The following is a 107,973-nucleotide window of genomic DNA, read 5'->3' on the forward strand; positions in this document are numbered from 1 at the left end:
ATCCGGTTGGGCTTCCCTCCACCCCAAGACTGAGATTCTATCTTTTTAAATACTAAACCCTGAAGTGTGTTCTGAGGCAGGCAGGAGGGCAGGCAGCCCAGGGTCCCACGGCCCCATTTCAGCTTCATGGCTTTAATCCCTCAAAGCGGCTTTGGGGTCTCTGCACCCACCCACCTCCCCACCCACCCCGCTGCTGAACGTGAGTTTACAGTCACAACCTGGCCCAGAGACGAGCGGGGGCGAGAGGAAGGGCAGGGCCCGAAGACCCCAGCCCAGCCACGTGCGGAGCCCACAGGAAGCAGAGTGGCCATGGCACCTCAGGAAGAGAAGCTCCCTCTCGATCCTGGAGGAGGAGGTTTGGCCTCCAGGATGGCAGCAGGGCCTCTGCCTGGCAGGACTGGCAAGTGGAGTGACCCCGGGGGCCGTGGGCAGAGGCGGCCGGTGCGCCCTGGGAGGGGCGGGGTCTCCACGACACAGGGGAGGGGTTGGCAATCACAGATGCCCGTCAGGCGGGACCCGCAGGCCAAGCTCACCTAAGATGACCAGACTGAGGCCTGAAGGTACAAGGTGACTTGCCCAGGACCCCAGAGGCAGAGGTGCTCAGGCCCCAGGGCCCAGCAGGGCTGGCACGTGCAGCCGGGGTCGGCCCCTCCCATGGCCACCCATGTCCTCCTGCCAGCCTGAACCCACTTGTCTGCTGCCCGGCCTGCCTCAAACCGTGTGTGTGTGTGTGTGTGTGTGTGTGTGTGTGTGTGTGTGTGTGTGTGTGTGTGTGAGGCTGTGTGAGTGCAAGAGCACGCGTGTATGCGTCTGGGCCCCTCCTCTGCCAGGCCAGCCGTGGGCACGCTGCGCTCCTTCAGGTGACCCTGAACCTCAGTGGGCTGTGGGTGAGAGTTCTGCTGACTCAGGACTTCAGGAAACTAGCCCGAGAGTTCTTCAACTGATTTGCACAGAAGGGCTGGCAGGGAGGTCAGTCAGGGGACTCGGCAAGCCTGGGTCCTCGTGAAAAGTCCACCTCCAGCCAGCCTCTTCCCACAGCACCGTGGAGCCCTCCCCTCCATCCATGACCGGGGTGGACGTGTGGTCTGGCTCACAGCCTAAGTGGACCCCAACCCAGGCCCCTGTGCCAGCTCCGGGTTGGGGACTGGCCTGGTGGGCTGAACTGGTCAGGCTGGGGCCTGGAGCTGTAGGACGTGCCTCAGACTGTCCGTTGGGGGCTTGAGAGCCCAGTTCCTGGGGACTTTGATGTTGACCAGGAGGACCAGGCACGGGTGCCATCAGCTCAGGGAGCAAGGGTCTCACCGGCCGCCCATGGTCTCCCAGAGCCGCTGAGCACAGCTCTGAGAAATGGGGGACACACAGTCCTTCCCGCAACACCAGGAGACCCCCTGCTGCCCACCCTCTGGCTCCATGTGACCTCAGGAGCCCAAAGCCACTCTGGGGCCTGCTCTCAGCCCAGTCACCACAGCATTCCCGCCATCCTCTCTGGTTTTCATCCACTCCGGAGGCAGCTCTGGAATGTTCTTACGGAATGCTCCCCAGGCCAGCCCCCACCCCCTCACAAAGGCCAGGATAGCCAGAGAACAGACAAGATACATGCTGAGCTCTGGGACTGGAAACTCTGGCCTCACAGACACACGGAGTCGAGGCCAGCTCTCAGGGGCTTTCTGACCACCTTGGGTTCATCTTCTCTCTGGGGAGAGCGAGGGCCACATCTGTTTCCTACTGTGGTTTCCATAGACTTCCACTGGGCGCCAGGGGTTATTCTAACTACTGCCAAGAAAAAGTTTATGGCCAGAGCAGAGCCAAAAAATCTGCAAGACATTCCCCAGCTGTACTGGCCAGATTGGCGTCCTTGCTGCTACCCAGTCCGGGCCAGACTGCACACGAGGCTGGGGCAGACGGAGAGTTGCATGTCTTCTGACTGTGCCATGGAGATGGAGCTGGGATGGGTCTGACTGTGCACCATGGAGATGGAGCTGGGATGGGTCTGACTGTGCGCCATGGAGATGGAGCTGGGATGGGTCTGACTCTGCGCCAGGAAGGAGGAACTCAGGTGGATTATGCTGCTGACACTTGTGGTCTGCGTTGATCTCAGAGTGTTGCTTTTTTTGTTTTAAATAGAAGAGCTGTAATATTTGTTTGTATTTAATTCTTTTGTTTGTTTTTCAGATACTATCGATTGATTGATAACGGTTCTTTGTGTGAAGGGCTGTTCTGTGCCTTTAGGGCATTTGGTGGCACCTCCGTCCTTGCTGCCAGTAGTCCCCCAAATGCACACACATAGACACACACACTTGAGACATCAAAACATCTCCAGACACTGCCACACGTCCCCTGGAGCAAATCATCCCTATTGAAACCTCTGCATTAAAGAAATAGGAAATTTGACCCCAGCTCACATGACACAAAAAATTAACTCTATGTACAGTATGTATTTAACTCTAAAGGTAATCTATAAAGCATTTAGAAGATAATGTAAAACTGTAGGCTGCGGGCCCAATGTGATGCACCCCTGTTCTTGTTAATAAAGCTTTATTGACACACGGTCACACCCGTTAACTTATGATTCTCTACAGCTTCTCTCCTGCTACAACGGCAGGGCTGAGCAGTGGCTTAACAGCTACGGACCCTCAAAACCTGAACATGTACTATCTGTTCCTCCACAGAGAAACTTTGCTGACCCCTGTGATAGAAGAGTATTTTCAAGAACTAGGGTAAAGAAATACTGCTTTAAAATAGAAAATAAAACAAAACGCTCTCATGATAAAGAAAAATATTTAAAACTTGGGCTGCATAAAATTAAGACCTTCAAGAAAACAAGGCTGGAGGAAGCTACCCGACTTCAAGTCCTGCTATGAAGCTACATCGGTCAGTACAGCCTGGTGTTGCCAGAAGAATAAACAAAGAGATAAATGAACAGAACAGGGAGCCCAGAAACAGACCCACAAAAATAGAGTCACCTGATCTTCGACAAAGGATCAAAGGTAACACAGTGGAGCAAAGACAGTTTCTTCACAAATGAGGCTGGAACACCTGGACTCCACGTGCAAATAAACGAATCTAGACACAGACCTCACACCCTTCACAAAGTCAACTTAAAATGGGTCACAGATCTAAAGTAAAACACAAAACTATAAAACTCCTAGAAGATAGCACAGGAGAAAATCTAGATGGCCTTGGATTTGGGATAACCTTTTAGATACAACACCAAAGGCAAAATCCATGAAAGAAATAATGGATAAGTTGGGCTTCATTAAAATGAAAACTTTCTGCTCCGCAAAGACACCATCAAGGGGATGAAAAACCAAGCCACAGATGAAGAAGAAATTTGCAGAAGACATATCTGATGAAGCACTGTTACCCCAAATATACAAAGAACTCTTAAAACTCAACTATAAGAAAATAAACAACCCAATTAAAAAATGGATCAAAGACCTTAACAGACACCTCACCAAAGATACACAGGTAGCAAATAAGCACATGAAAACGTGCTCATATGTCACATGCTCATATGTCAGGGCGAACGCAAATTAAAACAATAGTAAGATGCCACAGCACACCTATTAGAACAGCCAGAATCCAGAACACAGACAACACCAAGTGCTGGTGAGGATGTGGAAAAGCAGGAACCCTCAGCATTGCTGGTAGGAACGCAGGATGGTGCAGCCACCATGGAAGATAGTTTCTTACAAAACTAAACATACTCTCGCCACGTGATTCAGCAATTGTGCTCCTGGGTACTTCCCCAAAGGCACTGAAAACTAATGTCCGCATAAAAATGTACACACAAATGTTTATAGCAACTTTATTCATAATTACCAAAACTTGGAAGCAACTAAGATGCCCTTTAGCAGGTGAATGGATAAACAAACTGTGTTATGCTCAGACAACGGACCATTAGTCAGTGATAAAAAGAATGAGCTATCAAGTCATGAAAAGACATAGAAGAAACTTAAAATGCATATTGCTAAGTGAAAGAAGCCAATCTGAAAAGGCTACGTAGTGTATGATTCCAGCTATCTGACACTCTGGAAAAGACAAAACTATGGAGATAGTACAATAAAAAGACCAGCGGTTAACAAGGGTTAGGGGAGGAGGCATGAGAGCGTGGAGCATGGGGGGTTTTTAGGGCAGCGAAGGTGCTCCACGTGAGACAGTCATGGTGGACACGGGACATTAAATCTTTGTCCAAATCCACACAATGTACAACAACACTGAGTGACCCCGAATATAAACGACGGACTCTGGGTGACGGGGACCTGTCAGTGTAGGTTCATGGATGGTAACGAACGGCCCCTCGGGTGGGGGATGGTGATGATGGGGGAGGCTGCACCTGCGGGGTCAGGGGGCCTGCGGGAACTCTCTCTCCCTTCCTCTCCATTCTGCTGTGGACTTAACCTGCTATAAAAAATAAAGTCTATTAAGAATAAACAAGCATATCCATCAGTAGATACATCAAGAACATCTGTTCACCAAGGTACCACAAAGAGGGTGACGAGACCAGCTCAGAACAGAAGTTACTGGGGACCACATGAACCCGCTAACGTGGGTTAACCCAGAGGGGGAACGAGTTCTTCCTGCAAATCAGTGAGAGGAAGTAATGACCCAACGAAGAACGGGCAGAAGACCAGGAGGGCGCTGGACAGAACAGGAAACACCAGCGGACGACTTGTCTGTCCAGGGGGCCCCGCTTCACTAACAAGGAGGAAATGCGGGTCACAGACACCACGAGAAGAAACTACAAGGAGGACCCACTGCACCCACAGCTGTGAAAGGTTCTCGGATGGCGCAGGACCAGATCTTGGTGGGTTGGAGCAACCGGACGCCAGGTCCGCAGCTGAGACTGAGCTGGGCCAACCCCACCGACGCTGGCCGGGCGTCGTCCTCCAAAGTCCGCCATGTGCTCCAAATCCAAGCCAGGGGCCCCGCATACACACAGGGGCCCCGAGATCAGCCGAGGCCTGCCCACAGCCAAAGGGGCAGTCACGGGTCCTGGGATCAGAGGCAGAACCCCACGCGTGCATCTCACAAGCAGGAAGCTCAGCGGAGGCTGGGCACCTGTGCCTACAGAGGACAGTACAGCGGGAGAGTGGGCGCCGGGCGGAGGGAGGGCCAGCCCCGGGGCCGGGTGACTGCCTTGCTTTGCAAATAGCCACCACGTTACACCTTGGTCTCCAGCAGGCTTTCTGCACGTGTATTAAATTTCATAATTAAAAAGTTTTAGCAAATGGGAAAGGGAAATAGGCTTGTAATGGTGCCACCCAAGAGCCGCTAACGGAGCGAGGCCTGCCCTGGCTCCTTTCCTCTGGGCTGGACGATGCTCGGCTGGGCACGTCCCCTTAATCCAATGGGCACCTTTGCTCCGCCAGCTTTGTGTTCTCTCCCTACACCCAGAGGTGGCGGAGTCGGGCTGCAGAAGGACTGAGAAGGCGGGAGTGGGGAGGGCAGGGCAGTGCGGGTGAGCACAGGCTGCTCGGACCAGACCAGACTGCTGCTGAGGGTCGTTCTTGTTAACCAAGCACGTACTATCCTCCGGCCCTGCCCTGAGTGTTTTTCCAGTGAGATCCAGTAACATACCATAATGTTCACCCCCTAACAGCGTGCAATTCAGCGGGTTTCAGCACCTTCACAGGGCTGTGCAACATCACCACTGTCAGTTCCAGAACATTCCACCACGGCAGCAGGGAACCCTGTTCCCATCAGCAGCCTCCCTGACCCCTTCCACCCAACCAGCCTCCAGCCCGGTCCCCGGAGCACCAGGCTCAGTCTGTGATTGAGGATGAGGCAGGGCCGCTCAGCAGAGGGAGGGGCCGGGGGAGAGGCCCCACCAATCCCCACCCCGTGGTGGTGCCCGTCAGAGCTGCAGGGCCAGGCCTCCCTCACACACGTCAGGACGCGGGCGGAGCCTGGCCGGGTTCTGCTCTGGGGAGGGCATGGCAGAGAGGGGTCCCCAGGGAACGGCGCCCAGAGCACACTGAGGCCAGCCGGAGTTGGGGGGTCCCGGGGACTGGGGATGGGGGTGCCTGGAAGCCACCAGCAGGCTGGGAACTGAATTGTTCACATTCTTTGTGGCTGGGGTGAGGGATAACAAGACACTCCCCATTTTTGTGGGCAGGAGCAAAGTTGTTGGCCTTGGAGTTTGATATTTTTTATCAGCTCCCGGCTCTCGGCGAGATGAAACGACCTGGCAGGGCAGACAGTGTGGGTCAGGCCACGCGGGTGTGGACGTCCGGGGAAACCCTGCGGCCCTGCAGACCCCACCCTGGGTTGTGCTCAGAGGTTGCAGGTCATCCCGCGTCCAGGCCTGCGACCGGCTTCCCTGCCACTTGCTCCGAAGGCAGTCATGGGCCTGCTGGGACCAGGGGCTGCGGCTTCACTCCCTGCAGCCCAGAGCCAAGGTCCCTCCTGGCCCGGGCGCTCGTGGGTCCGGGAGCCACCGAGGGGATCGACGTCTCGGACCACAGACCCCTGGCTCGGTTGGACGCTATGGGTCTTAAACTCTGGGCAGAAGAGGGACTTGCTGTGGGATCCCGGGCGGGTCAGTGGGCCGGTGGACATCCTGACCCTCAGGGTGCGGCTGGGCGTGCAGTCGGCCCTTTGTGCCAGCTGGCCCCGTCTGGTTTCCCCTCCTTGGACCGAGCGGACAGTAGCCTCGAGCCCCGCCGTCACGTGAGGAAGGCGGAGGCCGGGCACCTCGAGCCTTTGATGGACGAGGGGTTTCTGTCTCCAGGACACCCCAGTCCCAGGGCTCGCATCTGAGTGCAGAAGCCGTAGGGGGGGGCGCCCAGAGACGTGGAGGAAAGAGAATTTCCTCCTTGCTCTTGAGCATGGTCCAGCCTTGTGGATGCAGGGCTTCTGGTCAAGCATGGAGCCCCCTCCCTCTGGTAGCTCCGAGCCGAGTGCCCACATGAGCAGCTCTGGGGCTCAGCCCCTACGTCCCGTTCAAGTCCCAGCCCCAGTTCCTTTCTCCTCTCCTGCTTTTGCTTGGTACGGTTTGCACTGGGTTAAATGCCCCCTGAAGGGCAGGACGCCGAAGCCCCACGGAGCAGCAGCAGGGCCAGCACAGACACGGGGGAGGGCACGTCCTCCCCCCAGAGGCTCTAGCCCAGGGGCCGCAGGGGGTGCTGTGATCAGACAGTATCTCCACCTTGACCGACATTTCTAGGAGCAACAAAGGTGGAAAGAATAAAACAGGTGAAGGTGTTTCCAGGCTGCGATGCGGGGCTGACCTGGCTGTGGGCAGAGGGCAAGGCCCACGGTCAGAGCCACGGCCCTGCTGCCAGAGGTTGTTCCCAAGCAACACGGCTGCGGGCATTTCAATGTCACGTGTCTTTGCCCGCTGAACCAAAAACACCAAGAACATAAAACCAAGGATCCACTGGAAAGTCACCCAGAGAAGGAAAAATCTCTCATAGATCCCATCAGACTAGGCTGAGGTTTCCCTGGCTGGAAGGGACGCTTGTCCATCCAGTACCGCGCGGCTTGGTTTGTATCGTCTTTTGACGCATTCAGGGTGGGCATGCAGGGAAAGGCGGCTGGATGGGCAGGTGCTGGCCCCGACCAGGCCGGGCTGGGCACCTCACATGCAGAACCCTAAGTGCCTGTAGGGTCCACGCAGGTGTCCCCAATAAATGTTGACAAAATCTGTGCCAGTGAGCTCGCATCTCCCAACAGACGCCGCGAGGGAGAAACGGGACTGGCAGGACCTTATCTGACGCAGCAAAATGAACAGATGATGATGTGACGAGGCTGGGAAGGCAGGTTTGGCGTCAAGTCCCCACACAGGGAGCTCTTGGTGGATTTCACCTGGATGAGCCTGAAGCCAGGCCTGGGCTTTGCCGCACCGGCAGGCAGGTTGGAAGGGGGGAAGCCGGGACCTGGTCTCACCCCACTCTGGTCACCTGATGGTTTGTGGTTTGTACACTAATATCCTAACATAACTCTCAACACAAATAAGCATCTCAGTGACTCTTAAGTTCTTAGATTTTATGGAAAGTCCCTAAATTTATACGTGTAACTTTTGTAAAGTAATGAGTTTGCCTCTTTGCCTTTGTGATGAGGACTGGCTGTGTTTAGGGGGAGTACAGGAGCTTGTCCTGTTACCCGGCTCCAGCTGGTGTCCAGGCGGCCCCTTCCTGCCCCTGCCTGGCCCCCAGGCCGCAGGGATGCCTGATGGGCCTCTAGCAAAGCTGAGGTCTCGAGTGGGCTGTAGAGGGTCCTCCGTGGGAAAGAGATCATCCTCCTTACGTAAAACAAGACCCATCTGGTTCTTACGAGCCTCAGAATGAAGAACCATCTTCCCTGTTCTCTGCACAGTCCAGGCAGGGAACACAGTCAGTCACGTGAATTCTCCTTTCATACTCCATTGTTTTACATGATGTTCAAACTAGGTTTCTTTGGTGAAAGATGGTCTCCCCAAGTCGCAGAGCTGAGTTGGACTCGTCCTGCAAGAGCCCGCTTTGGGCACAGGGATGTTGGTCCTGTGGTCGCACTAGGCACCCCCCCCCACCAGGCCCCAAATGCCTGCCACTGTGACGGCGAAGCCCTGAAAGGGAGAGCTTAGCCGCAGAGGCTACCGAGCAAAGCCGTGAGGAACTGGGACCCAGACTAGTGAGTCTGGGGTCAAAATCGGGCTAAAAGGGAGACAAAGGATGCTTCAAAAACTAACTTCACGCTGCTTCTCAGTGTGGCCACGGGCTCCATCTCAGCCAATGGAATTACTCCTCCTAAATTCTGCTAGTTTTGTTATTTTTTACGATATGCCCAAAGCAAGTCAAACAATTAGGGAGGATTGGCCACTTAAGAGTTTGGCCTAAAATTCCAAATTGAGGAGGAGTGACTTTGCTGTGCTCGTGGCTTTTAGAGCTGAAGTTCCAGGACAACAGGAGGTGGGGCCACGCCCTGGCCACGGAGGCCATGGAGGCCACAGAGGCCAGGGCCACGCTGGGTCCAGCGGATCAGGCCAGCCTGGAAACACTGGGCTTGCGAGCCCACGTTTAACAAAACACAGTCACATCTCGCTTTACAAATACTGCTTTTTTTTTTTTTTTTTTTTTTTTACAAATTAAGATTTGGGGCAGCCCTGTGCAAAACAAGTCTGTTAGCACATTTTCCCAGTAGTGTTTGCTCACTTCGTGTCTCTGTGTCACATTTTCATAATTCTCATGATATTTCAGACTTTTTCATTATTATTATATTTGTAGGGTGATTCGTGACCAGTGATCTTTGATGTTACTCTTGTCACTGTTTTGGGTTTGTTTGTTTTTTTGGGGGGCAGGTACACGGGCCTCTCACTGCTGTGGCCTCTCCCGCTGCGGAGCACAGGCTCCGGACGCGCAGGCTCGGCGGCCATGGCTCACGGGCCCAGCCGCTCCGCGGCATGTGGGATCTTCCCGGACTGGGGCACGAACCCGTGTCCCCTGCATCGGCAGGCAGACTCCCAACCACTGCGCCACCAGGGAAGCCCCCACTGTTTTGGTAAGTTTTAGGAATGAAGTGTTTTTAATTAAGGCTGTGCATTGTTTCTTTAGCCATAATGCTACTGGCAACAGACTGCAGGGTGGTGTAAACATCACTTTCATGTGCCGGGAAACCAAGAATTCTGTGACTCCCCTCGTTGCGGTACCGGTGGGGGGCGTGGGGCGCTGCAGGGACCACAACAACCTGCATGCTCCGACCAGTGACCAGGTCCTTCCTGCCTCGTCTGCGACAAATAGCCTTCCCTAGGCCAAGGGGCCAGACGCATCCACGCGTGTCCTCCTCTCTAAGGAAACGGTCCACATGCTCAGAAAATGTAGTGAGAAGTGTTTCTGGAAGTGAGGGCTGGGAGTATTCTGTCTGCCGGACACAACTGCGTTCCCAGCCAGCAGGGGGAGAGGAGACCGCGGCTCGTTTAGCCTCCACCGCGTGCCTCCCTCCCGTCTCCCTTCCCCTCATCTCTCCTCCCTCCCGTCCCTGCTCCGCCATCTCTTCTCCCCAATGATCCACGACTGTAACTCTGTAACTCTGAGACAGACTCCGGTCTGTCTCTCGACCAGGGTTTGACTGGCTCCAAGGCCACGCTCACCTGCTTCCTCAGGTGTGTCTGGCAGTGGGCAGGTGCACATGGGGCCCCAGTTGGTAGCCATTGGTCTGTCCTGGGCACGGCTTCACCAAGGCCATGGCTGCTGGGCCGCAGAGGCCCCCCCCTCCAGGGGTCTCTCAGCAGAGAGGCTGCATCTTAGGGGCACCTGCTCTGCGGGTGGGGTCCCACACGGGGTGTCTCGCAGAACAGACCAGGCTCCCCTGGATTTTCCACGAAGGCTGACAGTCGGGGGCCCAGACACCGTACACAGGGCACATGCAGCTGCGGGACGCGACTGGAACAGAGCGCACGCAGACTTCAGACCACTCGCAGGCCTTGGAAACACACGTATATTTGAGCTGGGACAAGTTTTCACTCGAGTGAATGGGTACCAGGAGGGCAGCACTGAGGGCGGCGACCCTGCCCTCGCCAGGGACACACACATATAAATACAAACACAGCACGTTCCCTCCCACGGGGGCACCTGCCACAGTCCCCTTGACCATCATAGTGATAACGAATTAGGAGGAAAATGAAACTGTTTTGTAAGTGATGCCACCAGAGCAAGGCGGCTCCAGCGGGCATTTTAGCACAGCTTGGTGTGTGGCTTCACACAGAGTGAGGTGGCCTTGACCACCAGGGCTCCCTGCCACGGTCTGGCCTCTCCTTGCCCAGATGTGCCCAGGGAGGGGAGGAGGGCTCGGACGTCTCCAGGAGGTTGGCCGCAGAAGCAGGGTTCGTAAAAGCTGCTCTGTTTTCTAACAAGCCAAAAACTAGTTTTCAATCTCCACCCTCTGCATCATGGCGCGTAGGGGGGAGGCTTCTCCCCGGGGAGGAAGTGGGTGAGGGTGAAGATGGGAGGGGCATTCAGGGGGGGCCGGCAGCTGGAGCCGGGCTGGGACGGAGGCTGCACATCCTCGGACAGAGAGAGGTCGGAGCCAGGTGAGGCCGGGAAGCCACCAGGGGGCTGCAACCAAACAGAAAAAGCCTCCTCAGCCGTTGGGAGCCCAGCACTGCTGGCGCTCCTCAGAGCCCACCCTGGCCCGAACCCCCAGACCCAGGCCCTCCTGGTGGGAACTGCTCCCTGATCAGTGTGCGTTCCCAGGGGGCCGCAGGGAGGCCCCGATTCAGCCCCACTGGGCCCCCTTCTCGCCTGTGGGCACCGGTCTTGACATTCAGGAGGGTGGCTGGTGACCACCTGACACCGGGATGCACGGACGTGCAAACGCCGTCTAAGGAAAAGGCTGCCCAGCTCATCTGGGGTCCTGGGTTTACTCAACACTTCATATTTTACAGAAAAAACCAAGAACATCAACATTTTCCACATAGTGTGATGGTGAATTTTATGCATCAACTTGGCTAGACTACAGTGCCCAGATGTTTGCTCAAACTGCTGGATGTCACTTTGAAGGTGTTTGGTATCCATGATGAACATGTAGACCAGCAGATCACACTCTCTGGTGTGGGTGGGCCTCATCCAATCAGTTGAAGAGGAAAAGACTGAGGTTCCCAAGGGAGAGGGAATTCTGCCTCCAAACTGACTAGACTCAAACTGCAAAATCTGTTCTTCCTGGGACCTCTAGCCTGTGGACTGCCCTGCAGATTTTGGACTTTCTCCCTCTATATATCTATATTTGTATCATCTCTTTCTATAAATATATCTCTACCTGTGTCTACTATGTGCACACATGCTATTGGTTCTGTTTCTCTGGAGAACCCACACTAATACACATAGACACAAAAAGTGATTCTGCAAAGAGAATGTTGGGGCATGCCACAGACTTTAAATTAATAAAATTTCCAGTTTTCCTCCACCTGCCAACAACCTCTTAAATTTCTTTCTTTCTTTTTTTGAACTTCTAGAGGTTAAAAATGCCTGCTTAAAACCAACATTAAATAAAGCAAGCAACCCCTCTGTGATGGGACACAGGTGAGTGTGTGCAGGCTCTCGTCTTCGGTGGGGCCAGGTGGTTCCTTGCTTTCTGCTCAGCAGGTGCCCAGGGACCAGGGATGCCAGCCTGCCTGCCCCCTCTCCCTGGAGGAACCCTGGACCTCGGGCTTTGAGAGAGAATTTCCTCACAAGTCAGGGCTCTAGGGATCCAAGGGCCCTGGGCCCCTGCGCACCTCCATTGCTTTCTTTCTCTCAAACTCACACTTCTTTCTGACCTCAGGGGACAAAGGAAACCTCTAGAGAACATCCCTCAGATCTGCGGGTCCCCAGCTCCCACCAGGCATGTGTGTGGTCAGTTCTTTACCAGAAATGAGCAGCTGAGAGAACCAGGGAGTAAACCACACTGACCACGGAATAAACCAGTGGGAACCACAGAGGAGACAGCTGGAAATACACGGCAAGCCAGCAAGGATTGCAGAATAAACCACCAGGAACCACAGAGTAAACCACCAGGAACCACAGGGTAAACCACCAGGAACCACGGAATAAACCAGTGGGAACCACAGAGGAGACAGCTGGAAATACACAGCAAACCAGCAAGGATTGCAGAATAAACCACCAGGAACCACAGAGTAAACCACCAGGAACCACAGAGTAAACCACCAGGAACCATGGGGCAAACCACCAGGAACCACGGAGGAAACCACCAGGAACCACAGAGTAAACCATCAGGAACCACGGAGGAAACCACCACAGACCACAGAGAAAACCACCAGGAACCACGGAGGAAACCACCAGGAACCACGGAGGAAACCACCAGGAACCACGGAGGAAACCACCACAGACCACAGAGCAAGCCATCAGGAACCACATAGCAAACCACCAGGAACCATGGAGAAAACCACCACAGACCACAGAGCAAACCACCACAGACCACAGAAAAAACCACCAGGAACCACAGAGTAAACCACCACAGACCACAGAGAAAACCACCACAGACCACAGAGAAAACCACCAGGAACCACGGAGTAAACCACCATGGACCACAGAGCAAACCACCAGGAATCACGGAGGAAACTAGGCTCTGTCCACACAGGCAATCCCATTGGGGACAGACGAAAAGCCTCTTAGTTACAGGATGCAAGGTCCTTAGTTACAGGATGTGAGGTCCTTAGTTACAGGATGCGAGGTCCTTAGTTACAGGATGTGAGTTAATCCTTGGCGTGTCCTTGTGCCTGCACTTCCTGACCAGGCGACTCTGGGAATAAGGAAGGTGGGTTTTCTTCTAAGGTGATTGTTCTTTTGACCAACTGCTCCAAACAGCCCCCAAGAGCTGCTCACTCCCTCTCTTATGTGGGAGTGTTTTCCGCTGCTAAGGACTGGACAGGACACTTGCAATATCCCTTTCCTCCTCTGATGGGAACAAAGTCAGAAACATCAATCTGTCGTTTCCCTCCTGACGAGACACATAGCATCATTGATTTGTCAGCTCCTCGAAATCTGATGATTGACGTGTGTGTAATTACGCTCCTGCGTGTGCTGGTGATAAAAGCTGATCAGGCCCTTGTGGAGGGAGCCCAGGCCGCCCTTGGGAGGGAGAATTGGGCGCATCTGCTGTTTCTGACGAGCCAGAGGCCCGAAGGTGGATGAGGCTGGAGTACGACACCGGAACAGAGCCACGTGTTCACCAGCACCAGCGGTAAGGAGGGGAGACCGTGCCCGCCCCCTGCAGCCCCGTCTCCCGAAGGAACAGGAGCAGGACGGCTGCCAGTGCCTCGGGTCAGGACCCAGAGCAGCAGGCGCCCAGATGAGGTGCTGTCCTCTCCGGGTCCTCCCTGCGGCCAAGCTTGCGGGAGGCTGGTGACAAACCAGCCAAACGCCGGGGCTCAGCCAGGAGGAAGGGCCCTGCGGGGATCGCCTCTGCCCCCTAGCCACGTCCCAGAGCTGCCTGGAGTCCCCGTGTGCGGGCGTGACTGTGGGGTCTTGGGGGGGACGCTGGGAGGACTGGAGACAGCCGGCCCGTGGAGCACGCCCGTTCCTCGACGTCTGTGCATTTCCAAGCTGGTGTTTGAGACCACAGGTGGCCAGCCAGCCATGGGTCCAGCCCTCCCTCCAGCTGTGGGTCTCACGTTCTGGGTTCGGCAAACTAAGAAGATGAGGGGCACAGCACAGCACCCAGGACACGGGCCACGCCCAGGTGATGTGGTCCTTCCCGTGCTGGGGACCAGGGAGGGTGGCCTGGAGGTGGGATGCAGGTGACGCTCCCAGGGAAGACGAGGGCTGCCGAGGACGGCACCTGGGTGTCGGGGAAGCTGACGTACCCGCCCGGAGAAGTGACGCTACCGGGGGTTACTGGCAACCAGCTCATCTCCTGACGCTTGGATAATTCCTTTCCGTGTCTTAGAAATGGGAAGACTCTCGAGCCAGGCCCCTCCCAGACTCAGGACTCAGCTTGCAGGTCCCCATGAGGCCAGGGCGCCTGCTCGGGACTGGTGGGACGGCTAAGGGGTTGGCTCTCCTGGGCAGGAGAAGGCCTCCCATGGCACAGCCCGTGGGCCACCACTCCTCGGAGACAGACGTGGCACCGCCCTCAGGCCAGGCCACCGTGGCACAGCCTCCTCTGGGAATTCCAAGGCCCCCGGAGCCCTGGGCGCACAGCCACCAGCTTCATGTTCGTGGCAAGAGGAAGGAGCCAGGTGCGGAGAGGCAGGACTTGCGCCTCCACGGGGACGTAGAGTGGTCCCTGAATCCCCGCCCAGCGGGCCTGTCCTGGGTAGGATGGAGGCTGCAGGCTATCTCAGCTCGCCACACCCACTGCGCCCTGGGGCCCAGAGACCCCACACCCGCTTCCAGCCCCATGAGCTGTCGGGCCTGGGGAGGCCACCGTGGACCTCGCTGGCCGGGCTTGTGCCGCAGCCCCGGGTGACCAGCCGGGCCGACTCTGCGCGTTCCTCTGCGTCATGAGGGGCCGCGGAGAGGGACACCACGCTCCCCTCAGCCCCTCCTCAAGCCTGGCCGCCGCCTCTGTCCCTGAGCTGGTGGATACACACACCTGTCCTAAACAGCCGCTGGCCCTGAAAAGGCCTCACATCCCGTCAGCATCACTTCTCGGGCACTGGGACCCCGAGCTGCAGATGAAGATGTGCGACCTCACAGCAAACGGCCGGGGTCTCAGCACCCCACCTGCCCACACACACACGCAGTCCCTCCGGTACCTTGACCCCGCGAACTTCCCAGAACTGCTCAGGGGCTGTTGTCATTGACACAGACCAGAGAACGTGCCAAGGCCACCGCCCCGCCCCTGACAAAACAGAGGCCGACAGGCTCTCTGGGCCAGAGGTGCTCACCCCTGCTCCCCGAGGACACAGGGCAACATCTGGGGATGTCCTGGTCACCACGGTGGCAGCTCGTTGGGCGGGACGGTGCTCTCTGAACAGGCTTCACCCCCGCGTGCCCCCTTGCACAGCAGCCCCAAGGCCACCAGAGTTGTCCTCGGGTGAAGCCTGTGCACTTGCCGCTCTCGTGAGTGCTGGCAAGCCCTCGGCTCTAGTCAGTGACTCTGCCTTGTCACAGGGGCCCGGCAGCTGGCACATCCCTGGTCGCTCTGGCCAGGAAACTGCAGCCAACTTGTGTGGGACCTGGTCAGGGGTCAGAAAATCTCAAGGCCCCGAAAGACGTGGCTGGCTGGGTCACCAGGGCCACACGGAGCAAAGGATGCCCCAAATGCCGCCGGGGATGCCGAAGGTCCAGTGCGGGGCCTGGGGTCACCCGCCACATCCCTCAGTCGTCCCACCCCCTTTGCTGGTCCACACCAGCTGCATCACCCCATTGTCTAAATCGGGAGGGGGAGCCATAGACCCCCCCTTTTCCTTCAACCCAAGCCCCCACCCCCGTGTCCCACCCGAGCAGCACTCCCTGGGTGACAGCTGCCTGGGACGTGAGCACCGCTCCAGCCCGGGGACGCTCGGCCTACCTGCAGGGGCAGCGGGTACGACGAGCAGGTGGGGACAGCCGGGGGCACCGGGCAGAAGCCTGTGTAGGCCAGGATCTGCTGGGCGGGGTTGTAGAGGACCTGAGGCGCTGTGGATGGGCCGTAGGCCAGGTGGGGCAGCGGGACCTGCCGCAAAGGATGGAGACATGTCAGCCGAGCCCTGCTCTGGGGAGCCCCGTCCGGCAGCCGCTCAGGAAAGTGGAGTCCCGAGGGAGAGATTCCGAGTCCTCCCACCAGCCTCTCTCCAACCAGAACTAAAGCCCAAAAGCTGGGTTTCTTCTTGCTTTTCCTTTTCCTGTTTGTTCCGGGATCTGCCGAGAGGCCCAGCTAGGCCCAGGCTCTCTTGGGTTTTTTTGGAACAGTGAGGAAACCCCATCTGTCTGCTCCAGGAGCGTGTGTCACGGGCATCTCCGAGGGGCGCTGATTCCAAAGATGCCCCCGCCTCTAGTCAGCAGGGCCCTCTCCCCACAGGGGCTCCGGGTGGCACAGGCGGGGGTAGGGCTCTGGCCGCAGGGATTTCTGGAGAAGCACAACCAAGACCAGAGCTTCCCAAACTCCTCGAACTCCGGCTTCCTTAGCTCATGGGAGGCTCTGATTCCCCAAAGGAAAACAGAATGTGGGCCCTGATTCTTGACCTCTCACCTGCCCCCAGAGAGGATGGGCTGTAGGACGGACCCTTCTCCAGAGGCAGGCCAGCCGCTCCCGACGGGGGGCTCGGGGTTCCCAGACCAGAGGTGCATGCTTCCCTAAGAGCCCAGAACCTGGATCCCGCCTGACACCCATGGGGCAGAGTCGGGAGGGGCTGCGACAGCACGGGCAGCAGCACAGACGGAGCATCTGAAAACTCATCAAGCCCCGGAGGTGCCAGAGCAGGGTCCTGAGGAGGGGGGAACGCAGCGAGGAGTGCACCAGGCGCTCCGCCCCAGAGGAGACAGCCAGAGCGGGCAGAGAGCACCCCAGAGCTGCCTCGCCGCCCCTGCCCTCGGGACGCAGGCAGCCCAGGTAGGAGGAGGGCCATCGCGCTTCCTTCATCCCGCAGGCCCAGTGCTCCGCCCTTTCCTACCAGGAGCTCTGGTCTGCGCGTCGAGTCAGTTAAACTCCGAGGAGTGAACAGGCAGCTTGAAAGCAGGGAGAGGACGGAAATCTCAAGACGGGGCCCAAGCCCAGCCACCTCGATGCCTTGATGCCTTATTCACGAACAAGCACAGCTGAGGGCCGACTGTGTGCGCCCCGACATGGCCCGGTACCACCGGAGCTGGGCCCCAGGGCTGCGGAGAGTGTTTCGGGCCTGAGGCCTGGCTAAGGGGATCCGGGCCAAGGGGGTTGGTGAGGGTCGTGGGTCGAGCGTCAAAAGGGCGTCGTGGGCTGGAGAGGAGCTGCCTGGCCCGGCTCAGCATTTCGGGGCCTGGGGAGGATGGGGTGGAGGTGTAGGGGTCTCCCAGAGGCGGCCTCACTCTGGGAACTACGGCCACTCTGCGGGGGCCGCTAGGCGCCTCGCCCGGCCTTGGCTGCCTGCACTGCCTGGTCTTGCCCTGACCCCTCGTGCACCCTCTCACCTCCGAGCCTCCCAGGACGGCAAGGAGACCCCAGCTGGGCCAGCAGGACTGTCCACCTGCAGCTCTCATACCTGAGGCCAACGCAGACCCTTCCGCACCCAGGCTGGGCTGTAAGCGTGGCCACGTTGCCAGGGCAACCCCACCTCGGGAGACCCTCTGCAGACACGAGACTCCACGTTCTGCGCACCCGCCCACCCAGCACCCCACGGGACGAGCTGTCTGCGACCGGCCCTCTGGAGCCCTGAGTGCCCAGAGCTTTGGGTGGCTAGTGACGTGTCTTCGTTCCTTAAGACAATTCTTAAATTATAAGATCCATTACCTTACAAGAGCATCTACTCGTAGGTGTAAAATTTTAAGGAAGCACCTTGCTTGCTTCTTACAACACCCCTGAGCTCTGGGTATGAGAAAGGAAACTCTCCAGAGCAGGGCTGACAGGTAACTCTGTGTCCCGTGTGACAAGCGGCCTTTCTGGGGCGTCGCTACGTTCCCGAGAGAAGCTCCAGCAGTTTTATTATAAACTCATGAGTACAGGGGCCTCTTCTGGAAAAGCCACCGGGCTGACGGCCATCCCTGGGGACAGCTCAACAGCCTCCACCCGGGCTCCCAGGGGCAGGACCCGAACAAGACACTCTGTGTAGCCATCGAGTCTAACCTCACTCTCCTTGGGAATCTGCCAAGAGAGAAAACTCTGACCTGGCCACAGCAGGGAAAGCCCCACCGAGGGAGCCCACAGACCGCACTGTGGGACCTGCAGACCCCAGGTGTCCCGGGGGCAGGCATCTCTCGTCCTTGAAGGGCCGGATGCTTGTTGTGCACGCACGGAAAGACACCTTGCGACCGAGCAGGAGCTGGGCCTGGTGTCTGCACCACCAGAGTGGGAGTGGGGCGGGGGTCGCCAGGGTCTCCCGTGGTGTCTCGGGCTTTGTCTGGGGTCAGGAAACCTCCAGGAAACACGTCACTGATCTCGGGAGGCTCCAGGTGAGGCTGAGAAGTGTGGCCAATGGCCACAGTCTCTGGGCAGAGGTAACAAGCACCCCTCAGCAGTGTGAGCTGTGGATGGGGTCTGGCCTGCGGGGTTGTCTGCACGTGCATTTGCGCTGCCTCCTCGTTAAAACCAGGTGAGGGGCGGGTGGCTGCTGGTCTGTGGGCGGTTGTGAGCTCGTCCTGGCGGTTGTGAGCTCTTCCTGGCGGTTGTGAGCTCGTCCTGGCGGTTGTGAGCTCGTCCTGGCGGTTGTGAGCTCTTCCTGGCATTTGTGAGCTCGTCCTGGCGGTCGTGAGCCCTTCCTGGCGGTCGTGAGCTCTTCCTGGCGGTCGTGAGCTCGTCCTGGCGGTCGTGAGCTCGTCCTGGCGGTCGTGAGCTCTTCCTGGCGGTCGTGAGCTCGTCCTGGCGGTCGTGAGCTCTTCCTGGCGGTCGTGAGCTCTTCCTGGCGGTCGTGAGCTCGTCCTGGCGGTCGTGAGCTCTTCCTGGCGGTCGTGAGCTCGTCCTGGCGGTCGTGAGCTCTTCCTGGCGGTCGTGAGCTCGTCCTGGCGGTCGTGAGCTCGTCCTGGCGGTCGTGAGCTCTTCCTGGCGGTCGTGAGCTCGTCCTGGCATTTGTGAGCTCTTCCTGGCGGTCGTGAGCTCTTCCTGGCGGTCGTGAGCTCGCCCTGGCGGTCGTGAGCTCTTCCTGGCGGTCGTGAGCTCTTCCTGGCGGTTGTGAGCTCTTCCTGGCATTTGTGAGCTCTTCCTGGCATTTGTGAGCTCTTCCTGGCGGTTGTGAGCTCTTCCTGGCGGTTGTGAGCTCTTCCTGGCGGTTGTGAGCTCTTCCTGGCATTTGTGAGCTCTTCCTGGCGGTTGTGAGCTCTTCCTGGCGGTTGTGAGCTCTTCCTGGCATTTGTGAGCTCTTCCTGGCGGTTGTGAGCTCTTCCTGGCATTTGTGAGCTCTTCCTGGCGGTTGTGAGCTCGTCCTGGCATTTGTGAGCTCTTCCTGGCGGTTGTGAGCTCTTCCTGGCATTTGTGAGCTCTTCCTGGCGGTCGTGAGCTCTTCCTGGCGGTTGTGAGCTCTTCCTGGCGGTCGTGAGCTCTTCCTGGCGGTCGTGAGCTCTTCCTGGCGGTTGTGAGCTCTTCCTGGCATTTGTGGCCTCACGTGCGGCACCTCCACGGATGAAGTGTCAGGTCCCAGAAGGTGCCATCTGGGCCCCGCGCGAGAACACGGCTTGGAACAGCTGGTCCCCTGGAGAGGACGCTGCCCACGGAGAGACTTGCAGGGTGGCCTCAGGCACGGGTCCTGCAGTGCGGTCCCTGCCCAGGACCGCCCAGATGCTGAAGCACGTTCTCGGGGGCTCACTTTGGAGTTACCTGACTTTGGGAAGCACGGGCCTGAGCCCCAGATCTACCGGATCGGAGGTGTTGGGGTTCCGTGCTCAGTGGGCCACCAAGGGATTGACGCGGCCGTCAGGCGCCAGGCTCGGTGCCCCTCTCTGCCGCTGAACTTGCGCTCCCTGGACCGGCTCAGGTGGCGCGAGCCTCGGGGAGGAGGGACTGAAGTGCCCCCAGGCTGTGGTCAGCACGGCTGGCGGCTCCACAGGCCCATGTCACCATCGGTGAGTCCGCCCAGCGCGCGGCAGACGCTACTCACCATGTCCTTGAAGGCCCCCAGGACGGCCGCGGTGACGATGCCCAGGAACAGGCCTAGGACATTCAGTGCCGCCGAGGCCCAGAGCAGCCGATACAGGTGGAGCACGTCCTGGCAGCCGCGGACGCCCACGAACTCGTAGTAGGTGGGCGGGTGCTCGGCGCTGTGTGGGGAGGGGCCTCAGCGTCACCCGCGGCTGCAGGGGGGCCACCTCGCCGCCTGAGCCAGCGGGGCAGACAGACGCTCCGTGTACTGACGGGCTGGGGGCTCTGCTGGCAGGGCCCAGGCCCCTCAGGCGGCAGAGGGGGGCCCTGGGGGCAGGGCTGTCCCAGGGAGCCCAGAATCCATCTGGGAGGGGGCCCAGGTCTCTGAGCAGGACAGCCTGCCCCAAACACGGGCCCGGCAGACAGAGCCCCGACCCGGTCCCCTCAGAGCCGGCAGGGCTTAGCGGCTGCTGGCCGCTTTGGCAGGGAACACAGAGGGGTGAGCCTCAGAGGGGGCTCGTCTTGGCCCTGTGGCCTGGGCCCCGTGGTCGTGGTCTGTGCAGGCTCTGGACCACAGCCTTGGGTTGGAAATCGGGTGAATTCCTGCTCTGGGGGAAGGGTGTTGCAGCCTCCACCCCTGGGTTTTTCAACTATTCAGGGAGGGGTCTCCAAGACGCAAACACTAAACTTCCTGTTGGCTTTAATGTAGGTATTGAAGCTATTAACACAAAATTTAAAAGACAATGTGGGGAGGGTTCTGACTCCCAAGGCGCTGGGACCTTGTACTGGTCCAAACGACAGGTGAAAAGCTGGACAGACTGGATGGAGCAGCTCTTCTGGGCCCCATGGGAGGTGGGGGGACCCAGGGCAAACTGCCGCCCCCGTCCCCAGACCGGAGAGACCAGCAGGCAGAGACAGGGTCTCGGCCTTCCGGGGTGGAGACCCTGAGGGAACCAGCACCCGGGGAGGAAGAAACGGGTCACCTGTGACGGTCACAGCCCACAGCAGGACAGGGCTCCCCGAGAGGCCTCCCCTCCCCCCCACCTCCCGGCAGCCCTGAGCCTCGGTCTTCTCATCTGTGGAACGGAGCCCACGCCCTGGCCTCACAAGAATGTCTGAGGGCTGAATGAGACGTGGGTGCAGCGTGCAAGGACGGGGGTGCGGAGCGGGGGCAGGTACGTCCAGGGACGTGGGGTTCCCGGCTGTCGGGCTCCCCACCACTCACCTCTGGCAGTCGTAGAGGTCGCAGCAGTAGCAGGTGTTACTCTTCACCTTCAGCTGGCACCGACCGTTCAGGGAGTGGCAGGTGACCTGTGAGCAGAGAGTCGGGTCAGGCGCCCCGTGTCCCCAGCCCGGAGCGGGCAGGGGCCTCCCTGGGGGTAAGGACCCACCACCCTGCCCCATCAGCCCGGCAGCTGCCTCTCCTGAGCCCACGTTTCTTGACCTTCCCTTTCCTCCACCCAGTCCAGGTGCAGCAGGGCTGGGGGGCGACAGGGCCCTCCCTGCAGGGACAGGTAGAGGACCAGGCGACCAAAGCTTGCTGGATGAGGTGAGGGAGGGGGAGACGTGCCCTGGAGCCTGCAGGTGGGGACCCCTCAGGTGGGAGACCCTTCCTGAGCTCCCAGAGGACAGCTCCCGGCCGCCCAGTCTGACCAAGCCAGCCCTTCCCTCCTTCCCCCGGCGCTTTGTAACCACCTCCGTGTGGAAGGTAAGTGGGGCAGAGACCACCCAGCTGCAGAGGGAGGACTTGGAGGGAGGGCCGTGCACCAGTGAGGACAGAGGTTCGAGCAGAGGCTCGGGGTCGCCTGAGAGGCCAGGCGCCCGGGACAGGGCCTGACCCCAGAGGCCCTTGGGGCCTCCCTGAGGCCCCGGCCCCTTTAGCGGCACCTCAAGCCACCCTTGGGCATGTAGCCTTTCTTTCAAGGTTCTGTGGGTGACTCCCGAAAGCCACCCACATCAGGAGCGGGAGGGCTTGAGCAGGGGTCCTAGAAAGATTAATCTGGGAAAACAGTCCTGACGGGGCGGAGACCAGAGACAGGCTGCTGGGAACCAGGAAAGTGAGCCCATGTGACTCAGGGCTGGAAGGGGGCTGGGCGGACGGCCTGACAGGCGAGAACTGGAGGACACGGAGCCGGGCAGGGGAGCCGGCAGGGCAGTGCCGGGCTCTGAGCCTGGCAGCCACACATGGGAAGGTCAGAGCCACAGCACGGCGGCGAGCTGGAGGTCGCGAGACCTAACCCTGACCCTGACCCTAGGTGCCCCCTGCTGGGAGGTGTCCCTCCCTCCTGGGAGGTGTCCCCTCTGTGACCCCAGTACCGCAGGGAACACACTGGGCTGAGCAGGAAGGAAGGACAGAGCAGCACGAGAGCCTGGGGCGGGGGGCAGGGGGCCCGTGGGAAGGGCCTGGAGGGCCCGGTGACCCCACTGAACAGGACGAGTCCCCAGGGCTCCCTCCGGCCGGGAGAAGGAGCAGGAGCACAGGCCGGGCCTTTGGAGACGAGGTGTGCCGCCCCCTGTTGAGGGGCAGTTGCAGAGGCCCCTTCTCCCCCGCTGCCAGCCACGCGGCCTCAGCCACGGCGTCTGCTCCCCGCATTCTCCCCGCTGCCCGCCCTGCGCCCCTCCTTCCTGACATTTGTGCGCCGTGTCAGAGGCCATGTTTAGTTAAACTGATAAATCTACACAGAGCTGAGTGAGACGGCAGGACAGAGGGAGCCACGCAGCCACCTGGGATGGTCCAAGAGGAGACGCCGGCCACTCTCAGAAACAGAAGTGAAATCACCCTGCAGACATCCTCGGCCCAGGGACAGCCGGCGAGTTTGGGGCCAGTGTAAACGTAGCATCCTAGATTTTAGTGCACTAATTACGTCAATAAAAAGCTCATCATGAAAGCCGCACAGACTGGACCTCACAGACTGGACCGGTGGATTCGGGGCCACATCAAAGGCAGTCGGCAGCTGTGACCCCGGAGTGAAGCACCTCACCAGGTGCGGGTGAGGACGACGTGAGGGCGTGCTGGGGCCAGAACAGTCAGATCTGGACCAGGGACACAGGTTAACAAGTGGGACCAGCGCTGGCACTTACCTCCGTCTGGTAGACGTCGTGCAGGTAGCCAACCCCACTGGAGTAAAACTGGCACCTTCCTGCGGTGAGGGGCCTGGGCTCCTAGAGACCAAGAAGCACAGATGGAATGGGACGGCTTTACCCCCATATCAGGAGGAACCGGAGGTGATTTCAGACCTGTCGCCACAGGCTCTGAGCCCAAAGGAGAGAGGCCAAGGCCAACGAACCCCTCCCAGGAGGGGAGTACAAAGAGCAGGAAATGCCAGGGCTCATCCCAGAGCAGCTGGGCTCCTGCAGCCAGGAAGCAGGGAAGCAGGCACCCCGTCCCGCCGGCCAGGGGACATAGCTTCCCCAGTCGGTCAGTGCAGGGCAGCTGAGGGAGGTGGTCATGCTCCTGTACAAGTCTCAACAAGGACACCCCTTGGTTCCTGCCTCCTTTCCTCAAAGCACAACAATTTTCCCACGAGGGAGGGAGCAAGGTGGATTTCAGCCTAATCCATTCATCCATCCAACCAGCCAGTCATCCACCTGATCACTTACTCACCTATGTATCCATCCATCCACCCATCCCTCCATCCATCCATCCATCCATCCAAGCATCCATCTGTCCATCCCCCTCCCTCCATGCAGCCATCCACTCACCAGCCACCGGAGTGTACATTCACCTACGTGCTGATCCAACCATCCATCCATGAGTCTGTCCCCGACATTCATAGGGCACATGGTGCCAAACCATAAGGGCACCGGGTAAGACAAGTTCCTGCCCTTAGGGGATCAGTGAAGGAGAGAGACCAATAAACTGATAACTGCAGCATGCTTGTCATCTGCATGGTAGTGAACAGCAAGGGCACACGTGAAAGGCCATGAAGCTGCCTCATCCGTAAGTTATGAGTCCGGGTCCCGAGAACTGTATTTAGTGTTGTTACTCTGTCCGTCACATTTCTCAAAGCATTCCTGCTTCTGACCTGAGAAGGAAGCATAAAACTACCAGCAACAGAGGACGGTCCTGCAGTCCCTCCTCCAGGCAGCAGCCAGGCCTTTAGGGAGACACCGCAGTGAGGGAAGGGAGCTGGGTCTCCGTAGGGTGTAGGAGATGCGTGTGGAACGTGGCGGGCGCTGGGAGGGGCTGTGGGACACGGGGACGGGGGCGCCGGGGAGGCCAGCGGGGCTGCCACACTCAGCCCGGCCCGTGACGGGGCCGGCTCCGCTGCGGCGGCCCCTCTGCCAGCGCCGTGCCAGCTTCCGCCCCTCCTGTCTCTTCACCGGCCCGGTCCGCACACGGCCTTGGTGTCAGCGTCTGCTCCCCAGGGCGTGATTCGTGTGGGTGCCCCACCTGCGGGTGACAAGCTTCAGGTTCACACCCCATCCTTCCTCATGCCTGCAGTCGGGCAGACACGCCTTTCAGACACTACAGGGACCCCCGGCCAAAAGGGTCCAGGTTCCCGGTGCCCAGAGGTCGCCCTCACACCCTCTCCGCGGGGCTGGGAGCCCACAGCATGTCACCACTGGTCCATCTGCTCCGGCCGCCATAACAGACGCCACGGACGGGGCGGCTTAAACAGCAGCAGGGCGCTTCTCAGAGTCTGGAGGCCAGAGTCCAGGGTCAAGGTGCCGCATGGCCGGCCTGGGGGTGCTCCTCCTGCCTCGCTGCCCTCCTCCTGTTCTCAGGACACGAATCCCTCGTGACCTCAGCTCACCCTCATCACCTCCCAGAGGCCCCACCCCCAGACACCATCGCGTTGGGGGTTAGGGCTCCGATGTATGGACCTGGGGACATTCCGCCCACAGCAATGAAGACTTGGTGCAAACCTTGGACATTTAGTGAATTCTGGTCCTAACACAGAGGCACCAGTAGCTTGCTTTCAGTTTCTGTCTAATCTTTACTCTTCGATCGGGGTGAAAGAATTCTTATTAGTTTGCGCTGAATAAAATTATAACCTATTTTAGCCCTAGGGAAATCCCACAAACTTAGTTTTTGAATTCGTGATGAAACAGGAAGTTGTCCTCCGGGGATAATTCTCCTCTCCTGTGGGGCTGGAGAGAGCCCAGCAGGGTGCCCTGTGGCTCAGGACGCGGGTGCCCCTGTGGCTCAGGACGCGGGCACCTCGCTCAGGGAGGCCTCGTCACGGGTGTTTCTTCACCGTGCCACAGCAACAAAAGCCGAGGCAGTCAGCACACTGGTCATCAGACTGCAGTCATTAAAGCTCAGTGAAGATCCTGTGTGTCTCCTGCAGTGCTGGGGAACCACGGCCCTTGGGCCAAGCCCAGACCCCCGCCTGGTCTTGTAAATAAAGTCTTATTGGCACATTTGCCTGCGTGTCTTCTGTGGCTATTTTGTGCTGTGACAGTAGAGCTGTGACACAGGCCACGCGGCCACAGCCTAACATTTGAGTCCCTGGCCCTTCCAGAGAGGCCAGTGGCCCTGGTGCACAGGAAGGGCCTGGTCAGCGGCTGAGGGACAAACGCAGGAACAGGACTTGCCTGGAGGCAAGAGGATGCTGTGCCGGGTGTGGCTGCCCCTGAGCAGCCGCTCAATAGAAGCGGGGGGCGACACAGCGGCCCCTCCGTCTGGGCGTGAGCCGGTGCGCTAACTCCTGACAGATCTCCTGACGGGAGGGCCTCCTGGCTCTGGAGCTGGGAAGGGGGTGCCTGCAGGCTGTGAGTCTTCACCTGCAGGGGTGCCACTTCAGGCATCCTGTGCAGCCCTGAAACAAGGCAGGGCCATTCTCGCTCCTACAGAAGGACGGGGAGGCTCTTCCACCCGGGAAGCCAGTGCGTTTGAAGGGAGGGCTGAGGGTGCTGAGGCCCGAGAGAGCCGCCCACATGGCTGAGACCCCACCTCCGTTGCCCCCAGCAAGGCGGGGCTCCCTAAGGCTGCCTCCCAGACGCGGGCCCTCATCCTCCTCGGGTCAGTTGGTTACAGGCAGAAAGGAGGGCCTGGTCCAGACAGAGACTGAGCCCAGAGGCTGGAATCGACCAGAAGGGCAACACGCCGGCGGGCACGGGCTCACAGGCCCCTGAGGGTCGGGTTCGTCGTGGATTCTCATGAAGTCTTCCCGGGCCCTGCTGGGTGCCAGCCTGTGGGACCCCGTCACACCCGACACGTCCACAGCTCGCCTGCCCTGGGGGCGCCCTCCACACATTTTTCTATCCCAGCTGTTGGCATCTTTTTTTTATTTTTATTTTTATTTATTTATTTTTTTTTGCTGTTGGCATCTTAAAGCTGTAATCTCGGGAAGTGCCGATAGCCAGTTACAAGCTGCAGAAAAGGGCATTTTTAATTGATTCTCCATAGTTTAAGCACAGCCATCTCCCTGCAGCTTCAGGCTATGTGTTTTCAACCTGGAAACTCAGCCCCTCTGTTCACGTCCAAGTTCCTGATTGGGAGGCCCAGCCTTGGGGGGGCGGCCAATCCTGGGCACACTGGCCACATGCAGCCAGAGGAAGCTGGAAACCCATCTAAGGAATAAAGAAAGAAAAGCGCAGGGGCGTGGGGACGGAGCCCCACACCCTACACCCCGGACAGGGGGTGCTCATCACACCTGAGGCTCTAGGGAGGCTGCGGGAATCAAGCGTACCTGCCTCTTTAGTTGTAAAACCTGACTGGGAGGGTGAAACTGTGCCTTCCTTGGCCCTTCACCTCTCCTGGAGAGGAATCGGTAAGGATTCCCAGGGCCAGCACTTTGTAAGCCTTTTATTTGGAAATAATTTCAAACTGACCAGATAGTCCCAAGAATAGCGACTGTAAAGCTTAGCCTAACATTCCCACCAGGGCCGGCACTTTTTATAACCTAAGAAACTTTACAAGCATGAAAACACTCAGAGTTCAGTGTTAATTGACGTGAATGAGTGCACGTAAAGCCCTGAGCTCGTGTCGCATTCCCACCTCACACACGACCCGTTGGGGCCGCAGAGAAATGCCGGCGGGTCCTTCCCGGCCCAGACGGGGCGCCAGGTGGACAGAGCAGCAGCGCCCGGCCCTTCCTTCTGAGCAGGTCCCGGCCACCGCCCCACGGTTCCAAAGCACGAGTGTCTGACGTGGCTTGTCCTCCCCCGGCTTCCCCACCGTTAGGATGACAGAGGCAGAGGGACCTCATGGGCACAGGATCCAGTGAGGAGGTCCCAACACACGTATTTGAGTGAAAAGCCTGGGAAGTCGTGGGGCACTGGCCCCGGGACATCTTTCGTCTTACTGATTAAAGAGGGGCCTGAGGAGTGTCGCTGGGAAGTTGAGGACTTTGGTTCTCATGATGTGACGGCTGGGGTAGGGGCTGCGTGTTGGGTCAGTTTTGGAGGAAACGAGGGGAGGAGCAGGAGGAGAGACCGCGATTGGCCAACACAGTCTGTGTGCGTCAGACGGTGAAGGTCACCCAGCTGCGTCCTGCAAGAGGAAGCTGAACTTCTGAAGATTTCTTAAACCCACAGAGCAACTGAGAACAGAATGAGGGAGACTGGGAAGAACTCACGATGTGCCGCGCAGCGAACACGCCGTCCACGATGGCGCAGCAGAAGGCGGCCACCACGCCGAAGCTGACGAACACGATGGCCGCCACCAGCTGGAAGCAGAGACAGGAGAGGCTCAGTCTCGTCAGAAACCTTCCCCGAGCGCCCACCCCCTCGAGGCCCCCTGCCCTGACCCCCGAGGTTGCTCTGCAGGGTCCTCACTTCCCACCACGGCCTCTCCAGACACCCTCCACGACGGCCGGGGCAGCACCCCAGGCCCGATCCCACTGAGCGAGGCCCATCCTGGTTGCCTTGTTTACTTCACAGGGCAGGAGGCGGGAGCTGTGGCCCCCACCACCACGTCCTTGTGGGTAACGGAGGGCCTCCCAGGGTATTTAAACAGTTTGCAATCTCTTGCTTTGACAGACTCTGCTACAAAGACCCTAACTACATTCTACATAAAAGTCTGGGCTCACACGCGCGTGTTTCTGCAGGACCCTCTCCTGGAACACACAGGGACCCAAGCTTGCCAACAGGACAAGGTGGGGGGTCTCTGCACGTCAGAATCTGAGGGGACATGCGTTTCGCTCCCACACCCCACGGCCAGATGCCCACCCCCTGAGGCCCCAAAGGACAGGGCTGGCTGTTCGTTTCTCGGTTCTGCCATCTAACGGCAGAAAGTCTCACTGTCACTGCATGTGCATTTCTCTGTTATTATCAAGGCTGAGAACCTGTTCTTACGTCTGTTGGCCATTTCTTTAAACTTTTTTCTCTCTCTCGGGGAACAATTTCAGGTTTACCAAAACAGATAGCAAAAGTGGCACCAAAATTCCTGAATGTCCTGCCGCTGGCGACACCGAGTGTCCACCCTGACAACCACGGCAGGACCCCCGTGGCAGCCACGAGCCATGGTGTCAGTGCATTTACTCCGTCCTAGAAGGTGTGTAAAGTAACCGGGATTTCCAACCCAGACCTTGTGAACAACAAGCTGCGAGCTAGAGCACGATGCGTGCGTGCAGGTCGTCTGCCTTCAGCTTGGAGAACACGGCCAGAAGCTGCCTCCCACCACCCGCGTTCCTTGGTTGCCTCTTTCCCCATGGCCGAGTCAGGCTCTGGGGTTACTGACCTGCCTCACCCTCCCACCCTCATCAGCCTGAGGGATTTGTTTCTTCAACAAAGCACAGGGATTGGCATGAAACGCGGGCTGGTTTGACAGACTGCAACTTTGATTTCCGTTTTGACGTGAGACTCCCAGTGGCTACTCAAGGGACAGAATGGGCGGGAGGGCCACACAAGGCTGTCCCAAGGGGGAGGGTGGCCGGGCTCCCTCCTCGCAGCCCACAGGCCTGAGGCCCAGCCCCACATGTTGCTTCCAAGTGAAACCTGTCCCCTGACACCGCACGTCAGAGCTGTCGCCCAGCCTTGCAGGGGTCTCTGCCCTGCTGATCCCTTTGGTCCTGTGTCCCCATCCGGAGAAGGAGCCGTGTGGCTGACTTCTCCATGCGCTGGATCCACGCCCTGCAGGTGCTGTGTGGATGCAGGTGTGACAAGCCCGGCTGCTGCCGTTGGCCCTTCCCCCCATGTGACACTTCTGACAGTAATGGAGAATTGAACAAAAGGGACCTTGGGGACCCCCTGCGGGGAGCCATGCAGAGAACCGTGCCTGCTTCTGAACAGTGGCAGCAACCTCGCCTTGCGGCTCTGCGGAGCCCCGGTCAGACCCACGTTCCGCCCAGGTGCTCTAGGTCCACGAGGCAGGAGCTGCCCTGAGACACGAGGGGGTCCCACCCCAGCAGGGCCTCGATGCCGAGCAGGGAGGCCAGTGAAGAGCCTCCCTCATTTCGGGGGAGGAAGACCGCGTGGTCCCTTCCCGTGAAGTTACTGCACATAAATGCAACGCGGCTGGCTAAAGGGTGGTGGGAAAAATCACTGCAGAAACCACACCGAACCGAGCCTTCCCAGGCTTGTACTGCCTTGTGACAAACTACATGAAAACACATAAGAGACTCAGAAGGCACTTTTCCGCTGTCCCGGGGAGCCAGGCGGGCCCGCGTCTCCAGCGAATGAACGGCCTGCGTCTACTCTGGCCGCCGCGTCCTCCCCGCTTCCTCCCCGGACCTTCCAGCCGCCCCCGGGCTCGCGCCCTTCGCACAGAGACGCTCAGCCCACGGTTCATGCTTCGTCGAGGCTGGAGCGCGAGGCCGCCCCGTCTCGTCTTAGCATCGGCCGGAGAGCAGGGCAGCTCCTGTGACTGACCACAAGGCCCCTGGATGCCGTAGCCCGACGGGAAGGACGCGGTTCCTTCCGGCCAGAGGGGCTCAACACAGAGACGCGACCTGAACAGCATCGCTTTGGAGCCCCGAGTCCTTCAGTACACGGCACCCTTCTCATCCTGACGCCCCAGCCGCGTAGGGAGGGAAAGCCCCGGTTCTGACCTGGAATTCCCACCCAACCCTTGTGGAGAGGCCACAGCTACAGTCAAGTTCAGACACAGCCCCGGCCCCTCCCAGACCCCCCAGTAGTTGTGACCTCAGCAAGGGAGGACGACTTTCGGGCACAAAAGCAACGGGAGAGACAAACTGCTCCCCCAGCAGCTGTTCCCCAGCACCTGCTTTGTCCCAGACGCCGGGCTGGCACCGGGTCCAGCCGTGCACTCGGTCCGGGATACCTGCTCCTGCAGACAGCCACGCAGCCTGCGGCCTGACACCCCTGGGATGGCACCGTTCCCCCTCCCCACCTCCCTCAGGGCCGCTGCCAGTGTCCCTAAGGAGTGGAGCTGTCCCCAGCAACGGCTCTCCTAGGACCAGTGGGTCTGCGGCTAGCTTGGTCCCCGGGACCTCGTCAGAAGTGGGTGTCTGCCCAGCCCCGTGTGCTCCAGCACGGGTGCTGGTTCAGGAAGTCCACTAAGCACTGCAGTCGCCTGAGACACTCCCAGAAGTGGCCCCTGAGGCCCTGCTGCTTCTCTCACCACCAGCGGGTGAGTAAAGCCGTCGTCGGACCCGGTGCCCTCGTGCGTCTTCCACGCACCAACTCAGCACCTCAGAGGACGGCCTGCTCCACGCTGGCCAGTGGCCGGCTCCGACCCAACTGTGGCTCAGCCACAGTCTTGGCCGAGAGACCCTCACATCACACCTCCACCGGATTTCATCCAGGTCTCCACAGAAAGCACACAACTTCCGAAGTGTCTCCTAGCACGCAGGGCTGCCCGCGGCTGGGTGTGTAAACGTGTTCTGACCCGGTTTGCACACGTCCCCACGACTCGAACGTCCTCGTCAACCTTCCGCTGACTCTGCTCGGCTGCCCGTCCTCCCACTGCCCTGGAAACAGTAAACGTCAGGGCGCACGACCTCACACGTGGGAAACTCGGCCCTGGGGTGACCGCACGCGCGATATTGCCCGGGGACCACCAGGGTCCAGCTGACAGTGCTGGGAAAGACACTGGAAGTTCTCTCCTCCGACGCTTCGGGCTGGAAATAGGAAACGGGCCGGGACGAGCCGCTGCCTCTCGGCCAAGGCCTGCACGTCCTGGTTTCGGTCACAGCCGCCACGTCCTTTCCAGGCCTTGCTGCCCTTCAAGCAGCCTAGTGGTTTAGCAACGTTCCTGCAAGGACCCGCCCACGTCCCGAAGGCCGCTCTCTAATATGAGGGCTGCCGGACCCGACAGATGTTGCAGACAGGATCTGTCTGTGACTCTAGCAACTAAGGAAGGCGCTAGATTAGGGTTGGGACTGTGTCTCCTTGTCCTGTCAGGATCTCTTCTGGGGGAAGGTCATCTTCAAATCTCCGCTGGGCCCACAGAGTTTACTACATTCCAACAGGGGAAAGTGATTTTCAAAGACAAACACCAAACAGATAAGGGTGTGATAAGAAGGAGGCTGCCTGGAGCCAGAGGGACGGAAGAGAGTGGAGACAGACGGGAGCAATTATCCCCGACCACAGGGTCCAGGCAAGAGGCTTCGCGGCTGAGCCAGGACCAGGGAAAGTGAGAGCTAGCTGTGGACACACACACCGAGGAGAAGGCGGTAACACCTTAGAGAACTAGAAGAGAAGAGCAAACTTAACCCAGAACCAGTAGAAGCAAAGGCACCAGGAAAGGCTTAAGCAGAGATAAAAGAAACAGAGAACAGAAAAGCAGCAAAGAGAATCGAGGCAACTGCAGGTTGGTTCTTTGAAACTGTTAACACAATTGATGTGCCTTGTTTGGTGCTCGGCCTTATCTGCCGACGGCGTCCACCTTCCTGTCCCGGCCTGGGAAGAGGCCTTCCAGCCCTTCTCTGCCTTCACTGCCTCTCCCCTGTCTGCCCCAAGGGCCCCCCAGCTGCAATGTACAGGTCGAAGCCCCATGAGTTCAGGGCCTCCCCCACCCCCCAGCCCCAGCCCCCAGCTCAGCATCGTGCAGCTGTTCCAGGAAGCGTTCGGTGAAGAAAGAAGTGGACGGGTGTGCAGGCCCTTTGGTGGAGCACGGGGTTGGAGGTGGGACAGCGTGTGAACCTGGCCACCACCCTCCCACCCCTGCCTGCCAGGAACCCTGTCACTAGTGGGCCCTCACGGGGAAAGCCCAGCCCCCCCTGCACAGCCTCCACGTGGGTCACCGTGGACCTCGCAGGCTTCCTCCCCGATGGCCCTCAGATCCCCCAGCACCCCAATGTCTGCCTGCCCAGCCCTCGAGGTCTTGCTGTCTCAGCCCCGCCCAGCTCAGTCCTGGGCGGGGCAGAGACCAGCTTGGCTTCTACACAGGAAGGTGAACGGCCGAGGAGACTCCCGTGATGTCAAGACCCGGAGCAGGGGGTGCCGGAGGGCACAGCCAGGACCCTCTAGCACAACACTCGAAGGAACAGAAGCCCAACAGACGGAGGCTGGTACCCTAATCCTCTGTAGGAAACGCGCTTCTACCGCTAAGTGACATCCCATCAGTCCTTCTAGTTCAGGGGGTTTTAAACTATATTCCAGGAAGATTCCAGTGTATGCGTCTGTGTGTGTATCTCTGTGTGTGTGTCTGTGTGTGTATATGTGTGTCTGTGTGTGTCTCTGTGTGCGTGTATGTGTGTGTCTGTGTGTGTCCGTGTATGTGTCTCTTGTGTGTGCGTGTGTGTGTGTGTGTGTGTGTGTGTGCATGCACGTACATATGGCTGGGGGTGGGCGGAGGCGGCAGTTAACAAGCTACTTTAAGCCCTTAACTTCTCCATCCCCGGCCGTGGGGACCAAGCTAGACTGCAGAGCTGTTGGTGAAATCAGGGACTCTGATGTCTGGGCAAGGAGAAAGCGAGAACTCATTTGTCAATGGGAAAATATCAAAAGCTGACTCCGTTGAGGGCATTCTTTGGACATCACTGGAGACTAATGCCGTAACGGGCAGAGATCGTGGAGGAGCCATTTGTAATGATTAGATTCCACCCCTTAGCTTGAGGAGAGTAAAATGTTTACAGGCAAAATTATACCATGTCTGGGACTTGCTTCAAAATACCACTCAAGATCGGTCATGAGTCGACAATGGATGAAGTTGGGAGATGGATACAGAGGGTTTGTTATACTATTCTGTCCACTTCTGCATATATTTAAATTTTTCTATTGCAAAAAATTAAAATAAAGAGAAAGCAAGGGCTTCCCTGGTGGCACAGTGGTTGAGAGTCCGCCTGCCGATGCAGGGGACACGGGTTCATGCCCCAGCCCGGGAAGATCCCACATGCCGTGGAGCGGCTGGGCCCATGAGCCATGGCCGCTGAGCCTGCACGTCCAGAGCCTGTGCTCCGCAACGGGAGAGGCCACAGCAGTGAGAGGCCCACATACCGCAAAAAATAAGAAGAAAAATAAAAATAAAAATAAAAATGGGCAAAGGACTTGAATACATGTTTCTCAACAACAACCAGAAACAAATATATAAAAAGCCAATCAGCACACGTAAAGAAGCTCAACATCATTAGTCATCAAGGAAATACAAATCCACGATGAGACCCCACTTCACACCCAACAGAATGGCCAGAGTAGAAACAGACAATAGCACACACTTTACTCATGGTAGGTCTACGTGTAACATTTTGAGGAGCTGCCAGACTGTTTTTCAAAGTGGCTGCATCATTTCACATTCCCGCCAGCTGTGTGCAAGTCTCCACCTTCTCCACATCTTCACACACCCGTGAAAGCCCAGGGCAGCCACTGTGATCCTGGTGATACATCAGGATGATGGCCGGTGCAGGTAGAGGCGAAACACCAGCACAGTCTGATACGACGATTTGGAGATGAGACAGAAACAGCATACGGTCCAACCGCATCCCCCCTGAACCCTCTCAGAGGTCAGCACTGGCAGCACAATGATTTGGCAAAGTTCACTATTGTGAATTAACTAAGAATTAACTATTCTTATAGCTCTCTTTCCCAAAGCACTGCATCAACAAGACAGATTCCAACTTGAAATGATCAATGAAAGTCAGGTTTGTAACCTGACTGATCAAGGTTGGCCCTCATACGTCCCACAGACAAACAGTTGTAGACATGCCCTCTGCAAAGACCTCTGAACCACGGTTCTCCTGGTTTTCCACTGACCCCTTCTCTCTCCTCAGTCTGGGAGAGCCGTCGTCACACCCCAGACGTAGGAGGAGATGCCAGGCTCCTGACTCAAGGACAGATGTTCATACACGCGTGTTTTTGCCTGAACCTTATACACCATGATTTAAACTAATTGCCAACTTTCCCAACCCACCCCATCCCCTAAATTTTTCTTCCCGTGGCCCAACCTTAGCTGCTAAGACACCACATGAGGTTGTAGAATGTACCCTACAATCCCAGGGGCAATGCTCACTTAGCCTAAGATGTGAATGGCACCCACTCAACCCTGAGTCCTGGGGTGTACCGTCCACAGCCTGGGAAGCTAGGCACTGACCTGGGGGTGCTGGATTGGGGCAGGGGCTTTCCCAGGAACACCCACAGCTATAGGGGCAGCACTCCCCCCCGCCGCCGCGTACAGCCCCACGAACCACATTTGAAAGAAACAATGCACATTCTTACCATTTGCTTTCTATTCTCCACCAGGTTGATGCCAATAATTCCTAAGAAAGATCCGAAGCCCAGCTGACACCAAAGGAAAACAAGGGAGAAAGCGCTCAGGTTACACGCCTGGCAGCCTAATGCCGACAGGGAGCAGTGACCACCCACCTCAGGACATCCTATCAAAAAGCAAGGCCAGCCATCCCCCCTCACAGAGCCCGAAGCACTAAGTGGCAGGTAGGTTCATGCCCGTTGGGGTGGGCTTCTCGGGATCCATCAAAGCCAGTGATCGGAATAGAAGCTGCTGAAACAGACCTGTCTCATCTTCTGTGTTCAAATGTTTTAACTCCTATGTCAGTTTAACTCTGGATTCCGGGAAAAGAGTGTCACGTGTCCCCCACCCAGACAGCAGAACTTCCTCATGGTGACCCATCCTCCACGCCTGGTGGTCAGGGAGAGGCCCGCCTGAGAGCTTCTCCTGGGCCATAGTCGGAGGACGGCTGACCCCTCAGGGAGGATCATAGGAAGCTGGAACCAAGGGTGTTTCAGACACGGACACGGCTGACACCCCTTAGAAATGAGCTTTTGACTCAGGTGAGCAGGCAGACAGGCAATCTTGGGGCAGGAAGAGGTGGGACGGGGGCTCCAGCCCAGGCAGGAAGGGCACCCAGGGGCTCCTGAGAACCAGTCCTCGGCCTCAGCTCTCGGCCTGGGTGCAGGTGACGCTGGGACATCGGAGAAACACCACAACTGTGCTCGTCTTGCATCACCCGAGTGTGCCCCGGGGTGCCGGTGGCCTCATCCCCCCCCACCCACCTGGGAAGAACTCCTAAGCTTCCCCTCAGCCTGAAGAACAGAGTTCCAGCAACGCCAGGGGAGGCACCGCTCAAAGCAGCCGGTGACAAGCCCCTCCCAGAGGCACAGGGCTGCCCCGAGACCCCGCACGGGATCCCGCCCAGTGGGTGACCCTCGCCTCTGCCCGGCCCGCCAGATTCTGAGTGACCACGCGAAGCAGGGGCAGCAGCCTGGGGACAGCCGAGCGACTGGCCCACACAGCTGTGGCGTCTCTAACCATGGTGCCAGATGTAATGCACCAAAAATGAGACCTATTTATGTCCAAGGATGTCTTTACCTACAAGTATTATATCGACAGAGACGGACGTGAATGCACAGATGTGGTTTTCACCAATAATTTAAGAATTCTCAAGGAGTGAGGGAAGATGAGCATTTTCTTCAAAATATCACAATCCCACTCCAACATAAATGTATTAAAAATATATCTATTAAGTTTCGCTAAGTTGCATTTTTTTGGATTTGAAAAAATTCCTCTTTCCAAAATGTTGAGGTGTTTGCATCTTCTCACCCAGTGTCTTCCTGAGACCCGCCCTTGCTGTAAGTCTCAAGGTCGGATGCCGTGTGTCCACAGAAGTGACTCTTATCCACATTTTCTTTGAGCAAACCTCATCTGTTATGTCCACTGTTTGCTTTCAGAACGGTTGAGCTGAAGCCAATTTCACTCTGGTTCTCACCCAGGAGTCAGGTTCTCTGCAGAGCGAGGCTCTGAGCACACCCGGGATGCTCTGAAGGTGACCTCCAGGTGAACTCCTGAACCAGTGACGCGTAGAGAACACTGCAAAATCCTACTCAAGACTGACCTGCTCTGCAGGTCACCTGGGGGGATGCGTGCTCACAGCCGCCGGCCTCCGCATCCCCGGCTCCTCTACTGTCCAGGACACAGGCCGGGAAGCAGAGTCTCACAAGAGTTCACTGAGAAAACTATCTGCACAGACACTATTTATGTAGGTTTACTCAGAAAGTATACACAGGAAGATAATGTAGATTTATAAAGCACAGATAAAATATAAAAACAAAGAAAAATAGGGCTTCCCTGGTGGCGCAGTGGTTGAGAGTCCGCCTGCCGATGCAGGGGACACGGGTTTGTGCCCCGGTCCGGGAAGATCCCACATGCCGCAGAGCGGCTGGGCCCGTGAGCCATGGCCGCTGAGCCTGCGCGTCCGGAGCCTGTGCTCCGCAACGGGAGAGGCCACAGCAGTGAGAGGCCACGTACCGCACACACACAAAAAGAAAAATATAAAGAGAAAATGAATGATATTTGTAAAATATTTTAAAATATTTTCATCCTTGCTAAAAATGTTCTCAACATCAGGCCTAATCTGGACGATACCTCTAGTGAGAGTAATGAGATTCAATAAGCTTCATTTTTTAAAGTCTTGGTTCAGCACTTTGTGACACAGCCCCTCAGGGCTCTGGCGCATTTGCAGGGCATCATATCCGATAAAAAGCAATTTCACAGACGCTCCCTGAGTGCGATGCAGATGCCTGGAGCAAATTTTACTGCCCACAAATGGACATAATTCCACAGCTCAGAAGTCTGGATGATTCTGGATTTGGGGGTGGCTGTTGCCAGGTCTGGCTGGGCTGTGGGTTTACCTCATGGGGTTATTGCCCAGAAGCGGAAGTGAGGACCACGTCAGCTCGTTTTCCTGCTGATCCCATGCGGTCCCACGAACGCACCTTCTATCCAGGTTTCGTGGCATCTTTTAAAGCTCTGAGTCCAGTTTCCGAGGGGTGGTTTGCTCAGCTTGGTCTCATGGGGCTAAAATCCAGGTGTCACAGGGCTGGTTCTCCCCGGGCACTCTGGGGAGACTCTGGGCACCTCTTGGCTCCGACCCCTCCCCTTCCCCTCCCCCACCTCTCAGGACCCTGTGCCCCACTGGGCCACCTGAGCATGCAGGATACTCGCCCTAAACCTCCACCTCGGGGGACTGGGGTGGAGAGTGTCAGCAGCACACGGACATCTGTGTCCCCGCGGCCCCCAGGCCCCCCGACCGGCAGACCCCAGGAACCGCGCCACTCACAATGATCCCGGGGTAGTAGCCGCCCATGGTCACGTTCTCCGTCCTGGTGGTGGCAGCCAGGCCGACGGTCAGGATGGAGGTGGACACCACCAGCAGAGACCCCACAAACCACAGGGAAGTCTTCTTTCTTCTCGCAAACCCTTCTGGGGAGGACAAACAAGGAGCCAGCTGGTAAGGGGCTGGGCTTGGGGAGGGAGGCCCCAGGACCTCGAGCGCATCCCGGGTCAGCCTGGCTGTTTGCTGCAGCCCCGCTGCTCGCTGGCAGGAGCCTGGGACGCACTCCCCAGGGACCACCACCGCCTGCTTCTTCCCCGCCCATCCCCGTCCTCAGAGCGGGACCCCTCGCCACCCCTCCGCCCACCCTGAGGACTCACCATCGTCTCCTACAGGGCACCCAGACCCCGCTGGTACCCCTGCACGGCCGCCCTCCCCTGCGGCTCCCACCGCACCCAGGGGTTTCCAGGGACTGTCACCACCCACACGTCCGGACGACGAGCCCCATGAGGGCGGGCAGGGGCCCTGCCTCGTTCCCCGCTGCGTCCCTGCCACCTGAGACAGTGCCTGCGCATAGCAGTTTCTCAGTAAATATCAGGGGCTGGCTGAGCCCTCCCCAGGTTCCAAGTCCCCCGACGGCCTCCGTCCTGGCTTCGCCCCACACGGCAGCAGCCACGCCGGCCGCTTGTGGAGCACCTGCTCGGCGCCTGGTCTTACTGAGCACTTTACCTGCATTAACAAGCACCCCTGGGCCTGGCCAAGTCCGTGACCCTGGGCCCTACCCTACTCCACGACTGCCCAGAGGAGATCTGCACCCTGCCCTGGGCCAGGCCGAGCAGGTCCCACACAGAGAGGGGGCACGCTTCCCTCTGGGATGGCCAGCACGTCCACGCCGCTCCGCGGGTGCACTTGTGCCCCTGTGTCCACACCGAGCCGTTCCCCGGAGGGCCGGCATCCTGCTGTTCTTCCACTCCTGTACCTGGCTCAGCGCCAAACACGCGGGTGATCAAACGGGAGGGGGTGGAAAGAAAGTATACAATTGTGCAGAGCCCGCCGCTGCCCACCTGCACGTCCATGACCCTCTCCCCTGGTCAACAGGCCCCAGTTATTGGATGTGGAAACACGCCAGCTGAAAGGCGGCATTTTCCAGCCTCTGCCCAAGCTGGGTGATTATGTTCTCAGCAAATAATCTCCATCTCAACAGGGAATGTTGGGTGGGACCTACAGGAAATCTCTTAAAGGAGCCAGTCCCTTTGCCTTTCTCCCCTTCATCCTTCCCGCTGCCTGGAATGTGAACATAAAGGTGGAGCCCCTGCAGCCACTTTGCACCATGAGGGAACCTTGACACTAGACGTCACTCACACAGAGTGGCAGCGCAGACAGACAGCCCTGGGACGTCCCCCTCCAGACATTGATTAGGTGACAGAGTTAAGTCTCTAGACTATACACCACTATGTTGGATGTACTGGTATCTGTAGCCAAACCTAATTTTAACTGTCACAGAACTCAAGAAAGCAAGAAAGGAAAGCTTCCATCACTGGCACCTTCCTCCCTCAAGCCTTGACTTCTGGATTTTGTGTGAACCGTCCTTCCTCTCGTGTGTCTCAGGGAAGGCAAGGAAGCCTCACTTACAATAACTGTAATTGTAATAATCATGACAGCTATTCGATCTCAGATATGCCTGTTCCTATGTAGTCATCAGCAACCGCACAACGGAGGCAGAGACACAGGCCAGGCAGAGGACAGGACGAGACTCCACACTGAACACAGCCATGCTGGTGTGTTTCATTTGTTGGAAGGTTAACCATCTTCATCCCTGTGACCCCAAAACAAAACAGGATGAAAGAAAAACATGGTGCTTCTTCCCACACCAGTTTTTTAAATTGACGTGTGTGTGTGTGTGTTTGTGTGTGTGTGTGTGTGTGTGTGTTTGGTGGGGAAACAGCTGCTCATTTGACCTCAACCACTGTCTCAGATGACCCCAGGCCCCCCGCCCAGACTGTGCCTTTGAAGATTTACACAGTCTCGACAGCAAAGTTTAACGGCAGGTCAAGGTCACGCCACCCAAGAAAGGGATTGTCACGCACTCAGAAATAAATTACACACAACTCTGAGTCAACGTGCTCACTCAGAATCACTTGGCCAGCCCGGCAACGCTGCTTCTACCCACTGGCCTGGCGAGGGCGAAGCTCTCAGGAAGGTCACTTCATTTCCTGCGAGGCCCTCACCTCCCTTCACCTGCCTTTCATTGCTGTTTTCTCGTAGTTTTTACTGCAAATATATAAGAACTGTTGAGGGTGAACCATTTATAGGAGTGTCTACAGAAGCACAGTCACAGGTGCTAGGAGACGATTTACACCTTTGGGACCCAGCGGCCCTGGGGTCCCCTTGGTGGGCTTTTCTCTTGTTCGCTACTATTCATGGCCTCTTACTTGCAAAGTCGTGTGCGTGCAGACAGCAAACACTTATTTTTCCTTGCATGTATTTAGAGCCTGAAACCGAGGATAGAAGTACAAGTTGGTTTGCCCCAGAGTCAGAAAGATCAGCGGTTACAGCCGATCTGGGGTGTCTGTAGGGAAACGGGACAGAAATGGCAAAGCCACTTTGAAAATGAGTGCGTGAGAGGAAAAAAGAAGCCTCCCCTCAGGCGACATTCTGCTCTGGGTGATTAACTTTAGAAAGACAGGTACATTGGAAAACAATGGACACAAAAGTTGAAAACACACCCTCCTCTATGTTTTGGAAGTTAGTGAAGCTGTTACCATGGAAGTTGATGAGACACTCATGCCAGGGTCGTCCAGCAGTCGTGGGGGGTGGCATTCCAGCCTCCGCCTCGCCCACCTGCCCCTCAGGGTCACCTCTCCCGCGTGCCGCCCACCCTTCCAGCCCCCGAGCCCCTGCGGATGGACCCAGAGCAGCACCCCTCCTTATCAGCGGCTCTCCTCAACTGTTCTTCCTGAGGTTCCGTCCCCATCTCTGTTGTAAAATGTCTTTTAAGAGCAAGAAGGCAGGGGTTTCCCTGGTGGCGCAGTGGTTGAGAGTCTGCCTGCTAATGCGGGGGACGCAGGTTCGAGCCCTGCTCTGGGAGGATCCCACATGCCGCGGAGCAACTGAGCCCCTGAGCTACAGCTACTGAGCCTGCGCGTCTGGAGCCTGTGCTCCGCAGCAAGAGAGGCTGCGATAGTGAGAGGCCTGCGCACAGCGATGAAGAGTGGCCCCCGCTTGCCACAACTAGAGAAAGCCCTCGCACAGAAACGAAGACCCAACACGGCCATAAATAAATAAATAAATAAATAAATTTTAAAAAGAGCAAGAAGGCTCTTGAAACTAAATTTTCTGGGACTAAGTATTTGAGAAAATTATCAAATGCCCTCCTCCCCAAAGGACTTTTTGCTATTTTCCCTAATTTAATGCATTACACGTCTATTTATGCTCAAAATAATTAATTGATGTCTCAGCACGTGCTTCAAACCACAGTTCCGGCCGCTGGGCTTTGTCTCTTAGCTCCTGTGGGCCCGTCTGACAGACCCCCTGTGGCGATATTCTGGTTCTGAAGGTTCTTGGCTCCCCTTTGATTTGTCCCTTTAGGTCGGTCGCGTGATGAGCGGGGACCTGAGGGGCCCCACCAGGCAAACGGTTTTGCTGGGACCTTGTCAAGTCCGTTAGTGACATTCTGACAGGTTACGTCAAACATCTCCTTCGGGACCGTGTAAAGCTTCCTAGGAGCCATTTTCAGTATAACTTCACCATTTCACCAGGCTTTCCCTAGTATGACTTTCCCTCTGAAACTTCTACATGACAAAAATCACAAGATGCAAGCTGTCCTCCTTGTCAGGATTCCTATTGCGAGTTCCGAGTTTACCGTGAGGTCTGGAGAGACAGGCAGGTGGGAAAGGAATGCTTCTGAGCGACCTCATCCCAATGACACAAACTGGAATATTTTGATTCCAGGTACAACAGGGATGACACAGAGAAGAGTCCCAACCTTCAATAGTCTTTATAAATAGAGGGTTTTGCATAAAAAATAAGACAAGAAATAACCTCGAGAAAAGAAGGTAGGGTATCTTTCTAATTGCCGTAAGACATATGCATTTTTAGGTCAAGTTTTGGAGAAAACGGGGTCCACATTGAAGGAAAAAAACAGAATTCCCTGAACTGCTCCCTCAGCCTCCCTGTCCCATGAGCAGGAGTCTTACTGTGTGTGTTGTTACAACTGAAGCATCCTTACAGCGGTGCCCTGACTCCTAGTTAAAATCTCTACTATTAGGCTTATAGCACTGGTGGCAACTTACACGAACGCTGCCAGAACTGTCGTAGGGCTGCCAGACCTGCTGAGTGATCGCGCGCAGCCCCCCCGCCCTCTCTGAGCCCTGCAGAAGGAGGACCTGAGAGCAGGGGCCCTGGGGATCTTGCTTGATGCCGGTCCCCGAGCCTGTATCTCCTCATGCTGAACGAATGAGGGAACCTCGGTCTCCTGATCTGCAAAGCGGGGGCATGACAACCCCATGCTTGCCTGCCTCTTCACTGTGATAGGATGCAGTGAGAGAACATCCGTGAAAATTCCAGATGCGCGTCTGTGCACATAATGGACATATGGTCGCGGGTGGTGCTAGCGTTAAGGTGAAGCAGCACTTACTCCTACCCGGTGCTCTCCACCTGGGAGCGGAGGGGGCACGTCTGGGGCTGTGGGGCTGAGGCCAAATCTGCATCTCACCTGCCTGCTCACTGTTCTCCTGACTCCAGCCTGTGCAGAATGTCGCTCCCCAGGAGCCCCGCCAGCTCCCTGCACCTGCCGCCTCCCCTCCCAGCCTCCTCTCAGCCTCTTCCCAACCTCCTTCCAGCCTCCCCTCACAGCTTCGTCCCAATCTCCTCCCAGCCTCCCCTCTCAGCCTCTCCTCCCAGCCTCCTCCCAGCCTCCTCCCAGCCTCCCCTCCCAGCCTCCTCCCAGCACCCCCTCCCAGCCTCCCCTCCCAGCCTCCTCCCAGCCTCCCCTCCCAGCCTCCTCCCAGCCTCCCCTCCCAGCCTCCTCCCAGCCTCCCCTCTCAGCCTCCTCCCAGCCTCCCCTCCCAGCCTCCTCCCAGCCTCCCCTCTCAGCCTCCTCCCAGCCTCCCCTCCCAGCCTCCCCTCCCAGCCTCCTCCCAGCCTCCCCTCCCAGCCTCCTCCCAACCTCCCCTCCCAGCCTCCTCCCAGCCTCCCTTCCCAGCCTGCTCCCAGCCTCCCCTCCCAGCCTCCTCCCAGGGAAACAGACAAAGGCACAAGGACGTGCCCTCAGCCAACAATTTCCCTTTTATTTTGCTTTTACACAGAACACATCCCCCAGGGCATGAGTGCAGACATGTAAGGTAGAAAATACCCATAATCCCGTCCCAGTTACACTCCAGTTTAGTATTTTTAAATAAAAAACCAACTCTCAGTATTTTTAAATTTAAAGTTCCTCCTCAGAAGAAAATTCTAAGTCAAAAATGCTATTTTTGAAATCAACTCATTCTAATATAATGATGGTAATAACTGTAAGTAGTTAATAACTAGTCATAACAACTAGTTGTCATTATAATAAGTAATTGTTTTCCAGGAGGATGGAACACGTGTAGGTCAGTCTGTCACAGAGCATTTGGCTTTAGAGGGAGGTGGGTATAGAATTGTCTCTTTTAGGAAGAAGCCGGATGCCTTGATTATCATTTAAAAATCAAGCAACATCACTAATCTGGTTTTTTAAAAGAGACTTTGCAAAGCCACTGCACACAGGGCTGGGAGGTAAACCCCTGCGTTCTCCACTGGACCCCCTGTGAAGCAGCGGCGAACCCCGAGGCATCACCACCCCTCCGCCCGTCCGTCAGAGCCCGCTCGCCGTGGAACTACCTTCTCTTTTCTTGAAGCCTTCCCGGCCTCCCCGTCAGGAAAACACCCCCATTACTCCCCTCCCGGCCACTTCCCGGTAGAGAGACAAAGGCGCCGGCTTCCTGTGTCCCGCCGCCTGGCTTCAGCTGCATCGGGCTTGGTGGGAAATCCGCGAATTCGAGATTCCGTGAATTTAAGGGGGAGAAGCCTGGGGAGGGCGCGGATGAGGCGGACAGCCGCGCGAAGAATGCCCTAAGGGCCTTGGTCACTTTCAAGCAGGAAGAAGCCACCTGGCCCCACGAAATGACCTTTTCCTAGAAATTTTTGGAGCCTGAAATGGGGTGGAAGAGATGGCAAAGGAGTGCGTTGTAAGGTTTATACGGATCGTCGTCTATTGCTCGTAGTAAAGGACAGCGGAGAACGAGACCGGGAGAGACGGGCGCCAAGTCTGGACGCTCAGGAAAAAGCGGAGGGAGAGGGCCTGTGCCCGCGCCCAGGGGCCCCGGCGGAGCTCGGGCGCCGGAAGACCGGAGCCTGGCTCACCTGTGCGCTCACCTGTCGTGTCCAGCAGGGCCAGGGGCCCGGGCACCGGCGGCGGGAGCGGCTGCATCCCGGGGGCTGCTCCGGGGGGGAGGGGCTGCTTGCTCTCCCGCTGCGACAGCGACCGTGGGGCGCGGTGGCCGCGAGGACCAGATGCCCGAGCACCGCCCCTCCGGTCAGCGTCTGTCCGCTCGCCTCCTACCTGCGCCCCGCCCCTCGCCCCGCCCCCGCCCCGCCCCCTGCCCGCCTCCCGGTTTTCCCGGAGCGCAAGCACCAGGGAAGGGAAGGCGGTGCAGCGGGGGACTGAGAGCCAGTTCCAACCCACCACCCCCCGCGCCCCGGGCTTGGCACTGGCAAACCTTTAAAGGTGGGACGGTAATAGTATTGAGAATCTGGGGGAAGGAACCCGCGTGCGCTGCTGGTGGGGTGACGCCCGCTGTGACCACAGCAGTGTTTGGGAAAGTCGAAGATGGGTCCCTACAAGCCAGCAATTCCCGGCTTAAGGACAAGCCCAAGACCTGTGGTTCCAGGCCCAGGCTGCCCTGAGAATCATCTAAAGACCTTCTTTTTAAAAATTACTGCTGTCCTGAGCCAACCCAGACCAGTCCAATCCGAATGTCTGGCAGTGAAGTAATTGTTAGGGGCCCCAGTCATTCTGAAGGGTCTCCATTGGGCAGAAAAACCCTGATGTGTGAGGTTTGCACGCAAAATATGCAACACAGCTCTGTGTGTAACGGCAAAGCAACGAACACCAGGACGAGGGATAGATTTACGTGTCCAGTGGTTCACTACGTGGTGAGGCTTCCCGCACCAGCAGGAAAAACTCGAACACAGCGTGGAGCAAAACCGCGGTTCGTGGTGTCGAGGTGAGTATAACACCACCTGTGTACCGGCTTCAGGCGTGGAAAGCGGTACCATTCGCTCACAGTGGCCCCTCCGCGGGCTGCACTGGGCACCCACCCCACATGCTAGACACCGTGCCCTGCACTCGGGAAGGGCCGATGGACAGAGGTTCTGGTGCAGCGGGCACCCTTCGGAGAAGAGACAGTGGCCAATAAATACAATCACCGAGGAAAATGCGGGGGCTCAGTGGGGGGGCCTGAGACGGCCACACCTGCTGCGGCAGGAGGGAGTGACTCGGAGAGGAGGGCTCGGGTCACTGGTCACCAGAGGAGACGTCCCGCCCGCCCAGGGGGCGTGAGGTGGGGCCGCTCAGCCGTCTGGGAAGCAGCCCCTGGGCAGACCGGGAGCGGGCCTGGCATGCAGTGGGCGGCAGGCGATGCCAGGGCCCCAGGGGAGCCCACATCAGAAGGGTCACTGAGGGGGTTGTAGGGCAGCAGGATGGGAGCCAGGAGGCCGGAAAGGCGGTTAGGATCCAGGGAGAAGTGACCGTGGTGTAGAGCAGGCGGTGAGACAGGGTCACACCAACCTCATACCGTGCAGACACACAGCGGGTGCCCCCTAGACACCTGGACTTCAGCCCAGTGAGCCGGAGTTTGGACTTCTGGCCCCAGAATTGCACGAGAATAAATTGTGTTGTTTTAACCACAATACACAGTGGTACGTGTGAGGCGTAAGGGCTCTAAACCAGAGTCTCCGTCCGTGGAGGGTGTTGGGGCGGGGGGGCCTGGGCTGCGGGGAGGGGGAATCAGCAGATCCCGCTGAGAACAGGCCTCGGGGCTGCCGCATCTCCTCCCCCAGCCCACCTTCAACAGGAAAGGCTGAAGGAAACCAGAACACGTCGCCCCGAAGTATGTGCCTCTTTGACATAAAAATTATTTGGAGCAAAGGAGGAGAAAATGTTCCCCCTTCTGCCAAAAACAGGAAATGAATTCTCCTTTACCAAGACCGACTCTCACCGGCCGAGCGACGGCCCAGCGGCATCTGCCGGCCTCACCCGGTGCCTTCCCTCCCGTACCCGCTGCCCTTGGAAGCCGCAGCTGCTCCCCTGCGTCCTGCCCTGTCTGTCCGAATCTGCTGCTTTCCCTGGAGACGCTCCCCAAGCTGTGTGATAAGCTGCCTTTCTCTTGTTACTCTGCCTTCTGTGTGGGGGTCTGAGCCGAGAGCTCAGAGGGTGGAGGGAACGTCACTCCCCTCCCCGATGAGGCCCCCCCAGTGGTGCCGTCCCCACTGTGGATGATCCTCCGGGGCCCAAACAGAAGCGATGACGGAAACCATGACCAGCAGAGAGCAGCAGCAGTAAGAAACACCTCTGCAAACTCACAGGAGACCCCCGCCCCATCGCGCATCGCCCAGGAGGCTGTAAAAGACAATCCAGAAGTGAGCGGTCGTCGTGGAGGCGCCTATTCGCCCGTTTGTCGGAATTGAAGGGTAATTCATAACATTTTCTGACAGGAGGCAAGTCTGATTCGATTGGCTGCTTTGAAAACCAGACCCGACTCTGCCAACTGGAGCCCAGTGTGAGTTGGGAAGGAGAGCCACACGGGGTCCAAGTGCTGTGTCCACACTCGGCCCTGCCAGCCCGGCCGCGGCCCACCGAGGCTCAGGGGGTGACACTCAGCAGGGTCACCCAGCCGTGCGTGGCCGAGCTCACGCCCGCACCCCAAGGGCAGCTGGGTGGGCTGGACCTGTGTGTCGTTCCAAAGTGCACTGAAAATATCCTTTAAAAATGTGCATGTGTTGCCAGAAATGATACCCTTTTCCAACTAATACGTTTACCGCAGGAGATTTTAGATGCCAGCTGGAGCTGGGCAGGTTTTGGGGAATTCTTTCAGGGCTCCGTGAGCAGGGGATCGTGAGAAGCACGGCAGGCGTTAGTGTGCCCACCCCCCACACACGAGCTCCCCCTGCCCAGGTGAGGAAACCGAGGTCCAGGAGGCTAATCGCCGTGACTAGAGCAGACCCGGGGCTCCTCCAAAGCCTGCGTGTGGACCTGGCACGGACATTTTTAGAATTCACCCCCAGACACCCCCACCAGGAGGCCAAGCAGCACAAGCACAGCGTAGGAGGCACTGGCTCTGAGGCTGATGACACCGACTGACACCTGATCCCCCCGCGGTGGCCTGAGCACGCCTGCATCCAGCCCAACTCTGCAGTGAGCCATAGTCGGGGATCAGGGTATTTTTAAAACGTAATTTAATTTAGCTCTTGCAAAGGCAATTATGAGACGATGAGGAAACCTGTCTTCTATTGGTCTGAGGAGAGGCAGAGGGTCTGGACCAATTATTACTGATGTTAAGAAGATAATTGATTAAACCAGTTATGAACCCTAGTGCCAAGTTCCTTCCTGCTCAGTGTAATATGTTTGAAGTAGCCTAAGTCCCCTGCCTCCACTTCCCTCACCTGAACTCAAGTCCCCACTCCCCCCAGAAACAGCCGCATCGCCTCAGAGGGTCTCACCCAGAGGTCCTGAATTGACCTGGATTCACCCTTCAGATGGGCGGGGCAGGTGGAGATCGGGGACAAGGCTGACACTGGTCGAACACCTATCAGACGCCTCGCCCTGTGATCACCGCTGCTCATGTCTGCCTTAGTTAATCGGTACAATGTTCTACCCATTTCACAGATGAGGAAACTGAGGCACTGAGAATTTAAATAATTTTTCTGAAGTGAAGTAGCTGGTCAGTGGCTGAAATAAGATATGAACCAGGTCAGTTCGATATCAAGGCATAATCACATCCTCCAAGCGGGAAAGCATGTATTTACTTCACTACAGACATTTAATTTGATCTTTCGTTCGTGCAGGCAACAAGCATTTATTGAATTTCCTCTATATGCAAGATACTAGGAGAGCCATGAAGATAAGTCATACAGACCTGCCCTTTAAGAGCTTTAAAAGTGAGAAGTAGGAGAAATAAAGCATACTACTATGTTATAAAGCAGATGGTGACAGTAGCATCGGTGAGAGCAGTCACTGTGCTAGAGAAGGAACAGGGATCCCCAGGGACGTGACCCGGCCCCTGCAGAGATCCAGGCCTCCCCGGTGACCTGCTCGGTGACCTTGCTTTGCACCGGAACCCCCTAGGGGCCATTAATAATCCCAGGGCCTGGACATTCGAACCAGGGTCTCTGGAGGGAAACGAACGTCTGAGGTGCCCAGGTGGTCCGTGAGCAGCAGGAATGGGAAGCAGGCTTTCAGGCCGAGAGGATGCGGAGGGGGGAGGTATGCACGGTGCTGTGTCTGCTGCCTGCGCGGGGAGCTAAGTAGTGGGGGCAGGCTTTCAGGGGCCCAGGAGCAGGGCTGTCGGGAGGGCAAGAAATCACCGTGAATCCGAGGATTCTGCACTGTGGGGTCTCCCTGCATCCTCCTCATGCCCGGGGCGGGGAGGGACTCTTCCCAGCATGAGGTCCAGCATGACCCCAGCTGCCCCTGGAGACCTGTCCAGCACGGAGGAGCTGACAGGAGGGGCTGGCTCGGCCCCCACACTGCGAGAAGAGGGACTCATCTTCCCACAGGCCGCATCAGCCTGGCGTCCTCACAGGCCCCGCACGGCACAGGTGCCCACACACCTGGCTGGCCCCCTGCTCCCGTCTGGGCTCCACTCTGTCACAGTGGCAGGTGAGGGTGTGGGCACATCTGGCCGTCGGTCCTTACGGCCTGCCCCCGGGGGCCCCCGCCAAGCTCAGATGGCCTTTGGGGGCTGGTGGCCAAGGCTGGCGGGTGCCGACCCACCTCCCCCCGCCCTCCGGTCACTGCCTCCCAGTTACCTGGCTTAGGCTTCGGAGAAAGCAGAGACGGGAAGTGCCCCAGGGATTTCCGCCCGTCCACCCTGCCCGGCCTCCCTCCTCCGAGGATGAATCTCACAGGCTCCAGCTGGAACAGGGGAGAGGAAGAGGAGTCTAGAACTTAGTTTCTTAAATTACGATCAGGGTGACATAAAAGTACATGACCAGCTGCCCAAGAAGGGAGGCTCAGCCCTCGATCCTGTGCAGGCGCGGGTGGTGGGCAGGGCGACCCTGGCGCTCACTCGGTCCTGTTATGAAACTGAATTCATCACGGCCCTTCTTTTGTTCCCTGCTTAGAACCACGTCCCGCTCACAGCGGGCGCCCAGGAACACCTTACGGATGGAGACTGAACAAGCATGGCCGCCACCCCTCTCAGCACCTGCTCCCACCCAGGCGGGGGCCCCTGCTGGATGCACCCCTCTCCACGGGGACCTCCCGGCCCGGCCCCCTCGAGGAGACCCGGGTGGAGGACCCTTCCCCCCAGCCTGTGTGAGCAGATAGGGGTCAGCAGCCTCTGAAACCAGGACCGCCCTAAAAAGAGAGGGATTAAAAGACCCCTAGGAACCATCCAGGAAGCTCCTTTGTCGGCCACAGGCCAGGCGGGGTCCAGATCCAGGGCCCCTGGGCCCCTGCGCAGGCAGGACCCCTGTCCATTGCGGGAGCGCGTGAGAGTCTGGCCCTGCGGTAACTGAATACCCTGTGATGAGCCGGGAATGAATAATGCAGACCGGAGGCCAGGGAGACTCAGGGCCCCGCCTGCCTGTGCCCAGCGAGGCGGCCAGCCAGACGGGAGATGTTCTCAGGGACACAAACGGTGTAAATTGCAAACACTCCTGGGGCTTCGCGGGAGGCCTGTAACCGTGATCTCCCGGCCCCCCTAGTGAGCCCAAGCAGGGAGGCTCACCTTTCCAGGCTCTCAGTCCCCATGGGAAGTGGGAAGCCCCCCACCAGCTGACTCCCCGGTGAGGAGGAGGTGCATTCCGGGCCTTGGATTGGCAACCACAGCTTGCCTGCCGTCCCCTGGGACGTGCAAGCCGTCGCCCTGAGAGTGGGGCCTTGCCCCTCACAGGCCTGGCCTAGCACCCGCGTCCTCACCGATTCTGGTGTGTCGGGGAAAGGCGGCACCCTGAGCGTCCAGGACCCACAGGGCTGAGCAAGGATCTGGGGCTGGGAGCCCCCAGGCTGGCCGCCCCCGTCGTCACACCCTGAGGCCCTGGACCTTGATAAGCTTTCTCCCCTCGGCCCTTCGTCTTGGACGTAAGGAGCCTGAACCTGGAAAAGCAGTGTTCTACTGTCACGGCGGGACTGAGGTTTGGTTTCGACAAAATCAGATGAAGGCTTCTTACCTCCATTTGACATTGTCTGGGTAAAGCCCGGGAGCCTGTCTCACGTTTATTTTAATCCCACGGCCTCTCAAGCTCTTCTTCTCTTAGCCAGCAAAATGCCTGTAACGTGGACACTGTATTTTCACTTGGGGCCCACAGAGTGTGTCTGAACACTCGCAGGAGGGGCTGGGCCCACCGTGAAATTAGAGGAGGTGACCTGAGCCTTTGCTGAGCTGAGGTCGGGTGATGATATTTTGCAGTTATGTTTAGTTAGTTATTGTGTTGACCAGAATCAGCCCATATCGCTTGAATCACCCCAGAAAACCCATGGGGCTGCCTCTCCCAGGCTGCAGCTCCACTCAAACAAGTGGAAGAAAGGGGGTTTATATGTATAGACAGCAGGGCCTGACGGGCTACCAGGAGCAGCAGAACGAAGCCACACGGGACCCGGCCGGACGGGGAGCGGGGCGGAGCTGCAGACCCAGGGGCCACAGGGCTGTGCCAGCAGCTCTCTGGACCTGGAGGGAGATGAGGACAAAGTGTGTGCGTGTGTGTGTGCACGAGTGTGCATGTGTGCACGTGTGTGCGTGTGCATGAGTGCATTGTGTGCATGTATGAGTGCATGTGTGCATGAGTGCATGTGTGCATGTGTGCATGTGTGTGCGTGTGCATGAGTGCATTGTGTTGTGTACGTGTATGTGTGCATGTGTGCATGTGCACGAGTGCATTGTGTTGTGTACGTGTATGTGTGCATGTGTGCATGTGTGTGCGTGTGCATGAGTGCATTGTGTGCATGTATGAGTGCATGTGTGCGCATGAATGCACTGTGTGCGTGTGCACGTGTTATGTACGTGTGTCCGTGTGTGTTATATGCATGTGTGTACATGTGTGCACGTGTCCGTATGCATCTGCACACGTGTGTATGTGATTTTTAAAAACACCTTTATTGGAATATGATTGCTTTACAATGGTGTGTTAGTTTCTGCTTTATAACAAAGTGAATCAGCTATATATATACATATGTTCCCATATCTCTTCCCTCTTGCGTCTCCCTCCCACCCTCCCTGTCCCACCCCTCTAGGTGGTCACAAAGCACCGAGCTGATCTCCCTGTGCTATGCGGCTGCTTCCCACTAGCTATCTATTTTACATTTGGTAGTGTATATATGTCCACGCCACTCTCTCACTTCGTCCCAGCTTACCCTTCCCCCTCCCCGTGTCCTCAAGTCCATTCTCTACGTCTGCGTCTTTATTCCTGTCCTGCCCCTAAGTTCGTCAGAACCATTTTTTTTAGATTCCATATATATGTGTTAGCATATGGTATTTGTTTTTCCCTTTCTGACTTATTTCACTCTGTATGACAGACTCTAGGTCCATCCACCTCATTACAAATAAACCCAATTTCGCTTCTTTTTATGGCTGAGTAATGTGTGTATGTGATTTTGAAGGAGAGCGTGCACCAGAACCATAACACAATCTAGAGGGTCTGCCGTGTTTTTAAACTTTTATTTTTACCCTTTTCTACTTGGATGGAAATTGCATTTTTTGTCTTTTACAAAGGAAAAGTCACAGTGAAGCTGTTTGCAGATTCTCCATAAGGAAATATGCGCTTGTGGGGGGGCCCACATCCTCACCACATTTCACGTTGGAACACAGCAGGATGGAAAAGTGGGATCTCCTCTGGCTCCTGGCATGGGCACGACGGCGAGGGCCAAGTGCTTGAGCCCAGCACCCCTCGGGGATCCCGAGGCTTGTGCTCGGAGGATGAAAGGGCCCAGGGATGAAGGCTTCTCCACAGAGGGCCCCCCAGCTCTGGCCTGTGGGAGCACCCGGGCAGCCCCGTTATCCAGCCTGGATGGCATGTCCCTTGCCCAGGGGAGCTGGGGGACAGCTGGAGTGACAGCAAGACCCCTCAGAGTATGCCCGGTCAGGGGGTCTGCACCCGAGACGTCCCACAGCAGAGGCCCCTGAAGCCCCATGAAGAAACCCCACAATGAAGAGTCACCATAAGCACCAACCCAGCAGCTGGGAACTGCCCTGTGCACCCTCCGGCCTCCCGGCCTTGCCCCCAGGCCCCAAGGCTGCGACTGGACGGGAGGGTGGAGACGTCCCTCTAGCCCAGCTGGGGAAGACTGGAGTGACTGGAGTCGCAGTTCTCCCGGTGGGGCATTTTAAGTTAGTGCTTTGGTTGCTGCCTAAAGTGGCCGCAGGGCACCTCTGGGTCGGGGGTGACCAGCGGGGCAGCGGCTCTTCCAGGCTCCTGCACCTGTGGGGCAGTGTCCATTTCACAGTGTGGGCACTGACAATTCTTTTGTTTCTATGTGAAAATTTAAGTTTCAAAGTGTTTTAAAATAAAAGTGAAGTGACTCCACGACTTTTGCTGCCTGTGTGTAACTACAGGAGGCTGGCTTGAGTTTTACTGGGGAGCGGGGGGCACCCCTGAGCAGACCGCAAGAGGGAGGCAGCGGAAGTCACACGTAACTCGCTTTTGTGATTATATCCCCACAGACCTGCTAGTTCATGGAATAACCACTCATTCGTAGGTTGAGTATATCATCTGCAACAGCTATGCCAGATTTAGCCAAAAACGTTGAATAAGTTTTTAGCGTTAAGTATGTCCCACGTACGAAAGAAGTTACTTGTTGTTTATCTGAAATTCAACTGTATCGATGCCCTGTCTCCTCTGGCCGTCCAGGCATAAGATGAAGGCAGAGGGGTCCCCGCCGGGGTTGCTGGTTCCACAGGAGGGGCTACACTTCAGGCGTCATGGGCCCCGGGCAGGCACTGGGACGGCGGCCAAAGGCCAGGCCACACCCACCCCCTGAGGTTTAAATCACTCTGCTCAGGGCCATGGGGACCTAGAGCAGATTAAATGGGTTTAGAAAGACCAGAAGTGGTGTGTCTTGCACCTGAATGTAGTGAGGTGAGATTTACAGCCATTAGATAATCCACGTGTCTCATCCTAGGACACAAAACCGGCGTCAGGGCCGACACAGCGATTGATCCTGCCGACAGTCCGGCCTCCCTTGGCCATGGGCCCCCATCTCAGCCTCCCAGGCGATGCTCAAGTGGCAGTTTCAGGTCACAGACCAAAAGCACTGGACGGCTCTTCAGGGTCGTCCTGCAGGTTTATTCACCAGGAAAGGGGCTTTAATGCCCTCGGTGCACAAGGGACCCGAAGATACACTTGAAACATCCCCACCAACAAGCCGGCCTCTTACACCTGACGGCTGTCTGAGACCACAGCCGCCCGGGGCCAGCCTCCTGCAGTGGCTCCAGGCCAGCGGGGCCACTGGTCCCAGGTGGCTGAGCCGCAGCCTCCAAGGTCGTGCCCCTCAGGGTTACTCCTCTCCCGAGGCTGCTGGGGGAGCAGATGGCAGGGGTGCTAGCCACACTCAGCATGACACCCTGAGGGCAGAGGTGCTCAAGAAAGGGAGGGGACTGCTCCCGGCCGTCAGACAGCAAACCCCACGCAGCAAGACCAGCCCAAAGCTGGCCCCAGGAGGGAGACCAGGAGAGGGCCAGGCCTTGCAGGCCAAGAGGCGGAGTCGGGGTGGGAAGCAGGTGCCAGACTGGGGGAGCCAGCTGCTGGCCCGTCCTGCCTGCCGGGGGTGGGCAGCTCGTGTCCAGTTGTCATCAACTGGAGATGGCCTCGGGATGAGGAGAAGCCAAGGGCGGTGACTGCCGCGGTCAGCGTCACCCCCGGGCCCCGGCCGGCAAGGGGACCCCGCTGGAGACTCAGCACCGGCAGACGTGCCGATGGCATCCCCAACATGCAGGCGGGGACCAGCCCGGCCTCGGAAGTGACCCAACGGCTAGGGGCGGGGCCAGGAGCTAGGCGCTAAGGGAAACCAGGCCCAGCGCACAGTCCAGGCCTCTCAGTGGAGCCCGCAAGCCCACAGGCCGGGGTTTGCCGACCTGTGAACCAGCCCAGAGAAGGCAGGGCCTGCGAAGCTGCAGCTGAGGTGCCAGGGAACCAGAACTGAGTCTTCACTCCCGCCGCCCAAGCCGCCGCCAGCTTGCACGTCCGCTCCGGGGCCTGGAGAGCCACGCGTTGCTGGTGCCTTCCGTCCCGGGACCACTGGATCCTTTGTGAGTGAAAGGGTGCAACCGAGGTGGGCTCTCTACTGCTGGCGCTCCTGACCCTGCGCGGGAGTTACTTGTTGTCCTGAGCGCCGGGCCACAGCCATGCGGCGGCCTGGCGGGAGGGGCTCAGCTGGCCCACGAGGCGCTGCAGCTGGTCTAGCAAACCAGACACAGCCCCGACTTGGACGAGGGGGCCGCCTGCTGCACGGAGACCCCCTTCATGTCGTCGGGCATCTGCCCGTCAGGCCGCCACACGTTCAGGTCCCCGAAGATGCCCTTCTCGATCATCTCCTCCTGCCAGGGGACGGGGCAGGTGCCGGTGGCGAATTCCTGGAAGAATTCGGTGTCCTCTTTGTCAAAGGCCACACCCCTGACTGTGGAAAAGGCACCCACGTCCTGGATGTTCTTTGCATAGACAGTCCTGGAGTCTGGGACGAAGGGGGGAGTCAGCATCCCTGTGAGAGGACGGGAGACGCGGGGCGTGACGGGCCAGCCAGCGGAAGGAGGCGCCGCGCTCAGCCAGCAGGGCCGCCGCCCCGCATGCGGCCCTGGCGGTGACGAGGAGAGTGACACCCGCCACAGGGCGCTGAGCCAGGCTGGAGGCTCAGAGTCCGGTCTGGACACACGTCGCCAGAACCCAGCCCCCATCTGCGCCCCCTCCGCCCCGGCCAGAAGCCCCGTCATGAGGGTCGGCGGGCCCTTGGCTGCACGGCCCCCGATGCCGCTGTGCCCACCGTCTCTGCGGACCCCCCAGCCCCAGTGCCGGCCTCCCCATCTGCAGGTCTACACCTCGATCACAACACGCTCCAAACTGAACTCCCCGTGCCTTCACCCCATCCCTCCTCGGCACAGACCCTGTGGCCACGGGACTCAATCCGGCTCCGGCTTCCCGGGTCCTGACCGCTCGCTCGGGCTGCCTGACCTCCCCGGGCCTGGGGCTGGTCTGGGCAGCTCTCCCTGGCGCCCAGCACCTTCAGATCAGCCGGGGCTGCCATTGCCCTGACCCTTCCCCACCAAAGAAACTTCTCCTACTGGGGCGTCGGGCCGTGAGGTCACAGGCTCGCACTTCCTGGGTGTGGGTTCTGGTGGGTGTGGCGGGTGCCACGCTTCTCTCCCGCAGACACGCGTGCACACACACACTTGCACACACGAGCTTGCACGAGACACGACAGCAGACGCTGGTGGAACGAGCGACGGCTGGAGAAATCCCGCCTCGACTTGGATCCCGGGCTCCTTCAAGGAAACGCCTGACAGCGGCTTCAGAGCTTCAGCTCACAGGCGTTTCCCACACACCCCATCCAACCCTCGCCGCCTCCTCGGGTCCCCAGGAGACCCACCCCGTGAACATCCAGTCCTGGGCGCGCTGGGATGAGCAGGGAACAGGGACGGTGGTGTCATCGGGGGCAGAGGATGCTCCGGGTGGGGCGGGGGTCCGCCCAGGCCACCCGCCCCCTGACCTCACGCTAAGCTGCCGGACGCCAATGGGGCGGGGCAGCCAGCGAGGGTCGCCTAGGGGCCCCCAGCCTCAGCTCCCACACGCGGACAGTACCGGCCTCCAGCTGCCTCCAGTTGATGTCTCTGAAGAGGGGGCTGGCGCGGAGCCCATCACAGGAGCCGTCCCTGAAGCCCAGGCGCCTCTCGGGGTCCTTCTGCAGCAGTGCCTCGCAGAAGTCCTTGCTGGCCTGGCTGAACTTGTCGGGGTAGGTGACCACCTCCTCCAGGACCCGCTGCTTCAGCTCCTTGTTCTCCACCTGCACGGCGGACACAGCACCGTCAGCCCACGTCAGTCACACCCCGGCCAGGCCCACCCGCGTCGCCCCCGCTGCCACGGCAGCTCCGGACACGGCAGCTCCGCGGGTCCGGCCGGCCCTGTTCTCAGGGGTGCCTGACGCCACCCTCCCGCGTGTTAGCACTTAAGGGCTCAGTATCACTGGTCAGGGCGTGAGACCCTGAAGGTGGACACCTTGCACTCCCACAACCATCGCCCCCCAGCTTGCCCGGCGAGGTGGCAGAGGTTCGCTAAGGGCGGACGCCCACAGGGTCCATGGAGCCTTAGTCCAGACCAGCTTTCCCGAGCATGACTTCCAGCCCACAAAATTCACTTCCAGTGGGTCCATCCCCAGGGAGCTCCCCGACAATCAGCCCGGAAGTCTCCAGCCCCACCTCAACCAAACACTGCCCATTTCCTCTCCCTGTCGGTCAGATTTGCCCTTCCTGAAACGTCCTAAAACTTCACGGAAGTGGGATCATCCAGAGTCTCTCTTCCGGGGCCAGATTCTTTCATTCATAGTGGTGGGTTTGAGACCTGTCCGTGTCATGGATGTACCCGAGGTTCCTTCCCATCGAACACAGGGACCTCGGGTGGACCACAGAATGGAGGAACCACAGATGCACTGAAGATGGACCCCAGAATGCATGACCCAGAGACGGGCCATAGCATGAAGGGGCCACGGATGGACCATGGAATGGAGGGACCATGGATGGACCACGGATGGACCATGGATGGACCATGGAATGGAGGGACCACGGATGGACCACGGAATGGAGGGACCATGGATGGACAGACCACGACGGTTCACTTTCTCATGAAAGCGCCTCCTGCTCATTTTCACCAGAAAACAGGGATCCTGTCAGGGCTGTGGGCTCAGCCAGGGCTCTGAGGTGGAGCTCCTGTGGTGGCCTGAGGCCAACGTGGACCCCACACTGTGTTGCTTTACTCTGCTCTTCCGAGCTGAGGTCGGGGAGAGACCCGTTGCTGGAGTCCAAGGCAGAGGTGCAGACGCACAGAGCGACCCTACGCGTTAGTTAGCGGAGGGGTTCTCACTCTCGGGGGACTGGACACCGGACTGTCCCCACGACTATCTCAGGAAAGGAGCGGAGACTGGCCGGGGGCCCTCAGGGAGGTCCAGCAGCAGAAACTGATGGCTGTGACCTCCAGGCAGGCCGAGGGGCCGTGGGCATGGACGAGCGAGGGGCCACGTCTAAAGTACGGTTCACCCCAGGCCTCCCTCCTCAGCCCCTCACGTCTGCCCCACAGACAGCCTCAGCTCCGAGCAGAGTCAGCATGGGGTCCAGGGAAGAGGCTGCTTTGCTCCTTTTGTTGTGAACAGTGATGGCGGCTCTGAACGACACATATTTGTGGTTCTGCTGGGCTGGCAGAGCTCCCCGGGGAGACGCGGGGCCGCCACGCAGACAGGAGGCGGGGGGCACAGGAGGCAGGGCCCCAGCACGACCACCCCCGTCGCCCGCTGCCCCCAGAACGTCCAGGGAAGCTGCCGTGCCTGGAGCAGGGCCTGCAGCTCAACATCCGGGGAGGCGAGCGCGTTGGCCTCCGGGAAGGGCAGGGAGGCCGCCGGCGGGTGAGCCACGCCCCCCAGAGCAAGCGCCGCTCGTGGGGGCGGGGCTGGGGGCGGGGCTGGGGGGGTCCAGGCTCCTCTCCTCCCGACACACTCCTTGGCACACGGAGACCCAGGAGATGAGGCCACCGTGTGCACCATGAGAAGCCTAGTGCTCCCCGAAAATAAGGTCACCAGGTCAGCTGGGGGACACTGCTCCTGTGATCCCAACAAGGAGGGTCACCAGATCCTGCGGGGACACTGCTCCTATGACACACACACACACACACACACACATGCAACACACACACGGAGCTGATGCCAGCTCAGCTGCAGGGACACCGCTGGCCACCTCCTACCTTCTCTCCGCGGGCTCGGAAGGGGCCTCTGGCCGCGATCATCTCATACAGCGTGACCCCCAGGGAGAAGTAATCCACGGCAAAGCCGTACTCCTCACCCCGCAAGAGCTCCGGGGCCATGAAGCCTGCGACGGGAGCACAGCGCGACTCAGAGACCAGCACGCGGGCACGCACCTCCCGTCTCCCCGGAACCCAGCAGGGTCCTCACGCCGGGACACGCGGAGCTGCCCCGCGCCTACCCACTAGGGAGCGCTCCCTCGGTGTGAGTGTCCCCTTGGGTACAGCCATCCCTGGTGGGAGCCCCCTCCACCCAGGGTGGGTCTCACCCCCACTGTGGTGCCCATGGCGGACAGAGCCAGTGTCTGAGGCTCACGCAGGACCTGTGGTCAGAGGCAGGCGCTCAGACCCGAAAGGGCACAAAAGGAGAGGCTGAAGCCCCGACGCTCCTAAGAGCGGTCCGGACGCCCAGTGGCCCGTGCGCTCCACTTCTGGGGAGTCGGGGCCACGTGCTGGGCCCTGCAGGCTGAAGGGGACATCCCCGAGAGCCAGCTCCGGCTTCCATCCCTTTGTGCCCCGTGCAGAGGCCAGCCCAGGGCGTGGGAAGGGTAGGCGGGCAGCACCTGGGACCCGTGGTCCATTCCCCCGGGGCTGGGTAGGCCGTTGAGGCTAGGCGCCAGGGTGGCTTCTGTGCTCGGATGACTAGACATCCCCCCAAAGGCAAAGTTGAGCATGTCCTTTTGTCTCCAGCCCCGCCTGGCCTTCAGCGTTTACCTGCGTTCGTGGCAAGTTCCCAGGAGGGACATGGCTGGATAACACGGGCCACACTGCTGTGGCCACAGGACATTCTCCCGGAGGTTACAGGAGCCAAGTTCCAAAGAACCCCCTGGCCCTGAACACAGCCTCTTTTCAGGGATTACAGTGCTGGCCAGACGGCCCAGACTCTGGAGAAAGACACGTTCCACCAACCACAACTTCTCCATGAAAACGGGCCCGAGAGGAGGGCCCGCCGACCACAGAGACGCAACATCCCTGCAGCAAATAGCCCGCTGGCCCCTCCAGTCTGCTACACCCGCTGGGACCCAATAACACGTCTGCTTCCCGGGGTCTCACATGGCGATGATGAATCTCCTTCGTGGGAAAGACGGCACGACCAGGCAGTGGGTGAGTGCACGCAGCCTCCGTCTAGGCGCCAGCTCCTCCTCGCCCCCACCCCCCAGCCCCGCGGTGCTGGCACGGCATGTGCCCCTTTGGGTGGACTGCGGCTGAACCGGGGGCGGAGGCTCGGCTCTGGGGACCTGGGCCGGAGGGAACAGGGGGGACCAGGGGAGAGGGTACGGAGGGCTCCCCGAGCCTTCGCTGGACGCCCCACCTTCTAACTCACACCGACCCCAGCCTCCGCTGCCACTGCTTGAGGCCCCCGCGCCCGCCTGACCCCAAACGCACAGGTCAGCACAGCCCGCGGGCAGAGCCACGCCGTCCAGGGCTCAGAGCCGCTCGGCGGCCGCGGCAAAGCCTGGGCGCCCTCTAGCGGCCGGTGGGGCGCCGTGCAAGCAGGGCCGGTGACACCCCAGGTCCACCGACTCCAACCCTGGACCTGATCAGCCAGAAATAGGAGAGCAGCATTTCGCTCACACGCTCACGCCCTGGAGAGGAACCTCAGAGGATCCAGAAAATTCACGACAGGACCTCTTCCTAAATAAAGCCGCAGATAAGACAGACCCACCGTGGCAACAGGCACAACCCCAAAAGGAGCCCAAAGCGCAGGATGGGGGCTTCAGGGACAAAGCAAGACCCGAACGGCCCAAGTCCCAGGAACAGCTCTTTCTCCCCGAAGCCGGACAAACAGGGAAGAAGCAGATCTGCTAAGAAGTCCTACAGAAAACCCGGGCCATCAGGAGGGCAGAGTGCTCGGAGCGTCTGCTGCACTGTGTGTGAGCCTGAGCCTGGCTGTCACCCCAGGCCCCTGCGGTGAGCACCGACGCCCCCCGCCACCATCTCCTGCTCAGATGCCTCTTCTCTGCGCCCACCTGCCTGGGGGTGAGAGGAGATGAGGTGGGGACAGGAGGCGCCTTGCACACACATGCACACGTGCACAGTCACACACACACACACACGCACAGTCCAGGGGCCATCTCACAGCTGAGCACCTGCCAGGCCCTGTCCCACCCACCCTGCCTCTGGGCTGCTTCCCTCAGCGCAGACCCCCAGGCTCTGCCCGTGGCCGGCGCTGGGGAGCGTCCGTCACAGAGGGCACGCGTGGCAAGCAAGGAGTGATTGTTCAGGGGGTCGGGGGTCGTCCCTGCGTGGGTGCCAGTCCCCCAGTCTCACCCTGAGAGGGGAGGGATGAGGGAGCATCTTCCCAACAAGCCCCAGCCCTCACCGTGACGCCCATCCCAGGCCACGGGACCCCAGGACCCCGGGCCTCGTTCCCTTTGCTCCCACAGAGGCTGTGCCCTCCCCCCGGCCCTCAGGCCCTCACCTGGCGTCCCCGCGAAGCCCTTGGTCTTGGTCTGCCCTTCCCTCAGCTCCACGGCCAGCCCAAGGTCAGAAATTCGGATGTTGCCTGGAGAACAAACATGGGCTCAGGTCACACGCGGCTCCGCAAACAAAGGCCCCTGGGGTTCCTGGACACACGCACGGGCACAAGCATGGCGCACACACAGGGGCACAAGCGTGGCGCACACACAGGGGCCGCCGCTCCCCGCTCAGACTGCGGAGGGACCGAGGGTCCCAGCAGCGCTCGCAGCTGGAATCCGGGGCATAATCCCCCTAAAGCCAGCCTCCTCGTGGCTCTGTTTTCCCCGAGCTCTGCAGCAATGGCCTTTGGGGCACCAGTGTGTCTGTCTGACCTGTGATGGGGAGGGAAGGGGGGCTCTAAAGGGACTTACGGGAGCCTCAATCTTGGGGGATATTTCCTGATGAGAATCCCAGTTAGACTCCTCACGAAGACAGCAAACAAAGGGATCGAGTGGGGACTCGGCCATAACCGTTAGCTGTTTACTAACAGTTCCACACACTCCGGCATCCTGGACTAACTCCCTGTTGCCCTGGGCGCCTAGTCATGCACCAGATTTCACCAAAGTCCATTAATAATCTCCACTCGGGGATAATGCCATGTGGTCGCCAAATAGCTGAACAAACAGTAAACAAACTTGAGGTGTGTCTTGGTGCCGTAAAACTGTAACGAGCGTTTGTCAAAGCGGGTCCCTCCCCTCCCGATGTCCAGTCAGGCTACAGAGGTGAGCAGGGCTAGGGGAGGCCGCGAGGGGAGGCCGCCTCACCGTCGTCGTCCAGGAGCACGTTCTCGGGCTTGAGGTCTCGGTAGATGATGGCCCGCTGGTGCAGGTGCTCCAGGCCGCTGACGATCTGGGCCGTGTAGAAGATGGCGCGCGGCTCCGGCAAGCCCGGATTCTCCTCGTCCACGTTGTAGATGTGGTACCTGGGGGCAGACCACATGGAGCCTGTGCTTCTCTGGCACAACCAGAAGCCACGTGCCCATGGAAGTAAAATCTCGGGAAAGCGTTGAGGCCTCCGAATCCCACGTTGTGTCGGCAAAGCGTCCGTCATTTCAGCCTCGGCGTCCAGCCTTAGGGGCCCGCGGCAGAGCCTGGACCGCCGGCCGCTGGTGTCTGTGTCCTCACAGCCCCTCAGTACAGCTCTTACAGGGGAAAGGCAGGGCAGCTCTCCCCACCCCACCTCCCCTGCCCCGGCCCACGGGGAGGGAACAGGGAAACAGGCCCCAAAGCCACTTTACAGCCACCAGTGAAGGAGCCAGGCAGAGGGAGGCGAAGGCGGGCCGCGGGACCAGCCCAAGCCCCATCCAAAGTGAGCAGCTGACGCAGAGCCCAGGAGGCATGTGGGCCGTTTCCCCAGAGACACACAGACTCCCCGGTGGGCCCCCGGAGGACTCCCCCCAGCCTCCCGGACTCTTCTATCTCCCGTTTCCCTGTCACGTTGTACAGAGGCACAAAACCTAACAAGCAAAGTATTTAAACTAGAGAACAACCAGAGAGAGGAGAGTCAGGCCAGTAATCTTGAAGAAAACAAGAGAGAAACCCTCACGGCAGCCGGAGCAACAGCACGAATGGCTTTTATGCTACATGTACATCTTACTACAGTGGCCTGTAGTACAGTGCGGGGTAGTACAGTGTGTGCGGTCCAGTATCACGCACAGTGTACTATATGGTGCCGTGTAGTATAGGACGGGACAACGTAGCGCAGCCTGGTGCCGCGTGGTACACTGTAGTGCAGGGCAGTGCAGCATCGCTACAATGTAGTGTGTATGCTGCAGTGGAATATAGTGGCATGTACGGCATAGCGCAGTGTAACACAGCACAGCAGCGCGGACCAGCACCGCGCAGGGCGGGGTAGGCGGGCTAAGCGCCACGATCCCTCCGCTCTCCAGCTCGTGCTGTTTGCGCTTCCCAGACCCTGTGCTCCTCCTCCGCGAGCTTGCACAGGTGGCTCGGTCAGGGCCTCAGAGCCTCGCCTGGAAAACGGGGCCAAGAAGCTCACCTGGCAGAGTTTCGGCGCAGGTGAGCCCAGGCCCGAGAACGGAGGCGCAGCGACGGCCCCCTCGTGGGAGGGCCGTGTGAGTCATCTAAGTGTCTCAGGTGTGTTAGCTAACCCTCCGCAGCAACCTCGGGACACCAGTATTTCACCTCTGTCCCCATTTTACAGACCAGCACGCTGGGGCAAGAGCGGCCGTGTTGCCCAGCTGGCAAGTGGGTCTTTTCCCCTCTGAGAGCCAGTGATCCGACTTCTCCCGGGAGCCCAGGGCCGGGACCTCAGGTCTCCGGCAAACCCAGGCCCCGTACGGCGACGACGCCCTCTGGCTCTCCCTGCGGGGATGGCCAAGCCGCAGTTCCTGAAGTCGGCCACACGGTGCTTCCGCTCTGCCACCACCCCCAGAGCACGTCGTTGAGGAAGTTTGTCTTCGTTTGCCATCCCTCTTAAAGCACGGCCCTCACCCCCTTGAGGCCCCTCCCACCCCTTTATCCGCCCGTCCAACTAGCACTCGATTCGCAGCTCCACACGCCCTGCTGCCCACCCTGCTCACCCCGCCGTCCGCATGAGCCCGAGGCCCACAGGACGGCCCGTGACTAGAGAGCTTAGGCCGCCTGCCCCGGGGTTCCTGCGCTCCACTGGGACTGAGGACACATCGTTTCGAGGACCAGCAATCCGAAGACAAAGAGGAGGACTCAGATGGGGACAGGGCTTCTTGCCTTTCTCACCACGCTCTCGGCACGTGGGAAGCAGCCCCACGGGACCCCAGAGGAGCCGCTCTGCACACTCGGCCGCGGGAGTCCCCCCATCCTGCTCCCACGCCGGAGAGACAGGCGCGTACCTTATGTCGCCTCCATTCATGATGGTCATCACCAGACAGAGGTCGGTTTTGGTTTCGAAGGCATAGGCCAGAGACACGATGAACCTGCTGTGGACCTTGGCGAGAATCTTCTTCTCCACCATCGCGCCCTGGAAGACAGGGTAAGCGCCCAGGGTTGGGCGGGAAAGTAATATCGCCCAAAACGGCCGAGTTCCACAAACCAGAAAATGTCACGACAAAACAGAATCAGAGTTGCCGGTATATTTTAAAAGTGGCTGTACAGAGCAATTGCAAATAACTTAGAGACGTGCCTCACAGGCCCCGTTTCACAGAGACAAGATAGGGCCTGGGAACCTGTCACGTGCAGAGGACTTCGGGGTTCCTGGGCCGCCAGCAAGGGGGTTCCTGCCAACCAGCCTTAGAAATGCGGCTGAGGGTCCCGGCAGGTCCCCAGGCAGCCTGTCGGCACTGACCTTCCCTTCCGGCTCTTCCTGCTGCAATCCCAGCCCTTCTCCTCCCATCCAGGCCTCTGAACAGCACCTTTTCAAGCCACCCCGCATCCCTGTTCATTTTCTATATTTATTTTAAGACCCCATGAAGTCCATTTAATGTGTTTTTGAAAGCTGTACTAGGTAAGGAGAAAGAGCCTTTTTCTTTCTTTTTTTTAGCGGTACGCGGGCCTCTCACTGTTGTGGCCTCTCCCGTTGCGGAGCACAGGCTCCGGACGCGCAGGCTCAGCGGCCATGGCTCACGGGCCTAGCCGCTCAGCGGCATGTGGGATCTTCCCGGACCGGGGCACGAACCCGTGTCCCCTGCATCGGCAGGCGGACTCTCAACCACTGCGCCACCAGGGAAGCCCGAAAGAGCCCTTTTGAAGGAGGAGTTCTTGATGATGAGAAGCCCTTTCTACCCACTGCGTGGGAAGATTTTAGGTGGATTTTACTTTGTAAAAGTTTGATAAGTTTCCTGAACTTGGGAGAAGAGAGGCTTAATACCCTAACAGTTGGATTCAAATTGCAGGTAGATAGATGGCCCTGAGGGTAACTGCTGCCCCCAAAGGCCATCAGGCAGAGCACCATTGAGGGACCCCGGGGTGGGGTGCTCTGGGGTAGCTGCTGTTTGCCCCCAGCACGATCTGTTCTGTGCAGCGGGAACGGGAAGGAAGCCCACGCAGGCAGAATGCGCGGCTGGAGATTAAGCAGCTTTGGCTGATCCCGCCCGAACGGGGCCTGATGCCAGAGGGAGGGTGGGCGCCCCTCAGAGCAGCTGCTTCCACCACCCCCAACCCCCAGCCCAGACAGCACTGCACGCGGGCACTTCGGGGCCTCCCCACGCCAGCCCCGGGGAGACTCCCCCTGCAGCCTCCTCCCAGCACAAGCCAGGGAAAGTTCCAGAAAGTCAGAGTAAAGAATCTGGAGACTCATCCAAGCAGCCTCCCTCACACCGGCTGCTGCACTGCGTGGCACTGGTGACAAGCCGAGAAGCGTGGTGCCGTGTGGCACAGGACCCACGCCAGCCACGCAGAGGCCACTCTGCAAGGAGGGACGCGGCGTTCCCCGCCCGTCCCGGGCACCGAGGCTGGTGGTTTAGAGCGGCTGGACAAGCCGAGCACCCGAGCACCACCGGCGCCTGCCGCTCCGAGCCAGGGGCTTGGTCGCCAGGCAGACAGGCGGACTCGACGAGGGGCGCGGGTCACTGACCCCGCCCAGGGCCGCACGGCGGGAGCGCCCACCACGGGGTGAGCCGGCCAGGACGCCCAGCCCCTACCCGCTCCCCGGAGTGCCTCGGCGGCCCACCTTGTACCCCTTCCTCTTCTTCAGCCGCTTCTTGTTCAGCTTTTTGCACGCGTACATCTTCCCGGTGGCCTTCATCTGGCAGGCAGACACCTCCCCAAAGCCTCCCCGCCCCAGGACCCTGAAGTCCAGGAACCAGTCCTCGCCCACAGGCTGGGCCTCCAACCACTTCCACTGCAGGAAGCGCTGGAAGTACAGGCTGTCCAGGTACTGCTGGAAGGGGGCCTGGCTCAGGTGCTCCAGGGTGGTCCGCAGGAGGGGCTGGAAGAGCCCGTCCCCGGCCCCCGCCGGCCCCTCCCGGACCTGCGCCGCCATCTCCTTGTCCAGGAAGCCGCAGAAGAGCTTGGCCTGGGGGTCCAGGTACTTGGCCCGGATGGCCTGGGCCTTCTGCGGCCGGAGGTCGTCATCGGCGGTGTCGTAGTCCTCGATGTCCCTCCAGAGCTCCAGGGCCGGCACGTGCTGCTCGTGGGCCTGCAGGAACTGCTGGAAGAGCCGCTTGCCGATGGGCTGCTCCGAGCACACGCTCTCGAAGCCCAGGTCCAGGCTCGCCCGGAGCGCCTCGCACTTGGACAGCGGGGGCAGCTTGAGCCGGGCCAGGTACTTCCTGTCCCGGGAGGTCGGGCCGCTGCTCGCGTCGAAGCTCGCTCGGGCAGCGATGAAGGCCGAGTTGGCCACCACCGTCTCCAGGGACCCGAAATCCATCCCGGCGCCGGCCTCCCTCTGCGTCCGGCTCCCACGTCCCAAGCCGGCCTCACCCACTGCCCTTGGCCTGTGGCCCGTTCCCGCCCTCTGGGGACAGGAGGATGGCCGGGCACCGGGATCCCCAGGAAGCCCGCTGACACAGCTCAGGCGAAATCCCGGCCGGAGTGGAGGACGCGCAGGGCGGGAGCAGGTGCCAGAAAAAGACAATCCCTAAGCCGCTCGCAGACGGATTAGACGGGCCACCCTGCCCGGCTCCTTCCCACGGGGAAGGACACGCCTGGCCCCAGGCCCAGCGCACAGGAGCCCCGAGCCTCCCCGTCTGGCCCACTGGCCCAAGCAGATGAGCTGGACCCTCCGCCTGTTTCCTGGTGGGGACACGGGGCCCAGGTGAAGGGTGGGGGCCCAGGAGAAACCTTAATTCACAAAGATGGCTGGTGTTCTCCCCACTATGTGTCCTGCTCTTCGTTAGGAAACCCGCGAGTGAGGATAAAACCAGCTGATGACAGGAGTTTAGGACTAGGCTTTCTGGGCGTCCACGGGTGAGACCCCTGGCCAGGGGACTGGTCACTATGTGAGGACCAACATTTGCCCTGACCTGACACTGAGAGCAGCTGTGTCATGCTGGTGGCTCTGATGGCCTAAGGTAACCCCGGCCCTTGCCGAGGGATCAGCCCCCTGCCCTCACCTGGGCTGTGCTGGCTGGTGAAGGAGAAACGCCAAGAGAAAGGTTCAGGTGAAATTAGGATGGGGATGCAGGAGACCCCAGCTACACCCAGGCTGAGGTCCCACACAGAGAGAGGCAGGAGAGAGAAGGGAACGAAGAGTCCAGGGACACACCAGGGGCACACCTGAGACACACCTGGGGGACACCTGAGACATACCTGAGGGACACCTCGGACACACCTGGGGCTCACCTGAGACTCACCGGGGGCACACCTAAGACACACCTGGGACATAGCCGGGGCACAGCTGGGACACAGCTGGAGGACACCTGGGACACACCTGAGGCACACCTGGGGCACACCTGGGTATGGCCTTGTCTGCCTTGTTCTAGTACACAGTAGGTGCTTGGTACATGTATGGGAAAGAATGACAAGGAAGTGATGGGGTTGGTTACAGTTTAGAGAGGGAGGAAGAGAAGAGCCACGGAAATGAAGAACACCCCAGCCAGAAGCGGCCGGGTGAGCAGCTCCACGCGGGGAGGAGGAGGTCGAGAGGGCAGTGAGAATCTGCCAGTGGGTATGAGGAGACAGGCGGACTCTGTGTAGCAGCCGGGGAAGCAGAAACAAGAACTTGCAGCTGAGCAGGTGGGTTGGTGCGTCCAGCCTGGCATTTACTAGCAGGCGACCTTGAGCTGATCTCTTCAAACTCTTCCTGCCTTTTCTTTAACCCATCAGTGTTCAGACGGGTCGGCGGCTGTGGCTCCAAGGTGTGTTGTGGACTGGAGCCCCTTCTACGGTGTCTCTCACCGTGTGTCCCCAGACAGCGCCTCCCAGCAGTGCCGGGGACTCGAATCGCCTGGAGAAATAAAGATCTGCTTCAGTGGGCCTGGAGTGGGGCTGGCACACAGATCAGGAACCCCTGCGAGAGGCTGTGTCTGAGGACGGCAACTCCCACTGGATTAACGCTGAGCTGAACTACGTCCTGGGGAAGTGGGAAGCGTTCAGATAAACAGCGTTAAACATGTTTCCGATCACGGGACTCAGAGACTGAGGAGTGAACTTGGCTCTCTAAGAGGGGTCAAGTACGCAGAGCTTCCCAAACTCATTTGGCCCTTTTTTAAAAGTTTTTATTTAGAGTAATTGTAGATTCACGTGCAGTTATAAGAAATAACCCAGAGACCCCTGCACCCCTCACCCAATCCCCCAGTGGTAGCATCTCCCCAAACTGTAGCTCGGGATCGCAGCGCGGATACTGATGCCAACACAGCAAACGCTCAGGATCCCCCGACACCACACGGTCCCCCTTTATAGACAGCCGCCTCCCTCCCACCCCAAACCCTGTCCTGAACCCTGGCAACCGCTAATCTGTTCTCGATTTCCATAAAGTTGCCATTTCAAGAATGTTTTGTAAGTGGATTCACACAGTATGTCACTTTGGGGATTGGCTCTTTTCACTCAGCACGACGCCCTGGATTCATCCAGGCGGTTACATGTACCTGTAGGTTCACTGCTGAGTAGTATTCCATGGTGTGAATGGACCACGGTTGGTTTAACCATTCACTTGTTGAAGGACATCCAGGTTGATTCCAGTCTGGGCTATCATGAATAAAGCTGCTAAAAACATACAGATATTCGTGCAGATATAAATTTCAATTTCTCTGGGATTAAAGCCCAAGAGCATATTTGCTGATCGTATGGTATTTGCATGTTCAATTTTTTAAGAAGCTGGCAAACTGTTTTCCAGATGGCTCTACCATTTTATATTCCCACCAGCAACATACGAGTGATCCAGTTTCTCAGCATCCTCACCAACACTTGGAGTTGTCACTATTTTTTATTTTAGCTCTTGTGATAGGTGGTACCCCATTGTGTTTTTAATTTGCATTTCCCTACTGGCTAATGATGTTGAACATTTTTCCTTGTGTTTGTCATCTGTGAATCCTCTTTAGTGAAATATCCCATTATGTCTTTTGACCATGTTCTAACTGGACTGCTTGCTTTTTTGCTGTTGAGTTGGAGGTCCAATTTTTCAATTTTCTCTTTTATGGATTGTGCTTCTGGTGTCAGGTCTAAGAACTCTCTGCCTAACCCTAGTTCTTGAAGATTTTCTCCCATGTGGTTTTCCAAAATTTTTATACTTTTACATTTAAATCCATGACCATTTTGAGTTAACTTTTTGGCAAGGTGTGAGGCTTAGGTCAGGGTTCATGGATGTCCAGTTGTTCCACCTCCATGTGTTGAAAAGGCCGTCTTTGCTTCATTGAATTTCTTTGGCACCTTTGTCAAAATCAGTTGGGCATATTTGTGAGTCTACTTCTGAGTTTTCTGTTCTGTTTCATTGTTCTCTGTGTCTGTCCTTCCACCAGCACCACACTATCTTGATGACTGTGGCTACATAATAAGCCTTGAAATTGAGTAGACTGAGTCTTCTTACCTTATTTTTCTTTTTAAAAAATATTTTCAAAAAAGTATTCCAAATAAAGAAGAAAATATTTAGCTATTCTAGTTCCTTAGCCTTTCTAAATAAATTTTAGAATAGTCTTGCCTATAGATACAAAAAAAAAATCTTGCTTGGATTTTGATAGAAATTGTGTTAAAACAGTATATCAGTTTGGGGAGTATGGACATCTTTACTGTGTTGAGTCTTCCAACCTACGAACACAATATGTGTCTCTAGTTACTTCGATTTTTGTTTCATCACCATTATGTAGTTTTCAGCATACAAGTCTTATACATGTTTTATTAGATCAACACCTAAACATTCCTTTTTGTTTTGAGCAATTGCAAATGCTTTCTAGGGTTTTTTTGTGTCTGTCTTGGATATTCAAAGTTTAATCTTGATGCGACTTGGCATGGATTTGTGGGGGTATCTTGTTTGGGGTTCTCTCAGCTTCTTGAGTCTGAAGGTTTATGCCTCAGTCCCGCTCTTTCTTCTCTCCTTGCAGGACTCCAGTGACACAGACGTTCGACCTTTCCTACGGCCCCTGGGTCCCTGAGGCTGGGCCCTTTTTTTCTGGCTCTACTTTCTCTCTATTGTTCAAATCCGGAAATTTCTATTGTTTTTTCTTCCATGTCAGGAATTCTTTCCTCTGTCCCGTCCCTTCTGCTGAATCCATTCTTTGAGCTTTGTATTTTGGTTATTGTATTTTTTGAATCTAAAATGTCCATTTGGTTCTTCTTTATATCTTCTATTTCTTTCCTTAAACTTTCTACTTCTATTTTTCCATTTGTTTCAAGCACAATCACCACTGCTCGCTGAAGCATTTTACAACCTGTCAGATGACTTCAGAATCTGTCACCTCAGTCTTGGCGTCTGCTGATCATCTTGTTTTAACTTCATTTGGAGATCTGCCCGGTTCTTGCTCTGATGAGTGATTATCCGTTGAAAGCTGGGAATCTTCCTATCATCCAGTCCTTCGGCATTCGCAGGCTTCCGCTGACCCCACGGCAGCTGTGGAGGGGTGGGCTCTGGTCCCTTGCTGCCGGGGGTGGGTGGGAGTTCAGCCCCCCGCATAGGAAGGGTGAGCTCCCACATCGCCCAGAGCTCACTCTCTTTGGGGCGTCCATCCCACGTTGTCCCGCGGGGCACGCCGAACAGCCCAGTGCCCCCCATCCCGCCCCAGGCCTCCCCTCCCCACGGGCACGTGTCCCAGGAAGGTCATCATGACAACACGTGTGCAGCTCAGCACACATGTTCATGCTTCTGGGAATTCAGAGACTAAGTGTGGAGGATTTCGTTCAAAGACTTCCAGGAAGAATTCATGCTGTGCTCGTCCCAAGAGTGTCTCTGTACTTTCCAGACAGGGCGGCACCGATTCTCTGCACAGCAGTTCCTACCCTGTGTCTTCAGGCCTCGGCGCAGGGGTCCCAGACCCACAGGCTGTGGACAGTGAGACCGCAGCCTAAGGCCACACTCTGTGTTTTTACTGCCCTAAAGTTCCAAAGCTGTGAAGGGGACAGTGTGAAGGAAAATGCCTAAGATTGGTCCATTAAGAAACTATGCGTCCAAGCTAAAGTGCTGCGATTTCATCTGAATTTTAGGGTGTTCGTTTTGCTGACAAACTCTAAATCATCTTAAAGAAAATAAACATAATGGCTAGAGGGCTTTTCACTATTTTTATCCCCGAAGAACACTTCCAATTTGGCTACGTGGGTCCCTCAGAGGGAAAGTGACAATGGATGGACACCCAGCTCTTTGTATACAATCCCCACCCTTTCAGTCGGGTCCTGACTTAGATATTTGTAAAGACGCCTCGGTGCCACATCATATTTGCCTGGCACTGCCCTTTCCTCCTAATCTCAGAGATGGGTGCCCCAGCTATGGAGACCGCCAAGGCCGCTTGGTTCTGGCCACGCATCAGGTGGTCTGGGGGCTCGTAGCTGTCCAGACGCTCAGGCCGCCTGGCAGGTCAGCTCCCTCAGAAACTCGGGGCTGGGACAGGCATCACAGGTTTTCAAGGCGCCCCAGGTGGCTCGGACGTGCTGCCAGGCTGAGCGTCCCCTGCCGAGACACTGCCGCAGTCCTGCAGCCACAAGCAAGGCCCACGGGAGCTCCCAGGTCCACTGGGTCCCCGCGGGGTCAGAATCCTCATTTCAGCAACACTCCCGGGGACCGGTGTGCATTCGGTTTCGAAAACACTTCTAGATTGTATGGCTGTGAATTCCTCCATGGACACAAAGTCCTACAGGGCCCCAACACTGGCTCTCAGAGGACACCATGCTCATCACCGAAGCTCAGCTCAAGAGTGACGGGAGCCCCTGCGGCCCCGCGTCCGGCTGCCCTGGGCACCGGCAGGCTGGGCTCTGCAGCATCAGGAGTGACAGCGGCGGGAGCCCCCGCCCCCGCCGGGGTCCCAGCCATCGCCTCATCGTGACCTCGGGCGCCTGCTGCAATCAGCGCAGAGCAGGGAGCATCTCGGCCGCGGCTGAGCGTCAGGGTCCAGGCCCCGCCTCGTGCAGACCGCTCTCTTCACACCTCCCTCCCCAAGGAGGTGCGAGTGGTCAGAGCTGAGCACCTGGCAGGCCTCCTTGCTCATTATCAGAGCAGATACAGTTCTGGGCCAAGGGCACCCGAGAGGAGGAGTGAGCCACCCTGATTTGCCCAGGGAGGGGGTGGAGGGGCACCTGACGGCAGGGGAACCTGCCAGGCCTGCCCGGGCGTCGGTGCTTGACGGCCGAGCAGCGATAACACCCTGCCGGGCCCGCCCCGGAACCCAGAGCCGCAACGCCCTTGACCTCTGAGGGGGAGACCATAAAACCCAAGGGGACGTCCTCCCCCAAGTGTCCCTCGGCAGGAGCGGGGCGATGGCGGCACTGCAGGAGAAGAAGTCATGCAGCCAGAGGATGGAGGAGTTCCAGCACTACTGCTGGAACCCGGACACGGGCCAGATGCTGGGCCGGACGCTGTCCCGCTGGGGTCCGTGCGGCAGGGCGGGGGCGCCGGGGGAGGGCAGGGGACCAGCCAGCAGCCGCCTGGGGCTGGCGGTCTCAGCGCCCAGACGCAGGCCCTGGCCGGCCTCTCCTCCCCCACCGGGTGATCCCAAAGGCCCTCCTCAGCCCTGACACCCCCCGACAACGGGCACCTGAGAGCAGCTGAGGATCAGCCCCAAGGGTCAGCCTTAGATTTGAGAACAGCAGTTTTAAAGCTATGTTCCTAAAACTATAATTTTTTAAAAGGCTTTTAAGTTAAGGGGTGCAGGGTTATTGGGGTGATGAGAATGACCTGGAACCAGATAGCGGGATGGGTGCCCAGCGCCGTGCGTGAACACACCCGACACCAGTGCCACGCTCACCCTGAGAGGTGACGCGTTTGGTGAGCTGCACGCGTGTTCCCCACAACCAAGCAGCTGTCGCTGCGTCTGACCCGCCTCTTCCCGCAGTGTGGATCAGCCTCTACTACGTGGCCTTCTACGTGGTCATGACCGGCATCTTCGCCCTGTGCATCTACGTGCTGATGTGCACGGTCGACCCGTACACTCCCGACTACCAGGACCAGCTCAAGTCACCAGGTACTGGGTGTCGGGCCCGGGGCTGACCGGGGCTGCCGGGTCAGGACACGACCCCTCGGGGAGGATGTCGGGGAGGACGGTCACCAGGGGATCAGGAAGGCCGGTGAGGGGAGCTCGGTGTCCGTGTGGCGTCACCAGCCCCGAGGCTGCTCTCCTGAGGGGGCCTCGCCTCCCCAGCAGCAAATTAGGTCCAGAGCGCGAGTGCCGTCTCAGTGCAGGGTGGCCCGTGCGACAAGGGGGCTGAGTCGGCGCCAAAGAGCAGGAAGTCGCTGGTGACGAGATTCCCAGATCCTGGGGAGGGTGTTTGGACCAAGACTTCCCCACGCAGCCAGCTAAACTGCGGTGCCTGCAAACAACAAAAACAAAGGCAGGGGGGAGAAACGAAGGAAGGAAAGCTTCTTCCAGCCCAGCTACTCAGAGTGTTTGTCACCCCTGCGTCCTTAACTGTTTCTGAGGAAGATAATAACCCAAGAACATCCAACAGCAGCGCTGAGCTGTGCCAGCGCTCAGTGGATCCTCTGCAAATCGTCGTGAAAACTGGGGATCAATTTTTTGAATCAACCAATGGATAAAACATAGAGGATTTCTATGTCATTTCAGAACAGAACATACTAGATTACAAACATGAGAACACACTGTGATAGAATGTGCCCCAAACCCAGAGGCTGGCAGGCAGGCAGGCCTCCTGTGGGAGGGACCTGCGGGCCCTGGCCAGGCCTCGTGGGACGGCGCGGACCCCCGGCCCCTGGGCAGGGTCCCGGGCCCTGCTGGCTGCAGCCTCTCGCCAGGGGCGGGGGGACCCTCGAAGGCCTGGCCCCGAAGCATCCCAGGCACAGCCTCCCCCAGGCCAGGGCCAACCGAACAGCAAACGGCCTGGATGTACAACCAAAGACCAAGCGTCACGTCCTTTTTCCAGGGGTGACCTTGAGGCCAGATGTCTACGGGGAGAAGGGCCTGGACATCTCCTACAACGTGTCTGACAACAGGACCTGGACAGAGCTGACCCAGGCCCTGCACCACTTCCTGGCAGGTGAGTGTCGAATGCACCGCAGTCTCCGTTCTTTCCTCGTCTCAGGACCCCCCCGGGGGGCGGGGGTAGAGGGGGTCTGCAGCCCGGGCAGGGCCGCAGGTGTGTCTGTCCCCCAGGCTACTCACCCGCGGCCCAGGAGGACAGCATCAACTGCACGTCCGAGACGTACTTCTTCCAGGAGAGCTTCCTGGCCCCGAACCACACCAAGTTCTCCTGCAAGTTCACAGCAGACATGCTGCAAAACTGCTCGGGCCAGCCGGACCCCACCTTTGGTTTTGAGGAAGGAAAGCCGTGTTTCATTATCAAGATGAACAGGGTGAGTGGGTGGGTCGGAGGTGAGAAGGGAACCGGGCCCCTGCCTCTTCTGCACGTGTGCTGGCCACGAGCGTGCCTTCCCTCTGACACAACTGGGAGCTGCCATCCAGACCCACCACCCACTTGACCGTGGCGTCCGCCACGCCCCGAGCCGCAGAGCCTGGGGCAGCCCTGTGTGCACGGCGGCTGGAAGAAGCCGGGCCGCGGTCAGCGCGGGGAGGGCACCTGGGAACCGTCTGAGGACAGGCGCAGAGGGAGGCTGAGCATGAGAACACAGCCAACCACGGGAGGCACGTCCACGCTGCGGGGAGGGTGGGACCTGGCGGCGGGGTGGGGAGGACCCGGCACCATGCTGGCATCTGCACGGCACTCTTCATTTTCCTCCCTAAGAGGCCGGGGGGACCACGCACTGGCACACTGCGCTGGGTCCCAGGGCCCAGCTGGGGTGCGGTCCCAGCTGCCTGCCAGGTGTGCAGCGAGGGAGGGCACTGCACTAGATCCTGGGCACCAGCAGGCGCATCCGGGGGCCGGGCCGTCTGCACAGGTGGGCTCGGGAAGCTCAGACCCCCGTCCAGCTCTGCCACCTGCCGGCCAGGACCACAGCCCCAGCGTGGAGCTTCCGGCTTTGAAGCAGGAGTTGGTACATCCACCCCAGACCCTCCCCGGCGCCCATCCTCTGCACTCACAGATGGGCACAGAGGCCACATCCGAACATTTCCCTTCCAGATCGTCAAGTTTCTCCCCGGCAACAACACGGCCCCCAGGGTGGACTGCGCATTCCTGGTGAGTGACTGGCCACAGCTGTCTTGTTTAGGCTGGAAAACCTGCGGGAAATACTGATCTGGTTTTCCCTAAAATCATCTCAACCGTCAGCCTAATAAGCCAGGTGCACGAATTGCATGAACCTTCACTTAAGAGTGGTTTTATCGTGGGAGATTAAAAACCTGGTAATAATTATCAAGAAAAAATGTTCTATATGGTATTGCAAGATGCCAAATGGCACAGCTATATGATCCTGGAGAATAAAGTTTTATACTGTCTCTGGAAAAAACAGCCTGGTAAGAAAAACAACGCTCGTCACTGTTTTGCTTCAAAAAGCATTTGGGACAGTGTATCACTGACATGCTTCAAAATGTTTGTGGCTATTTGGAAAAACCAAGGCACTTCTACTACGCTGCTTTGTCCTTTTTATTGGCTTATTTACAAAAATATGCAAGTTACCAACAGCTACTGTTGTCTGGCAGTGTGTGTATATAAATGCTGCCAACAGTTGGCATTAATTTAGTCCAGTTTTTCTCAAACCATGTTTTTAAGTACAACATGAAAAAACTAAATTTGTCTTCGTTGAGTATTTTCTAAAGTTTGTTTTCACAATCACGCCCTCAGCCAAGGCTCTCTGCCGTCAGCACGGGTGCCCCAGCGGTTGACCCCCCACCAAAGCCTGCAGTCTCCCCGGAGCGCAGCGCTCGTCCTGCTTTGTTTTTCCTTTTTGAGTTTCCTCGACCACGCATGTGTAGGCTGACCCGGGATCTGCACAGACACCAAAGTACCCTTCCTCTGCCCTCGGACGAGCTCAAGCCGTCGGGCGATTCGCTGGCTCTGACAGTGAGAGGAAGCAAACCCCACGACAGTGTGTGGGTCCTTCCCCAGTCTCGGCAGATCAGCCGCCCAGCCTTGTGGGCCTTCATCCCCACACGCTCGGCTCCATCACCTTTTTTATCCTAAGAGGGTTTAAAATGGAAAAAAACACAAGTTTGATAAGTCACCCGGGGTCTTGCAAACTAACAAATTACACCCTTAATGGATTCTCGGCTGATGATAAAGATCAGATCTAGTTTATGCCAACTGCACGTGTGGTCACGGTGCACACGTATGCACACATGTGGACTTGTGTGCAGAAGCATGCGTGGCGTGGACACACAGGCGGACACGAGCGCGCCAGATCCGGCCTTTCTCACAGCGGCCTCTTGCCCGCAGGACCAGCACCGGGATGCCCCGGCCCTGCAGGTGGAGTACTTCCCACCCAAAGGCGTCTACAGCCTACACTACTTCCCCTACTACGGGAAGAAGGCCCAGGTACGTGTGCGTCACTGTCCCCAACAGCTGCTCCGGAACCGGATCAAACTGAGCAATCACTAGCAGAAGGAAAGCCCTAAATGTTTCACCTGTAAAAACGAAACAAGGCCATACTTAGCCCGGCCGGACCACTTAATCTTCGGGTGCTTCCCAAACCCACGTTCTCGTAACTACCTGAAAACACGTCGTTCTCACACAAAATAAATATCACATCTAATCTTTTACCTTCCAAGGACCTCCTTAGAAGGCCCTTAGACAACTGCAAATCCATTTAAAATCACTTTCTCCAAATCTCTTGCTTTATCCTCTGTGTCGTTTTTATATTAATTTCCAGCAAGTGTAATTTGAAGTTGAATGTGTCACTGGTCTGTCCCCGCCCCCCGCCCCCGGGCCAAGGCTCCTCGTTTCTAAGCAGGGAGACATCTGTGTCCCAGTGAGTCCCAGGCGGCTCTCGGGCGACGTGGAGCACCCAGCCAAGCGCCCGGCCGCCCTCGAGGGTCCTAACGCACGTCCACTTCAGCCCCACTACAGCAACCCGCTGGTGGCCGCAAAGCTTCTCAACGTCCCCAGGAACAGAGAGGTTGTCATCGTGTGCAAGATCCTGGCGGAGCACGTGACCTTCGACAACCCCCATGACCCCTATGAGGGGAAGGTGGAGTTCAAGCTTAAAATCCAGAAGTAAAGGAGCCGGCGGCTGGCCCCCAGGGGCAGGGTGACCGCAGGCGCCGCGTCCAGCTAAACCCGGCGCCCGAGGCAGCTCCACACCAGACAGGCCCCCGTGCGCCCAGCTCTCGGAGGCAGAATCCTGTGAAACCTCTGTCACTTTTCAGGTAGAATTTGTAGCCACGATAGAAACGCTGGGCTAACACGGTGACCCTAAGGCAGCAGCTGTGCAACTAACAAGACCCCAAAAGGACTCATCTCTTCCGCGCGGACATCACCTTTCCTGCTGTAACTTATTTTTTTCTATACGTTAATATGAAGACCGGTAGTGCGTTGATATGAAACGTGACTTAGGATTTCATGCATTCTGGTTGCCGGCTTTAAAAAGCGCAATTCCTAAACTGTAAAAATCAAGTTTATTAAATTCACTCTTTATCTATGTAAAAGAGTCATGTCTCTCCTGATGAGGGGGAAGAATTAACTAAAAAATCAAACTAACAAATTCAGTTAACTAAATTAAAAAGAATTAAAAAGAATTAACTAAAATTAATGAACTAAAAAACCTCTCCCTTGAACACTTTCAGTTGCAAGTCGGGGACATTACAAACCGGAGTGGAAGGGGCTGCCCCGAGAGCGCACAGTTCTGGGACATAAGGGTGTCCCCACGCGGTGGAGCCCAAACCCCAGAGGTGACCTTCCTCGGAGCACAGTCTCCCCGCCAGCCTCCAGGGCAGGGCGGGGCGGCGGCGGTCTGCAGCCCCAGGCCATTCAGAAAACCCTGAAACCAGAACATTCTGTCCCAAGGACAAACCTGCTCTCACCTGTCGCCCACTTTTCACCCCACCCGGAGCTGGCAGCCCAGAGTCCTAACCCCACGGAAGAAGCCCCGCAGCGGCTCACGGGACAGGGGACCCGCCGCCCAGCCCCGAAGGCCGCCAGGGTCCAGGGTGCGAGCGTCTCTGCTCCGCGTTGCCGACCCCACCGGCAAAACCCCTGAGCCACCTGGGAAGTGCCACGTCAGGCCAGAGATCAGGCCACCTCAGGGATGTCACGACACATTGGAGGTCAGAGGTCAGAGGTCCGAGGTCCAGCCACCCCAGAAGAGACACCGAGGCCTCGATGGGGGTGGGGGGTGGGGCGCACGCCACAGGGTCCGAGCACAGTAGGCTGCCTGACTCGGGGTCCCTCCTCCGGCTGCCCTGGAAGGCCGGGGCTGCCAATCCCATTTCACAGGGAAGGAAACCGAGGCCCAGAAGCTGGAGGGGCTGCCCCCGCGGGGGGTGCAGGGGACATGGAACCTCAGAGCCGGCTACCTGCCGACCACAAAGTGCCCCTTGGAAAGAAGTGCTAGAACCTTCTGTCAAGTTGCTGTCGAATACATGGAACAACCAGCACCTGGGGGAGGGGTGGCACAGGCTCTGGGGTCAGAGTCAGAGGCCTAGGTTCGAGTCCAGACGTTCCTCTCTCGGGAGCTTGCTTATGCGCCCCAGGGACCACTGCTGCGCCAACGCCCAGGGTCAGTACTCGGCCCATGTAGCCACAGGACTCCTGGTTTGCAGAACCCCACTACTCACCAGCTTGTAAGATGTGAACTTTGGAGTCAAACACCTCCCCTAGAGGTCACAGACCACAGCGCAGGGAAGCGGGTGTGGAAGGATGCAGGCCAGACACCCTGACGGGTGATGCTCCGGGATGACTGGGCCGCAGCTGAGCACCTACCAGGAAGAGCGGGAGAGGCGACGAGGCCAGAACCTCGTCCCCTGCCCAAGACGCTCCTGCAGCAACGGAACCAGCATAGCCTCGGTCACCTGGGTCACCACCGGTGGACGGTCGGTGTCGGGGGTCTCCTGCCCACGCCCGGGTGCCCAGCTTGGCAAGACCCGCCCGGGTGCCCTGGAGGAGAGGCAGCAGGGGCGCAGCTGCAGGGGACTCGGCCGGAGACGCGGGGCTGGCCGTGTCCTCACCGCACGGGCGACGACACTGCTCCCGTCTCTCCAGCCACAGCCCTCAGGACACTTCAGTCAGCCACAGCCTGGAAGAAAGGAGGAACTGCCACATCCCTCAGGAGACACGACTCTGCTCAAGGCCGCAACCTTGCACTGCAACACTCACGGGTGTCTTCGACCAACGTGAATAAAACACTGAGCTGCCCCATCTTACCTTATAATCTGACTCTTTTTCCGAAAGTCAAATCCATAAAATCTGTCTCAACTTCTAGGATCCGGGAGAAAGGCAAGGAACGACCTCGGCCTGGCTCTCTCACCGTGGGCGTGTCCACCAGGGCGTCCAGCCTGCATCCCTCCGCCCCCTGCTTCCCTGTGGTGCTTCGTGACCTTTCGGGGATGTGTTTGCAAAGTTCACATTTTGTAAGGACTCGCACGTTAAAGGTCGTGGGTACGTTTCTTCTAAAAGCAATGCAAGGCACAAACTCTCTCCCGACCACTGGCCGCGTCCCCGGGGCCTCCTTCCTCGGCCCCGCCGCTGGGCAGCGGCAGGACAGGCTGGGTGCCTCGGCGGGTCCTGCGTGCACTGCTGGGCCTGGACCCTCTCCTCCCTCCAGAGAAGGGCGCGGCTGACGGGATAAAATGAGCTCCAGACAGCAATCCCGAATCAGAGGGACACACGACTTGTTTAAAATGCCCATGCGCACTTTATTAATAAAAACTAACAGTGCCAAGTTAAACAAGTCAAACAATTAAAGTCTCTTTATTCCACAAAATATTACAGAAAAGTTTGTTTGTGTTCCAATAAAAAGACTATTATTTTAGAACAGGCAGCTAACAGCAACTGTGCAGTTAATGGTTCTTGGTGAATAAGTTTTAAAAGAGACTACTGCCTGTCCTGAAATTCCTTTTTTATAAAAAAAGAACTATTAAAAATGATTGACAAATTTTGAGTTAAAAAACTGTTAAAACATTCTCTATATTTAATTTCAACTTTATAATAGATTACAGGAAGATGCTTACGAAACAAATACAACATTTGTTTCAGTACATGTCTTTAAATGACAGACTTATAAGTATGTAAACAACTATATAATAAAAGTTCCCAAACGCTGCCTGTAAGAAATCAGGCAAATTTTACCATAAGCAATAAACCATTCCAAGCTTTCAGACAGTTTCCATAGCTGCACCAGCATGGCAGTAAACTTTTACCAAACCAAACAAACAGAAACAAAAAAAGAACTTCGCAATTCGTCGGCTGCAACACAGAGCAAAACCAAAGTAGAAACCCGATGGAGTCACGCAGTCAATATAACTTAAGGGAAATAAGGTCGTAATAAAACGTCGAGAGGCCGAGCCTCGCCGTCTGCCGGTTCCGTGGCGCCTCCCCCTCGGCGGCTGCCTCGGGCCCGCCGGGCAGCAGGGCCTTTCTGTCTCCCGGCGCGGACGTAGCACAACGTCTCCAGCAAACTCGGCAAGAACTGTGAAGGGGCGAAATGAACTCTGAATCTTAAAAAACAGCAAACGAGAACACAAAATCCAAAAGAGTAAGTAGAGGCCGTGCGTCGGCATCAAACACGGCGCAGCTCCTCAGGACCCCGCAGAGAACGGCGCGTTGCTTATCGGTGGCGCACGCCGAGCCCAGCGGCTCAGCGAGCTCTTCTTGGGAGGAGGACAAAAGAAACAGAAAGACCCACGTTCACAGAAGTTCTCCTCCCGGACGTGTCCCCGGAGCCGGGGGGGCTCAGTCCTCCCCCTCGTTCTCGTTGAAGTCCTCGTCCTCCTCGTCGTCCTCCCCGGCGTACGACACGGGGGTCTCCACCCGGGACCCGCTGTACTGCGACCCGCTGGAGCTCGTGGCCAGCGCCCCGTCCGCGCCGTTGGCCAGGTCACTGCAAGGACAGGAGGTGTCAGTGGCCGCGTCTGCGGCGCCAGAGACGGGCCGGCATCCCCGGGAGGTCTGGGTGTTCTCAACTACACGAACAGAAACGGAAATCCTCACCCACGTGCAGCACAGAACCCAGCGCTCCCGAGGCTGACGCCACCCGTCACGCCCCCTTCACACATCACCACTGGACGAGGGGCTCCGGCAGGGCCCCGACACCGAGTTCTCCCCATTTATCATCACGTTGGAAGCGAGAGTCGGGCGCACCAACCGGAAAACCCCCGAGCCTCTGCCCCAGGCCTCCGCCTGTGACTTCCCTGATCTCCCTGAAGGCTGGGAGCAGGGGAGGAAAGGGGCACCAGTGAGCGTGTGCTGGCGTGTGCGTGTGCCCGCTTGTGGAAACGCCGTCCCAGGCCCCACCCTCAGCTCCTCTGGAGTCCGTGCTGAGCCAGGAAGCTGAGGGTGACGGGCGCGTCTTACTGCAGCCTGCGCCTCCAGGACGGCCCCGAGGACCCACGGCTCTTGCAGGTTTTATTTTCTGGAATGCCGCCTGACGACAGTCCCTGGGGCGGGCCCAGGCAGGGACCACGGACCCAGGGGGCAGAGCTGCGGGGCTGGGCTCTAGAGCAGCCAGGGCTGCCCAGCCCCGCGCCCTCGTCTTCAAATGGGTCGCTGGAACCCACCTGCGTTTGCATCACGCTCCTGGGAGCCTCATCCGGAAACACATGACAACCTCGGGTTGCCACAACTGGGGGGTCAGGCTAGCATCTGAGGCCGAGGGCACAACCCAGAGCCCCATAAGGCACAGGCAGCACCCACAGCAAAGGGTGGTCCTGCCCAAAATGTCAACAGGCCCGCGGGCGAGACTCCGGCCTAGAATGGAGGGGCTTCAGGAGCCGGAATCCTGGGCAAAGACCCCCAGCTTCAGACACCGGCCGCGTCCCAGCACAGCGCACACGAGACGCGAAGGGTCAGCTGTGGTCAGTTACGGTCCCAGGGCACCAACGGGAGATGGACACGCCCACCACGAGGGGAGGGAAGGCGACATTTCTTCTGAGCTACAACTTGCTCAGGCACCGTCACAAGTCATTCAGGGTCTTCATGTCTGAGCTGAACAGCAAGGGAAGGCCCCGAGGGGACCCCGACCTAGGGCTACAACTTGACACAGGTCATCCAGGCTCCAGACTCGGAGGAGGCCTGTCTCCATGCGGAGACACAGCGGCACCCCCGGGGGGGCCTCACAGCATCCTCTCTGCGCCCAACCTGCGGCCTTCAACTGCTCTCCACCAAACGGAGGAGCTTACTTGGTAAACCGTGAGTCTGTTTAAAGATAACAGGACATGAAAGGGTCAGAGGAAACGCGGCCGTGATACACTTGAATCAGACGGCACGGGGCAGGGGGAGGGTGATGACTGAGTAAAAGGGCTCTTGTCCCGCCAGGCGGGTCAGGACCCTGAGAGGCCTGTGGCACCACAGAAACCCCACAGGCCAGAAATGCAGAGATTCCTAACGTTAAAGGTGTTTTCCCGTTATCAGAAAACCACACGCACGTATCTTGATACCTTTCACTGGTATTTACTGACGCTGCTCTTGGACAAAGTAATCCCACATCTGGGAAAGCCAGCCTGGAGACCAAGCCAGGAAGAGTGGAAAACTGAGCCATCAGGCGGCTCGTTGCAGCTTTTCTTGTAACTGGGAACCACCTAAACGTTCAACCAGAGGGCAGCTCAATGAACAAAAAGGGCCTTTGTAAAAACAGCGTATCCACCACTAAGGTCAGTTTCTCTTCTGAGATGGTAATGGCTTTGCTTCCCTCTTTAGAAAACCTGACGGTGAGCCTCTGAAATTTAATCAATAAAAAGAATTTCTTAAAGAGGAACGTTTAGGAAATACCCAAATTCCACCTCTTGGTATAACCAGTGTTCAGATTTTACAGACTGGGCTACACACACAGCGGCAGATTCAGAATTAAAAATGGAACCAACCTCAGTCAAAACCCAAACAGGTGCAGACACCCTGGGGCCTCCCTCAGCCCTGCTGAGGTCGACACAGACCCCATGGGCACTGGGACCCTCATGGGGTGACCCCGCCCCTCCCTCAGGGCCGCACTGTTGCTGGGCCAGTGCTGCACGGGTACCAGAGGACACGGTGCCTGCAGAGCCCCCTCGAAGGTGTGCACACGTGACTTATTAGTCAATTCCATTTTGTTGGACCTACACTCTGCTGATTTCACTTACACTTTAAGAACATTTATTGATATTTAGAATTGATATAAATATGTATAACACATAATACTACATAAAAAAATAAAACCACTGTTTTGTCAATACTTAACGTTGATATTACTTTACATTGATCTTCAAAAAACTAAGACAAATCCTGAGGTCTGACATGGTTCTGCTCTGTGGGGCTGCTAGGTCAAAAGTCAAATACACATTGATTTAAATGATAAAGCTCCTTCGATAATACAAAATACGCTCAATACACGGTAACGTGAAAAGAAGGAACAACATTATATGCGTATTGTGACTTCAAGTGTGTTAAAAAAGAAAAATAAAAAAAAAAGAGATGGAGAAATAGCCTCTGTCACTCAGACTGCCGGCCGTGGGGTTCAGGTGGCTTTGACCGCACTTCACTGAAGTACTTTTCAAAAAAATAAAAACCATGTACTACTTTTAACCTTTAGAGGAAAGAAACCAATCAGAAAGAACAAATCTCCTTTGCACAAAGGGTGAGCTCTGAGTGACTCTGGGGGGCGTCCGGAGTGGGGGAGGTCTGCCCTGCACTGGGCGCCCTGTTCCGAGCGGCCGAGCAGTGGTCGCTCACACACGACTCTGGGCATCCCGCTGCCAGGTGACAGTGGCCCCACCACCCCCAGGCCCCGCCGGGGACGGCAGTTACCTGGCAGAGAGCCTTGTGCCATTGGCAGTTGAAACTGCCGACGTGACAAAGACACCGCCGAGTGATCCCTGAGCCATTTCTGGAAAGAGAAAGAAAAGAAAGCAAATTTCACAAAGCAGAGACCGCAGGAAACAGGCCCACGAGCTGAGACGGGACGGCTCTCCAGGCGAGGCCCCTCGGGCCGCCCAGCGCCACGCCCACTACCAGCCAGAAGGCAGCCCGCTCGCTGGGCCCAGTCACTGGACCAAGCCTCACGAAGGTAGCATGGAAGTCCTCCCTTTACTTCCTTGAATCAGTGCAGCCACTGACAACACCACCACCGTGCAACGGAAGGGCAACCGTCACCATAGCGTAGAGGCGGGACCCAAGGGGAGGAAGGACCTATGTCGACCCCCGTCCTGGACGCAGCTGTACCGCCAAGAACGGGGGCCGGGGGGAGGGCATGGGGGTCCCACAGGGCAGCTGCTGGCATTGAGAGGGAGTAGGAGGTGCCACTTTCACTGGACGCTCTGAGGCCAGGCGCCCACTTATTCTGGGCCGCTTGAGAGCGCTCAGGGAGTAAATCCACACCAGAGGCACAGGGGCAGCTTCTCCTCTCTCACCACAAAGCCCTTCCCCTCGGTGGCTAGGACACCCCCCAGCTCAGCCAAGGAGCTGGCAGAACGGACGCCGGGGACCCAGAAGGCTCCCCACACCTGCCGTCGGGGGCAGGCCCAGGGCTGCCAAGACGACGCTTTTCTCAGTCACTCTGCTGCAGTGACTAAGCCACTCCCTGGGGTCGGGTCCACGCCTGCCACGCTCCTCACAGACCTGGGGCCCTACCTAGAAGGTGAGATCCTGACGTAACACCTGCACCGTATGAACCACACGGCTCAGCCTTGTTGCCACCCTCCCGCCCCCCGTGTCCCGAGGGGCCACGGCCCCGCCAGATGGCGTCCTGCTGCTGCCGCACCGGCACCCTACAGCCCGCCACCGTCCCACGTCCCATTTGTCTCTGCTCTGGGCACCGGGCGGGAGCCAACCCCAGTGGAGGGGGCGGGCGTCCCGTCCAGGACGGAGCGGACCTGTCACGTAGGGTTCCAGCGCCTTCGGCACCAAACTTCTCGCCACCTTCAGGTCATCGGCGGAGCAGCTCCCGGACTCCAGCCCGCAGGCCATCCCCATGCGCTTCAGCACCTCGATGTCATCGTGGATTTCAAACGTGTTGTCAAAATTAAACAGGTACTCAAACCTAGAGGAGAAAGTCACCGTCAGAAGAGCGCCGTCTCCACGACAGAGTTGGACACCTGGCTCGGGGGCCCCGAGCGGGACACCCCACTCACCCCAAACCTCCCTCAGCCACACAACCCACCAACTCAGAACCAGCAACCAGGGAGCACAGGCGGCACCTACGCAGCCCGGGGCTGCCGGCCACACCCAGGACGCCCCAGGATGGGCCCTGAGCACCGCCTGCTGTCCTGACAACAGTCCTCCTTCTCAAGGAGCCGCACAGTCAGGGAAGGGAGGAGGACACCTGCAAGGTAATTACGCTGAAAAGATCGTACTTGGTGGCTATAAGTTAGACACGCAGCAAATCAACCAGACGGGCCACCTTCTCTCCGCCCCCGCCCCCCGACCAGGCGCCTTCACACAGCCAAGGCCCTTCCCACCACGACCTACTTGTCGTTGGAAATGCTGCAGTCGATGACCGTCTTCTTGCTGGTGTTCACGATGATGAAGGGCAGGTGGATGACGGAGTTGGCGGGGGGCGGCCGGCGGGCCTGCTGCTCCGCCTGGCGGTTCCTCTGCACCAGGTTCTTAAAGGCGATTTGCTAAAAAGATGCACGACTGAGGCGCACCCACACCTGCCGCCACCGGCCACCTAACCCTCCCTGGGCGTCCTCAACGGCCCTGCCCGGCACCCCCTTAGAGACCAGAGCGGCTGGGGGACGCAAGCCCCAGGGAGCCACCCAGCGGAGGACACATGTCCAACACCCAAACCCCCAGACGGGGGACGACGGAGACACGGGCGCCCACGCCACCAAACAGCAATCACGCTGCCTCCACGGCAGGCGCTGCATTACCTGCAGGATAAGCTCTTGGAGCTGCGACTGTTTCTGCTTTATTCTTTCCAGCCTTCTCTGTCTCTCCACCTTCAAAGACAAGCCATCGACGTAAGACATCATCACAATTGGTTTTCACAGCATATTTTAAAATCCAAGGCAACACAGGGTCACCGAGGAAAGGTCCTCGCTGAAAACGTGTGCCCTGGGCCTGACGGTGGGGCAACAGAAGAACCTAGAATGTGGCAGACGCTGCGGGCACAGGCCAGTTTCACTTAATCTCAAAACTATGCAACCTTCTTCCATCTTCTCGTCTTCTGGACACGGCTGTGGTATCTTTTTGAAAACCTCACAAACTGGGATGCAGAGTTCACCCACACTGGGGGCGACCCCCCGGGACTGGGCCGACTGCCCTGCCACCAGTGTCCACAGCCCCAGACGGACGGAGGGTCACCGTCAAGTGGGAAAGCACGGACGTGATCAGTGACTTCAGGACACGGGGACACCTGCCCCCCACCGCTGCCCAAGCCACTCAGCAGGCGCCAGTGGTACAGACGACCGACGCCTGCTAGGAACACGCGGCGGACGCAAGACTGGAGATACCTCCAGGTTCTGACACTCCTGGGCGGAGTTGGTGGGCAGACCGATCCACTTGATCTCCTTCTTCTCCTTGGAGATGATGTTCATGGCCATCAGCACGTTCAGGGCGTCGTAGACTCGCCGTCTGATGTTCTTCTGGTCGTAAGCCTGGCGGAGACAGAGGGGGATTTCCAGACAGTTCAAAACCTGAACACACTCGAGGATGTGCACCGTCCACCCCCCGTGAGGCAGCCCCCTGTGAGGCAGCCCCCCGTGAGGCAGGCCCCCGCACGGCCCCGCTCGGCCCGCCAGCCCAGGCAGGGGGCGTCACCACGGGGAGGTGGCCAACACACGGGGCTGGAGCTGGTGCGCGCTGTGGAAGCGCCGGGGACGCGGGTGCATCACCACACGAGCGGGCCGGGAGGCCTTTGGAAGTGCTTTCAGAGCTTCTCTGCATGTCTGAGACCGTTTGAGACACAGACAGAGGGCTGGGGTGTCCCGCCGCGCACACCAGCCCCGCCGGCCCCGCCGCGCACACCCTCACCGACTCGTTCGGTAAGATGTGGTTGTCGGCAGCGCTGAACTCTGCCACCAGCTCGTCCGCCACCTCGTTGTAGGACGTGGTCCCCTTCCGCTGCACCTTCTCACAGACCTTCATGGAGAAATGCCTCAGCCCCTTGCCGTTCTTCTCCCCTTTCCTGCTACGCTTCCTTCAAAGACACAACAGAAGAGCAGCGGCCTCAGCACACAGCGCCAGCCCGGGATCCAGACCCGCCTCCTAGGACTGGCGGGCGCCTCGAGGGGGTCCCGCGGGCTGCGCTCAGCCAAGCAGGGACGGGAGCCTGGCTCCGTCTCCCCGTCCAGGGACCCCCTCCTTCCTTTAAAGGCCGGAGAACAAACTTAAGTGGCCGGACCTTACACGTGTATCTTCAGCTCTCTGGAAAAGTGGGGCACATGACCCAAAGGTCAGACCCCAGGACACGTCTGACGTGTATCGGGACACCAGACAACGCTGCTTCTTAAACAGATGTCGACCGACATCAGGGGTTATGGAAGTTCTGCTGCAACTACAGGAATCTGGGGGCAAACGTGAGCCGGCTGAGATGAGCCAGTGCAGACACCCTGATGGCCACGTGGCCGCCGGCGCCCAGCGCTGAGGCTGGAGCACTTCCCCTCGGCGGGGAGCCCCAGCGTCCGACCTTCCTGAGTCGCCACAGCGAGGAAACGGTCGCCCCAAGTTTCCAACTGACGAATTTCGGGAGCTGATGATTTTTGCTTTAGAACCAATACAGACACGATTCTACAGCTTTGTTTTTGTTTGTTTTTAGGGAAAGTTGCACAGCTGACCTCTGAGTAAAATCGCTTTCACATCACTTTGCTTTTGGAGGAAAGGATCAAAGGAACAGGGTGGTGTGGCCGTCACACAGGGCTGTCCCCATGGCCATGTTTAGCTGTTTAGGAGAAGCTGCTGCGAAACCCGCCACGTTTATTGGGGTTCGAGAAACGGTAATTTCTGGTACAGACAGCGCAAAGTGTGAAAGTTACCGCTGCGTTAAGAAGCCAGAGCCCACCCCCAAAACCACAGTGGAGCCACCACCCCCAAAACCACAGGGCGGCGTGGTCCACGCATCTACTCCGGGCACACGCTGGCCAGTGCCCGATCCTCTGGCGTGCTGGTCGGCCACGCAGCCAGAGGCTGGGGGGTAAATTCTAGGCAAGTGCTCACCCGGCAGACCAAGGTGAGGGGTCTGAAGGCTGGTTCTGGGAGACAAAGTGAGTGTTAGGGGTGTGTGGGCTTCCTACCACGATAGTGTTTGGCGCTGCAGGTCTCTGAGGCGTACCAATTACCTACAGTCAAAAAAGACAATTCACAACAGTCAGAATCTCCCACACAGGATGCTGCCGCTTCATCATTTTTCATTACCTACAGCCACCGCTGAGTTTTATTAACCACAAAGGTTAGAAAACAGTCACGTGAGCACCCAACGGGGACACCTGGAGCCCTGGGCAGCGGGGGACGCCCAGCGGCCTGGCCGGGCCTGGAGACAACTCCGAGTGGGACTCCCACGTTCCTCTTTTACTTCCTTTCCTTTCAGTGATACAAGACAGCATAAAACTCTATGCTTCAGCGGTGCTAAAATGAGACCCAAAAATGAAGAAAAAAGGAACACAGGGCTAGCGAGGCTTGCTGCAGTGCCCCACCAGGCCACCCAGCCAAGCAGGGAGCCCCGGGCACCCCAGACAGCACAGGGCGGAGGAGAGGCAATGGCACCGGGGCAAAGGCAGGGGTCCCACTGCCCCCAACACCCAGACACCCATCCCTGCACAGAAGGCCTGTCTTCTGACACCAAGCACTCAGAACTCTGGTCCCATCAATCGACAGTCACACATTAACGGGGGACACAGGGACACTGCCTCATCCGGCCAAGTAAAATCCTAGCTTCCCAAAGATCTCGTGCCCGACCCAGGAAACCACTCAGAAGCACCGTTTCCTGGTGACTGTACGGTGATGTCGCCCAATGTGTCAGCACTGGGTCCCCAAGCACTGGGCGCGTGGCGAGCAGGCTGTGTCCGGGCTATTTTAAGCTGTACACTCCCGCTAGTCCGCTGCTTAGCGGGATAAGGGTTACCTGCCAGTGGCCCTGGGACAGCTGACCTGGCACGTTGCAAATTATCCCTAAGCCCAGGTCACCTGTCAATGTTAATGATCCGCAAACCACAGAAAGAAAAACAGCTCAGCTGAATTTCATTCTTTTAATTCACGTTCCCAGTGACTAAAGCATCATCACAGTGTTTTTCAAACTGTACGTCACTCTCATCCAAAAGACATGAAATCAAATAGCAAGTGTCCTGGAAAGTGAAACAGGATGGAAAAGAGGATGAACCCCCAGAGGTGAGGGCCTCACGGGTGTGCGCTGACGGGGCCCTGGGTCTCGGCGGGAGGCGTGTGCAGCCAAAGCCCGTGGTCACTGGCTCGGGAACCTCGAGACCCGTCCCTCAGCACTCAGCCTGCTACGTCCTCAGGAGAGCAGGCTCAGGACGCCGGCCCAGCCCTGCGTGGCCGGCAGAGGCCAGGCTGCTGCCGCTCCCCACAAGAGGGGTGCCCAGCCTCGGAGTGACTGCCCCACCGGACACAAGCGCCCGCTCCACCGTCCACCCCTAAGGACACCTCCCGTGGGCTCCACTGCTCTGCAAGGAGACCAGAGCAGCAGGCACACGGCAGGCGCCCACCAGGTGCTCACTGCAGGGCAGCATCCTTCGACAACAGGACAGGTGACCGGGGGGCACACCCGGGGCCGGCGGGCCACTGCCCACAGCCTTGCGGAGGACACCGCAGGTTTTCTCCCCTCACTCCCCTATTTTCACTATTCTCCATGGACTTCCCGCCTGTGGGAACCTGCCAGCTCTTCTGCTTTTAGCCCTCTGTCTGTAGAGGTGGAAAGGCATCTGTGGCAGGCCAGCTTTAACTCTCAGAACTGAGATTCTGGGAAGAACACATTTCCATAACTAGCTCGGCTCCGAGACGGCTTGGGGCAAGTCAGCAGTGGAACTTCAGGCGGATAAGCTGAAGGTCGGAAAGGCACCAACAGAAAACTCTTCACGTTAGTCTTCCTCCCAACTATTTAAACTGGTACTAACGACAGAACTGTTGCTATAATCACCAAGCTATTCTCAGGCGTGACTCTGCTATAACGTAACGCACAGTACCTATAAAATAAAATGATGTGAATTATAACTTCTATCAAAAGGACATTTATTGAGTATCTGTGATGTGCCCAGTAAGGCCTAGACTCCCACACACCACGGATTTGAAAAACCACAGCGATGCTGCTGAGCAAACGTGGCCACAGTTCACCGACGGGGAGCAGTCACACGGCTGCCCGGGGGCCGCCTGGCGGGGCGGTGGGCGGTGAACGCCCCACCTCGCACGGCCCCGCGGAGCCCGCGAGTCCCGTCAGGAAGGGAGCTGCCAAACCCCACGGGTGGGAGTACTTGGAGGAGAGGCGCCTGGCGCAGGCCCAGGAGCGCAGGCCCGCCTCTGACCCCCTCCCGTCGGCCAGGATGGGCAGGGAAGACCCCGCCCTGCAGCACCTGACGGACGGCAGAGCCCTGAGCCCACCGTGAGGCCCGCACGGACACCAGTCTCGTGTCCCGGGCCGGCCATCGGCCCGCCCTGAGGAGGGTCCAGGCCCGGGAGCGGCTGGCCCGCACCAGCTCGGGCCCAAGCGCACGCGTCACCCCAGGAGACACCGTCAGGCCAGACGCGGGACCAGCACGGCCGGCGGGGAAGCTGCCCTGGCCTGGCTGGGTCCCGCCATCCAGCGGCACACACAGGAAGGCCCGAGCCAGGGGAGGACACGTGGCACTGGCCACGTGCTCCTGAAACCTGCGGGCACAGGAAGGGAAGCCACAGGGCCAACCGTGCACCACCCTCCCGGCCTTACCACTTGCTGAGCGATGTTGACATTGGACTGTCCGAACGTTTTGGGCAAGAGCTGCTTCCCGAGCGTGTTCACTGTGGAGGGATGAACAGCCACTAAGGACACCACACCTGCAACGCAAGGAGACCAGAGGTCACGGCTCTCCTGAATTGAGGCTCAAAGTGTCAGTGTCAGGATGACGGTGCGCCTCAGGAGGCGGCCTGCCTGCCCCTCTGACCGTGTTAGACCCACGGTCCGCTGCGAGCACCTCTACGAGGCCCGATTCTCAAATCTGAGGGGACTGCACCCACGCTGCCGCTCTCCCTACGACGACCCCTACCCGGCCCTGTGCCCTCGCGTCCAGGGATCGGGGGCTCCGGTGCACCCAGGCCGTCACCAACCTACCCGACCCCTGTGGGCTGTCTGCCCACCGACAGGATGTTCTGCTGGGACCACAGGCCCCAAAGCTAAACAGCTCTTCAAGTCTGCAATTCTAAGACAATTACAGAACTTCACAGTTGGAATTAACTTGTATTCCAACATCTCACTGTGTGTTTGCAACCTGGCGTGGAAATCTAACGATCTGCTTTTCCTTGAGAAGGAGAATCCGTTTCTGTTTCCAGGAAGAGTGACTTGTGAGGGGCTGCCACCTCTTTAAACACTCAGAGGACCTGACGCAGAGCTGGGGAAACACCTCAGCGGGGACGGAAACGTTCCTCCCCTCAACACGGGCCTGCTGAGAGCACTGTGTGCCCAGCACCAGCCTCGGCCCCAGGGATGCAACAGTGAACCCCTTGCCCCGCCGACACCAGAGGGCACGCGTGCCAGGGGGAAACCGGCAGGCGGGCCCGGGTGCACAAGCGTCCTGGAAGGGCCGGGATGGTCTCAGGTGAGAAGACACGGATTTCCAGCCCCACTTGAGGGAGGGAGAAAGCCCCGTGTGGACAGGACCCCCCGGTTCCCCTAAAGCGCACGGGCTCCGGTCCCCGCAGGGTGGGTGGTGAGGGTTCTACGGGCGGGGAGCCTTGCACCAGCCACCCCCGGAGGGCGTTTTCCTTCACTTCCACCAGGTTCAGCAAGAGGGAGAGACATGGCCTTCTGTCTGGCCTCGTCTCATTTTTGAACTCTTCACAATCCATGCATTTTAAATAAACTTCAAATTTCCAGTAAACAATGAATTTTGCTTCTATGTACGAACAATGAATAATTTCTATTAACCTAAGTTGACGAAGACAGATATGCATCCTTCAACTGCCTAAATATTAATATTTTTACCAATCAACACCAAAAAAATTTAAACTATTGGCTGTAAGCAAAATAGGTTTATCTGCTTTGAGTTTTTTATATTCCTCTAAAAAGAGAGATCTGTATCTTAACAAAAACAAATATTTAAAAAATTGTTTTAGATATAAGAAACATATTTTAAAAGACACAAAATTATTCTGGTTTGCACTGAGAGATTTAAAATACACTTAGGCAATTAAACACACCCCGTTCAGACTTACGTACAGATGAGTAACTAGTAAGTTTCCAAAAATACGGAATTGGTTACTTTCACTAAAAAGAATAACTTTTTTTTCAACTTGCAAATGATTCCATTTTCAACCACCCGTGAGCGCGGAAGCTCGCTGGGTCAAAGCCTACAGCAGCTGCCCGGCAGGGCTCCCAGCACCGGCCTTTAAAGCCCATTTGTCCGTCGTTATGCGGAGGCCACATCCACGGAGGGCTGGGCGGCCACCTCGCCACAGGCCTGCAGGTCCGGCTGCGACACCCAGCCGCTACCCGGGCTCCCACCTTTGCCCAGCTTGGGGTGGGGGAGGACTTGGGGGTGGGGGAGGACTTGGGGTGGGGGAGGACTCGGGGGTGGGGGAGGACTTGGGGGTGGGGGAGGACTCGGGGGGGGAGGACTCGGGGGGGGGACCGGGCAGCACCTCCTCACCTGCACCCACGCCGCCTGTCCCACCCCGGGGATCCTCCCCCTGCGTGTGACTGTGTGAGAAACGCTGCAAATATGAGTAATTATCTTGCAGGCAGCCTTACGCCAGCACACAGCATGCACAGAATCATGACCATCATTTCACTGTCTCTGCCGGAAAGCTCCCCACTCCGCCCGGCCAGCAGCTACCGCGCTCAGAGCGTTCACTCCGTTTTCCGCGCTTCCACTCGCGCCCACGCATCCAAGAACAACGTGAGTGCTGTTTGCGGGCCTTTAAATCCAGAAGATAGTACATACTGTACACATGCTGCAACTCTGATTCTGCTGTTTTTGAAACTGACCCACAGAGAGATCTAGTTGACTTCCTCTAACGCTGGGCCGATTCCATTTTACTATCATATAACATGTGTAACTATACAAACATACAATGTAATATCTACGTGTTCCTGGGGCTGAGTGCCCCTTCTCCAAGGGAACCTGGGTCCCAGGTGACCTTCTGCGTCATGGGATTCAGCCCAGCACTGGCCTGCGGCTGCTCTGCGGCACGAGTACATGCGTGCACACACCCCAGCACCCTCTCCCAGGTTTCTGACAACTGTTGACTCAGTTGAGATTTGCTACTTTTGGTCAACCTCCGGCATGGAATGGTATTCCCCTTTTGGTTTAATCTGGCCAGAGAAATCAGAATGCTTTATACATTTTCCTAATAAAGGTGCCGCACACAACCCATTCATGGGGGCGGGGCCATAACATCTGAGCCCCAGGGAGAGTTAAATTACAACACAAGCTAGGAAGCTGCTCCCTAGAAACAGCACTGCTTTAGCCATAAAATGTACTACAAAGCCTTTCTTAAAGGAACTACCAAACACAATATTTTCAAATACAACATTATGAATTGGAGAATTCCTTCCCAAAAAACGAGTTAAGAATATATACTGTCTCACCTGTTATAACCATTAACAGAAAAGGATTCTAAAAATATTACGCAGTTTTATCATTAGTAACCATATCATTAATATCCATAGGTTTTAAGATACCTTAAAGTATGAAAACGTGAGGTTTAGTGTTTTCTTGAGAATATTTTAAGCAAACATTAAAAAATTTCCAGAACCTGATGTTTGAAGAGTTACTATTTATTTGCCTGCCATGCTACAAATACCCTGTGGGCTAATGTGGCCAAAAGGGTCTGGACAAGGCGGACACTCACACGCTGGGTCTTCCCAGCCCAGCCAGCGGCTGGCGTCACTGGCACTGGAAGAGCCCGGCGGCTTCCTTGGTTCTCAGGCATCAGCGGGAGCTGCCCTCCTGGGCCATTACAGTGGCCACACCCGCCCACGTGGACACACCACTCACGGGCAGGCCCTACGGGAGCTCCTGCATAGATCAAGGTGCAGCATCCGTGGGCCTGGGGCACCCTCTGGCCGTCTTGGCGCCCTGACCCCGGCCACTCCTGGGCGACTCCCCACCATGTCCTGGGGAGCAGCCTTCCACCTCCTCGAGAACCATCCCCATCTGGAACGTCCTCTGAGCCCCCGCCCTGCCCCAGGGGGCCACAGTGGGGAGGGGCACCTCGTTCTCCTACAACAGGCCTCCCAGCAATACCGGAAGCTGAGTTCACCCTGCGGGTGTGTGTCTGGAGGGCAGGTTCCGAGTCTCAAGACTCATAAAGTGACACCAAGCCTCCAGCCGCACGTCACTACTAAGTTCTCACCTCTGCTGCCCGAGAAGCCCGTCCTCAGGCTGAGGGACAGCGTGAACCGGAGTGACCCGCGTCCCCAGAGGACGTCCCCTCACCAGTGAGATGAGGACCCACCCTGGGTAACAGCACCTCCTGGGAGTGGAAGATGGTGGCCTACGCGCACCTGGTACTCGGGGGCCCAGAGCTGCCATCGGGCCACAAAAGGTGGCACCAGATACTGCCGGGAGAGGACAATGCAGGTCCCAGGACACCACGTGCCTGGACACCAGGTGTCAGATGCTCCCGAGGAAACGTGCACTGAAACACACATTTACGTCTTCAACTGCACCCTGGGGTACGGGCAGCGCTGTTTTCAGTGAACACGTATCATCTGTGAGATGAAACTTTCCAATCTGAAAGGCAACAGCAAGCACGACGAAGGCAGACACAGATCAGAGGCAGGCATCACGGGCCTGCACCTCGAGGGGGGCGGCCCTGCAGCTGCGGCCCCGCGCGGCGTGACCCGGCCCACCAGGCATCACAGGCCAGCACCTCGAGGTGGGCGGCCCTGCGGCTGCGGCCCCGCGCGGCATGGCCCGGCCCACCAGGTATCACAGGCCAGCACCTCGAGGGGGGCGGCCCTGCGGCTGCGGCCTTGCGGCCGTGGCCCTGCGGCTGTGGCCCCGTGAGGCGTGGCCCAGCCCACCAGGCCTCACAGGCCAGCACCTCGAGGGGGGCGGCCTTCTGACCCAGCAAATCCACATCTGGGAGACCAGCTCAGACACACCCACTAGCAGGCGTCCATCCCGTGTCCCTACAGGAAGGAAACTGCAAAGCTTGAGGCCCCTGGGAAGAGGGGCTGCAACGCCCCGCCCCACCCCCTTCCCTCAATCCCAAGGGTGCAGACGTCGAGGCCCATTCAAGACACACCGCGGACGAGGAGACGCCGCTCTCTCACGGGGGCGCCCCGCACCCACAGGTCTGAGGTGGGCTTGATGGGCATCAGCGTGGCTGCCCTGAGGCAGAAGGAATATCCGTGACCTGTGCTGTGTTCTCTTCCTCAAGTTTTTCTACTTTTCCTGAATCTCTGCATATAGCACGCAACTTACAAACCAAGATAAACTGGGGCGCTGACCCCGGTCCTTAAGTGTGACTCCCACCGCTGACAGGAGTCTTCACGTCAGGGGAACTCACACCCACCCCACACTGGACACATTTATCCAGAGACGTGCCTTCCCGAGACGGGCGCCCTTACCTTTTCCAGGACTAAGGTTCTGGTCTATGAAGACCTTGAGTTCCCCGTTGGCTTCAATTAGACCGGCCTGCGGGGGCAACAACAACACAGTGAGCAGGCGTCGGGAGGGCAACAGTCAACCCAGCAACCCGCCGCTCGCACACCTCGCGACACGCCTCAGAGGGGCCTCGCCGTCCCCACGCAGTCGCGAGGCCCGGGGGCACGTGCTGTCTCACCCACCGTGATCGGCTGGTCGGCAGCGGGAAAATGATCCTTTCAGCCTCTGAAGCTCGGCCTTTGGGACACCGTGCAACACTTCCCTTAGTTATCAATTAAGTCACATGTCATTTCACATTTGGGGTCAGCGATGCGTAACCACGGGTGGGCCACCAGGAAACCAAACTGGTGCTCTGGCCTGAGAACAGCACCTCTGGCTCCGTCAGAGCGCTGGACACCGCGCTCCCAGCATCAGGGCAGACCATCTCTGTGCACGGCGGGCGTGGGCCCTTAGTGGCCACGGGACGCACCCCACACCCCCCAGCGCCCCCCTCGTCCTGGGGCAGACATGCTGGCTGGCAGTCGAGGAGGTCTGCCCATCCCCATGACGAGGCCAGTGCCCGCAGGGCGCGGGAGCGGCTTGCCCTGGGGACCAGCGTCCCCTGCGCCGAACAATGCCGCTGCCCCCGTCAGCCAGGGCCCTGACACCCCCGGCCTGCTCGGTTCTCACGCTTGGCCCACAGCGACGTGACCCACGATAGCTCGGCAGCTCACGCCCAGGAAGCCCTGCGTTGGGGCGCTCGCCCCCCGCCCTGGACGCAGGGCCCACCCTCCGTTCCTCGGCCGCAGGCTCTCCGCAGCGGCTGCCCGGCCAGAGCCGACGGGCACGGCCCATCCCGCAAACTGCTGAGGGTGGGGCCAAGGGCCCCCCTTCTCTGCCAGCCCCGCCTCCCACCTAAGCCAGGGGGACCTGGACCAGGAAACGCAGGAGAAACGAGGCAAATGGCCCACGAGCTCTGGAGCCGAGCCGGCCCCGCGGCGACACTGCACAGGAGCGGCCTCCCGACCCTGCACGCCACGCCGCCTGCACCCACCGCGCGGCGCCCCCGAGCCTCCCACACTCCAGCGGGCAGCCAACGCAGAGACGTGGTCGGAACCCACGACAGCGCCTGCGTCTCCCGCCGGGCTCTCAGCGGTCCCCTTGCGGACATTTGGGCCGCCGCAGTGCCCCCCGCCGGTGCCAGCTGACCCCCCGTGGTGATGCCACCCAGAGCCATGGATCCGGTTCCGCCGCCTCCAGAGAGACACCCCCAGAGCTGCCGGGTGCTCGGCCCTGATTTCCCAGCAGGGGCGAGAAGCCTGTGACACCCGACACCCGACTGAGGCCCAACGGCCTGGAGGTGCCCGTCCCCTCACACGGATGGCCGCGTGGACGGCAGCCCGCACCCAGCCAGGCTCCCAGGCGCAGGAACTCCCTCTACTTCCCTACACAACGCGTCAGAATCACAGAGGAGACACGAGCTCGCCTGCCCGCGAAGGAAACTGAAATACCTGAGAAATCCTCCCTTCAGACAACCTGAAGCACAGGAACGCGCAAATGTCCCACCAGCCCCGAGGGGACCTCCTCGCTGAGCCTGGAGGCGCAGCCTGGACCTGGAGCCTCAGAGCCGAGCGCCGGCCTCGGGGGACTCCCGCCCTCACCGGGGACCAGTGGGGACCGCGGATTGTGACCCACAGCGGGGTCAGCCCTCCTCCTGTGCTGCTCGCTCGGGGTGCCGCAAGGACACCGAGGCCCACCGAGGCCCCCCTGGGGTGGCCGCCTCACCCCTCGGACGCCGCCAGACGCGGGGACAGACCTCTCGGCAAGGCCACCCGCACCTGACCCTCCCCAGCTGCTGGGAGAATACATGTGTGTTGTTACTTTCAGCCTCTGAATTCTGGGGTCACTGTTCCCACCCAGAGGTGATGCTGGTTACAGGTCTCCTCAACCCTGAACCCAAGGCCCCTCTCGCCTGGCCCTGTAGGAAGGTGACAGAAGTCGTCTGTGGGCCTGAAGACGACTCAGGCTGACACCCTAGCCCAGCCCAGGCTCTGTGTGGGGACAGCATCTCTGCACTGCCCCTGCCCTGCAGGACAGACCGCAGACAGCGCAGACCTCGGGAGAGGAGCCGGTCCACCCCAGGTACGCGTGGAGGGGTCATGGGCATCATCACCCACAAGCCACCCTCCACGCCAGTCTCGGCTGCAGCCTTTTCTAAAACGCCCGCTTCAGGAGCAGGACCCCAAGGGCAGCTGGGAGTCTAAGGAAGGCCTTGGGGCCTCTCCCTGCGCCTCGCAGCCCAGAGGCTACGAGCTTAGAGCCTTGACAACAAGCATCAAAACACAGGTGGCGGGCTTCCCTGGTGGCGCAGTGGTTGAGAGTCCGCCTACTGATGCAGGGGACGCGGGTTCGTGCCCCGGTCCGGGAAGATCCCACATGCCGCGGAGCGGCTGGGCCCGTGAGCCATGGCCGCTGGGCCTGCGTGTTCGGAGCCTGTGCTCCGCAACGGGAGAGGCCACAACAGTGAGAGGCCCGCGTACCGCAAACAAACAAACAAACAAAAAACACAGGTGGTGCTTGACCTTCAAGAGGTATTTCTGAAATTGCAGTAAATTGGAACGTCAGTGCTCTGGACTTCCTTTCTGACAAAATCTCTGTATTTAAGATGCAAACCTGGCTTCCTCTAGGGAAATACCATGCTGCTAAATCCATTACATGTAAACCAACAACAAAGGCACTCGTCTGCCATAACTAACGTTAATTTTTCTTAGAAAAACCATATTCAGCCTTTTGTGTTTGTAGTTAACAGAGAAAGTTGGTTACTCAATTACAGTGGGTACAGCTATCCCATTCACAGTAGCAGTGCCGGTAAAACACGTGTTCCCAAAACACACAACGCTGCTCGAAAGAGCAGAACCAATTAAGAACGAAAGCGGAAAAGCTGACAACTACTTTACTTAAACTGGCAAACCTTCCTACTGCCGACACCACCACGCTCCGGGCTTGAGAAACGCAAAGTGGGGCCCCAGCTCGTCACCTGCCCGCAGGAGGCGTGACCTGGCCGAGCCCTGCCGCATCTCCCCACCAAGTCTGCCTCTGCATCACCTCCCGGCCTCCTCTGCTGGACCTCGAGGATTCCACACAGCCCAGGGCCCGCCCACCGGGGAGGCTGTGAGCAGGGGGCGCAGGGCGGGGTGGGGGTGCTGAGGGAGCCAGTTTGCACGCACACACCCTTCACCTCAATAACCTCCTCCTGACTCATCCTGAAAGGCTGTGGCACTTCCCGAGCCACACGGGCACACCCAGCGCATCAGTGCTGTCATGGTGATGAGAAAAAGACAAAATCCATCATTGCTGGCCCTCGTGGAAATCATGAAAAAACCTAGTCCACAGCATTCCTTTACATCAGCACTGACGCGCATACAAGAGAAACGTTAGGTCCTTTCACCACAGCAGTCACAGGAGCAGCCCTAACCTAAAAGGACACGGACCCCGACGAACACTGCCCCTCTCGCCGAGGGACACGCACCCTGTGAGGGAGCCAGGCCTCCCGCCTGCGGGACTTTGGGCCCTGCCCAGTCCCCGCCCCCGAGTGCGGCCTGACCTAGTGGCCAACTCTGCAAAGGCCGGGGCAGGTCACAGGGGACCCAGTCGCCCGCCCGCTGGCTCACCGCCCCTCCCACCTGTGTCCTGTGTCCTGTGTCCGTCTCTCCCCATGTCTCTGTCTCTGTCTCTCCCCATGTCTCTGTCTCTGTCTCCTCAGCCCCCTCACTCGCTCTCATGATGTGAGGGCGACAAGCAGCCCCCGGGGGCCTCGGGGACCATCGAGGACACCTTGGGTCCCGTGCTCCTGCCGCAGACAACACCGCTCTCCAGGTCCCTAGACTCTGGGTGACCTGCTACGGAGCTGACCGCGGCCACCTGCCACGGAAGGGCCACCACGGACACACTATGAACCAATGAGGCCGGAGCGCCAGGGCGAGGGCTGAGGTCCATCAGGTGAAGAAAGACTCCAGGTGGACAGCACAGCTCGGGAGGCTGTGCCTGAACCTCAGCTCCAGCTCCTGCCACAAACAGCACAGAACAGGTGAAACCGGCCCCTGGCGCTCGCAAGGCGCTGCAGGGGAAGCTGCCTGAACGGGTGAGCACCCAGGGCCACGTCCACGTGAAACACCCCACGGGGTCCCAGTGGCAGAGCCCCCTCTGGGTCCGGGACCAGCGGGGAGACACTCGGGAATCAACGTGCAGCGTTTGGGGTATTTCTCTTCTTTACTTATTTGCATTATTTTTTGAGGTACAGCTGACGTACATCATACAAGTTTCAGGTGTAAAGGGTTCTCGCCTTCGAGGGACACGTCCTGGAACATTTGATGCCACGACAGTAGCAGTGTAACCAGTCCCGGGGGAGGCAGGACGGTGGGACAGCCCTGAACCAAGTCACTCGGGACGCGACAGGGATGCGGGGCCATGGTCACGGCCCCTCCACCCCTGCACACATTTGAGGTGGCCCATGAAGCCTCCTCTAATCATCCACTTTCATATTTACCAACATGAAAACATCAGGGACAAACCCGTGGAGAAAAACAGCAGGAAAAGAACGTCTGAGAGCACTTATGCAAAGCCGTGTAACGGACGTGTAAGTTACTCCCAAAACAATCTCCAAAATCTAACAGCAAGGCCACCCTGGACTGTGATTTCAGATGACTCTTAAATTTCTTTCCGACTCTTACGTGGATTTTTAAATAAACTCTCTACTTCCGTAACTGGGCAAAACATAAGGCTACTGCCACTTCCTCAACAGAGGATCCAGAGGCCCCAGGAGCCCAAGATCCAGGAAGCATGAGGTTGGGGGGCTGCAAGCCGCGGCTCTGAGGCCGGGACCTGCCCCCCGGCATCCACGAAGAGGAAACCAGGTGGCGGCCAGAGCCACTGCGGCCACGGCCACAGCGAGTGGCCGGAGCCACAGGCAGGGCAGCATCGGCCACAGGTCTGGAGAGGAGACAGCCGGCGAGCGCCAACGCTTCCCGCACCGGGCCCAGGGCCTGCCACCAGTGGGGGTCGCACTCACAAGGCCCAGCGGGCTCCAGGGATCGGGGGCACAGGTGAGGCAGGTGGGGCCAGGAACCAGGGTGAGGCTGCAGAGTTCAAGTGAGCCCTGACCCCACGCCGGGATGCTGGCCGCTGTCCCCGAGGGGCACACGACCGGGAGCCAGGGCACAGCCCAGCCCGCGTCTTCTGCCTCCTCCTTAGGGACCCTGACGCCCGGCTTGGAAATGCCAGGGCTCCAGGGCCTCCTGTAGGGCATCAGAGCCCCCCGCGCCCCGAGACCCACGTGTGAAGGAGCGCTTCCCCCCACTCCGCCCCCAAGCTGCTCCCAGCGCCACGCAGATCGCCTAAACCATCACCTTCCACCCACCAGAGAGCAGGTGCTGCCCCACTCCCAGCCCCCAACACCAGGTTCTGGGGCTCCCGTCAGACCCGGGAGTCCCGCTCCCCAGCCTCACCCTCCCTAGAAGGACGCGGCCTCTAACCCATGATCTGACCAGCCTCACTCATCATGGCCAGAAAAACATCGAATTCACTCCACAACAGGCGCAAACGTAAGACCGCCCTAAGAAAACGTGACACGGCTCCAAGACCACTTCTAAAGACCTGCTTACATCCTGCTTTCCAGCCTTTCGGCGGCAGGTCTGCAGGGGCTAGCCCTTGCTGCACCCCCTGCCAGGCATCTGCAAGTCGCCCCCAGGGGAACATGATTTCAGGTTCTTTAGGACCAGAAAGGTGGACCCAATGGGCGGGCTTCTCCCCTTCCCCAAAGCCCCCAAGGCCTGTGCTGGGTTGGCCCCTCGTCCGCCCTCCTACCCACTGTGCCAGCCGCAGCCCCTCAAGGGGAACTCCGTCCCCCGACCCAGTGCAGCAGGCCCTTCCCCCAACAAGTCCCTGCTGCCCACACCCCACGGGCACGTCCACACTGCAGCCAGGGCTGGAGGGGGAGGAGGCTGCACAGGAGCAGAGGCAGGGTCTTCCCTGCACCCCAATTCTGGTGGCCTCGGGCCCCCCTGCACCCATCTGGTGGCCTGGTGCCCTCGGCTGCACGAGCGGGTGTTCACCCGCAGAGCTCTGATCAGATCTAGATGCCATCAATTCAGCGTGAGACATTTTCACTCAAACCCTGATTTTTCTGAAATGCAAATGAAACAACGTAAAGATAAGACCCACCCCAGGGACTCAAGTCACCAAGACCAGGAAGGAGAGGACCAGCCATGGTGTAAGAGCCGAGGCCGAGACCACGGCCCCAGAGGGGCAGGAACCGAGACCTGCGCCGGCCTCGGTCACACTGCACCGGGACGACAGGGAAGGAAGGACGTCAGACACCTGGAAACTGCCTGTTCTTAACGTGAAACTTCCAGGTGTGAACTCTGGCGTGTTCTCCATGGTGTAGCCTGAAATGATGGTATATCTGCCACTCGTGCTGACGACAGAAGAACCAAATCTTAACATTTTGCTGTGAAATGACGACAGTGGTTTCACGAACAGCCTTAGTTTCTGGAGTGGATGCAAATCAACAGGAAATCGACGCCCGAATGGAGGATGCAGCACAGGGCATGTTCGATTCACAAAGAAACATGACGTTTTAAAAGGAAAATATTCAATCTCTGAATCAAAAAATGCCAACTAAAACAACACAATTTAAAACCTCACCCATCAAATGGAGCGAGTTTGTGGGTTTCTAAATGAGCAAACTTGGTGTTAAAAACGGGTGGTTAAAATGGGCTCCGACAACCTGATGGGAGTGGATGCGACCCGGCACGCCCGCCCCAGGAAGCCACCTGAGGATGCCTCAGGCACAGCGCACACGTGTGTGAGCGTCCACCCGCAACTACACTGCCAGGAACCCGTCCTGGGTTACCATCGTGGATTTGTGCAAACGTGAGAAGACTGAACTGGAAGCCACCAGAATCCCCACGGCTGGGGCCTGGGCACGGGGGACACAGCAGAGGGGCTCTGCCGAGTTAACCCAGCCCCACCCCTTCAGGACCCTCCGAAGACCCGCGTGTCAGGCCACCACTCGGCTGCGTTCGCTTCTAAACGCCCACTTGTGCCGCTTCTATTTGTTATTAAACACGTGGAAAACACTGCGCACGATCTAGGTCACGTTCAGCATCTTCAAACGTCCTCTACGTCGTCCCTCCACCTGCAGAAACCAAAGCTGGGCCTTACGGGCTATGGTTTATGCAAGAAACGTGAATCGCTGGACCGTTCGTCAAGAAAGGGCCTTCGCTCTACAGCCAGGGGGCTGGGAGGGCGAGCGTATGTGTTTGAATTTTACAAGATGAGTTTAGGAATGTATCACTTTTTATTATTTCCCACTTTAGGTCATTTTTTTCAGTAAGTGACCACCTACGATTCCCCAGTGTGTCAAATAAACGCACAGCTGCTAAAGATGACACGGGAGAAAAGAAAGCCTGACTGGGGGAAACAGCGACAGTACACGGACGTGGACGGGGTAGACGTGGGACGCACAGAACATTAACACATGGGTAAAACTTTTGTTATGTACAACTAAGTGAAGATCCAACAGGAATAAACTACAAACCCCCAACCATCCCCCTCGGATGCTGGCTGGCAGACGGCTTCATTCTCTCGTTTTCATTTTCCTGGAGCTTTCCAACTCTGGCACAACTAACATTGCATTTATGATCACAAGAAACATTCGTTGAACTTTTTCAGTAATTCACACTTGTTCCTTGTGGAACTTCTGCTAAAAGGAAAACCCAAGGTTTGCGACAGAAAAACCTGCTTGTGTGACGTCAACCAGCAAAGACAAACTCACAGCTGCCACCGAGAACCCCCGGGATGGCGAGTCCTCTGCGGGATGGACCAGGAAGGGCCAGCAAGTCTGTCACCTGTGACTGGGCAGGGAGGCAGAGGGCAGAGCGACATGGCCCGCGGTCTGGTCCACAGGCAGAATCCCACCCTGGGTATCATCCAGCGAGCGCTCCGTGTCCCTCTGGGCCCTCAGTGACACGAAGTCATCTGTCGGGACACCGAGGTACAGGTGTCAGGAGGTGCTGCATTTCAGGGCCCAAGGGAGGCCCAGGGGTTTCATTCTGTCAAACCAGAATCCCCTTAAAACCTGGATCCTGTGAAAACAGGACCCTGATGGACAGAATCCTGAGCTCAAACAACAGAGGCTGGGCTTCCCTGGTGGCGCAGTGGTTGAGAGTCCGCCTGCCGATGCAGGGGACGCGGGTTCGTGCCCGGGTCTGGGAAGATCCCACATGCCGCGGAGCGGCTGGGCCCGTGAGCCATGGCCGCTGAGCCTGCGCGTCCGGAGCCTGTGCTCCGCAACGGGAGAGGCCACAGCAGTGAGAGGCCCGCGTACCGCAAAAAACAAACAAACAAAAAAAACCCAAAACAACAGAGGTGGAGAGAAAGAAGTCCAACTTCACCCTGGACCCTCGAAATCCGTGCAGCACATCTGCTCTGGGCCCAGATAGTGCCATGACTCTTGAGCCACCACCGACCGGCTCCCTTCCTGGCCCGCGCAGTGTAGACAGACTCCGTACCGGCTGTGCCCGTCTGAGCAGAGGGGCCGGGTTGAGTCCCACCTCCACCTGGGCCAACGTGACGCCACACTGCAGGGGCCTGGCCCTCACGCCACGAGTGACCCAGGGCTGTGGCCCATCCCTGCTCCCCCCGAGGCCCAGACCCCCTCAACAAACAGCACAGAACCACAGGAGGAAAAGCCAGGGCTGGTGTCCGAGCGAGAACCACGCGGCTGTTCTACGCTGAAGAAAGACGAGACTTGCTCAACACCAAAGAGAAGAGCTTCAAGCAAGCGACTGTGATTGGAAAACATCCCCTGGGGGGTCACAATGCACATCAGGCACAGCACGCCCTGGGGACGGCTCGCCCACCGAGGAGCAGGGCTGAGAAAGCCCCCTGGCTGTGCCAAGGGACACACAGCACTTCACACCAGGTGCGACACAGCCACGGGGCCCAGGGCGGCACTGCCGACCCCGCCGGGACGTCCTGCTCTTCACACGGCCTCAGAGTTTCCCCAATTTCATTCTGTGGAGAAAAAAGGTGATTCCAAAACAGGCAAAGCCTGTCGACAAACAAGCGCAGCAGTGCTGGCTTCACCGCTTTCGCCGGAGCGGGCTGAGCTCTCTCGCTCGCGTCTCAAGCGGGAAGAGAAGCGACGTCAGCGCCCAGCAGGCTCTCAGCTCACAGCCTGAGAGACACGGCCGGTCCCGCCACCCCAGGCCCCCTTCCGCGGCCCGGATCTCATCACCGAGGCCCAGGCCTGGGAAACAGCGCTCAGGATGTGTGTTTTTAGACAAGCTCATTAAACCAGGCCTTGTTACGCATCCCTCACAAGCTTAGATTCCACGCGTGTTTCTTCGGTCTCCTGCCCTCGATAACACAATCCAGGGATTTTTCCATAAACTCACGGAACGCAAAGTGCAACCACAGAGCAGCTCCACGGTGAAGCCCCTGAGCCCTGATGGCAACTCACAGGCCCTCCCGGGACTGCTGGGGCCGAACCGCGTGTCTCCTGCCCTCTGCCCCCAACCTGAAGCAGGGAGGGGAGGGTCCCAGGAACATCTCCGCAAAAGCAGGCCTGAGGTTTCACGAATCGACCACCACCCCCCAGCTCTTTTCAAACCTTCGTGACACTGGATGAGGACTGGTCCTCCCAGTGGGGACGCTAGCCCCGTGTCCTCCTTCCAAGGGTCACTCCGATGGCGGGGGCTGAGTCACAGGCTCTCTCCCTGCGGCCCCTCCAGTCCAGTTCTAGAAAACTACAGCCGCTACACAGGCCCTTTACCTTAAACCCACAGTCTTCCAAAGGCCAATGGCACCAAAGCACTCATCAGGGCCACAGACCTGACGGGGAGGCAGCCAGGCAGGGACACGCGCGCACCACACATTTAGCACACGCACGCGCACACGCTCAGCACACACACGCACACATGCACACACTCAGCACACACACATGCAGACGCGCACACATGCACACGCTCAGCCCCCTAAACACACATGCTCAGGAAACACACGCTCAGAAAACACACACAGACACACATGCACATCAGATGCCATCCACTCTCTACTTCACACAACTGCAATTTTTAGTACAATGAGACATCTCTGACGGTGACAGTTTTCACATTTCCTTCCACGCCTACATTCACCGCAGGAGCGTCCTGGGCACTGGAAACCCTCCCATCAGGATCTGTGTCATGGGACCGGAGGCACAAAATAAAACCCACAGATACCCAGCTTCATAAATCAATAACCAATGAACTGCATTTTCACTCAGCAGGGTGACAAGTCTCCGTGGGGAGGGAACAGGCAGCCCCAGGACGGCGCCGCCAACAGCGTCGCCACCACCTTCGACCCGCGCGCCTCTGACCCACGGGCCTCGTTGCAGGAAATCGTGGCAACACCGCCACGTGCACATTAAGGACAGTCCCTGAGCTCTGGTGTGAGTCCCACACACGAGGGCCGAGGGTCCCGGGAGCAACGAAGGGGCCAGGGAAGTTAAGGACGGCGCAGAGACCCACTTTCCAAAGGGAACGGTGGTGGTGAACCAGCGAGCCACCAGGCTTCTTTTCACGTATTGCCAGAAAATGGTTAAACGCGGGAACGACAGTGTTTTGTCCAGATGGCTTTTAGAAAAACACACGAAGACTTCACTTCTTCGTGCACTAGGCACAGAAGCCCCAGGGCGGGCAGGCAGCTCGGCCTCAGGCGCCACCGGCCTGTGCCCTCAACCCCCCACCCCCATCCCCACCCTCCGGGGTTCAGGGGGAACGCGCCGCTTCCTCCCGACGCTGCCCCACCCTCACCGCGGGGCTCACCGTCACGGCTCGGCAAACCCCAAACCCCGAGCGAGGCCGGCAGCGCGCAGGGGCCCTCGGCCCAGCGGGGCAGGACCCTGGGCCCGACGCACCTACGACAGGGTGGAGAGAAGCTCCAGGTGTGCCCAGGAGACGGGCCCACCCGCACGGGGACGGCCCACGCTGCCCCGTCCCAGCCCCCTCCAGCCCCCCTGGGCCCCAACAGTCCCCCACAGAGCCCCCAGAGCTCTGCCGAGCTGGAGTCCCAGCCCACCACCCCCTTCAACTCAAGGGGCTTCGATCTTACGCGCGAGAACACACTGAGGCCCCACTGCTTAAGTTACCGCTGGCTGCCAGGGTCGGCTTCCCAGGCTCAAACGTCACACCTTCCTCAAGACTCAGGCAGCGGGACAGGGGCCAAGCCCTGACCCGGCCGTGGCCTCCAGCCTGCCGACCCCCAGCCCCAGCGAGACCTGGTTCCAGCACACTTGACGGCCCCCAGCTCAGCACAGGCAAGGCCACTTCACCTGCATCTCCTCAGGCCGGTATCACCACGGCACCGACCTCCACGGCCAGTGTCACCTACTCACGTCGCAACGGATGGTCCTGGTCACTCCACCCAGCCACCGGGCTGCCCGCGCTTTGCGGGGCTGTGTCTCCAGAAGGGACCATCGGAAGAGGCCGCTAAGCAGTCCTCCTCCTGCAGCCGGGCCCGGGGCCGTGACCGTCCATCTTTACTTCCCCCAGACGCCCAGGAGGAGAAAGAGGGCTCTCCTCCGGGGGTTCACACAGGAGGGCAAGAAACTCGGCCCCCAAACACCAGCCCCGGCACCACAGCGCCCTTACTGCGCGCCTGCTGCCCGGCCCGCGTCCTTGGGGCGAACATAGCAGAGAAGTGGGCACGGCCTTCGACCGTCAGAGATGATAAACTCACACCCAGAGACACCACACAGGGGCACCCGAGTCCACACACGCTGGCGGGAGGACTTCACACCTGTTATGTGGTCCCACGGATACAGACACATTTTATGCCTCCAGCTGTGTCTTGGGCTGTACTTCCGTGCAATTTATCAGTGAATAAGTATACGGCCTCTTTTCCCTAATGTTCACAGAACAGCACATTCTGAGAAACACTGAAGAACAGAGCTGGGGTTTCAGTTAACTATTACCAAGGGTAGTACAGGCCTACACGGCCCATAAAACATATCTGGGGGCCTAAAAGCCTATTTCTTGCAAAATGTGAAGAAAAATTACTATGTTCTATAGCTTCATAACAAATATAAAGTAGAATTTTTTACCACAGTTTGTTCATCACCGAATTTCACTCTTTCTGAGAAAAAGAGTTGCCAAAACCAGTGCTTAGCGCTTTATGGATCGAAGCTGAACTAACTTACCATGAGGTACACAAAGCAGGTGCTCAGGGCCCAGCCCTCATGCACTCAGGGTGTCCTCCCACAAAGGCTTGATTGATTTACAAGTTAACCGTCGGCGAAGACCCAGAAATTGGGCTGCGACTGAGCCTCATAACGGAGCTTACCGCCCCGTGTTCAGGCCTGCAAAGCCCGGGCAGAGGCCGGCGCACGGCTCCACACAAGCTGTGGGTTTCTTCCATCCTTTTCACCTTTACCTTGTTTCATGTGCTTTAAAAGCCTGAAAATCAACTTTTCTGTAGTTTATGTGTGGTCATTCTGAAACAAAGTGGGAACCTACCAAGAACATAGCACTAGGCAAACGTCTGTCCAGCAGGAAGCAAACATACTTACATCTTTTGCCATGTTACCAGATCCGTGAAATCGATGCTATAAATGTTCACCCTCCAGAGAAGAAAAATGGTTTTTCTGGTAAGAAGAAGGAAAAACGAGGAATGAGTAAGGATGAAATAAGAAGTAACATCAACGTCCCCAGCACCACCGCCGTCCCCATTGCCCCTCCGGGTAGCAGGCGCCGTCCTTTCCAAACCCTCACACCCCATCCCCAGAGCGCGAGCAGCCCAGAAATGCCCCCTACCTTGGGGACTTTAAAGTCATCCCAGGCAGGGAAGCCCGTCCGCCACCAGGATGCCCGCCCGGCCTCCCCGACGCGCACAAAGACCCAGCGCGGAAAAGCCTGGCACCGCGGCCCCGCGCACACGCGCTCCCCACGGGAGCTCCCGGCCCACCCGCGACCACCGGCCGACCGGTATAACTCTGACAGGTGGGCTTCCGGGGTCCCGGCATCCGGCCTGTCACTAGGCCGCGGCCGCCACCCGCGAGCGCCCCCCCGCGCGCCG

The 107,973-nt window shown here is 58.2% G+C and overlaps 4 protein-coding genes across 6 annotated transcripts; 1 reads left to right on the plus strand and 3 right to left on the minus strand.

The window, feature by feature from the left end:
• Positions 1–10,865: 10,865 nt before the first annotated feature.
• TMEM255B (transmembrane protein 255B) lies at positions 10,866–43,908 on the minus strand (the record flags this gene model as incomplete). 2 transcript variants are annotated; one of them, XM_079722081.1, is made up of 9 exons in its annotated part: positions 10,866–11,033; positions 15,931–16,074; positions 20,120–20,279; positions 21,326–21,411; positions 23,182–23,262; positions 27,627–27,716; positions 34,606–34,668; positions 37,464–37,606; positions 43,851–43,908. In XM_079722081.1, the coding sequence occupies 9 exons, from the start codon at positions 43,903–43,905 to the stop codon at positions 10,866–10,868; spliced, it is 990 nt and encodes a 329-aa protein (XP_079578207.1). The 2 variants fall into 2 exon arrangements, with proteins under 2 accessions (XP_079578207.1, XP_079578206.1); XM_079722080.1 differs by having other exon boundaries at positions 37,464–37,603; positions 43,851–43,905.
• Positions 43,909–54,088: 10,180 nt separating this feature from the next.
• On the minus strand, positions 54,089–65,447 carry GRK1 (G protein-coupled receptor kinase 1; the record flags this gene model as incomplete). Its single annotated transcript, XM_079722079.1, has 7 exons — positions 54,089–54,387; positions 55,482–55,683; positions 57,627–57,751; positions 60,106–60,189; positions 60,908–61,065; positions 62,974–63,101; positions 64,749–65,447. The coding sequence occupies 7 exons, from the start codon at positions 65,445–65,447 to the stop codon at positions 54,089–54,091; spliced, it is 1,695 nt and encodes a 564-aa protein (XP_079578205.1).
• A 5,966-nt stretch (positions 65,448–71,413) lies between these two features.
• ATP4B (ATPase H+/K+ transporting subunit beta) lies at positions 71,414–76,220 on the plus strand (the record flags this gene model as incomplete). 2 transcript variants are annotated; one of them, XM_079722082.1, is made up of 7 exons in its annotated part: positions 71,414–71,525; positions 71,989–72,117; positions 73,034–73,147; positions 73,264–73,463; positions 74,189–74,249; positions 75,423–75,538; positions 76,059–76,220. In XM_079722082.1, 7 exons carry the CDS (start codon positions 71,414–71,416, stop codon positions 76,218–76,220), a joined length of 894 nt encoding a protein of 297 aa, XP_079578208.1. The 2 variants fall into 2 exon arrangements, with proteins under 2 accessions (XP_079578208.1, XP_079578209.1); XM_079722083.1 differs by having other exon boundaries at positions 74,189–74,245; positions 75,440–75,538.
• A 3,323-nt stretch (positions 76,221–79,543) lies between these two features.
• Positions 79,544–86,209, minus strand: TFDP1 (transcription factor Dp-1; the record flags this gene model as incomplete). Its single annotated transcript, XM_079722084.1, has 8 exons — positions 79,544–79,625; positions 79,842–80,036; positions 82,931–83,009; positions 83,995–84,161; positions 84,590–84,741; positions 84,994–85,062; positions 85,576–85,719; positions 86,096–86,209. The coding sequence occupies 7 exons, from the start codon at positions 86,207–86,209 to the stop codon at positions 79,889–79,891; spliced, it is 873 nt and encodes a 290-aa protein (XP_079578210.1). The 3' UTR covers positions 79,544–79,625; positions 79,842–79,888.
• Positions 86,210–107,973: the final 21,764 nt, after the last annotated feature.

This window comes from Hyperoodon ampullatus (assembly GCF_949752795.1).
Source record: "Hyperoodon ampullatus genome assembly, chromosome: 16".
Lineage (NCBI taxonomy): Eukaryota > Metazoa > Chordata > Mammalia > Artiodactyla > Ziphiidae > Hyperoodon > Hyperoodon ampullatus.